We start from the raw sequence: 144,179 nt of genomic DNA on the forward strand, positions 1-144,179 counted from the left end.
TCTCTTGCTGTTTTTTGTGAACACTTGTAACTCTTTATTTGACCACGCAATGTGTTCTGAACAGCACGTCAGATTTTTCCGTGTTACCTTACATTAATACTGTGCTGGATATAAATGTTATAAGCTGTATTCTGCCAGCACACCTCAGCCAAACTTGCAGGTAGAATGGAGAGCAGCTGTAGTGTATGCTGTGGTTGAGTACAGTCACCATCTAAAATGTTCCTTTATTCCCGCATTAAAATTTGTACTCTGTAATTGTATTGCAGGGTTTAAATCTCTGTCTCGATTTCTGTAGTAGTTCAAAACTCACAATCAACTGGGAATGTAAGTCTGTTTCTGATGCAGAGGGTTACAGCTCCCTGCCTCAATATTTGAGACGAGTACCCTGGTCTGTGTTCTGGAGTGGCTGTGGGGGTGTGTTGCCTTCTGCTGACAACCAGGCTGTGTCTTCTGGTACAGGGGTGGTTATAACATGCTGAACTACACAGTCATTTTCCTGGTGAGTGTGGTGCAGAATCTGTGGGTTTAGGCTTTAACATGAATGAAATGTTGAGCAACATTTTGAGTCAATGTCGAGATTCTCGTAAAATGCTATGAAGGAAGAACTGGATCTTAAAATGGTACAAAGGACAGATTGACACAAAATGTCGTGAGCTGGATATTGTGGTGCTTCAGTCATCTGTAGCAGGCTTTGTACGTTCTTGTCTTTGTAATTATGGAATTTTTTCCTCACATATTTAATAACATCATTCATTCCAAACATTTAAAAATCACAATGAAAATACTTAATCTATTTAGACTCTTGAAATTTAAGAACCCACTGATTTTGTTTCAGTTAGGTTTCTTAGTTTTCATTCTTTTGTAAATGTCATTAGCTTTTCTTTGCCATAAAAGATGAAATTCAGGAGTGTGTTGAAAGCCACCAGCATGAGAGTTTCCTGATGATGGGACTTTAAAAGGAATAGCATTGTTGTGAGCCGTAGCACCACTGAGTGTCCACAGTTTTAATGTAGCTCCCTGAAGAAAGACTTTTGGAGAGGTGGAAAAACACCAAACGTGATGTGGAACAGCTTGAAGGCTGGAGTGCAAGCAGGTTAACTTAGAAAGCATCGCCTGCCACAGAGTTGTGTATGTAAAACAGCAGAAATACTGGTATGCAAATTCCAATAGATTTTGTTCTGAGATGCACAGCTTTGACATGATGCTTTTGTTTATAGCTGGTTTATGAATTATTTTAGCTGGTGGATTCTTGCTGGAAAAAATTATACGATGCACAGCATTTCTTTTAAAATGTTTCTGGTATCAACTAATTGGCAACAGTCAAGCTTAGTTTAGGTGCCAAGCAAATACAGATGGTACTTAAAATATTCTTGACAAAAGCTTTTTAGCCATCAGGTGTAAGCGTATTTTTAAGCTTTACAATGTAGACAGAATAGTGTATTTAATAAAAGCTTGTCAGGGAGGCTTTAGTGTTTTCAAGGCATTATCCATAGCTATTTACATTTAATTGACCCTTGTACCTTATAGTGGTCTAGGCAGAATTTGTGGAAATGAATTCATGTGATATAATGGCATTATATCCCTCTGTGGCTTCTTCCTACTAATTGTCATGTCATCATTTCATGGGTATTGTACCCCGAATTCCAGAGGCCTCCCTTGAAAACAGCATGTTCACTTGCCATTGGAGTCTGAGTCTGAGATGTAAAACTTTTGGATTGTGAATTGTGTAGCTATATTTAATGATGATTATTATTTTTAGTGAATAGTAAATGCCAGGCTTGAGTTCCCATTTGGTATGTGTGATAGCTGTATGACTCCAAGGAAAGTCAGACACCTGTGCTGAAATGTCTATTCTTATTATCAACTCAAAACTTACTCTTGTGAATTTCAATAAAATTTCAATTAAAACAAAAAATAATTTCAAAAAGTTGAATTTAGGATAAACCAGGAAAAAAAAAAGTACCACATGGGAATAACCATTGAAAAATTTACATTCAGGTGTTCGCTTTGAGAGTTCTTTGAAGTAAGAAGCTGGAAAAGGCTGGGTATGCACAGGCACATGGCATTCCTCATTCTTTTGAAAAGAGGAGGAGATGGCAAGAACAGACTCCTACTCCACTTTTGTCTTTGGTTTCATTTTATTCTTCTGAAAGTTAGTTATTTGAAAAAGAAATTTCTCCTGGGACTACAGCTGTTGGAAAAGTACTTTTTTTTTTTCCTAACACTTTCCAAAAGTGCATGGGTAGAAAAAAAAAAAGCTTTACCAAAGTGCATAGGTATAAATAGCCTGGTTACAGGACTGAATACTGTGTATTTTATCAGATCCCAAAGTCTTATGTTGTGACTGAGAAAGCATTCCTATGTTTTCCAGATTTTAACTTTTGCTTTGCTTTTGATATAAAATCATGGGAAAACATAAAAGAGAAAGCTTTTAAGCTTGTAAATATGATTTTTTTTTAAGCTAAATAGCTTTATAGACAGCTTGTGGTTTCTCTTCTCAGTATTACCTATTTTCCCATTTGTCAACTTATTTTCTTCAGATTCTGCTGGTGCCTCTTATGTAATTTCTCATCTGTTTGAGAACCATGTTCTTTTCATTTAGAGACTTTCCTGCTACTCTTTTCTTACGTTAGAAACTTCTAATTATTTGGTGCTAGTAACAGGAAAGTTTTTTTAATTAGGGCATCTAAGCTTGTAACTTTTTTTTTTTTTAATGGGGTACTAGAATTAAGTCTTCTCTATCTGTAGTCCGTTACTAGTGTGGAAATTAAAAAATAAGTAACTGCTTACTGACAACTTTTAAAAATTCCCTCTGGTCTTGCATGTGTGTTATGGGACTCGGTCCTGAAAGCCACAGAGCAGAGTGTCTCTTGTGACATCTCTGGCTGGACCACAATTATCTCCCTGCCTGAAGCTGACTGGGCTGCTTTTTTGGGTGCAGTCTGCTGGTCTACTCTGTAACCTCTGGATTTATTGATGGTAAAGACAGATTTCCCCATCATCACCAGTTCCAGCTCTTGCTAACTTGGTGTGTTGCCTTGAAGGTTTTTCTGGGACTGATTTAAGGCCGACTGGTAAATGTGCTACCTCCTGCTAGTGCTCTGTGTGTGGGGTGTGTGCGGTGCACAGACTGTGCTGTGTTGTCAGAGGCCCTGGAAGGTGCCAAGGGCTTTGTGACCTTACTGAGTAGGAAAGGGTTGAAGATTTTTCTATCAGAGCTTATTATCTCTGTTGTTTGATGTGGAATGTGTTGGCATAATGCTGCTGCTAGAAAGGCAGCGCAGAATTAATTTTTTTTTTTAGGAAGGAAGCACGGAATTTAGATTTTTTTTGTTTTGGATTGTTTTCCAAAAATGTGAACTGTTTAGAAGAGTACTTCATACCCCTTTTACTCAAGTCAGCCTGTGAAATTTCAGCTTGGCATGTGGTGATGGCAGAAAGTCACTCTTGGTGATACTGCTACGAGACCACCAAGACAGGGAAGACTGACAGGTCTAAATGATGGCAAATAGTGGTTAAAACCCAAAGTTGTCATAGTTTCTCAAAACCATGTCCGAATGTATTAGAATATAACACATTCAGCTTTCTGTGGGAGCCGAGGCAAATGTGTGTTTCAATATAAGGTAATTCAAAGTCCATTAAAAACCCCCAAAGATTCTAAACCTTGCGGTTTTTTTTTCTTTCTCCTTGAAAGAAACCAGCTTAGAAAATTTCATTTGCCCTCTGTGGAGTGCAGTGCTGAATTTACTATTTCCTTAATTGCGAGGTAGTAAAATTATATGCTGATCCCTGGTACATATCTCACCACATCTTTAAATACTCTAGTCTCTGTTGTGTTTGAGGTTCATTTCAATTCTAATGCCATCTGAGTCCGTGGAGGTTATTACCTGATGAAAGCGAGAGCTGCTCGCTGACCTTCACAGGCGGGCAGTCTGTGGTGTGGCAGTGGCCTTTCCGCAGGGACGCAGCACGTGCCAGCACCTTTCTGGTGCCTGACCCAGGAAAAGCTGTCTCGCCTGAGAAGCTGGAACTGCTGTTGGAAGCCTGACACCTTGCAGGCAACCTGTTAAACACTGCCCCGGATTTTATGTGACTTAGTGTTATCTGTAGTCTTATTCTTCCACGGAGTTGTGTACTGTGTCCCTTCCTGCCCACCTCCCTCCCTGCTCCCCAAGATAAATGCCTGTGTCTCTTCACATGATTTCTGTTTAAATGATTAGTGGGGGGCAGGATAAGCTATCAAATAATTTTACTGAATACTGCAAATAGCAGCACATGACTTTTCTGATGGAATTTCATCTTGTAATGCACGTTGGATTAACAGTTGGAGCGAGGTGATCAGTTGAGTCAATTCACCTCTGAAAGACCTCACTGCAGTGGAGTGGAGGTGCTCCTCCTCTGTTCTTCCCAAGCTCCCTGTGTTTTCTCATCTAACTTCTCTTGGCCCAAGGATTGGGCACCAGCAGGCTGGATGCCTGAGCTGCAGGAAGCCCAGGGTGCTGCTGAGGGTTTTGGGGATCCCTGTGGTCAGGCCAAGGTGCTTGAGGTGGCCTTGGGCTGTCAGGGTTGTTCCTTTGAGAGACAGGAGAGCAGACGTGCCTGGGTATGTGCACGCTCTGTGATCACAGGGTCTGTTTCTTTAGGAAATCATGTTACTAATTTTTTTTTAATTGGACTAAACGGAAAAGCCTTTATTGAAAGGCTTTCTATTAAGTTGGGGATTTTTTCCTTCCTATTCAAAACAGACAGCTGAGCTCTTTGCCCAAATGTTTCCCTTCTATTGAATACAGTGGACTTTTTGTAATACAGACCTGTCTATAAAAAGTGCAATTTAACTTTTATTTAAGATTTCCATGCTGTACTATTCTGAATTTTGTGTGGAAAAATTGATTGTGAAATCGTTCTGGTATCACTTACCTAGAGCACGTAGCGGAGTTGTTTGAGGTGAAGTGGGATCTTTGATCTCTGTGCCATTAACAGCTGCAGTAAATGAAATCCTTCTGGATGTGCACACTTAAACCAGGGAGTGGTCCATGCAGGAGCAGGCCTGAGTGTGCACATTGATTTGTGTGTAGTGTAACCATGAGGCACACCAGGAGCACCAGATTCCTCTCACTGTGGGAATTTTAAATTCATCTCCTATTGGAGTAAGTTTTCTGCAATAGTGCCTGAGTAGGAAGAGGACTGTGGGAGGATTTTCTCCTGCTTGGTTTCTCTCACTGGATAGAAGTAGGATTAAAATAATGGCAGAGAAACAACTCATTCTCGTAGGGCTGCTGCTCCACAGCAGTTTAATCCAGAGGAAATAGGTGCAGCCTTTGTCTTGTTCTCTCCCTTGTCCCACTCCTGGCTCTCCCTAAGGCAACAGGAAATTAATGAACGCAGAGAGTGACTCTCTGCTGGTTTATTTAGAGCCTGGGGTGGATTGCTGGAGGTTCAGGCTGTGGTGCTGGCTCCAGGGGAGGAGTGGCTTGTGGCCAGGGCGGGTGGCATCTGGCAACACCAGCCTGGGCTGGCCAGCATTGGCAGGAGCTACAGCCTGGGAAGAACAGCTGACTCATCAGAAGCAGCTTGTGGTCTTACAGCCCCTTTAAATGTTATTGTTTGTAAGTATTGCAGATACTTAGTTCCCACTGATCTGAGGACACTTGGAATTTCCAGAGTGGGTTTGTTTGCTCCTAGAGTTGTTGCCTTTGTTATAATGGCAGAGTGAGGATAAGGTTGGGGCTAGCTTGGTGTTGTTTCCTTGAGAGATCTTCTGTATTGTGCAGAGCAGGGCGAGGCTATTATGATGGCTTTTTGGAGAAAAACAACCTCATAAATATGCTAAATATTTGAATTGGCTAATGGGACTGTTCTCTTGAATTGAGAGATAGGCCTTAGCCTCACAGTGACATTATAAATGGGTGATGAAAGGACAGTGAAGAGCTTCAAAGTGAGCCAGAAGAGCTTGTGTTTGGCCTGATGGGTTAAACTGTGGTTGGGATGCAAAAGAAAACATCTCAAATCATGGAGTTAGTCTGACTCTTACAACAGCATTGTTTTAGACCTCAGAAAGACAAGACTGGACACTTTCAATAGTGGCTACAGTAAAATTGTACCCTGGTCAATAGCCTTTCCTGTGAGGAGAATGCTTGTGTCTTGGTGGTGCCACTGGACAGACACTGTAAAATGTAATTTTTAGGCGTGGTGGTAAATGTCTGTCAACAGAAGAAAAAAATTAAGAAGGGAACTTTTTCAGCAGAAAGTGGCCAGGAGTGATCAGAAAGATGTGTATGTATCCTCCTTTAACAGGGGGCTTGGATTAGATAATCTTCAGAGGTCCCTTTCAACCCCAACCATTCTGTAATTCTGTATGTATATATTTATAAACAAAATATGCATGTGAGCAGAGACTGGAGCACCACTGGTATCATGGTACTGCCCAGCTGTTTTCCATGGGAGGGCTTTTGGAGGAACCCTTCTGAATTTTAGATGTAGTTTTCAGATAACGTGCTGGTGCTTTGAAAGGCCCCTCCTTGCTGCCACCAGTAAATAATCCCCCAGCAGATTTGAGTCGGAGCTGAGATATTTTTGCTAATTGCTGTCACAGTTACCGAAATATGTAAGAATCAAAAGGAATTTTTGTGAAGCAAATTTTCCTATGGTGGCTCCAGTGAATACAACCCAAGTTTAACTTGCATCTAGTTAAGAGAAACTCAAGATCTCATCAGCTTTACCGTAGTTAATTAATTTTAGAGCTGCTGTCATTGCTATTGGGAAGCTCACTGTTGTGCTGAGTAGGGTGTGAGAAATGATGGTGGATTAAAACACACAAACCTTAAAATTCTCAGTAATTTTGTATTTCTGACACCTTTTATGTTTTCAGTAAGTACTAAGGCTACTATCCTTTCTTGATTATCATCCTGTCACTGTCTTTTTGGAGAAGCTATCAGTAAGAGCCAGAAATGTGGAACTAAGCAATTCTTCACTCAAGCAACACTGTTCATAAGTCAGTTCATAGACTAATTTTAATGTTTCCCTGTGAACTGACAGGTTTTCATGCTCATTACAAGAGTATTCCCCATGCAGGTGACGATTTGGCTCATGTTTAACTTCTGGGTGTTATTTTGTAAATGCGTATAACTGTCTGAGGTGGGTTTGCCTTATATTTAGTGTGAGAGAATACAAACCAAACTCCTCAAGCCTCTCTTTAAAATTTCATTTCAAAAAGTTTAAATATTAGCTTGAATAGAAATAAATTTAAGCATTGTATGTTGAGAGTAAATGAGAATTTTTTGGCTACATATGGGTCTCAGAATAGTGAGTGTTTTCATGAAAGCATGATCTTGTGTTGTGCAAAATCCTTAATATCAAATACTGCAATTAATTGAAAAATCACTCATTAAAGCATTTTCAGTTGAAGTTGTACAGCTTTGTTATTGCTCATGGTAAGCATAGAGATGTGGTGAGAGTATTCTGGGTGTTTTCTTAGGATGAATATAGGTTATGTAAAGCTATGATTAAGTAGAATCCTTCATTTAATTTTTGAGGGAGGGCTGTGTGCACCTAAGTAATGCATTCAAGCCTTTTCCCTGTTAAACTTTTATTTGGGTTAGGCTGTGGTTGGCTGAAAGTTCCTGCCATGCAGTGTGTCCTTTTGCCTCCTTGAAGTAAGTTTTTGCTCTCAGTCCAGTTGCACTTTGTACAAGCTGCTGCTGTAATTGGCAGGTTTTGGCAGCCTGTGCAGAGCAGTCCCAGACTGAAAATCTGCTGTCTCTGTGCATGTCCTTTGCTCTCCACAGGTGATTTTTGTCCGAGCCAAAGCTGAGGTGCATTTTGCATTTGTCTGTGTATAAAAATATACCTTCACCTACTTTCTTAGAGGATACAATGTCATGTAAGAGGTTTCTCTTTTCAGACCTTAATAAAAGGAAACCCAGTTAGCAGATGCTGGGCAAGGGAACCTAATTCCATTGTGCTTTAGGAGGTACTGGAAAAATGAACACCCTAAAACCACTGCAGAGATTTAACTTGGTCTTTGCACTTGCAAAACACTGCTTTAAAAAATATATATATACGTATACCTACTTTTTAATTTATATATTTTATATATGTTTATTCTGCACATACACAGAGAAAAATCTTGAGGACAGAGGTGGTAAGAGCAAGACATGCAACAAAGCCTTCTGGAGTTGACAGAGTGTTTTCCCTGTGTTTCAAGTTAATATCTTCATGGAAGGAGTTAGTTTTTATTTGCCTATTTGGAACTTGACCAACAGCTTATTTAGAAGCTGGTTAATGTATCTGTGTTGCTGGAAGCCATAATGCTCTGCAGTGTTTGTGGGCCTTTTAACTATTCCTGGGAGATATGATTAATGTGGCAGAAAATGACTTTCTCAGTGGTAATTGAGGGTCTTTAGTATGCTTGTCCTTTGTATGTTAAATATTTTTGTTTATTTGTTTGTAGCAGAAACTTAAAGCCTTTTTATAGAGGATTACATTCCTCTAAGCTCTGTGTTGTTCTCATTGCAGCAGCATCATACGAGGAGACCGGCTTATTAGCTACTTGTCTGTAAGTGGTACCATTAGCAGGTCCTTTGCAGCTCAGGATACATTAGAATTGTCTTCAATATGAAATATTTTGTGCAATGTCACTTGAGTTTTCTTCCAACAAATAACTTATCAATTGGAGTTGCACCAGAAAGTAAAGCGGGATTTGTGTGGAGAGACTGTGTAAAGATGCTGTTCACAGCACTTGCATTTTCTCAGTTCTCTCTTTTTGTCTCTAATACAAGTATTCATCCCTTGAGAATCATAGAATCATAGAATGTCCTGAGTTTGGAAGGGACCTTAAAGATCATCTCATTCCAACCCCCCTAGTAGATCAGGTTGCTCCAAGTCCCATCCAACGTGGCCTTAAGCACTTCCAGGGATGGGGCAGCCACAGCTTCTCTGGGCAACCTGTGCCAGGGACTCACCACCCTCATAGTGAAAATTTTTTTCATAATGTCTAATTTAAACCTGCCCTCGTTCAGTTTGGAGCCATTCCCCCTTGTCCTGTCACTCCAGGCCCTTGTAAATAGTCTCTTTCCTTCTTTCCTGTAGGCTCCCTTCAGGTACTGGAAGGCTGCAATTAGGTCACCCCAAAGCCTTCTCTTCTCCAGGCTGAACAGCCCCAGTTCTCTCAGTCTTTGCTCATAGGAGAGGAGCTCCATCCCTCTAATCAACTTGGTGGCCCTAGTACATTTTCATTATATTCTCTTGAAATGTGAACTGCATAGTGAGAACCTACGGCCCTTACTGGTAATGGTTTTCTCCTGGTAATGGTTGGACTGTCTCATTCATTATAAAACATACAACTTTTTCTGTGCTTGTAAACTGAAGAGGATTGTTTTATCTTCTAAGTTTATAAGTGCTTGTGTTGCAAATACAAGTACTTGGATGTTGACATAAATAAAGCCAAAGCTTACATGCTCTTCTTCAGGAGCTAGAGAGATGAGAAAATAAACAGATCAAAAGGTAGCTAATTTTTCCCCAAAATTTATCTGCAGTATAATTCAGAATTAGTCAATTTATGAGATTTGCCTTGTCCAAAAAAAGCATTTGTGTAATTTAGCTTTTTGCTCTGATTTTGGGAAGTTATCCGAGTTTACAGTACTGTCGTGGAACTAATTTGGGCACAGTATCTCCCTAAGCAGATAGTAGTGTAGATCCTTTTCTGCTTCACTAACACTGGCACAGCTACTGAATATGCTATTGTGTGAGGTTATAAACCAGATAATCTTAATTGGGCATTTCCTGAGAGCAAGGGAGGGATGGCTGAAAAAGGAGAGAATTGGAAATAAGGACATGCATTCCTAGTACACAAATCTGGCTTCCATCCAGGAAAATGGGAGAATTTCCTGTTAGTTAAAATCTTCCAAGAGCTGAAAGCCTGAAGATACATACTGCATACCTCGAGGAGCCAGAGGAAGGGGAAAGGCTGGGAATAGCTCGTGCATGAAGTCCCCAGGGAACTGACTGCTGCCGTGATGTGGTGGGACTGAGGGATGTGAGCAGCTGGATCTCAGGGCAGCCTTAGCATCAGTGAACCATCTCCTTTGTCTGGCCAAGGATTTGGGTTACCCTGTAGCAGCTGTACCAGCACAGTCTGGTGGTGTAGATCGAGTCCTGGAGGCTTTTTAGATTCGAGTCAAATGCTATTCAAGCTACATGCAGTACGTGTGTATGTGTGTGTTCATGTATATCATAGCACTGCAGATATACCTGGAGTCATGACTCACTAAACTGGAGGATCTCTGCTGTAGAAAAACTATGGGATCTGTCCATGTACATTTAAGGGAAAGATGGCAAACAAGTGGCTACAGGAAAATTTGAAAGAATTGATGTAGATTTCTTAGTACTAGTAGTTGTACCTGGTTCTGTTGGAATGAACTTTTTGGATCTGCATTTGAAGAGAAAAATTGCTTATTAAACTGAATTAAAGTACAGTGAGTTATAATTCATAATTTGAGCCTCTATTGATGCAAGGTCGAAAAAAATAGGGAATTGGGAAAGAGCTGTGTTAAAAAAATACAGCAGCTTATTTATGTTAGAACTGCTAGTTGTGGTCTGAATCTTCTCTCACTGGCCTGATTTAATTAGCATACATTAGTGTAGATACTTCAAACACTTGTAAATACTTGTCTGCTGCCTTCTTCATTTTTTATCTTTGTTTTAGTGTGGGGTGAGCTCTTTTGGGTATTTTTATAAGCTTTTGAGTGAATTAGGGTCGTAATTGTTTAGAGTATCTAAGTAAATGGTTTGGGACATTTGAGGGTCTATATGATTCAGTTGTGGGTAATAGTAAAATAAATTTCATATATACCACAATAACCTGTGTTAAAGGAATATTATTCAAAACAAATAAACTTTAACCATTTTGACTTTTGTGGAGTAGTCCAGATGCACTAAATTAAAGTCACATCAAGAATTAAGTAATATAAGCTCTCTGAATTTGGGTGCAGTTGTGTTTCATAAACTTCTTAAATGAAAAGAAAAGCAAAAAGTAAACTGAATCTCATCTCCTGGTAGTGACTGAGGAAAGGGTTTGATAGTTGCCTGTTCTGTCATTTGTAATGAAAAAAATAGAGCTTCATGTGTGACAACATATTGTCAATATAACAAGGAAGGAGAATAATGACAAGTTAAACATCCAGTTGCAAGAAAGGTCTGTACACAGTAAAGGTGATGCAGTGGAAGAGAAGGCCACCAGTTGGAAGGTGTGTGAAGGAAGTTTTAGCTGCCTTCTGCAGTTTCACAACTGTTTCTGAAGCCCTGTTAGTCTGTTAGCAGGTGTTAAGAGAACATGTTGGTCAGGTAGAAATAATTTAAATTATACTCCTTCTAGAAAGGGAAGTGCATCGTCATTCTTCAACTTCTGTGTCCTTTAAAATAAGTCAATTAGAGATTAATAGCAACTTGTCCACATTTACCTGAAAAAACAGTTATTTCTAAACCAGACAAATGCCTCAAAGCTGTTAATCTTCATTTGAGGTATTCAGGATAACTGTTAATTTTTCTCTTAATTTCTGTGACTTTTAACTAGGATTGTGGATTCTCCATGTTGATCACTTAGTTACCAGTTAGAAATTTTGGAGCTGATTGCCTTGAACTCTTGGCCTCTAAAGAAGTGTAATTGGGTGCTTAAATCATCTCTGGATGAGAAAGGAGCATCCCTGGGCCCGGTTCTGATCTGTTAAATGTGTATGTCCTTGGGAAGGGGGCCTTGAACCACAGCTTGACACGGGAATACTGAAATGTGGATATAAACTACAGATGTCTAGGTTTATAAGTCACAGCTGTGCTCATAAATTAACAGCCAATATTTTGAACTGCTAAGAGATTGTTTGCTGGTAAACTGTTTCTTCTGTCTTTTCCCAGTGTGTATGAACAATGAATATCCCCCAGTCAGCCTTTCCAAGTGTTGTATATACTGTGGAAGATACAGAAATCTGTTATAACTTGTTGTTATAATAATTTATAGTGAAACTATTTTCTGTTTTGTTAACCATCACATTGGTGGCAAATAAAAAAAGAAATCCACTTTACTGCCATGCCCTTGAATTGCTCCTGCCAATTTTAATGCTGTTGTAATTATTTTTCCCAAATACTCATTTTTTTTCTTTGCTTCTTGCCAAACCCAGGGGCAGGAAAGCAACTTCATAGGGGAAACAAGTCATGGCTTTGTACAGTGCAGTGAAATGCACAGAGTAAACAAACGAGGGGGTGAGGGTTGGGGATAGAGTGGGAGTTTGTTTTCCTGCATCACTTCACTTTTCTTGTGCCAACAGCAGGGGTTTTAAAAGGAAAAGAGAAAAAAAAAAAGGCAAATTGGACTGTTAGCAGTGTCCCTTAGGATCATAAATGAAGGGAAGATTGTGTATGTAATTCATAAACATCCTGAACTATACGCCTTCTATTTCAACTTATTAGGGCATGAAGTAGTGCCTGCCAGGTTCATTTCACACTGGGGAATTCAGCATTCAGGCAGCTCTTAATTTCCTTCTCTATACAGAGCTGTGATAAGGAGAGAATAAGGGTATTTGAATATTTGATTCCAGATAATTCGTTTTAAAGATAAGTATTTTAGAAGTAGCCTCAAGACAATTATAGTTGTTATTTTAAATTGAATTTGGAGAGTAGCAGGAGAATGTTTATTTGTCCCGATAGGAAATACGCTTTTTGTCTTACAAACAAAACCCTGTACTTTACAAAAACCTTCTCTTTAATAGTTGAAATTATTGTTTTGAGTTCAGGATGTGGTGGGCAAAGAACAAAAAAAGAAAAACCACTTGCAAATACCAACAAGCTTTTCTCCTTTTCCCATCTGCCAAAGGAACAATTGAATTTTTTTAGTATGGAACAATGGTCAGTCCTCTGTGTTTTCATGGTTTTAATGGTTAAGATGGTTATAATGTTTAACAGGAGTTCAAGGATTGTTCCAGCCTAGTCCTTGCTTTTTGCTTCTGTGATGTGATACCAGAGCATGAGCAGAGTGAATCATCTCTTGGCTCTAAACAGGGGTGGGACCAGATTTTTATTTAAATAAGCAAAACAAAACCAAGCCTCAAAATTCTTATGGAGTGAATATTTAAGAGAACCAGAACCTCTTATTCTTTTCCAATTCCGAATGTTACTTTGAACTCATTCATAGATGCTGACTGATGTTGTGATTTGGGAGAGCTGGATTCAACTGGCGCAGGAAGGCGGTTAAGATGGATTTGTAAAGTTCTGCTTCAGCCTTGAGAAACTCAGTATAGACATTTTTGTAGTATTCCTCTTAGAACACCTCAGTGATCAGTAAAGATTAATTTCTTGGCTCTGTGATTGGAATGGCTGAGAGTTCTATATGTTAAGGAAATAATGGGGTTGAGAGTAAATGGGAGTTGAAGAAATTGGTTTTGGTTGGAGTTCAGTTATCTACTCCCCCTATTGCCTCCAAAGACCAAGCTTTGGAGTTTTATTTGTTTTGGAGGGCCAACTGTGGCTTTATATGGGTTTATTAAACCTGAGCTGCATAAGCTCACCCATCATCCATTTTTCTGTTTAAAAAAAAACCCCACTGAATCTCAAAACCAACCAACCAAAACTCTTACATTTGGGAATCGAAAGTGCCCAAGTTGCAGAAACTAAGACAAACTTGTGTAACAAAGGTTCTACTCCTTTTTAGTGCATAAACCTCATATGGAGATACTTTTAATGTTATTTTTGCTGTTATTGGGCTCTTAACTTATTGTGATGATCTGTTTTTGTTTTAGCACCAGCAAACATTTTTAAATCAGCTGAGGGAGATCACCGGTATCAATGACATCCAGGTACTGCAGCAGGCACTGAAGGTAAGATGGCTGTGTCTGACTTGTAGCTGAATGTATCTTAATTCTGAACTGCTTATGAAAGCCATAAATTCCACCCTTTCTTACTCTTATCTCTTATTCCTTCATTTCCATTCCCAGCTTGAATTTATTCGGGGGGGGGGGGGGGGAAATAGCTAATAATGATGGCTTGTTCACTTTAGAAGGAACCTTGATCTCTTTTGGTACTGACATAATAATTAGTCAGGTGACCAAAGATGAAAAGATAGACATGTTATGACTTGCCTCTAACCTTTGTCTAAAGTGTTTTGAGATATATTGGTGCTACTACAACTGGTCACCTCCTGAAGAATTAAGTGTTGTTTTCTTGTCAAGGTGTAGTTATTTTCTGTCATTCACAGGCCCAGCTCAGTATGTAGAGTGAAGAACTCTGCTTGAAATTACCACCCTTTGCTAATTTGGTGTTGTCTCACTGTTTTTTCAACCATCACTATTTCTTTTACAGCACAGAAGAGTTCTTTTGATGCAAGTAAAGAATGGCAGGTCTCTCTGTTCTGTTTCCCACTATTTATATATCTATCTAAAATTTTAAAAATGCCCGATCTCCCTAAAGCAGAACTTTTTAGCCCTTTATACATGGTAAATGAGGATTTAGTAATTTAAATCACATACATATATACAGAGAGAGAGAGAGTTGTTGCTTCAGATTGAGTGTAAGTTGTGTGCACAACTGCTCTTCAAAAGCAGTTTAAAAAGGATATGGTAGATTTTCAGAACTCACCTGGTTCGTGTTGGTCTGTCATTGTGCTGGTTATGTTTGTTGAGAGGTTGACCTACCTTACAAGACCTTTAATTTTTGTTCTGAAATAAGTAGAACTCTAACAAAGTAAATTTTTATATGATGTTTTATCTTCATTTCGGTTAAAAACAGTGAAATATGCAGAACATGTCAAGTTTGGAAACTGTCTTTTCTAGTCAGTATTTTCCCTGCCAGTACAGCGTGTCATTGGTTTGAAGTTTCTTATGATGTCCTTTGTTTAAAGAAAAATTTAAAAAGGTTGAGGGGACTCTCACTTCTTCCTTTCTTGATGCTTAAAGGACAGCAATGGTAATCTGGAGTTGGCCGTGGCTTTCCTCACTGCGAAGAATGCCAAGGTTCCCCAGCTAGAGGAGGCAACTTACTACCAAACAGCCCTTCCTGGAAATGACAGATACATCAGTGTGGGCAGCCAGGCAGACACCAGTAGGTATTTTTTCTTTTCATAAATTTAGTTTAAATGCAAGGAAACTAAAACCTTGCCTCTGAAATGACTGTTAATCTGCTGATAATTCTTATTTATCAGTTTTTAGGTTATTATGTATTTCTTTCCTTATTTTAGTGGGGGGTTTTTTGGTGTTTTTTTTAATTTGAGCTGTCTTTAAGCATTACCTTTACCTATATGTATGGTACTGAATATTTGAGGGTGAATAACTGGGTTTTCCATATTTTTTCCCTTTTTTTTCCCCCCACATATAAGATTTATTTTGGGGTCATGCAGTAAATAATTTAGGGCAAAAGCTGGGTACTCTTCCGTTAAAATAAAATAGTAGAAGAGTCTGTCAATGTCTGTCTTAATATGCTAAAGCTTAATATGCTTAAGAGTAGCTTCTCCCTGATAGGGATGACTTTCCAAAAGGGAGAAGTGAGAGGTTAAGTGTGAATTTTGTAAATAAAAGAGTAGGTATTTTATATGTGAAATAAACATTAAATATACCTATTTTTAAACAGTTTTGTTTAGTTGATACAGGAGGTGCCACAACCTGCATTTTTCTGAGCCTGGCAGGTCCTATTTCTTTGCTTTAATGCACAGTTATTTTTATGGGGAGAAAAATTGTTAAATGTATTCTGCAAATTAATATGGTAAATAACATGAAAGAAAAAGGCAAAGAATGTTTTGTAGAGGGATTTATTTCTGTAAAATTTAAGTTTCCTAATACTGTAGTTACATTTCACAATTCTAAATGTGGATGTAGAATATTTTAATTCTGTATTGATACTTTGACCATGTATTTAGTACATCTATATAGATTTTATTAAATGAGTATAATTATTTAGAATGGTAGGATTTTTTTACATCTTTGTTTCCCTAATATTGGTCTGGCTATGGTGGCACCATCATAAAGTTTAGCGAGATCTCCTTATCAATTGTACAATTGTCTTTCTGTCTCTAGAACCTTGACATTAACAGTTTTTTAACTTTTTTTTTTTTAATTAGAGTTGAGTTTATTCTCAGCATCTCAGATCTGAAAACTGCTTTGTAATCCTTGGTATTACTAGCAACCCCGTATAAAATGCCCTGAGTACATTATAGGTAGTTGTATTATCCCTGTACTAAGTTGTGGGGGGCGGTTTGGGGTTTTTCATATGATTTTTCTTTTTCTTTTCATTTGCTTGGAAAGAAAACCCACACAAGCCCTGTGCCATATATTTAATTTTCAATAGCAGAAAATTGCCATTGAGGAAATGGAGACTATTTTCTACAAACTTACCACTGCTTCATAGTCTGTAGTACTCAAGAGCTACTGTGGCAGTGGGACAGTAAGCTGGATTCTCTTGGAATCTGTGTTTAATTAGATTTAATAGCAATCCCATTAATAGAATTGTTTAGTTTTGCTGTCACTTACTGTGCTGTGCAACCTTACTGAAGATATGAGGTGACAAGGGATATGAATCAAGCCTGCAGAGTCTACATTACCCATGACTGATAGTCAAACTGGGAAGAGTAGGTCTTGAGTTATATATTGCAAGATGCATTTCAGGATTCTCTCTTCTGGAGGGCTGAAGGCAGACCCAGATTCCTTACAGTTACACACCACTACAAGTCAGTAGCCAAGAAGCTGCAACTGTTGTAGGAAAGTAGATTTTTTTTATTTTTTTTTTTAACATCTTTAATGTCTGGTCAGGTCCTCACTGACAACAAAGATGAGAACCCTTTGCCAGCCTTTGCCATTTTAGAGTGAAAACATGTTATGAGATAAAGGCACCTTAGATGACTTTTCTTCATGTTGGAGAACTTACAGAGCAAGAATTGAACACTTACAGCAGAACAAAAGCCTAAACCAGTGTGAGCATAGAGCTCCCCCAAGGCCCCTGTAGAGATCTAATGAAAGCTTCTGGAGGAAACCTACAGTTCTTTTGTTGTAATCTCTTTGCCTGTAATTATTTGGATTATGGATTTAAAAAATGCAGTACACTTAAAATGAACCAGTTTCAGGGCCATGTTAGACAGTACTGTCATGTTGTCATGTAAGGGAGTATCTTGAAAGAGAGCAGATGACTTGTGAGAAGAGAATGGGAGGGTGGGCATAGATGGAAAACACATTCAGCAGCGATGGCTTCAACCATCAACACTCACTTCTGCAAAGAACACTTATTAGCAGTTCTCAGTGACTCTGCTGAGTTGCTGACAGTATCTTGTCTTTCAGTTTTGACTCCCTTTATTATCCCACATAGGTGTAATTACATGAATTAATTATAACTCAACCCTTACTGTTCCTTACTGCTTAAATACCTCTGTGCTTTTGGAACTTACGATGCCATGAGTCACTGAGCTTTGCTGTCCGGCCAAGGTAAAGCATCCAAACTGGGAATGAGTCACAGATAAATATCAGATCTGTCTTTTATGCCAATCACTTGCAAAGCCTGTTGAATGTATTCCTCACATAAAGGTATATCAGATGTGTTCTGCAAGCTTGACTGACTGCATTTCTTTGAAATGGTTTCTTAGTTAAGGGGTAAAATAAAAATGCTTCTGTATAGCTTAGCAGCCAGCAATTAGCCTGGATTGTGTACTGGCTCTTACAAAACTGACAGTGGTCATGAACTAATTGAGAATTCCATCCTGTATGGTAGGAAGTATAAGAAAATCTGATTTCTCTTGTTAGCAAATGCAACATTTCAGCAGCTGCAAAAATATTAACGAGTTTGAATAAAATCTACTCTGTCTTTAAAGCAAAGACTGACTTGCACAATCAGTGTTGCTCATGGTGCTTGCCTTTTTGCCTGTTCAAAATGGCATGTGCAAGCACCTGCAAGTGCCATTTTTTCACATCAAGAGTGATGCATACTTTATCTGATCCTTTGCAAAGGTGGTTTCAATATTTTGGATTTTTTTTCCCTTCCTGCAATCTGTTAGTGAGCAGAAGGTGCTTAAGCATTAGTCTCGCAATGGAGAGATGCATTCCTTTTAATCTAAGATCATTCGAAGGTTCCATTTAGTAGAGTAAATCCTAGACATTGCAGTTAAAGCAAATCAGTAGAAGTTTAGTAGTGCTTTCCAATATTTTTACTTTATTGATTTCTCTAGAAACTTTTTTTTTTTTGGTGTATTTCATCTATGGCTGCAGAACAGAACTGTTGCATTGCTAAGCATGTGTCAGTTTTCCTCCTGTTGGAGGAACTTACAGAACTCAGGGTTAAAGGAAGCAGCAGAATGAAGAGAAGACATGTATTTTAGAAGTTGTACTGTCTTCAAATGAAGCAGCTGTCAAGACACATTCTCTTCTTCTCTTGTTTTGAAAACTCCAAGTTATTTTTCACTAAAACGGAATTATTAGTCTTTGTAATTGCACATTCCATAGCCAAAACAAAAGATTTCAAGCCCTTTTATAAGGTCATAGTCCAATATAACTATTAAATGCCACACACAGCAATTTTGAGGATTGTAGACTTCATTGCCTCCGGCTTTTTGTATCTTCCTGTTCTTGGAGTTTAAGCCTTTGGATGGATTTCAAAAGTCGTTCTGTCAGCCCTTCACAATAAGGTAGACTTTAGACCTAACTGCACCTAAAATCTCCCAAAGTGATGTTTATATTATATTTCTTACAAACCATTCCATTCTAGAGACTCTGAAAAGTTTATGGGGTAGTTTGTTTTGGTGCTTACTTCCTTACTTTTAGACTCCTAATGTCTTGCCTAAATCCTTCTTGCTTCAGGTTAAGTCCTTTACTCCTTGTGCTGTCCCCGGTGGAAATTATAGTACACTTCATTCCTTTTATCTCAGATGAAGTGTTGCATGCTCGAAGATAGTGTTTTTTCTCAGACCTAATCTAAACAGCCCAAATTCTTTCTGAGTATTTGGATGCATTTCCTATCTCTATTGTCATTTTTTTCCTTCTCTTCTAGGCTCTCTTTGATAGTTCTGCCTTTTTTCTGAACTGTGGCTCTGAAAACACTCAGCTTGGTTTTTAAGAAAAATGGGTGAATCTATAAATATCCATATAGTACTCTGACAAAAGTGAAACACATCATATTTTCTTCTGTGCTGTGATGTGAATTGCAGATTGAACATGAATTGGCTGTAGGTCCTAGGTCCTTCTTGGCACAAGTCCCAGTCAGTCCTCATTCTACAGCTGTGCGTTCATTGTTTCTGTGAGTGGAATTTGACACTGCCTTCTTCTGTCACCTTACCTAACTCAGCCATTACTCTGTGTCTTCATGACATTTCCTTCTATTTTGGGGATTATTTGTGTCATCTCCATCCAGGTGCCTGGGAGTGTCTCTAGCTTGGTATGGCAGGGTCCCTGCTTCAAAATGTCAGGAGTCTTGTACCTTGAGGTCCTCCTTTAATCTTACAGATTCACTCGTTCCTTTGTGCAATGATTACTTGTCTCTTTTCCATCACTGTCCATGTGAGAGCCATCAGTTTAAGGTGTTATCGTTGTAGGACATTGTAAATGCAGCTGAGAAGAGGAAAGTGTAAGACAGTGGTGGCAAACATTACTGGCTCGTGCATTAGTAAAGCTGTTTGACTTGGCTGAGTAGATGCTGCAATGCTGTGTTTTCTCCCCTCATCCAGTTTTAACCAAAATGGGCATATACAGCCACCTAAATTCCTTTACATCTTCACGTAGAAGCCCAAGACCATCTTGAGTTTAACATCTCAGAATGGATAGTAGAACTTAACTCTGCTTAACTCTGCTCGTAATAAATAAAATGGGTGTAGTCTTAACTTCCTTTTTATTCTTTTTATATTGTTGATGTGTTGAAATTGGAATCTTGCTGGATTTTCATACTTGACACCTATCCATTGGGCTGCCCCTTTGTTTTTCTCTCCCTGTTCCAATTGTTGCATCACTGTGGATGTTTATTGACTGTCCCTGGGACCAGTTGCTACTTCAGATCTGTCCCTCATGCTGAGTTTCCCAGACTCCTTAAGTCTGAAGCTCCTACTCTCTGCTTCTTCCTCGTATAAATAACAAGTCAATAACACAGTAATTATTTTAATAACCTAGGCAATAACCAAATAAGAACCATTTATTTAAATGATGATAGAAACTTCCTAAGTAAACAGATTAATAAGAAGTTATTTTAGAGAAGGAAGAAATATGATATAGTGAGTGCATTTATTATATATACACTAGTATATTTGTCACAAATTTCAATATACAACTTAAATTGCTTTGTAGAATTACAAACAATGTCAAACTCTCTGAATCTTATGCACCAGAAGCACACATTGTTATATAATAATGCTGTAAACCAAGAATACATTTCCTAGTAAAACAAATGATTAATTATGCATGTTAATTGTAGCTGAATAAACATGAACAGACTGTTTTGATGAGCAGTTTCTTCATTCATAGAGAATTTCTTCATAAGCAAACTTTTTTGTTTATTTAATAGTCATGGCCTGGTTAAGAAGGTTTGCATTTTCTAAGGCTATGTGACATATGGTGAGAAGTACCTTTATGAGGATGAGCCAGTGAGAATTAAAATGTTCTGTGGCCTAAATGAGAGGAGTATTACAAAATCAGCATGTGTAAACTAAAGCCAGGTAACTATACATTTGGACAAGTGGCATTATTCTTACATCTTTATGAAATGCATCCTTCAGCCTATCACAGAAGGCTTGTGTGTCTGATAAATACTTTGGGTAAAAGTCATCTTTTTTTCTTCAAACTCATACGTGGAACACAGAAATCTGTTGGTCAGATAGGAAACTTAAGTAGCTCAGTTTCATGAATGATTTCTACTACTAATTGCTATAAAATAAACATTCCAGTGTAAGAATTTACAAAATATGAAGGTATTTTAAAACAAAAGCAAGAAAAAACCCACCTGCATTAATTTCATGCAGTATATGCACACTTGTATAATCTATAACCATCTGACAGGAATGGAAACTATTCAGACAAGGTAATATATATATATTTATTTTTAGTTTTTTAGAAAGAGGAGTTTAGTGTCAGACTGGTACCCTTCTGTGATGACTTCTATTGAGATCTCTTCTTTATAATCTATGATTTGGGATTCAAGTCATACATGAGCTGTTTCAGCTTAATGAGTTACTGTGTCAGCTGAGATGCTGAAAAAGACCTTGAACCTCCTCCAACTACAGCAAACACGAGCTAAAATACATTAGCTTAAATCTCCCAAACATTTTGATTTTACACGTGCTATGAACTAAAAGCTTGCATGGAGTAGGTTACCATGGATTAGCTGATATTTAGAAATATATTTTTTCAACATAAATTATGCTGGATAAACTTTCCGTGGCATAAATCCATTGCACCACTCACATGTGGTGGTAATATCTGGCAGCAGGTCTTCACTGTATTGTCTTTTTTTCATGCAAATCAGGGGCAATGTATATGTGAAAAGAACATTTTTAAGGAGAATCCTGTACTGCCTGCTCCAAAACCCTTGCATGCCAAAACAAACCATTGTGTTCATCTGCTTTCTGAAAGCAAGCAGAAGTCAAGAATTTGAGGTTTTAATATTAAAATGATATAATCACTGGTAATATGAATGACAATAAAATTCTGAACACATAGAGTGGTGGTATAGATTAATAAAGATTAGGAGCTAAGGAGGTGCAAAGAAGTTGAATATTTCAATGGAAGTCTGAGTTGGAGTTGATCTGGATAGATTTTTGTATAAAAGTGGGAGGTTTTGTTAAACACATAAGTTTCAGCTAAGTTATTAGTTCTTTTCTAGAAAATACTCCCCATATAAAAGATCTTACTTCTTAATCTAACTGTCTTTATTGTTGTATAAAAATTTCATCACTCTCACCTGAATAGAGACTAGCTAAAGGAATATTTCTCTGTAAGGAAGTGATGGGAGTAATCCATGCTTCTCCATCAGCACATGTGGCTGCTGGGTTGAGACTTTACTCCATCTTCAGTTGTGCCTACTATTACTACTTTCAGAAAAACAGATGTCTTCAAGGGAGATGAGGTTCTGTGTGTGACTCCTTGCAAATGTGTAGAAAATACAACGCAAACACTACATTTCAGACCATAATAGGTAGTGCATGTGGTGAGGGGATCCTCTCAATTGCTGTCAACCTTTCTAGCCTTTCTCCTGCTTTCAGGCTGTAGAACAGAGCCATGCTTATATGTGACCGAGGTTGAGGTGTTATTTTAGCCCAAATTACATTGTTCTCAACATGGCAGCTCATATATTAAAACCTCTCTGGGTGAGACTTCTGGTGGTGGTTCTAATTGCTTTAGTACTTCCGAAGGAGCATTTTGGGCATCTTGAGTTGAAATATCCTTTTTTTTTATGCTGGAACATCTGAGCTGATTGTAGAAGACATAAGAATAAAATTAGGATGTGCTGCTTTTATGGTCATAGTGTTTTTCCATACTAGGTTTTGAAGATGCTGGTGTTAACAGAGAAGCTTCTTTTACAACTTCTTTTTGGTTTCAGCTTCCTGCAAGGACAGGTCATCCCATTTTGAGTTCATACACAACTATGGCAGTGATTTTTGTATACGAAGTTCAGTGTTTTGTTTTGATCCAGTGAGAAACATCACAAAAAAAGGAACCCCAGGGAAACAAGGGAAGCTGCAGTCTCTACAGTAAGTCAGCCCATCCAGGAGGAAAGTCAGAAGCTAGACTGAGAAGCTCTTAGGGTACGATTGAGTTGGCCTGTGGAAAGAGAAATGCAGACCAGCCTCTCATCCCTCTTTGTGAACACCTGGTAGTTTTGAAGCTGTATCTCTTTCTCCCAGAGTCTTTCAGCTTCTAAAGGCCAAACCTCAAGCTGGAGGCAAGTCCCTTTCTTAACTCTTTGGGTAAACTTTGGCCTTGGAGGAGGGAGACTGAAATCAGCCAATGCTCTGTGTGTATGCCTGTCTAATATTGCACTTAAAACTCTCTTTTGCACTTCCCCTCTCTTTCTGTTTGGCTGACTTGCAAAATGAGACTTTTGCCCCTTGAAATCATGATAACCTTGGCTTTTCTGAAGATCTTGTGCAGTTGATGGACATCGCTGTTGGCTGTGCCTGATGGGGGGATGACTTATGCTGTTGTGTGTTGTGGAATCCCACCTTACTTGGGAGTGGGAGTGCTGTGGTTGCCCTCAGGAAACAAGGAGATTTATGCAGGACATTAGTATTTGATTCCTTAGATAATAGGAACTGGAGAAGAAGGCAGAAATAAGGTTGTTTTCATCTTCATTACCCAGCAGTAGCCCATCCAGCATTCTGCAGGTATCCAAGTTTGGATCCTCATTTTGTCTTCAGTATTTGTTTTCTTAGTTCTCGTGTTGAGATGGGAGAATTCCAGGAGACAGGAATTGGATTTAAATATGTTCAGAAAAGGAATGCACAGACAGGATAGAAAATAATTAGGTTGAGTAATGCACTCTCCCACATGTTATGAAACGATGTGAAAGTATTTGGCTCACCAGGGCACAGAAATACTTGTAGAATTTGGGGCTGTGTTGGGAAAACTCTATATGTGTTCCTTCATGAGGAGGGAAAAACATCTATGCCCAGTTACAGTATTCTCTTTAAGGAAGGTTCTCTTCTTCATGTGTTCCCTGAAACAACTGATTACAGTGGCTGAAGTAATGCATTTAAGTGTATTGCTGCAAGAGGTCTTTCACAAACCATGGATTCCTAAATTTGTCCCAGAGCTTTGTGAAACTTAAGAACATTAGGAGAAAGGGAGACTTCATATCTTAGCAAGAGCAGGCTGGTGAGGCTTTTATCTGGCTTGAAGGCAGAAGGGAGCTGTTAGCAGGGTTAGTGGTTGGAAGAGTGTAGGGCCAGGAGGGATGGACTGGAATGGTGCTCAGCAATCCACGTGGGCTCTCTCTCCTCTACAGTAAGACTTACCTTTCATTCTGTTTCACTTTTAATTTTGAGAAAGATAGTTTTGCTTTTCAGATGTGATTGATCTCACTGGAGATGATAAAGATGATCTTCAGAGGGCAATTGCCTTGAGTTTGGAGGAATCAAACAGGGCATTCAGGGAGACTGGAATAACAGATGAGGAACAAGCCATTAGCAGGTAAACAACCAACTTATATAAAGCAGAAATTAAATTAAAGAGTTGGAGATTGGCCTGTATTGCTTTTTTTTAACTTTTAATTTAACAAAGAATAACTTGTTTACTTTCACTTGTGCTACTGATATGCCTGGCTTCAGGATGTTGCTTTAATGTATTGTATGTTTTACACTTGAAAATAGTCTATTATGTGTGGACTAGGATTTAATAGTATGTTTCATATTAATGTATTTTTTTAAATATTGAGGAAGTGGATGGAGATAGAGAATATATGGTCATATTTAAATAGGACCTAAACCCAGAAGTTTCTCTTGTGTATCAGGTAAAAAGCAATGAACCCAAAATTTAATGAAGAAGCTAATAAATACTTTGTCCTGTTTTTTGCAGTGTTCCTTTTACAATAACATTTACTTACCTCTGTGCTAAGACTGAGGTTGAGGGAGGGGGTATTAATACTATGAGTTGAGTATACTAAGAGCAGCTGCTCTATTTTAGCTGATTAAGGATGTTATTAACCTATTTAACAAATAAGATTTATAAGCTTTGAGTGAAGTTAACTTCTCGATTTAAAGTTTTATAAACTTTCTCAACTTGGGTGTGATAAGTGAACTTTTGATCAGATTTTATGATAACTTTTTGTACAGTGTATATTTTTGGTAATTTTTGAATAATTATGAAATATTTGGGACTTGAACTAAGCTTGGGTGTAGGGTTGTGTGGGAGGGATGTTGTTTCTTTTTGTCTTTTTTTCCATCTGTTACTGGCTTTGGGAGAGATGTTGAGTTTTTCATTTGTGGCTAGCCTTGTTGTAGGGGAAGCAGGCAATGGTTTGACCCTTGTTAGGAGGTAAAGTACCACCTCCTCGTAAAAGGCCAGTTTTATAAAAAAATAATGTAGATGGGGCGATTAACCACAATAATTCTTTTTCTCAGTTCACTCTATCTGAAAATTCCAACTCTGAGAATATGGATATTTTATTACTTTATTTATATTACTTTATCCATAGTAATTTTCTTTTTCCATTTCAAAAATGAATATACTAATTCTGAGAGGAAACATATCTTTCCTTCCCCCATCTGTGATAAAAGCCATCTTGTTATGTAAATTTAAGATAATATATTTCAGCAGGGGAAGGTAGGGTGAGAGGAATTAATATTCTCATTAATAATTGGGAGAAGCTTTTAAGGGTGGGGGTTTTTTCTAAGACCTCAATATGTGCATGTATACGAGATTGCGGTGGAAGTTCTGTCCAGCTCTGTTTCAGAGTTCAGCTTGTGCCTGTTCCTTTTGAAGGACAGAATTGTCATAATTACAGAGTTATGATTTAGGCAGGCACTCAGAAAGATGGACCTATTTCTGTATATGGACAATTTTCTCCCTTTTTTCTTTCCCCAAGCTTTGACTGCTTCTGCTGTGCTCCCTTCTTGGGAGCCTTGAAGATTTAGGTTTTTTTCCCCTGAAGAATTTGTTTTTCACTTCTCAAACTAAAAGAGTCTTTTGTGGTTTTTGGTCCTATCTGCTTAGGCCATAACTTAGTATTATAAATACTTTCCACTTAAATTACAGTGTATATTTTTCTGGCTGCAGAAAATAACAAAGTATGCCATTTTTTTCTGTATGTACAAAGGCATATAGACAATCTGTTCAACTATATGCAGAGAAAATGTTGGTCTTTTGATGAAATAGCGTTGTGTATTTAAAGGCAAAATTGCACACCATAACATTTGCCAAATCAAGAGCTTGTTGCAGGCCATATCCCCCCCTTGGTGCACTGTACCACATTTTCTATGCTTGCTGTAGTATTCTTTGGACCTGTTGCACAAATTCATTTCCCAAAGCCCTACAAAAATAATCACTCAAAGACCCAGAGTATATCATGACATAAGAAAGGGGTTGGGACTTTTCTTGTGAATGGAGGCAGAGAAGAGCGAGAATCTTGGAGGTTTTGGCAGCCTTGAGATCAACTCAGTAACATGGCAAGAAGCACCTTGAGTTGACGGCAAATTATGTCAGAGTTGAACAAATACAGGAAGTTCAGAATTCTTGAATTCTTGATCTGAACTGTTCAATCAGTTTCCTTAAGGACAGAACTTCAGTCTGTTTTCATAAATAAAATTAAAAAAAATTACTTTGTAGTTAACACCCCACAGAAGAATGTTGGCATTCCAATAGAAAGCACAGTATCTTCGCAGGACTTCTCAAAACAAAAAGTAGAACACTGTGGTTGTAAACAAGTCAAGCTGCAGCCATTTACTTTTGATTTTCTAGAGTAAAAAAGAAGGAGAAATCAAATAGGAAGTCAATAATAAGCAAATTAAACTATGGAATTCTTTCATTTTTAAAAATGTAGGCCGTGTGCGTAATTAAATAGCCTTTGGTGTGGAGGATATTTTTTTTTCCAAAGGTATTCATAGTGGTTTGGAACCTAACTTGCACAGATTTTGTTAGGGTTTCCACGGGACAATTAATGGAATTTCTTGAGTTGTGTAATTAATGTTGTAATGCACATAGAATTTGTGTTCCTGAATGTAATTCCTTTGTGCGACTTAATGAGGACAGATTTGATTACTATGTAGGTAGGAGAGGAGTGCAGCTGAAATGTCCAAGTGTCCAAGCTGAACATCTTGTACATGGCATGTTTAAAGTCTTTTACTCTTCTCTCTAATCTCCCATGGAAATGAGCATGATCAGCCTGTTTCCTAATATGAAAAAGTTTCTCCTGTTTATATCACTTTTTGTGGCTTGAAGGAGTCTGAGGCCAGCCAGATAGGGCTTCACTGGGGAAGCCAGGGAGATAGGGCTGAAAGGAGGAATTAGCTGGCCTGTGTTGTGCCTGGGGTAGTATCCACATAAAAATGAGAGCCCATGCTGTCAGTGCACAAGGATGTGCACAGCCCGTAGGCTTTTTTTTTTTTTAATCACTGTCACTGAAACTGCTGAGGACTCTGCACTGTGGTTTCTGTGTGTAGATCCAAGGTGAGACTGAGGAGGGTTGTAGAGTCAGGGGTATTCCTGCATGTCCAGCTGTAGGACAGTCACAGTACAAAGACCTTTCCTTGTTCTTTTAGCTGAGTAGCCCAACAGAGTGGGGTTTCCTGCAGCATGTTGAGTGGGATTCCTCAGAGTGGTCTGACTGAACCTTTGTGCCATGGACTCGGTTTGCCCGAGGGTTGTTGCTTTGTCTGGTGAGCCCTGCAAAGCTGCTTGGCTATGCCCAGCTTGTTACAGAGAGAAATAAAACACTGCTTTCAAGTCGAATGCCAAGCCTGGCATTAACTGAGCCCTCGCTACAGCGTTTCCCTCCAAACAAGATTCCAGCGCTCGGAGGCTGGGGAGCCCTGGGTCCCGTGAGGCCGGAGAGATGCCAAACCCTGCACGTCGCTTATGGCTGTGGGCTGGCGGCTGCTGCTGTCCTCCCCAAGGGTCCCAAAGTGGGGGTTCAGCTCTGTCATCAGAATTGCTAAATCCTTGTGCTAACTCTCTGGAAGGATGGTCATTTTTGTTCAGAGCTATGTGTGAGTAAGATTGCTTATCCAGGTAGTCTCCCTGTTTGAATGTAATACAGTGAACATTATAGTATAAGAGATACTCACTATGGTAAATACATTCATTTATGTAGCTTCCGAGCTGATCATTAGGTTCCTATTTACTGTGCTCGCTACACTTTATTTCACTTTTTACTTTTTATTTCATTGCATCACAGCTTTAATGAAAATGAATGTGCAGCTATTCCATGTGCTCTCTGAGGATAGATAATCTTAAAAGTAAAATTAAGGAAAAAATATCATGAAGCTTTGAGAATCAAATGCTTTTTTTGATAAATGGAAACAGATTTGAGGTGGAGCTAGAGAGAGGAAATCCTTTACCTGCTAAAGAAACACAAAATCAAGGAAGAAATTTTAGTAGGTAATTAAGCTGATGAATGGTAATACCCTTGGGGTGAGCAAACTGTTTCAGTTTTAGAATACTTATTTTTCTGACAATCTTGAAATATCTTGAAATACTCTTGAGGTTGGGGATGGGGAAGGAAGTTTGACTGTTTCCCTGAAACACAAGTGGTGTGGAATAGGTATTGTAGTCCTGTTACAACATCATTCTAAATTTATTCCAGTCTGTCAATCTTCCTGTCAGTTTTAAAGGTTCCTTCAATTTATTTTAAACAAGATTTTTAGTAGTTCTACCTGCATGGGAAATTATTTGAACTATGTATGACTTTTTTTTTTGATTGATTGTTAATGTCCTCATTGAATAACTTTTGCTCTCAAAGCAGAAATACACTGGTCATCTAAAACTTTTAGAGAATTGTATTGGTGAGAAAAGAAATAAATTTGACCGGTTTTTTACATTTTGGGGTTTGCTTATGAGATAACATTATTGTAAACGACTTTGAGAATCATCAACTGTTGAAGAGTTCCATCCCTGTGCATTGTTTGAAGAGGTGTCAGAGCAGAAGGTCTTGGAGGATTATAAGCCTGTCCTTTCAGTGCTGTTAACAAAGTTATGTGTCAAAAACTAAATGTTAGAAATTGATTAATCCTTAGGAAATTACCAGTTTTAGGTTTTTCCTGAGATACATTGGTACAAAAGTGATATTTGCACTAAACAGTCTCTCAAATTCAGAATGCTTCTTTTATTCTATTTTATGTCAAAATAAGTAGCAATAAGAATTAGTACGTCCCCCAGAGCAGTTACCTGCAGTAAATTCTTATGATGCTTTGTAGTTCTTGCTAACGTACCTTTTCTTTCTTTGACAGGAACATAGCTTGAAAGAGAAATGTAGATAGGAAACTGAGGGATTACATTGTGTGTGTCCCTGTTTCTTTTTTTTTTCCCCTGCACTGTTCAAACGTTGTCCTTTAGGAGCTCCATTTACAAAGCAGATTAAACCTGCCTTTCTTTGGTGTTTACTGGGTCTAGAACTGAAGGGGTGCAATGCTTCACACTGCTCAGACTGCTTAGATGCTTGTCATGCAGCTCCTGGAATTCTGTGCCTGGCAAATGCAGCAGCTGGAGAGCAGCTCAGCCTTTTTTATGACAGTTGGACTGGATGGTTGGGGACAGTGACCACTGTGTCAGTAGTGCACATGCCAGCCAGCTCTGCTTGAGAGTTAGAGCCACTGTTACATGACCTGAATATATCCATGTCCATCTTTCTATTTAGAATATGCCTACCACAAATTACTCTTAAGGTGTTCTTTGTCACCACACTAAGGATATGTGCTGATATAGAAATACTGTGTTGAGTGAAGCTTAAGAGCTTCACGCCCATCAGATCTTACTGCCATGTGAAATATGGATATTCCCCATAAATCACTTAGGAACAGTTTCCTGCAAAGAGTGTGGTCATTGAAGCATGCAGTTAACTTGTTGGGTGGCATTTTGAAAAATGGGGGGGGAGATGTCTTTCCATGGCTCATAAAGTAATTGCTTGCTATGTAAAGTGATTAACACAGTTGCATAAGTTGCAAAAATGGAAACTAAGAAAACTGCTTTCATTTTTGAAAGTTGCCTAGCCAGCTTTGGCTTCCTGTCAGTAAAAGAAAGATTGGTGACTTTGTGCTTTGCATAGCGATAAAAGCATTTGTAGATGAAAGCACTACACTATTAGTGCTGCCTAAAATTTGTCCATCCTGTTGGAATCTGGTTCTTAAATAATTGATGACTTGCAGACATGGCACTTGTATCTTGAGCTCTCACAGGAGATTCATGCACTCACTGATATCATTTTGCAAAAGGTAATGGAATTACTGTAACATAGATAAAAGTAAAATAGCATCTTACATTTAAAGACATATTATTGTATATAAGTTTAAAACCAGGCTCAGCAACAATAAGTGAATGATGTTATTAACATGTCTGTATTAGTAATTGAAGGTATTTTAGTACATGGTAGGTTTTTTGGGGTTTGTGCTGGTTTTTGCTTTTTTCTCACATTTTTCCCTCCCTTCTGTTCCCAAAGAGTTCTAGAAGCCAGTATTGCAGAAAATAAAGCAAGTTTAAAGAGGACTCATCCAGAGGTATGGAGTGACTCTCCAAACCCTTATGATCGGAAGCGGCAAGACAACTGTCCAGTAGGATTAAAGAATGTTGGCAACACGTGCTGGTTTAGTGCTGTCATTCAGGTAAGCACCCCCTTCAATTAGCTGTGTGTACCCTTCATTGTATCTGTTGTGAGGTGAGTTAGCTTGTTTTATGTGAATAACTTAAAATATCTGTTTTCCTGGGAAGTTTAGGCCACTGCATGAGATGTTTTTGAGCATTACTTATTTATTGCATCTCTTAACGTGTTCATCCATAAGTCTGATTGAAGTGTAGAAAGTACTGGTAGCATAACTAAGTGAAGCTTCAAAATGTTTCTCATTAAGAAGTTGTGGAAGACAAGGAGTTGAGTCTCTGAAGATCCTGGGCGTCTGCAGCTCATGCTGACATCAGTGACAATTGTGGATGCCTAAAAACATGTGAAAATTGGATTACAGATGAGGATCCGACTTTTTATATTAAAAGGAGCGCATGCAAATGTCTGAAAGGGGGTGGCTGACAATGGAGGTAGGTGGAGGAAATGAGACACCCTCAATCATGGAGTGCTTACTAGAATAGCTGCAAGGGGATGGATAGCTGGGTAGGGTAAAAGAAGGAACAACTGATAAAGAAGGAAACCTGAAAAAGAGGAAAGGGAAGGTCTGATAGAGCTGCAGTTGTCTGGTTTGGGTTGTTTTACCTAGTACAGCCAATGTGTGCGTCTGTTTTTGTGTATATGTAGCTTAATTAAAAGCTAGCTTTTTTGTTTTTTAAGATAGGGTAAATGGGGAAATAAGTACAGATACTGCAACTTGTCTAGTGAAAGCTAATGTTCTTATATCAATAGTTCATGTACGTAAACTTTATGAATCCGTCTTTTAGGAGATTTTTTTTAGAAGTGATTGCTAAATCTATATATGTTTTTGTAAATAATCTGTAGTTCTACTGAAAAGTATTCCAATGCACAGAAAACTGTATGTGAAACTGTAGTACAGTAAGGGGAAATTTATTTTTAGTGTACAAGAAGTGAGTTTGGCATATTGTAACTTTTCGTAGTCTGACATTTTGAGAGGAAGCAAATAAAATATTTAATACTCATTTTTAACAAATTACTGTCAGGCTGATGCACTTTTAGATAAACTAATACTGTTGCTTTCATACTGATGGCTGTTGTACTTCAGGCTGAGTCCATTTAGATCAGTGTTCTGCTTAGCAATTTCCACAAATGGATATGTACAGAGGAGCACAGTTTGCATGATACTGCTCTGGTAAAACACTCCTGAACCTCCAACTAATTTCACCTTGGAGGAGTTTCTTTGCAATTTGTTTAGTAAAATCCCAGTGGGCCTCTCTTGTATGTACTCGTCTTCCTTGAACCTTGCCAACTTCTTGCACCCACAGGGTCCTTTGAGTAGGATTTCCATAGTTGTGCTCCATGTTGCATGAAGAACTGCCATGGTTTTGTTTGTTTTTTGAACCTGGTTCCCACTAACTTTGTCTGGTGGCCTCCATGTCTCCTAGTGGAGAGGTTAGAAGTTGATTGCTGTTACAGTTCTGTGGGCTGCTGTCCTGCTCTCTTTTAACACCTTGGTGGTCACTTTATTTCCAGGCTGGCTGCTGAATTGCAGCCTGTACAGAATCTGTTCTAACCTCTCATCCAGTTTGTTGCTGTTCTCTGGATCTTTACTGCTCTAGTAGCGTTTCGGTTGGGGAACCAGGAAAATTCTTAAGGTGTGAGTGGACTATGAATTTGAGGTGGTATGATGGACAGATAAAGGCTCTTCAGGAAAGACAAGTAAGGACAACAAGGGAAAGTGTTTCTTTCCTCATGAAGGAGTAGCTCAAATGTATATGATACTTGTGTGGGACAAAGATGACAGTTTAAGATAAGAGTTTGTGGATCAGGTTCAGAGGAGAGGCTGGTAAAGGGGCCACTTTGATTAGTCTGTTACAGACTCCCCTCCTCAGGATGAGGATGTGGACAAAGCCTTCTTTAGAGGCAAAGAAGTCTATGGATTATTGTAGTTCCCCTGGGGAGCTTTAATAAGCATACTTGAGCCTTCCTGGGTCCACCATAACAGGACACAAGCAAACCAGATTTCTGGAGAGTGTCAGGGACAACTTCTTGGCATGAGCACCGGTGGGCCAACTAGGGGTGATGCACAGCTGAATCTGCTGTGGGAAAACTGGAGATGTAGTAATGTGGGTATTCTTGATTGCAATGATCAATTAGTAGAGTTCAAGATCCTGATGGGAGCAAGGAAGGAGTAGGAGACCCTGGAGTTGAGGAGAGCAGACTTTGTCTTCTTCAGTAAGTTGGTATCTGGGATTCCATAGCAGGCACCTCGGAAGGGCAGATTTGCTCAGGAAGGCTGAAAGCATCCTCTGATTGCCAGAATGGTCTATTCTGCTCTCAGGGAGCTCATGGCCAAGCCCCAGTGCAAGCAGGCAGTGTGCTGGATCTGGAAGCAGAAATGGGCTACTGAGGAGGAGATTGGAAATGCTGTCCAGGCATGCAGGGATTGGTGTTAGGAAAGTGGAAGTTATCTTAGAGTTGATGCCTCAAAGGACGTCTAGGGTAACAAGAAAAGGTTCTTGATGGTACACTGGTCATAGAAAGCCAAACAAGGAGAACGTGGTTCTGCTGCTGAATACAGCAGGTGAGGTACTCAATGCCTTGCTTGGCCTTAGTCTTCACCAATGAAGTCTCCAAGACCACTGTGCATAGTTGGGAGAACTCTGATCAAGGGTTAAGGATTTGAGTCAGAGATTACTCGAGGAAACTTCACCCGTAATAAGTCCAGGACCCACTGAGCTGCATCCAGTGGTGCTGAGAGAAAGTGGGGAAAAGTCCTAGGAGAGCAGCTCTCTCTCTCTCATGTTTGAGAGGTCATGGAGAATCAAAGAGGTTTCCGATTAACTGGAGCCAGGCGTTTTAGAGCAGTGCATATTGTGTGGATGAGAGGCAACGTGAGTAACTGAGATAAGAAAGATTCAGCCTGGATATAAGGCATGTTTTTCCATGAGGACTGGCAGGCAGTGGAGGTTGCCCAGAGAGGCTGTTGCAGGGTCTGTCAAACCTTGAAGGCTTTTAAGATGCCTGAAAAAAAGCCCTGAGTAGCGTGGTCTGATCTCCCAGGTGACGTCCTGTGAGGTCAGGCAGGAGGCTTGACAAGAGACTTCCATCGGTCTCTTTTGGCCTGAATTACCCTATGATTATATAGTAATGTTTTATGTTTCTTTCTATCTTTCTTAATTATTCTGCTTTTAACTGTTATTCTACTTCATGTGTGGAACTGATACTTTCATGGAATGATCTGCCATAAATTACAAGTTTTGAATAATGCTAGTTAGCACATCGTTTTCTGTAAATTTTAGGCTTACTTTGCGCTGCCTACCTCGCTGTACTCTTATCAGTGTTGAATTTGGCTTTCTTGTTATGTAGATACTCGGTTTTATACGACCTGTCTGTCAGTTCATCTTTGCCAGCTCTTGTTTTTACAACATTGTATATTTCTGTACTGAGCAAACATGGTCAAAACTTGCTCTCCTTTCTAGATCACTTCTGAATTTTGCTTACCAGTGCAGTCTTGGTGAATGTGCACTAACCTCCCCTCAGGCTGGAACAGATGCCCTCTCTTTCTTTTGGAAAGCACATAAGTTGGATTAGTATTATCTGTGTACTGTTTGACTTCTTTGAGGTTTTTGGTTTTGTTTGTGGTGGCTCTTTTTGTTTGGTTTGTTTGTTTTGGTTTCTTAATGGGAAGGATTTACTTACTTGCAGGTTACCTGTATTTAATGCTGTAGATAATGAAATGGAAAGACTTCTTTATTTGTTCTACGACTTCCCTTCCCACTGAGGTTTTTCTGTTCTTAGGCCTCTTTCCTTTCAGCATCCAGTAATCTAACTGGTGTTTGAATTTTCTGTTTTCCTAGAGGTCTTTTTGTGTTTCCCTTGATCATCTCTCCTTCTTTCTTTATTCTGTCACATGCATAGCTCTTCTTGCAATAGCAGAAACATTGTCTTAGTGTTAATATTATTTCCAGAAAGATCTTCATGGACCTAATATGACTTGGTGTTTTACCTTCTCTGTTGTGCAGTCAAATTTTACATTCCATAGTAGTCCCAAATCTCAAGATTACTGATTTTATGTGTATGTGAGTTTCTGTAAAAGATATTTATACACAGGAAACTGCAAATGTTTAAATAAATGTTTTCATGGAAACTTGAATTTTTAATTCATGAACCACAGAGATAAGAACAGAGGCCAGAGAATGTAAAAACCTATGCTAGACCTATGATCTCATGTTATTTATACCCAGCCTGCAACTTTATACCTTGAAAACAGATTATAAAGAGACCTAGCTAGTGCTTATGGTCACGAGCCATACTATGTGAAAGTATGTGGTGTCTGGAATTATGATGGTTTGATCCTAAAAGATAGTGAAATGTCTGGATTTACATCTATGGGATATAATTGAAGTAAACCATTGAAAGATTTATAACTTCAGTTGGTTGAAAAATTAGGTTATTAATATTGTCTATCAACCAGGAAGATTTATGTTTCAGACAACCATCTCAGGAAATTTAATGCATGTTAATTTAGAACATTAGCTAATACTATATTTATTTATCCACAGGGCAGATTGATTACTTGGGTTTCATTGACTATGTAGGAGTATTTTCTTTCTTTCTTTGGGAGTCTTTTGAAACCTGACACATCACATAGGTCAACAATATCTAAATGTTAACTACTGTCAGTCACAATGATATATTGTGTAATATAACCTAAAACTAAATTGCAAAGAAATAAAAATCTTCCTTCTATTTAAGGGGTGCTTGTTAAGGGAAAAAAAAGATTTTGACATTTTGACAGTTTCCTTATACAGTAAAGGTTGTTTTTTATAGGCACCAATTAACTGACTTAGTCAAATTCAGTCATAAATGGTTTGTTGCATTTGCTTTACAAGCATGAAATTCCTTAATAGACATTTGCAGTGACAGCAAACCCTAACAAGATTCAAACATTGCTGGAAATACTGCTTTTTAACCTGTATTTATTTGTGCCATAGAATAATTTACATATGTGGAAGTCATCCTTTTCCGCAGAGGAACTGGGGAGTCTCTCTTCAGAGAGCTCCAAAACAAAGTTTTACTTTCAACAGTTATATTCAGTGTTACTAGAATGAACAGGAATATTTTTTCCACAGTGTAACTTCTAAAAATCTGCCTTGCTGTTGAAGACTATTGACTTGATAATAACTTGTATTTAAAATCGAGTCCCCAAGACAATATGTCTAAACAAAACTGTATTAAAGGGTGCTTGTTTCTTCCTTACCTACCAAGAAATGAATCAAGTTCCTCAATGAGTTTTCTTCCTCCTCTTGAACTTGTAATAAACCTATGTTTTTGACAGGAGTTCACCCATGCATGCTTTTGCTACTGTTTAGTTAGATTAACTTTTATAGAAGGGTCCTAAGGACCCCTAAATCTTAAGGCTTTAGAATATTTCTAGAAGGTTGTTTGTGTGTTGTTTGTTGTTTTTTTTAATTTTAATTCTGATTATTGTAACTGCATATGTCTGCTCTTGAAATACAACTTCAGATACCAAGTTCTTTAAAGAAACAAAACACAAATGTAGCTCTGTTTTTACTTTTTTTGCAGTAGATTTTAGTGGCTCCCCTGTGAAAAGGTAACTTCACGGTTTTTCTTGGCTATAAGAGTTTATAGTCTGAAAATGGCTTATAAATAATACATGTATGGAGCCTGTGAAGCAGCTCCTTTGTGTCATGCTGAGCACGAGTTAAGTGTTTGCAGGACACGGGATGTAGAAGGTGGGTAAGTCACAGGACACGGATGTGCTGTTGGAATCATGTCTTAGGCTTGCTGCCTGTACAAGTCGTCTCCCAGATGTTTTGCTTTAAGACATTGCGCAATACTAACTTTCTCTTTTGGAGTCCCAAAACAGGGTTTTGGTTGTGTGTGAGAAATAATGCAGGGCTTGCTCCTTGAAAAAGGTGTCACGGGGAATGCCAGGTAGTTGGTTGTTTAGTGAATGTTATCCACTCAGTGTGCCAAGACAGATTTTTGATGGAAGGAAGAAAGTGTGTGGGGAATCAATGAAAATTGTACTGTTAATGTTGCTCTGTTTCCCTTTCCCCCAGTCCCATGCCTAAAGTACTAAGTGCAGTGTTTTCCTGGGTCTCATGACTTCCAGAGGGCCTATCTGGATTGTAGCCATTCCCTTTACCAAATGAGGTATCCCAACAGGACAGCTGGGGTTTGGCATCTCCACACTCTTTTCTCTGTCAGGGCCTGGTTAGTCATCCAAAAATGAGACTTTTTTTTCTTCCACAAAAGTACATAGCTTGCAGAACAAAGAATTAACAAACTAGTGTCTTAACAACCATCTCCATGGTTGCTCTTTGACTTTCATTTTCAGGGTCCCTACCACTGCTTCCAGCATTTTAGTCTGCTGCATTGTGTTTGGGAGCAGCCTTCTTGCTTTCCTGATGTCAATATATGTGGGGTTAGGATCTCCTTCAAGCCTAAGTTTCTAGTTCTGGGAAGAAGTAAGGCAGCTTGATGGGTGAGAATGAAGCAAGTATTTTCTTCCCAGCTGGTGGCTCAGCTATTGTTCTTACCATCTTTGAAGCAGCCTCCCACTAGTATCTAACATTTACATTAGTTTATGTTTCTTATTTGTCATGATGAATGGAAAGGATTGTGATGGATGATGTGGGAATGCATTAATACCAAAAATCCTAGTATTATATAATAGAATTTGCATATATACATATATATATACACACACATACACACTGTACATGACTCCCTTGCTTCCCTGGGCATAAACTGGAAGGTTACATATTGAAAACATCCAGTGCTCCATCTCTGTTTAGGTTTACATGGTCAATCATGGAATATTTTCTTTCCACTGTTTTCACTGTGGAATAGCCTGGGGCAGGTGTTGGTGGGGGATACATGATATAAACTGTTCTGTAGAGTTTCATGGGCAGAGGAATAATAATGTTGGAAATCTAGTTTTTTGCTTCCTATCCCTCTGTCACTCCCTCTGTTTCCCTGTAAAGATTGACTTGTCACTTCCAAGTTCGGTCATCCTATAATATTTACCTACAGGATATTCCTTTTACTGCTTTTCCTTCTTCTGTGGTCTCCAGTTCCCTCAGGTTGCTTGTGTGATTTTCAAACTCTTACCTTATATTTAGTGATACCTAATATTGCAGAAGTTTCTGTTGTGAGGGTTTGGAAAGCTTTAGTGGATGATGGCTTTAGCTTTGGCTCATAAATAGCTGCTCATTTAAGTAAAATAAAGGATACAGGATAAGTATTGGGTTGCAGTCCTATGTGCAGTTCCTAGACGTAGAGGGGCATTGCATTGTTTAGGTGTGTTGTTGAAGTTTATATCACGTGTTTCATCTATGCAAGAAGTTGAAAATTGTAACCATGTAGGGAAATGTTGGCTGTTATTTTATGTCCTAACAGATTTGGTTTCTTTTGCTTTGACCCATGTAATAGAGGACTGGTTGAATGGCATTTTTTAGTATGTGCCAAGACACAAGCATAAAGTGAATTCTTCTGGACACATATCATACTTAGCTGTCTTCTGAATTGCAGTAATGTTCTGAGTTAGTTGCTATAAACAAGTAAATGTTCTCTAAATGCAGAGTGGTAATACCATGGTGAGCTGTTTGTTTAAAGTGTTGACTTAACCCAAGTCTGCTAGCAGTCTTAAGTTAGTTTGACTTTCTAGATCAAACAGTATGCAAGCTGTTTTCCATCTTCTTCCATGTTGCACCTCAGCCTTTTGGAAATGCAAAACATGACGGCTTAAAACTGCTTTTTATACCTTGGTTATCAGCAGTTTGGAATGCTGATTGGTTGTCTGTTTATAAATAAAACTGTCCTTTTAGAGGTACTTTCCAAAGCTTTTCAGATATGGATGGAATCCCTCTGACTCTGAAATTGCTGAATGTTTCACTGATTGCTACCACTGTCCATGTGGGGTTGTTCTGCTGAAGTTCAGCCGTGAGACACTGTCATATCTGTCTGTAGGAGTTTTTGTTTCAGAGAGGCAGAGAGAAAAAACCCCTCTTCCTATGCTTTTGCAGTGAAGTTTGAACAGGAACCTGCTCAAATCCCACCTTCAAAGCTGCTTCCCTTCTGTCTTCCTTATATGCAGTTTTCTAAAGAATGCCAGAAAGGCTTTGGACTGTGCCAAAACCTCTGTATATGTAAAGAAGCACTATCATGAGTATGTTTTGGGTTACTTCCTAATTTTCTTAATGCCTGTCATTAGTCTCTATTCTGGAAACAGGATTTACCACTTAACAGGAATAAGACACACACAAGTGGAGTAGAAAGCAGCCCTGGTGTGAGTTGTAAGGAGGAGCAGGGCAGACAGCATTGGCAATAAACAGCCACTTCATGGACTTTGTTGTGAGAAAAGTAAGTTCAAGAATATAAACCAAAAGGGAAAAAATAGATTAATAAATAGAAAAAGTGGGGAAGGCCTTAAGGGGAGAGAGAAGTGATTCTCCCAAATTTGAATCATAAAATGGCCTGGGTTGGAAGGGACCTTAGAGATCATCTAAGTTGCTCCAACCAACCTGACCTTAAACACTTCCAGGAATGGGGCAGCCACAGCTTCTCTGGGCAACCTGTACCAGTGCCTCACAGTAAAGAACTTTTTCCTAACTTCTAATCTAAACCCACCCTCTTTCAGCTTGAAGCCATTTCCCCTTGTCCTGTCACTCCAGGCCCTTGTAAACAGTCTCTTTCCATCTTTCCTGTAGGCTCCCTTCAGGTACTGGAAGGCCACAATTAGGTCACCCTGAAGACATCTTTTTTCTCGGCTGAACAATTCCAATTCTCTCGGGATATAGGGATATAGAGTCCAGATGACTTGAAGGTTGGAGAGAATGGGACTTAGTTGGCCACTTTTTTTCAATATGGAGCTTTGGACACTAACATTCAATTTGAGGCATTTCTTTGATATAAAAAGTTAACTCCAATAATGCCCAATCTACCTCACTAAAACTAGCTCTACATACCATATACAACCAAAATTGTTTATAAAGTGAGGTGAGAACATAAATCTCATTTGTCATGTTGGCAGAGGCAAACTATTCCAAATAATATATTTTGACATAGAGCTCTATTTTTGCTTTTTATTTTTAGGACTTAATTAAGGTTGCTCTCTGCTTGCTATACAGAATGAAGGTACTAGAATATGGTCTAGAATAAATGTCAAATTGGAAATGCCTAAAATATCCCAGATGACTAAACAAGGCAAATGGGTGTTGTGATGTGTTAATGCATATGTAAGCTTTCAAATTAAACAAGATCATGTTTTAGCTAAATGCCAGTACCTGAAGGAATTCGTATAGGAGCTCTGTAGGAATGCATACTTCTCTTTTTCCCTGCCAAAGAGTTGCTTTTCAAGTGCTTCTAGTAATATATATTTAGTTTTTGGTTTTCTTCCTTCTGTCCTTCCAAGCTTAACCTTGAATGGGAAGCTGTCTGTGTTCATGGTATTATGAACTTAAGGTTTTCATGTAAACTTGTATAAAGGTGATCCCCATTAAAAATTCTCTAGTTCTTGTGCAAAATTTTTTGCCTTTTTTTTTTTCGTTCCCAATGCTGGGAAAAAAACCCAAAATATTTTCATCAGTTTGTTAGTGAAACAGCTGTTTTTAGTGCCCTGTGCCTACAGGATGTGCAAGAATCCATCACAGAGCCTGTGTGAAGCTTTCTGCAGCAGCTTGGTAGGTCATCTTTTATCTAGATTCAGAAGTACTGTTCTCCTACTCTCTAAGTATTGTTAGTGTCAGTAAATTTACTAATTTAGGACTCTGCCAGTGGCTTTTAATGACCTGTGCTGCATGCTAAGCTTTTATGGATTTAATATGCTGACTAATTTATATCCTTACACCGTTAATGCAGCATCACAGTTCTTGAATTAATCCTTCACTCAGGCAATCGAAATTCTGCCAAGGTCCTTATGTTTCATAATCCTAGACTTGAAGGGGGGAAAAGGGATAACCAGGGTGTTTTAGGTGGGACCAAGACAACTTTTATTCAGAAATTGCATCTGGGCTCTATGTAGGTTAACACTACTCAGAAAAGTGAAGAGTTTAGTATCTTACAGTCTTGAAGCTACAACTCTGCCTGGTTTTCTCTGGCATGATGGAAAATACATCTACATCATCACCACCTATAGCAGGGGACAGCCACAGTATATCTGTTGTCATTTAGCATTGTTAATGTGAATGACCTAAACTGACATTGGATTTCTGTTGTTGTTTATTCTCATTTTTCTTTTACTATCTTGTTCCCCTCCCCTAAACTGACATAATAGGAGGCAGGTATTCTGTTGAAAATCTCTTGATTTTCATGGTAATTTGAATTGATTTAACTTACCTCAGCCTTAGCTTGGTGAAGTTTCCAGATGACAGCTTTTAAATGGGTGTAAATACACTTTAGGGGTGGGTGGGGGAACAAATGCACAAACCCACCTTTTATAGAGTTCTCCTTGCATGCATAAATTCTGCATGGTTTGGTAAATTGTAAACAGATCAAGGCCAGTAGATCTGAAGTATCCACCTTTTAGATCCAGCCTGTTTTCTCACGCTGGGACTCCTGACAGTTTCTGTAGCTGAAGCCAAGCGGGTGAGAGGTGAAGTGCTGCTCCATGTAAAGTGTTTGGAAGGACAAAAGATGGCTCAGCAAACTGGAAATTCTTTTGCCTTGGCTGTTTCTGAAGCACTGGGGTGGTTGGCCATGGGAGGTCTCCTTTATAGCTCTTTATCGCAGGAAGAACTGTAGGTTCCTCACTGAGGTACTTTGGGCACAGAAATTGGTTGGTCGTAGGCACTTGTTTACACTTACACTGGGGAATTATCTTTTTCTTAATGGAAGTGTCCCAAAGTTGATTTAGCTCAGTATAGAAGAGCTATGGCACTGCCCTTAGCATTAGTGCTGTCGGTACTAGATTAACTGGGATGGTTCTGCTGCATCTCCACACAACCATGCAGAGTGAGCTGTTCTGGAGAGAAGTTTAATAACTAAATATCTTGCATAAGAAGTAGGACAAAGCTGAAGAAGAAAAGAACGTATTGGACAATCCTCTTAATTACTCTCAGCAGATTGCACAAATGGGTTTGTTCAGGTTAGTAAAAAAGCAGAGTTATGTGTTCAGTTTAGAGTTCTGGATTAAAGAAATAGAGTTTTATGGAAAAATCTACAGATTGAATGCTGGGCAAAAATGCTAAGCTCAAGTACAGTTTTCTGTACATAATTTGTGTATTTGTGTTATGAAATTGACCTGCTCAACTGCTTGGCATTTTGATGGCACTTGGATTAGTCATGGAGAAAATTCAGCCTTTGGACATTGTATTTCAGCAGCTGGTTTATTTTGTATGTAAGACATTGCTATGTTTTGCTTGATGAAGAGCCCACCAGTGGAATGCTGTTACATCATGAGATATAACTTCAATTAGTATCAACTTCTAGAATGACACTTCAATTAAATATTAACATTTTCTCTGCTTTGAGTAAGTAAACAAAGGACTCTGTTTTAATCTCCCTTCTCTGCAATGATGGATAAAAGGAGAACGTGTATTTGGAACGGCAAAACAAAAAAAAAAGTTTTACTACTCAATTATCTGCTTTGTTTTAGCAAGTTCAGAAACTATTTTTGGTTGATGTTTTTAATTTTCTTTTTTAAAAATTATTTTATTTTTAAATCTAAAAAAGTTAGGAAAGATATCTCTAGGCTTTCCATTTTGCTGGGGATGCTGTGTACTGTGGGGTGTGGAAAAAGGTTAAACTCTGTACAAGCTCTTTACAAGGAAAGTCAGGAACATGGGAACTTTTCAAGAACTTATTTGTTTTCCTTCCACCATGCTCTAAAGTATTAGGATAAATGCAGAGCCTCTTCACAGTTTGAGTTTCACTTTCTTGGCACTGAGGGATTGAAATCCCATTAAACCTGTTGTGTTTAAGTGACTTAAGTCTTTACTTGTGTAGGACAAGTTGCAGGATCAAAATCTATTGCTGGAGTAGGCAAGCTCTGCTTTTTCAAAATAAATAGCTAATAAGTGATGGGGTGGGGAAAGAGTTATAGATAGTAAAACCAACACGTATGAATAGGAGGGGAAATCCTTCCCATGCTGTTCTGATGAGCATGTTTAAAATACTTCAGACCTTTTCTGCTACCCTGTCTTCATCAAAATGCTGTTCTGTCGTAATGAAGTGAATTTTAATTAAGATGCTTTCTGTCTGTACAGAAAAGCAGTGATGCAGCTACAAAAGTGCTCAGGACTCTGGTTCTCAGCCACTGCTTTGGGCTTTTATTATTTTGCAACCCAGAGTTGTCTTGTTCTTGTACTCTCTTGGCTCCAGGCTTTGTGTTACACTTTGGAGTTCTTTGTGGGTGTGCCTGTAGACACCTGTTTTCATGTCCTAGTGTCTGTAAAATGGGAATATTATCAGTTCTTTACTGCAGAGGTGTACAACCCAATTTCCTTATTCAAATGTACGTTCCTCAGGTCCTGTAATAATGGGAGGAGTGGACAGAATGCAAAAAGTACAGCTAACTGCAAGTGGAATTAAGTTGCATATACAGAGGTGTATTCTCTCTGCAGTGAGGAGGTAGATGATAGAGGGCCTACAAGATCAATTTTAAATGGCTAAACAAGCTTTCATTTCCATTTTAAAGCTGATAGTTATACAATTAAATTCTTGTTGTAAAAAGTAACTTGCCTACCATTTAAAACTACTGTACCATTTATGTGATTAAGTGCAAAGAATTTTTTTTATTATGCTATTTTCTTGGCAAAAATAATTGTCTTCTGATGAAAATAAGTCTAGCAAAGTTAAGTGAAATAATTTACTTTCTGAAATGAAACTTCAGCATTGCATAAGTTTAACGCTTCATTTCTTTTGCTTATTTGGAAGAACTTTGTATTGTTTGTAGAAGTGCTTAAAGGTTTTCTTAATTTTTTCTTTTCAGTCATTATTTAACCTACTGGAGTTTCGAAGACTAGTTTTGAATTTCAATCCTCCCGCAAATGCTCAAGACTTGCCCCGAAACCAAAAGGTAAAATGAGAAGCTGACTTCCCCTCGTGGCTAAGGGCATTTCTCTCTCGTGCCTGAATTTTGCACTGTTCTCTAGCTCAAATTAACATGGATTTTAGAGGTGCCAGTTAGCAGTCCTCTGAGCTTCCTGTGGTGGATCTTACATAAATGATGTCAGCCTCGTGGTAGAGTGCGGGGCAGGGTGTTGGGACAGGCAGAGCATTTCTCCTGTGAATGTAGCTTGTCTTAGCAAACACTTGATTCCAGTTCCCTCACCCTCATGATGTGAGATTAAGCTTTCTGTTATTAGCTTGTCTCTTCTGGCCTCTTCATGAGGTAATTGTAAGCATAAATTTTCTCACGTGTATTCTGGTACTCTTGTAGGATTGAGGAGGGGAGGGCCTTGGCTTGGGTTTCTTCTGACTTCAGACTAGCAAGGGGGAATGGTCATGGACTGATCACTGATCAGTTTTTCCTCCTTCATGGACACCCTCTGAGGAGAGATACATGGGAGCCCCTTGGTTTCCATGCTACAAATTGGAAAGGTAGAGATGGGAAAAGGAAGTGGCTGTAGAAAGTGTGAAGACACGTGGTACCATTATTTTTAACAGTGGCTTATAAGGCAGTGAATTTTTGCATATCCAGAAATTAGAATCATAGAATGGTTTAGGTTGAAAGGAACCTTAAAGATGATCCAGCTACAACCCCTGTGCCATGGGCAGGAACACCATCCACTAGACCAGATGGCTCAGAGCTGCATCCAGCCTGGGCCTGGCCTTGAACACTTCCAGGGATGGGGCATCCACAAGTTCTCTGGGCAATCTGTTCCAGCACCTCACCACCCTTGCCATAAATTAGACTATTGCCTGTTGCCTCTTTTTTTCAGATTTAAGAAAGGGACTGTGTTGTCTGCCTGTTCTTAGTTGTCTGTCACTTCAGGCTTGACTGGAATGTTCAGTAGCAAAACTAAGAACTGTAATTAGAGAAGCAAAGGAAAAGAGACAGTGTCCATTTTCTAAACTTCTGAGTGTGTACCCTGAAAGGGAAGTTGAATGTTCAGACAGAACTGTGCAATTTTTCCCCTGTCCGGCTCCCTTCCTCCTCCCCCCGCATTCAAATAGGAAGGAGTCACTTTTTTTTGGGTAGGAAAGCATGTTTGCATTATGTCATGAGATGATGTGAAAATACAACATGGGTAGTGCTGGGAACATGGCACAAGGTGCGGATGGGGCAGTTTATTCTAGTAAGAAAGATAAGTCATGCTTTACCGAAGAGTTGTACTGGGTATTTTTATTTATTTATTTTTAGATTGACCTTCTGCATAGTATTTAATTATTCATCCTATAATTTGTTTTAGTAATGTCTTCCAGTACTCAGAGTTCTTTACCTTCAGTTTTCAGTGTGTAAAAAGCAGTTGGCATCTAAGAGGTGGTATGAAATAGCTAGTAACAAGCTGTTGTCTTGAAAAACATCTTGCCCAAGCATTGACACTTGCAGGTGAATGCCTTTAGCAATTCCAAAGTGGTATTTTTTAAAAATTCTGACCTTGACAGACAGTATTAAGGCTGTGTGAAATGGTGTGACACCAGGAGAGTATATGGATTTGTGCAGAAACCTTGCTTTCTGCAGGCCTGTTAGTAGGAATCTCTGGCAGTAGTTTGTGTCCTCTCCTTTGTTAACTTAAATTCCAGGATGAAATATGGTATTAATTGGTGTACTCATTTGTCTTATTTACAGCTGAAAAAGCACTGGGACAATTTAGGAAAAGAGATCACTTCACTAGTTGGAACTTTGACAAATAGAGGAAATAAGCATGCATGCCCCCAAATATGGTGCTCTTATTTCTTTATAAGTGAAGGCAAGTAGAGGCAAATTGATTTAAAGTTGTAATATCAGTTACCAGTTGACAAAAGGAAAAAATAAGGAGGTTCTGGAATTTATTTCCATCTGCTTTCTTGTTTTAAAATTGTTTCAACTTTATTTTGTTTTAATTTGTATTCTAGTATTAATAACTATACATGACTGACACTCTTTAGGATCAAATTCCTGTCCTAATAAAGACCAAGTTTTAATAATACCAGATTTTTAATACTTTGGTTTACATCCGGTTGTTCTTCCAGTTGGTGGGACTTATTTAACTCCAGGGTCATGACAACCTCTTGATTTAGAATTAAAGCATGTGGTTGTACTTGAGGGAATATTGCATAGAAGGGCTGTTTGTTCTTTCCCATCAATATATTGAATCCAAATGCTATGAATGATTTGGCATGTAAAGTTGTTAATCCAGAGGTCATTGGTGTAAATTTTAACTTGGAAAAAAAAAATCCCAAACAAACAACAGCCTCACCCTGTTTACCTCAGCTAATTGGGTATTGTTTTTCTGGTTTTGGGCATGCACTTAACATTTCCAATCTGGTTTTGTTCTTTTCATTTTGAAATTAATTTTCTTCCTTGATATCCCTCTGTAGCACAGACATAGTTCTCTGTAGTTACTGCAGCTTCTTTGCTCTCCCAGTTCTCTTACCTCTTGCTGTCACATGAACAGACCTTTTTGCTGCACACAGTGAGACCAGGGAAATATTTGGCCTCAGTGATATCTTCAGGAAACATTTTATTATTGGAGGAAGCAGGTTATTGTGCTACAGGTTAGCACATCCTTCCGCCTGTTTTGATATTATTTTCAGTATTATCACTATGTCACTGTCCTGGCAAACTGATTGACAATAATGAATGTTTGCTATGTATTAAATATGCAAACTGCTTTAGCAGCATTTATAATCATATGTTATTCCAACATGTATTAAGAAATTACTTGTGCAGGCAGGATAGGTGATAAAATAGAGAATGTTTTAGATTATTAACTTCCTGTACAGTTTTAAGTTTGAAACTCATTTTAATCTTTTTTCTTGGTGTTGATGTAGATGCTGTACTGTGATCACTTTATTAGTTCTTTTGTTTTACTGTACAAGTCCTCTGTGGAACTGTATACCTTGTCTTGGGGACTGGCCCATGTTCTTTTGAAGATTTTGGGCTTTGTTCAGTCAGAGTCTGTTTGTTGTGGTAATGCCCACATAATCTGGTCAAGGATCACGCCTAATGCATTAAATCAAGCTTTTTCAAAAAACAGCAAGGATTTTTCTAGTCTTGGAGAACTTTGATAGCCTTTATAAAGATATTTGTTCTGAGTAATTCTACTGACATTGGTAACCAGTTGTTCAGCCTAAAACTACAAATATGCTTAAAACTCAACCAAATTAATAGTGTAAGTTTGGCTAATGCAACAATACTGCCTATATACTTCAGATTTAAAAAAAAAAGGTAAGATTTAGAATATTCTGTGGTTAATAATTTATATCATGCATATGAATTATCACTGGTATTTAAGCATTTGGATAAAATATATCTGTATCTAAAATTTAAAATTCTGTTTAACAGATCATTTTATAAAACAGTAAGAAAAATACCACTTTTGTAATTTGTTTCCCTATTTTGTTGTTATATAGTTCTTTATATATCTAAATGGGAGACTGATTTTGTTCTTAAATTAGGATAATTTAATGCTGAATTACTAGGGTGGCACTTGAAGTCTTCAACCTTTTCTGTGAGGAGTGTTTATAATTGGCAGGTGTTTTGCAAGGTGGACTAGAAGAGCAAGGTAAACTCAGAGATTTATGTGACTAGAGGTATTTTTTAGGTATTACGCAGAACATATGTTCCAATTCACTGCACAGTTTTTAAAGCTGAAGTAAAACATACTTAATGTACAAAAAACTTTGTCCATACTGGATTGACATAGGAGTGACTAAACAAGTCTGCTGTTTGAGCGTGTGAAATAGTTTGTCATCAAGTAATTCTAGTTTGACCAGCATCTGACATCTGTGCTGCCTTTGAATGATACTTTGTTCTAAATACAAGTGGGTATTACATGGAATTTAATTTCATAAGTATTTGTCAGCCATCTACTCAGGAGTATGAGTGATATCCAGTCTCCACTTGTAGTTTAATCTGTGGTATGAAGGACTTGTGTTTTTCTTTGCTTTTCATTATACAGGCAGAAGGCATTTCTTCTCTTCTGGAAACCAGAAAAAGAATGCCATAGTCCCATGAACTGTATCTTAAATAATAGGTACAAAGGAGAGCAGGCTATTTCTCTTACTTCTTCAAGAGAAATAATATTTATGTACACTTTATAAATTTAGTTTTCAGTAAAAAATAAGCTTAAGAAGGTACTGAATAGTGTGTAGGCTCACAAGAAATTCTGCTAGAGGTATAGAGGAATACTAATTTCAATAAAACCAAGGTATATTGTTGCAGTGTATTACTTAAGGCTTTGTAAGTCTTAAGAGGAACGTTTCTGTCTTAAATGCAACGTGGCTTGTCCAGTTGTCAATGTAGCCCCACTTCAAGACAAACAGCATCATCTAGATATAATTCCAGGGAGCTTTTAGTTTCTGAAATGTAATTTTCTTCCCAGAGAACTACATTATTTTGTAAAACTGACAAGTAAAAGGCATGCAACACTACCTTGTAGTACTATAAGTAAGCTTATGTATTATTATGATGATTGGCAAGTTATACACTTAGTTTATTGGGTAGCACTTCTGTAAAGTAGATTTTTGTTATCACTTTGTTAATATTTTTAATTCTTCCAATACAGGAACATAGGAATCTGCCTTTCATGCGTGAATTGAGGTACCTATTTGCACTTCTAGTTGGTTCGAAGAGAAAATATGTTGACCCATCAAGAGCAGTTGAAATCCTTAAGGATGCTTTTAAATCAAATGATTCCCAACAGGTAATTTTCGATCAAGCTTATGCATGTTTTCATATGGTCATCTGGCAATAGGAAGTACTTAGAGTGGACAACAAAAATTCAAAATGTCCACAGAAAAGCTAATAGCTATTAGAGTCTTTGAGCTTTTCCTCTGATATTATGTGATTTCTAGTCAACTTTATTAGGAAAATTTAAAAAAATATTTCAGACAGCATTCCTTTTATTCAGTGCACTTTCTTCCTGTTATTTCAGAAATTAACTAATAGATCCACATTCTTGCTTTTAGGGTTTAGTTCTAAGTCTGAGGCTTTTGAAAGAGCGTTATCTGATCTAACAGTACATCCAGGGCTGGTACAGTCCTATTATCCTGTTTGTGTAGATATTGGTTTGGAGGATCCAGAGGTTCATATGCAGGATTCTTACCTAAATCATAGTATATTCTGCTTTTTTGAGAAACACTTTGTTTCTTCAGATGCTTTGTTTTCCCACATGAGGTTATGTGGCTGAAGTATTTAATTACAACAGCATGCTGAATTTAGTGCTCGATGAAAGTAATATTAGTCACCACTTGTTAGATACCAAAAGGTTTGAACAATGGGATTCATGAGATGCCTTTGGACTAGCATGGTATGAAAGCTGAGCCCAAGTAATAAAGATCACAGGACAGTGTCACAGCTGAGGAACACCAGAGCCACTCATAAAACAAAAACCAATCATGGAATAGTCTTAGACACAATGTGATTTTGGAACACTTGTGGAGGGGAATACTGTTATACTGATCCTGTAAGGTGACCTTTCATTGTGTTCTGTTACATATAGTCTATGATTCTATGATATGTGAACATACACTGATCATTTTGTATGTTTTAACAGCAAGACGTCAGTGAATTCACACACAAATTATTAGATTGGCTAGAAGATGCCTTCCAAATTAAAGCTGAAGAAGAGAGGTAAGTTTTTTTTTTTCTAGCTCTGCATGTTGAACATTTGGATGAGAGAAAAGCAAACCAAACAACCAAAAATCCACTTCTCTGTATGGCTGAAAAAGACCCAACTCTGTAGCTCATTTTGGTTCAAGTGTGTTTTTTTCCATACATGGCAATACCTTGGATTTTTTCCATCAATTGTCTTTTTCACCCCCTTATTTTGTGTTAGAAATCTAGCTCAACGAAGTCCGAAGTGTATAAAGAATAGAGATGTGGTATTTGTACTTAATCAGTTTGGCTCTTTTCATTTGAATGAAGTTTTGCTTTTCGATCCTGCAGTTTGAAATACTTCAAAACCTTGCTCCTTTTTCTCATATCAGAAGTAAATACTCATTGTTTGTATAAGTAAACATCTGTAAACCGTCTTTTGAATATGTAATTTTTTCTAGAGTGTTGCAGGAAATAGTTTTTACAAGGGTTTTGTACAATTAACCACTCATTAATTGAATCTGGTTTACATAGGCACTTCTGAAACTTAATTTTCACTGTAAATATCCGAATCATTGTTACTGTCAATAGATAAAAGTACAAATATAAATTAACAGTAACTGAGTAAAATAGGCAGCATAATTTCCATAATGAATTCAGAATAATCCGTTCATAATTTTATAAAAGTTTGTAGCTTTGTGTTTGAATTTTATTTTTTTTCACTAACACACTTCCTGTTTTTTAGGGATGGAGAGAAACCAAAGAACCCGATGGTGGAATTGTTTTATGGACGATTTCTAGCAGTAGGTGTACTTGAAGGTATGCATCTGGATTTGCTTGGACATCTGTGGTTGTGTCTGTCAAGTGCCTGTCCACATACATGGGTGAACGATGCAGTTGTAGGACTTAGGTACTTCTGCAGAAGCACACTTGGAGAATACAAACTCAGTCTGTGACAAATGGTTTGTCCTGGAAATATGAGACTGAAGGTAAATGCAGTGAGCTGCAGGGATCCAGAAAGACTGTTTTGATAACCTTAAGGAGCTGATTGTATGTTCTCAGTGCAGCAGAAGTTCAGGTGAGATGCTGAGGGAAAATCCTTGGAAGAAATTATTGGGGTACTTTTACCACTTACTAATTGTATATGGAAGGCAAGTTACTGTATTTCATTGAGCTAGTCTCTCATTCTCTCTCTTATTCATTTAGTGCCATTAAAAATTTCATTTTCTTGCATTTTCTTCTGCATGTATGAAAAACTCACCCTCCTAAAAGTTACAGTTTGCTGGAAACAAGTCAGTGGAAACCTTCTCAAAGGCAGTGTTGGGGGGAGTGCTAAGGAGGAAGAAACTGTACAACAAGCTTCCCTTTATCTTATCTGTATGTAATTAGTAGAACTGTGGAATTGCAGTGTTCTCTATTTCCAGGAGGCTATGAAAGCATTTTTGAGTAACTTTAATATTGGTGAATCTGCCCCCCATCCTAAATTAATGACTTGCATTTGAAAGGAGCTATAGTCTTTTAAGTGGCTTCCAGGTTGTTCCTGGAACAAGCTGTTGACAGATTTCAAAACCATTCTGCAGATTTCTTGCTGCTAGCTACCATTCTTGCTCCTTTACATTTAACTACTTTCCTCCTTTACATTCTCATCTGAACTGAGGAGATATGTAAAAATCAAACCAATGGAAAGAAACTAGCAGGCCTAAGAAGACTTGTTACTGACTTTAGCATGAAATAAATTGAAATTCTAGTTTGAAATCACTTGTCCCCTATATTTCTCCTCATGTTTGAGCTTACATCTTTATACACTGTTACCAAATTATAATCTTGTTTTCAGGACAGAAATCATGAGTGTTCTCTTTTGTGGTTTATTTTTGCAAAATGTGCTTATACAAAGGGCTCTTTGATATCAACAATTCCGCTGACTTTGCTGATACAATGTACAGTTGTATTATTAAACTGCTATTTGCAAGAGGAGGATTTTGATTTATATGTGTAAAGTTCTCATACATCTGTAGAGCCAAGGCATTTTGAGTTTTGCCAGTAGATGCCAAAACAATATTAAAAAGTGGGCTGGAGAAGAAAATACATAGATTTTCAGTATTATATTTGAGCCCCTTGTAACTTTGTACATATAATAGGAAAATGTATTTTTCAGTAGACTAGATCAGCTGACCTAGGATTGTTAGTTTTTTAAAAACGTAAATGTTTGTTTCTAAAACATTAACTGTTTCATTTTTCATGTGAAGGTAAAAAATTTGAAAACACAGAAATGTTTGGCCAGTATCCGCTACAGGTTAATGGCTTTAAAGATCTGCATGAGTGCCTCGAAGCTGCAATGATTGAAGGGGAAATTGAATCCCTTCATTCAGAAAACTCTGCCAAGTCTGGTCAGGAGGTGAGTTAAGTGCTCCTGTGGGCTTCTCTAGGGATTTGTTGTAGTGCTTTTTATTTTTCATTTGGGTTCATGGTTGGTTTTTATCTGACCTGCTGCTGTGCAGGTCCTGATGTCTGGCATAATGTTAATTTGAGGGGGTTGTATCTCTTTGGAGTATTCAGAATATAATGTTTTTGCATGTTTCTTAAGATAGGAAGTTCATGCTTATTAAAAGCTGGCACAATTAAGTGCTTACAGTGGTGATTTGACACAAGCTGGTTCCCGCCTGTTGCTGATATTTGATCTCCGTGAGAGGTTGTGGCTTAGGTGTCCTGTGGTACCTGAGCACTGCTCTGACTGACTTGCTGCTCTGGGCCATGTTGTGAGCAGCAGCTGTGAGCTGTGCCCTTGCCGTTGCTGCACAGCATTGCTGTTGTTCCTCTGTGCCTCTGTCATGTAATTGCTCAACCCCTTAGCCTTCTTCCCCTCTCCTCTTTCTACTGGCATGGCCATGCATCCTCTTCTTTGATACCTACAGTGGGCAATTCTCCACTGTGCTTGCAGTGTTGGGCAGACAATACTTGCTCTGTGGGCTGCTGTTCCTCCTGTTCCAGAAGAGCTCATTAGAGCAGGAGGCTGCCAAATGCCAGAACGTGCTGGAAGCGTGGGTGAAGGGATTCAGATGGAGCCCCACTAAGCAGTGGGGTATGCAGTGTATGATATTGAGATGAGTTGATAAATGAGATTTCTTGTGCAGAAATCACAGGTTAGGAAAAGAGGTAGTTTGTGGTTGTAGAACCAGGAGGGTGTGCTCTGAAACATCCCCTCTTACTGGCATTCATATGTGTGCCTGGCACTTTTCTCTGGCAGAGCTCTCCCTAATAACCTGTGGGTTACTGATATGGAGAAATGGGAATCCCTGTTGCCTTTGAGGGCTGAACTTCCTCTTCACACATCTGTTCATGTTTTACCACAGTTATTTTAAAGATGTGAAGTCTTAGGAGGTTTCTTCTACTTAAGTAAAAAGGTGTAATTTCTTCCTTGATGTCAGTCTTTGGAAGTAACGTAACTTTGCTTCATTTAATCATATCAACATACACTCAGGGTTTAATTATGAAGCCTAGTGACACACACTGAAATCATCCTCCAGTCTGAAGTTCTAGTTCCAACTTTGTTTTGCAACAAATGTTTTAGAGCATCCCTTTTACAATGATCATAATTCCTGCAACATAACTGGAAGAAAACAAAATCTCATAAATTCCTTGGTACAATCCAAAGTTTGGTTTCTTCATTCTAGGTGAAATTTTGTATGTATCTACTACAAGAACAGGATTGGTTGTCTTCTGTACTGAAACTGTCTTGCAGTTAAAACCTGTGTATATTCATGCATAAAAAATGTTAGTTCTGTTATAAATGCTTGGCTAGAAATGTCAGATTTGGGTTGTGTGGTTTGTGGGGGTTCTTTTGTTTGTTTTGTTTCTGAGGGATTTTTAACCTGTAATGTTGGGAAATTGTAGGGAACAGAAGGATAGTTATGTACAGGTCTAGGCTGTTAAGCTTTGAGTTCTATGGAATTGTCAAGGTTTTAATCAGCTTGGCTTCTTAGCATGTGGAAATTGAACTGAAAATCATATGACTATGGTGAAAAACCAAGAAACATTACTGCATTATTAGGAGGGCTAAGTAAATTGATTAAGTTTCCCTGAAGTAATTTTTAGTGGTGTTGCTGCTTTTAGTAGTTATGTTTAAATATGACGCCTCAAAGATCACAGAACCAACTAGGTTGGAAAGACCTCTGAGATCGAGTCCAAACTATGACTGGACACCACCCTGTCAACTAAACCATGGCACTAAGAGCCACATCCAGTCTTTCCTTAGACACCTCCAGGGATGGTGACTCTACCACTTCCCTAGGCAGTCCTTTCATTGGAATCACTCTTTCTGTGAAGAACTTCTTCCTAATGTCCAACCTAAACCTTCCCTGGTGCAGCTTAAATCTGTGTCCTCTTGTCCTGTTCCTGGTTGCCTGGGAGAAGAGACCAACCCCCACCTGGCTATAATCTCCTTTCAGGGAGTTGTAGAGAGTGATGAGGTCTCCTCTGAGCCTCCTCTTCTCCAGGCTGAACAACCCCAGCTCCCTCAGCCTCTCCTCATAGGACTGGTGCTCCAGTCCCTTCACCAGCCTTGTTGCTCTTCTCTGGATCTGCTCCAGCACCTCAATATCTTTCCTAAACTGAGGGGCCCAGAGCTGGACACACTACTCAAGGTGCAGCCTAACCAGTGCTGAGTATAGGGGAAGAATCACTTCCCTAGTCCTGCATTGTTACAGTGCACTGGAAGGTTTGGAAGTACTAAACCAAGCTCACTTTTTTTGTAGTTTTAACAGAGTCTGTCTCAGCTGAACAAAGACTTAAAGTGCCATTCCTCTGAGCTGGTATCAAAGTCTAAAAAGAATAATATTGTGATAGTCACATTTTAAAAGATCGTTCTGTTTTTTTTCCTTATTCCCACCGTTGCCTCTAGTGGGATATTTAGCTGCTCATTCACTATTATTAGCATTATTATTTTTACTCTTATGATCACAATGCCTAAAAGCCTCAGCTATGGAGTGGGGTTGTCAGCAGGCAAGCTAATGTATGAACAACAACAAAAAAATCTCTGTCCTGAGGAACTTAAATCCTCTTTCAAGAGAAGATGGAGGTCAATGCACATACTTGGGAATTAGAAGTGTGAGGAAAATGAGAGAATGTTTGTCAGCATCATTGTTGATGAAATTAAGCACATCAGCAACTTAGTCATCATTAAGTGGTTTGGGGGCCTTGCAATGAAAGGGTTTTAAGGGGAAGGGTTGTGCTATGTCTTTGCTAACTTAAGCATTGAAATTTACTGCTGTGTGAAGTTGTTGCAAGAGAGAAGTCATGATTGTCTCTGTTAAAACTGAGAAGGTGGTTTTTGGAGCTGATATAGGCAAGAAAATGGAAGGCAGCTCATTTTGTGTGTAAACAGGCAATGAACTAGGAAAATTCAGCAACATCCTGGGAATCTGTTAGTGTGACAAGGTTACCTGCACTAAGGCCAGACAAGGGGAGAAGAGAAGAAACCTTGCACTCAGATGTGGAGTGATGAGAACCTAGACGCAAATTTTATCCATGAGCGCAGGAGGAAAAGGCTGCGAGGTATTGTGTGAAAAGGCTATTCAAGACATTTGGCTGGATAGGAGAACTTGAAGTGAGCCCTGAGTCAAATGCCACATCTGGGCTATGGCTTTGATGTCAGAAATATGTGGCAATAGCGTCTGCAGCTGTCAGGGAAGCTTGAGTTGATGGTTAGATATCCAAAACTTATTAAATGGATAGACCATAGTTATGTTTTATAATGGAGAGGAAAAAAATGCTGGAACTGGAGCTGGATTTGTGTTGTAGTTGAGAAATAATGTATGTAAAGAAAGAAATGGGGACTAGGGATAGACCTCTACTGAGTACTGAAAGAAAACTGGGATAAGGTGATGATAACAGTGATTAGCAGTGAATAGAGACATGAGCAGAAGTTTTAGACTGTTAGTGTAGAGGAAATTTCAAGAAAAAATATCAGTTTTATGCTGCTGAGAGCTCTTGTCTGGCACAGCCCAGAGCACTTGATGATCCTGCTTCAGAGGAGAAACTTTGAGTGATATCAGGTGAATGAAAGGGTCAGGAACATGAACCTGAGGGGACTAGCAGGAAGAGCACTTGATACAGTGTAAACAACCCTTTCAATGTTATGGGAGAGTTAAAAGAGAACAGGGCAGTTGGCAAGGCAGGTAGGTTCCAGCGTGGGCTGATTTTGGTACAAGCGAGGAAAATGTGACATAAAGAATCCTTCCTGCCTCCTCTGCAGGAGGAAAAGTTGATTTGAAAAGCTGTGATGCAGCATGGGCAACAAATGGTCTGTGTTTACAGTAAAGGGGAAGGACGGGAGCTTTGCAAAGCTTATGCTGACCCACCTTCCAAAACCAATTTCTCCCACAGCTGTTGGTCTGCAGGTATTGTACAATTATTACTAAATTAAATGACTGCTATTAGAAGGCATTCATTGTGGGGTTTTCTGTTTTTCTTTTGTCCAGCACTGGTTCACGGAGCTTCCTCCTGTCTTAACTTTTGAGCTGTCAAGATTTGAGTTTAATCAGGCTTTGGGGAGACCAGAGAAGATACACAACAAATTAGAATTTCCTCCAATTTTGTATCTAGACAGGTACAGTATAATATTATCAACAAAATTCCAGTATGAATATAAATTAAATCTCATGAGTTTGTTAAAGTTGATGATGTATCTTATGCTCACTTAAATCACAGTAAATTTCTGTTCTCGCTGTACAAGTTAGAGTTTTCATGGGTTTCATCTGTTTCAGAAAGTACACATAGATAAGAATTTAAGATATACTGCTGTTTTCTGTGAAAAACCTTCTTCCACTTCCATTTATTGCTAGATAGCTGTGTACACAGGCAAAATACTCTGAAAAATCACACTATTTATGGGTCCCTTTGGTAAAGAGGATGACAAGTCAGCTATTTCATGGTGTTCCAGATAGTCTGCATGGTTTGAAGAGTATCCTGGGCATCAGTGCAATGCTGTTGATGTGTAGAGGTGAAATACCAGGATGGATTTCAGTTAGCTGCTGAATGCTATTTAGGAACCTAAATAATGAAACAGGAGTATTGGTATGTGGTTGCTACGTAAACCACTTCAGAATCTAATAGCAGCTTTCTAATACATGTTTGTCCTTCATACATGTTTGTCCTGCATGGTATGAACAGAGCTTTCGACACCGGGGAGAAAGCACCTTCTGAAAGTTGTGGAAGGGAAGGTTTAATGGTTTATTTTTGTCTCAGTTCTGTTATAGTGCTGAATATATTGTAGGTTCTAGAGCATGTGAGGTTTTATTAGCACTAAGCATTAGTGATTATGGCTGGTGGGTACAGACCTCAGTTCCAGTGTTGGGATACTACGGGCTGACACTTCTTTCTAAATTTCATGTTTTACAGGTATATGCACAAAAACAGAGAAATAACAAGAATTAAACGAGATGAAATCAAGAGACTGAAAGAGTACCTCACAGTTTTACAACAGAGATTAGAACGGTACTATAGATAACTGTGTAAATAGTATTATAGGCTACATAGAATAACTCTTCTTAACTACAGACTTTGTGTAGTTATTTACTCTAGATTTCCCTTCTGTATCTCTTTTCTTTTAATCTTTTCCTTGTAAATTGTGTATAACCATTGTAATTCTGATGCATGAAACATGCTAGGAAAGGCTTGCTTTATTTAATTGCAGTCAACCAGAAAAAAAATAAATCTTTTTTTTTTCTTCTTTCTTTTTTTTTCTTTTTTTTTTTTTTTTTGGTGTATATGTGAGTCATGGCATTAATACGTTTTATGGTTAACAGATATTTAAGCTATGGTTCTGGTCCTAAACGATTCCCCTTGGTAGATGTCCTGCAGTACGCCTTGGAGTTCGCCTCCAGCAAGCCGGTGTGCACATCTCCCGTCGATGACCTGGGTGCAAGTGCCCCTGCGAGCGGCACGGTGCCAGCCCAGACCTCACCCAGGTAAGGGTTTGCTCTGCCACTGCAAACCAGCCTCAGAGAGGGAGGCAGGAAGTTTAGCTGCCTTGTTCACCAGGTGAATAAAACTAGGCAAACTCCTAAGGGGGTATAGCGTAAAATCTCTGCTCTTTTCCCAGAAGTGCTTTTCAGCACAGCAGACTTAAATAGATAAACCTAAATGTTAATAATGTGAGTGGTTGTCTCATGCGCTTATAAAAATGTCTCTGGGTGGAGAATTTCCATTTTCAAACAAAGCCCAATTCCACCTACAATTCCGAATAGACACAGTATCTGGGGAGGTCACTGCTTCCTAAGAGTATTGTTTAAGAATTGGGCAGTGTGTATGTGCTGCTGGTGTACAATTTATCTGTTAATTTCTGCCTGGGAGTTAAGCTCCTTTTCTGCTTTGCAATTTACACTTTTCATCAAGTTTGTCAGGAACTTAACAGTCTGACTTTTTTTAATGCAGAGTAGCTAAAGTATCAGGCAGAGAAAGATTCAATAATGTTGGTTTTCTCATTATTTAAGCTAGGAACTCAGTATTGGGGATCGGGTGCACCCTCAGTTTGCAGATGACACCAGTTTGGGTGGGAGCATTGAATCTGCTGGAGCGTAGGAAGGTTCTGCAGAGGGATCAGGCTGGATCCATGGGCTGAGGACAATTATATGAGGTTCAGCAAGGCCAAGTGCTGGGTTCTGCACTTGAGTCACAGCAACCCCCTGCACTGCTACAGGCTGGGGGAAGTGTGGCTGGAAAGCTGCTGGGCAGAAAAGGCCGTGCTGATCAGTAGCAGCTGAACATGATCCAGCGTGTGCCCAGGTGGGCAAGAAGGCCAAAGGCATCCTGGCCTGTATAGAAATAGTGTGGCCAGCAGGACCATCCCCCTGTACTGGGCACTGGTGAGGCTGTACCTCAAATCCTGTGTTCAGTTTTGGGCCCCTCGCTGCAAGTAAGACATTGAGGTGCTGGAGCGAGTCCAGAGAAGGGCAGCAGAGCTGGGCAAGAGTCTGGAGCACAAGTCTGATGAGCTGCTGAGGGAGCTGGGGGTGTTTAGCCTGGAAAAAAAGGAGGCTCGGGGGGACCTGATTGCTCTCTACAACCACCTGAAAGGAGGTTTCACCTCCTGAAGCTCCTTTCAGGTGGTTGTAGCCAGATGGGGGTCAGGCTCTTCTCCCATGTGACAAGTGATAGGACAGAAGGAAATGACCTCAAGTTGTACCAAGGGAGGTTTAGGTTGGATATTAGGAAAAAATTTCTTCATGGAAAGGGTTGTCAAGCACTGAAACAGGTTGCCCAGGGAAGTGGTGGAATCACCATCCCTGGAGGTATTTAAAAGGCATGTTTATGTGGCACTCAGCGATATGGTTTAGTGGTGGAGGTGGCAGGTGCTGGGTTAATGGTTGGATTTGATGGTCTTAGGGGTCGTTTCCAAACTAGATGATTCTATGATAGAGTATAACTTTGGTTAGGTGGACACTAACGGTTTATAACATAGCTTTTTATATTACATTTGGAAAATAGGGGTTTGGGTTCTGGTTAACTTTGTAGTACAAGGAAATAAAGTACATGTATCTAAAAAGACTTCAAAAAGATTTCAAATGTCCTATTGTAGAAATGACGATGACTGATAAGAGAAGACAAACTTCTAAAAGTTACCATTGCTTGCATGAAATACAATATCGAAAGTAATATACTTTGTTCAAACTCCTATGTAGGAATTTTGTTCTGTAAAAATGTAAGCCTTGTGACTTTTTTTTGTCAATCTGTAGAAACACCACAACATGTTATATAGAGTGACATTTTCAGCTCTTAATATTCTCAGAACTTTGTAAACTACTGAAGAATCCAGGTTCCTCAGGCTATATCATGATGCTGTACCCAAAGTAAAAATTCAGTGGCTTGCAAGAAACATCTTCAGATTCCTGTTATGCAGTGTAATTATATATAGGTGGTCTTGTTGATGAGAAGAGAAAAATCTGTAACAGGTTTTAATTTTTATTATTCTGCTGCTCTTGTAGAGTTCTCCTAAGATGGCTGCTCCTCAGTTTGAGTTGTTTGGAACAAATTTAGATGGGTTGGTACTCAATTCCCAATGTACTGTAAATATCAGAGGTCCCTTCATTGTTGTTGTTCAGTTAACATGAGTTGTAGGTAGGTGATCAGAAAAAGAATGTCTGCTAGGCATAGGACACACAAAGTTATTCAATGGAGAATTTGTGTTTATTGGATTTTATGGTCAGTGGGCCATAAGACAAGCTGCTGTGATTTTTCTCTGTGCCATTTGGCAGTAAATGTTTCAAACCACAGTGATTACGTGTATATTGTGATTTGAAAGTGTTTTAGTAGCATTTCAAGTGAAGCAAACTATGGCTTGACCGATCCAAATCTCATTCCTTTATGTTTGGTAATGGCAGTTGTTGTTTTGCTAACATGTAGTGCACCACAGAGTTTTCAGAATTTACACACTAATTCCATAGTGATATTGTAGGTACCTTTCCTGAATTGCACTGTAGGAAAATATTACCTTTACAATTTCTGTTTTCAGAGGAAAAGCTTATTTTTGTGCTGTAGCTTTCAGTTTGTGCACATGATGATTCAGTTTTTGTATTTCATGTTTTGAATGAATGCAGCACAATAGAGCAGCAGGGGCCTTCCTCTTCAGATGTTCCAAGCACATCTCCTGTACAAAGATCAGTAATACATAAACCATTCACGCAATCACGAATTCCTCCTGATCTCCCGATGCATCCGGCACCAAGGCACATCACTGAGGAGGAGCTGTCTGTCCTGGAAGGCTGTTTGCATCGCTGGAGGACCGAAGTAGAGAATGACACTAGAGGTAATGCCACGAGCTGGGGAATGCACTTGCCGTTGGAAAACATTTGGGCAAGGAGGGGGAAATTTTTCATCCAAGAACGTTTATTGTTTGGCACGTGGGTAGATCAGTGTGCACCACATTGAAACATATCTGTGTTTGGCTTTTAGTGACATAAAATAAAGATGTAGCCACGTGCAATTATGCAGCCTTATGGAAGAGAGGTTCTTTTTCTCTTTCAGATTTACAAGAAAGTATATCTAGAATACACCGGACAATTGAATTGATGTACTCTGACAAAACAATGGTCCAAGTAAGTACAGTTTCAGCATGAGATAACTGAAAATAGATCCTTTTTGTCAATTTTTGAAAGTTCTTAGATGCTTGAAAATGGAGCAAGTATACCATGATTACATAGAGCTTTGAGATTTGCAAACACTTTAGTTGTGCACAGTCAGATGGAAGACAGCATTGCAATATTTTACAGGTGACATGCTTAAGTTTAAGCACCTTTATGATGAAAAACCAAAATATGTTCCATCTCTGATCCATTTTTTACTTGAATGCAGATTCATGCAATAAGGTTCTTTTTGTCCTGATTTGACCATATTGCTAGGTAATCTTGTGGCATTAAGGTGGCAAAGCATTAGATACAAGAAACTATTATTTTTGTACTTTGCTGCTTAGTGAGTGTCTTTATTATTGCAACTTCCATGCTAATACTTGGGAATTCAGGCTCCTGATTGTGATTTGTAGTTATTAATGCACGTCAGTGGTTTTGTTGTTGTTTTGCTATTGTTAGATTTTTAAAACACTGGTTAGATTTAGTATCAGTCACAACCTTGATTATTAGTCTAAGCTGCCCTTCAGGAAATTCTCATGTTGTGTAATCTGAACAGCGTTTTTAGAATGCTTTACTATGGAGTTATGGCTCCTCTGCCATTTCTTATGTTCACATACTCATGTTCTCTCACTCTGACAGGTTTTAAGGTTAAGGATTACTTCCTCTGTTACTTTCTGTTAGTAAAAAGAACTATTTTCGTTCCAAGTAAGATCTGTTCAGCTTACAGTTTTCCTTGAGGTATGTTTTCATTTTGTACATGGCTTGTAATATTTCCTGGCAGCTGAGCTCTGATGTTAAGGATTTCAGGCAGACTTGCCCAGATGACTTTCTTTAAGCTTGCTACTTGCAGGCACTTTTTTTTTTCCTTAATACTTGTGTTATAACAAGAAGGTTACGTGTCATCCAACAGTAAAATTAAGTAATTTGGTAACACTGTATGCAAGTAGTCTACCTGTGTTGGCTTAGGTGTTATAGGAGGAAATACCTCTGGATGGCAAAGGTAGTAGTCAGCTGTCATTACAGAAGAAAAAGGAGATTACTTAGTAAAACATGAAGTAGGTGCTGGACCCATCTGAAATCACAGGCTGGAAGCAAAGTTTTTGTCCCATGGGTGTTTTGGCACAATAGGAAGGAGGCAGGTGCACACAATCCACTTTTCCTTGCCCATCTACATCTGGGTGATTTGATAGCTGGGTATTGCTCTATTCTCTGGGATAAGTTTCACAGTATCGATGTTTTCCCCTGCACAATACAGTTGCTGAACTGAAAGCTTTTCACTTGTAAGTCATGTTCTAGGCACATAAAACTGGACAATTTTTAAGACAAACGTATTATATTTGCAGGATACTTCCTAGTGCTTGTATGAACTATTTGAGAAGCTCTTCATCTTCTCCTTGTGACCTCTTTTGAGTCTAAGGAAAACTACAGTCGTCCTAAAACCTTTGTCAAGTTTTCATATGAAATACGTTCCTGAAATTTTTATTTTATCTTGGTCTCCTGAATCAATGGCTCATCAGCTGCTTATTTAATTATTTCTCCCCTTCCATGAATTTGCTGTGGGGAAATGACACAACAGTTTTTCCTGTGGGAGTTTATCTTGGATACAGCAGCTTTGACATATCTATTCTGTAGTGAGAGGTGGGTTGGTGAAGCTCCATTCCTGTTTCATGAGTACTCAGTGTAAGCTAAGAAGCTTAATGCTCTGTACTATTAATTACTGTTGATACAATGGCTTATCACAAGAGACCTCTGTCAGCACTGATCTCACCTGTACACTGGTCACAGACCTTTGTGGGGAACCTTCCTGGAAGCTCAGTGTGGGCAGCTGGTTCTCCAGAGCTGGAGGAAATGTTAGGGGCCCTCAAGCTGACCCAGTTAGCGTGGTTTTAAGTAAAATGTTTTAAATTCACCTGGGATTTTTAGTGCCTGATTTCAGGGTGAGGAATTTTATTTTGTTAAAGTCTATAGAGAACTTAATTTTTTTAAAAATCAGGATATGCATATATTTTTGTGAATATACATGGACTTGCAATCATTTTAAGAAGGCTTTCACACTGGTTTAATAACAGATGTTAAAACCCCCAGAGCATTTAGATTTAAGGACTTGCCAGGATTTCTTCTGTGTATACTTCTTGTGTTTGGGAGATTTAGAGTGCAGTTTGGTCTCTGGAATGACAGGCTGTTTGATTCCAGCTGCTGTGCAGTCAGTCAGCTTTACAGTTCAAGGGGGTTTGCAAAATCTCCAGCCCTTGCATATAGCATGGAACAGAATGATCAGGTTAAAAGTGACTTCAAGGAGTTTCTCAAGGCAGAGTTATGTGTGTATTTATGGTTATTGATTGTTGAGGTACTCAAATGATATTTGCAACAAATACGTAGTACAGACGTAACCTGGAATACTTTTTACATCGTTCCTAGAAACTGGTATCTTCCTTCTTTGCTGCAGGAGGAGGAGAGGACATCTTCGGGTGATCCATGCTTTTACGTGGCAGTGCCTTTACTGATACATTTACAATACCAGAAAACAGTTGTATTCCTATTTTACTGTAGTAATTTTACCTTTAGGTAACAGAAGTATTCAACTCTCAGATATTCCTTTAATAAACTCTCTTAATGGCACATAGAAAGAACAAGAGTTTATTACCTTGAATTTGCATGTGCCTTTCCAGACTTTTTGACGGGTTTACTAGGTCAGAGCTGGAGCAAATCACAGACAGTCAAGGCTGACATATTTGAGAGGTTTTTGTACAAGGAAGGTAGGAATATTATGGAATTAAGAAAAAAGGGAGTCAGCAGTAAAGACAGCCGAGTAGACATTTATGCTACTCACTAATGTTTTTAAGATCTCCTGTAACTAGTAGTGGTAAGTAACATAATTCAAAGTCCTTATGCTTAGTGGTTTGCTAGTTTTACTTGTTTGTGTTTCCTCTGTGTTGTTTTGATTCTGTTTAACTTTATTTTTGTTATTTTTATTTAATGTAGCTATTATTGCTGGCATACATTAGGAACCAACTGCTGGCAAACAGAGTTTGACATTTGGGTTTTTTTCTGTTTTCTTTTTTTAAGGTTCCTTATAGGTTACATGCTGTGCTAGTTCATGAGGGTCAAGCAAATGCAGGACACTACTGGGCGTATATTTATGACCACCACCAGAACAGATGGATGAAATACAATGACATTTCTGTGACAAAGTCAACGTGGGAAGAGTTGGAACGGGACTCCTTTGGTGGTTACAGGAATGCCAGTGCATATTGTTTAATGTATATCAATGATAAGGAACAATACTTGATACAAGGTAATGTTATCAATATGGGTTCTGCATGGTATAGAATAGCTAAATACATCGATAAAGTGAGCTTCTCTCACATGGATTTCCAGATTTTTTCAATGTTTTTAATAATTATTGAAAGTTTTATTTCTGCTCATAACTGTTAGATTATTTTTGTAGGTAGAACAATTGCTTTTCAACTTCTAGATTAATAAAGATAATGCCAGTGTTTCAACATTATTAAGAGATTAAAATAAACTATACGTTTGCTAATTTGCAAACATTTTAGCCAAGTCATTGCATGCCCAGAATTCATTAGAACAGAAACATGGAAATAGATAAATGAACATTTTACATTAAAATCCTCATGTAGCTGCCTTTTTTTTTTTGCCTTTTTTTTCCTTAAGCTTCAGAGCTCTGATGCACTCTGTTGGAGCATGGAAACTTGAAAGCTTATGCAGTAAATTGAAATGTAAATAACTTAGCCCCTAACAACCACACATTAAACCTGAGCAATACATGGATTGGGAAATTTTTTTTCAGGACATGTAGTAAAATGCAACTATAAGGCCTCGTATGGAAGTGTTTGAAGAGGGGACAAAGATCCCTTTAGCATGAATTTTATAATAATGGTAGCCAGGGAGCTGACTGTGAAAATGTCCACAGATGCAATAATAGGTTGGGGAAAATTTTCATGCTCCTGTCTTTTCTTAGGGCAGGAGGCTTGAGTGCTCATTTGTTCAGTTTTTAAAGGAGAACTGATATTAAGCATGACATTCCTAGATTGCCAGATTGGTAGTGGACTTGCAGCCATGGGGTCTGTGGGCCCTGTAGCTGCTCTGCCACTCCAGTTAAGTCTGAGGGCTGCTCACTGTGGGACAGTTACAGCTGATTGATCTCCTGGGGTCTGGGATACCCCTGCAGACACCATTCTCCAAACAAAAGGGAAGGTTGCTCAGTGTAGCTAGTGTTCCTATCAGTTGACTTTCCAAATCCCTGTAGGCCCACTCTCCTTCCCCTTTTTCCTTGGGAAGTTCAGTTGTGTCCATCTCTGTGTGGCTGCAATGCAATCGAGTGATGGTGGGGGTTTCGTGACTTTTTTTTATGAATGTTCACAGTCACAGGTGCTCGTGGCCCAAAAGGCTTATTTTTCAAGGTGTCAGTGGTCTGATAGTGCCCAAGAATGTAAAATCCAAAGATCACAGGAGCAGTAGCCGTATGTTTCAGTAGCAGAGGAGTGCCCAACAGATAGTAAAACCAGTTAGAAGTAATATAGTTTGGGGGTTTTGGTGTTACACTGTACATTTTCAGTAATTCACTTGAGGAAATCTGTTGAACATACTTTGTTTTCCCTGTTCTTTCTTTTTCTGAAACTTATATTTCATGTTACTGCAGAGGAGTTTAACAAAGAAACGGGGCAAATGCTTGTTGGAATGGACACGCTACCTTCTGATCTAAGGGATTATGTCAAGGAAGACAATAAACGTTTTGAAAAAGAACTTGAAGAGTGGGATGCAGAACTTGCTCAGAAAGCACAGCAGGAGAAGTTGTTATCTCAGATACCCAGGGCACCAGCACCCTCACCTGCTCCAGGTTAGCTGCTTCTACCTGTTTGTAAAAGGACGAGGACCAAAAGTCACTGGGTTTTGTATATATTGTTTTACAGCTTAACAACAAAAAAGAAGTTAATTTTGTAATCATGAATTACAACTGTTCACTTGGCCAGAGTAACTGTACTTGAGGCTCAGTCTGGGGGTTTTTTGCATTTCATTTTTTATTTAAAGAAAAAAAAAGCTGTTGGTTCATCTGCCTTTTCCCTCCCAGTTATCTTTAGCTTTATTTTTTTTTCATATAAACTCTGACCTTTTAAGACAAGTAATTATTAATTATTAACAGGTCTCACCAGTCTGTTTTGAGAATTTGTTAGTCTGTAAGTGATGTATATTCTTCTATTCAGCATGATTGGGTACCAGACTTATGTTCTCATTTTAAATTAAGACAGAATTTAGATACAAAGAGAAGAATAATTTATTTGGTGTGGTGCATTGAGTAGATTTAGCAATAGCAGGGCCCACTTAAGATTTTACTATGTAAAAACAAGGGTGTTACAATTATGGAAAAGACTCTGACCAGCAACAGTGAGGCCAATGATTTGTAGTGAGGCTGCTGTCCAGATGTTTTCATTGCTTCATTGGAGTTGTTAAGACTGAGCATATATTTCTCATAACTATCTGTGACTGCAAACTGAATTTACAAAGTGCAGTGATTTAATGACATTGCTTGTTTTGTGAACTCTGCGGAGAGTTACTTTATCTTCTGTATGTTTTGAGTTCGCAAACACTTTGAGACTGGTTTTTGTTCTTTTGTTAATTAATGGAAAGTACAAAATGAATGTTTTATTTGCCTGCCAAAATTTGGTTTCGTCATGTAAGGAATATAAGACAATATTTATGCTAATCAATTTATTGCCCCCAAGTGGAAGAGATTTTGAGATATCCCTTAAGGCAGATGAACACATTGTGTTTATTATTTTACAAAGTCAAAATACATCTGGCATTCAAGTGTCTGTAGGTCATTCCATATATTGAGTCTGTATCCCACAGAAAGTTCAAGTAGAATCTCCTCTTTGTTCTTGGTCACCCCTGATGATCGATTGATGAACACCCCTCACTCAAGAGCCTTAATGGGTTTATAGACAGGATGGGTCTGTTGTTACTAATATAAAATCAGGGATCCATTTATAGGGAAGTGTTCAAAATGACACGAGACACAGACTGCTGTAAAATTGAATTTGTGAATTGTGTGACCTACCCTGCATTTTCTGTGTGCTTACCTTATCTGTGAGACAGTGATCCAAACAAAAACTAATCAATTCAAAATTCATGCTGATGTTAACACACAAAATTATCTTATTTCTCTCACTAAGTTCAAGCAGGAGAACCAGAATATTTAGAGCAGCCATCAAGAACTGATATTTCAAAGCACTTAAAAGAAGATTCTGTACAAGCAATCAATAAAGCTTTAGCTGAACAAGAAGATAGAGGTCCAGAAGCTATAATGGATACGGTGAGGATATTTTGAAGCTTGAAATACTTCTTTTGCTTTTATTTTGCAAATGGAAATGATAAAAGCTGACTAAAGGGTGTGTGTCTGGAAACTTTGAACTGAAATTGGTCTTTCTTCAGGGATTGTCCAAACTGAAGTCCATTCAGAAAGTGTGTACAACAGTAATGAATGTGGGGCAAAAAAGAAATACTAAATACAAGTTCTCTATGGGATTAAAGTGCTTGTCAAGAGTACAGCCTATTGTTCAAATTAAAATCAGATGTTTGTGCTCACAGTCTTCTAAAAATATTAGATGGTTCCATGTATTTTTGAGGAGAAAATATTGACAGTCCGTGTAAAAGACTTGAAAAATACTGCTTTAGACATTGAGGTTTTTGTCTGTGAAATATAAGATTATAATTTAGTTCCCTTGAAATACCTGTGGCAGTTAATGCAGCTTTCAAAAATAAGGGTTTTTTCAACAATATACTGTAGCTTTATGCAGATTCACAACTTCATGAAAATTACTTTTTGTGATTCATAGGATGCATATATTAACTTTAAATGGTGATAAGAATTAGTGTTGGGTGATTCTGTTTTCACTTCATACAAAAAATACTAAGAGGAATGGGACATTATTTTATGGGTTCTTAATGAAACTAGTATTTAACAGTTTTTTCTTCCAGCAATTATTTTTTTTGCTTCTCTATAAGTAGATGACCACAAAACCAAGGGTCATTAAAACAATACATGCATCCGTCTTGAAACTGTATCCATAAGGATAAGACATAAGAAGTATACTTTCCTTAGGCACCCCTAGTGACCACTAGAGATATGAACAGTTTAGATCTCTGCAGAATTTGAAGCAGATGGTTCAGGTACGAACCCTCATTAAACAGCAGCAGATCTAGCCATAGATATCTTTGGGGCCAGCAGGAAGTCCTCTTAAAGCCTTTGAAAATTGTTGACAACTTGTTGACCTGCTGTGTTTTCCACTCCTCTCTCCTGTGGTGTCAGGAAAGCAGGGAAACACACTTTCTCTGCTAAACTGAAATCAGAGTTAACAGGGAGACTGATCTAACCCTTGATGAAAAGATGCTCTGCCACTAATCCTTTAGGCTACTGTATCTCTGATTTTTTTTTTTTTGAGTTCTCAGAACCCAGAACAGTTTAGGGGGAGCCTGTTTAATATGATTTACCTCCAGCTGAAGGGGTAGCTGTGCAGTTACCAAGCCCATGATAAAATGTCTTTCATAATGCTGTCCTTTTTCTAGGGTTTGTGGGCATCCATCCCAGTGGGATGTGAAAGAATCTTACAGACTTATGCCATGGATCAAGTGTTTTAGTTCAGGATAATGACACCTTGCACAGTGGTCAGCCTTAGGGCTTCACAAAGCTGTGGTTGAGGAACCACATGGGAACACCATGATAGTCTTGATGAGGCAGATGCAGGTTGTATTACTGCAGTATTTTCCCTGCAGCAAGATGGATGGCTCTTGAAAAATATAAATGAAAAAAAACAAACCATGCAAACTCTTTTATTTAAAAACTACTGTACTTCAACTGTTATAATCTAAAGCAAATTTCTAGCTAATCTGAAGGTGCTATGTTAATGTTTTAAAGCTGCTCTCTGTATACCCAAATTTCACTTAGTGGAATTGTGCTTCCTTCTCAGTGTATCAGCATGCTTTCTAATTATTCTACTTCCACGCAACCATATATTCCATTCTTCCTCTTTTTGTTTCTCCATTTTTAAAAGAAGGAAAGCCAACATCAGAATATGTAACCTACAAGATTGTAGGTTAGTCATCACATGTTCATTTTGTCCATTTTCTGCCCTTCTGCCCTTTTTTTCCTGCCCTCTGATTGCACAGTTTTCCTTTGTATTTATACAGTGTTGGGTGTGAATAGATAACTGTATATTTCTGGAATCTTTGTTTAAAAAATGAGACTATTGTTATAGTTGGAGAAGTAGCATGGCACTCTGTGATTGCTTAGATGAGAGTCAAGGTTTAAGTTCTGCAAATGTTGTAAGCTGCCTATTATTCAGTGATAGACCATAGAAGCTGAGATTGTGTCCATTATTGTTTAAAACTCATTTTAACATAGCAAGAATTTCAGTGACTAGCAAAATCTTCCTCTGATTTAGTTTTTGATTACTCTTCTAAAAAAAATAAACCTGTTAATTGTAATGTACCTTTAAATATTTTTAAAATATCTTGATTGTTAGAGGTTGGTTGGTTGGTTGGTTGGTCTTTTCCCAGAGCATCAGGAAATGTTAGGCTTTGGCTTGTTTCCATCCTTTAGTATGAATTCAAGAGGTATTTCAGATATGAAATATCTGGCCTGGCCCTGTTCAAGACCAGGTTGGATGGGGCTGTGAGCAACCTGATTTAGTGGGTGACATCCTTGGAATTAGATGATCTTTAAGGTCCCTCCCAGCCCAAACCATTCTGTGATTCTGTGATACATTCAGTAATTTTGGCGTGAAATGTATAAGAAGTGGTGGTTCATAGACTCATCCTTTGTCAACTGCCTTAGATCTGTAACAGATGTTAGAGTTGCAATACTGGTATCCTAACCTGTAAAGGTATAATTAGTGATTAAAGAATGAATGAAATATTTTTAATAATTATGGCTTAACTTTAAAATGTACTGCTTAAAAATATCACTTATGTTCTCAGTTTCTTAATTTTTTCAGAATTTCAGCAGTGCACACCACTGTAGTAGATCAGCCTGTCAGTTTGCATCTTTCCGTAATTTTCCGTATTTTCTGATTATTACTTTTATTTTTTTTTCCCCCAAACACATACTGATAATGGTTTTCTTCTGCAGAGCTCTGATAATGCCCCAGCTCCACCAGCTCCTAACCAGCGAGTTGTAGAGGTGGCGATTCCCGATGTAGGGACTTTTGTGATTGAGTCAGAGGAGGGGGGTTATGACGATGAGGTACATTTGATTGCGGTTGTGTGCACCGCTCCTCCTTGGTGCTTTCTTGTGCTGCCTGATGAGAAGTTCTGGCATGTTTGCACACAGTGACACTTAACAGATTTCTGCAAAACTAAATGCTTAACGATTTGTAATCTTAACAATATATTAATTCGTAATGAAATATGAAAGGAAAGCACTACCTACTCTAATTGGGCACGCTTTGCATGGTACCGTTTACACTGGAGGTGTATTTGTCTTTTCAGCTGTGAAAGTTGAATGTTTGTGTTAGGCCAAGTAGCCTTCAAAATGCTGGTGATAGACTGCACACCGCTCCATTATTTAAAAAGTGACAGGACAGTGAGTGATGTTCTTAATGTTTGTGCTTCTGTGTCAGTCCAGTAAAGCCAATGTTCAAGTCTGATCTCTTATTTGCCAAGGTTAAGCTTTTCAGGCTTTGGGGATTAAATTATCCGTGGAAATAACCTGAAACTGATGTGGCTGGTGGAGCTGACTCTTGCAAAGCTTAAAAAAAAAAAAAAAAAAATTCTTTTTTTACAGGTCAGGCCCAGGGTGGTGCAGGTACCTGGTACTACTTGAGGAATAAACGAGAAGCCAGTTGTTATCCTGAGAGACATTATTTTTTGCTGCCCTATTTTAGCAGTAAAAAGGAACATTAAACTGCCCTGCCTTGACACTGCCTACTCTGTGAATATTTTGGTTGGGGTTAGTGTTGGGGCAGCCCATATTCTCAGGTGTCTGAGCATGTGTTCTTGGGGGGCTCTGGGGAGCTTTAGCTTCCCTAGGCAAATGGATATTTCAGGTCATTCTGCCCTGGAATTGTGATCAATTGTAACTGGGATTATGGGGTAGGGAGTAAAATTATTTAATTGACATCATCACCCTGAGTTTGGCTTCTCACAGATGTGTAGTCTCCACCTTTAAAGACATGAGGATTTAACCTCATATAGTGACCTGCTTTTTTGTTGGTTTTCTCTCCTTTTTTTTTTCCACTGTTGTCCCCATGCCATTGTCTTTTTAGAGGAAAACTTTCTTGCTTATTTCCCTGTTCATTTTGTAAGTGTGTTCACTTTTTTTTTTTTTAAATGTTTTTATGTGTGGGGAAACTCTTGCAGGGAGTTTCAGGTTCTTCATCTTTTCTTGCTATGCCAGTTGCTGTACCAGCTATACCAAGGAGAGAGGGAGAGTTTTTCTTTGCTCACAGTTAACAAAGGAGAAAGGCTTTTCAGAGTAACCTAAATGTCTCAAATTGTATGTAACTGATGTGAATAGCTGTGAGATATGTGTCTTATGTTTGGCTTTGTGTTCGTTAATTGTTTTGGGTTTGATGTTTAAGAATTTGTCTGCAAATGCTTCAGGAAGCAATTGCACTTGTAGCAATGAATGAGTCTCTGATTTTGATGTTGAAATATGCATAAAATACAGGAAGTGTGGTTTACTGTGGTTTTAGTGTAGTGTGATTGGATGATTTTTCTACTTGAAACTTTTTTTTTTTATAAATCCTTTGGCCATGGGTAGCACTCATTCAGTGTGCAGTTTCTGCTGGATACTAATGCTGAACGATGCATGTTCCTTTCCTGGGAAGTTTGGACCATGTAACTTTTTTGACACAGTTTTCTTCAATTTTTTTTAATAAGATTCCTTTGATATTGTTACAGTAAAACTATATACACATGCCGTGATTTGATTTGCAGAATATGCACACCTGATCTGTATTGAATTGTGGCATTTCAGTGTATGCATGCATTAAGTTGCTTTTTTTCTTGCATGAGACTAAAAGCAAATTGAATTTGGTCATTGAAATAATAATCATTCAAAACTTTTACCTTAAATCCCTTGTGGCAGGTCATGCTGACCCCGAACATGCAAGGTATTATCATGGCTATAGGTAAAGCCAGGAATGTTTATGACAGGTGTGGGCCAGAAGCAGGGTTCTTTAAGGTACAACTAACATTTTCAACTTTTTCTCCTCTGACTTTTCTTGTTAGATATGCTACTCCCTCTACCCTTTGATGTATATTAAGTCTTTTCTAGCATCTATACATATTTGTCTATATCAGTCATCCATTTAGATATTTCTCCCTTGAAAAATAGACAAATATTTGCCCTGTTCATTTCAGTAGCTTATATACCTTTCTGCATTTTAGCTTTCTAGTAATAGTAGTGAGGAAAATAATAGTAACGTGAAACCTAGATATGTAATCAATAGGAATATATTCCCCTCCCCTCCTTTTAGTAACTTGACTTTTGGGACATCAGTTTTTTCACCCAGGGAAATTAGTGTTTAATCATTTGTTGTTTATTTTTAAAAGATGTTCTTGTTTAATACTCCTTAAAAGATTTTTAAAAAATCTAAATTACTTTCTTTTGTATAACTGCATGGATGTCAGTACTATTTATTATAACATTTTTTATTACTGGGAATTAGACATTAGGCTTCTTGTGGTTATTGCTCTTCACAATGATGCCAGATTTAAAAATGTGTTCGTTTTCTTAAATACACAAACTTCTGAGCACTTTTAGCTCGTAGTCTTTTCAGGGTATTAGAAATGGAATTACTTTGACATGATGTAAAATCCTCTCAAATGTGATCTGGAGAGGAGGAAGAAGTTTCTTGCCTGTTATTGAGTAGCAGCCTGTTTTCTTCTTAATTGTTATGATGTAGCTCCACTAGAAGAAACTGTCAAACCCCAAACCCCCCAACAAACAACAGCCAAACAAACAAAAAAACCCCTACCACCGCCACCAAAAGGTTCTCCAACCCCTTGGTAAGGAAATTTGAAATCTTGTGGGTTGGTTTGTTTGTCTGTTTGTGTGGGGGTTTGTAATGGATACTTAAAGAGGGGTTATGACCATAACATATGTTTGCAGGGTTGTCTCTGTTAACTGTGCCTGCCCTCAGGGAATGGAGAGACACCTGCTATAGCCTCTGTTCAGTGAAATGGAGTTAGTATGGGATTCAGTGCTGGTTGTTTTTTGGTTTATTTTTCAAACTTACTACTTAATGAAAATATGTCAGTATTTTTTTATTTTTTTTAAGCTCAAAAAACCACCCTCATTTGATCAAATCGCTCCTTACCAGAAAGTTTTTGATTATACCTAGTTATTTTTTTTAATATGGAGGGTGTTTTGATAGTTTTAAAACAGAAATGTTGTTCAAAATAAAATTATATTTAGTGCTTCAGAGTTATCAAGGCAATACTCAGTTGCAATGTTTTTCAGTCTTTATCTTTGAATGCTTAAAAACTTCTGCTTCATGGGGACAGAATTTGTCTTTGAGGTAAAAAATGTTTTGACACTAAATTGTTGGAAAGTAGACAACTTTCCTTACTCATTTTCTATGGAATCATGTTTGCAATGGCTTAGAAGAGGTGGAACGTGATTAATTTTCAAAAAATGAATTAGCATGAACATAGGTTGATGAACTGATCCTACTTAGTAACAGAATTCAGGTTTTGAGATTTATCAGATGAAATCTCACATTTCTCCATAAGCTTATTGTAAAAGCTTCTGTATCTTTTAATTCTGTTATACTCTGTGTTTCTTTGTGATCGTTTTTTATGAAATCAGTGTTTTCAGAAAATTTTGGGGGTTTTCCATATCTTTGTTTTAGTGTAACTCGGGTGAAACCCCTTTGATGTGGGTTAACTGCCAAGGTAGATCTCAGGCTTAAGACATGACTAAGATTCAGATATTTCTTGGTCAATGACCTCTTCCAGTCATCCTCCTTTAAAGTTTATTGACAGCCCTTGCAGAATGTTTGCCGTGATACTTTTTTCTACCGTCCCTTTTTCCTGTATTTTGTGTAAAGAAAGTGTTACTTTTTCATTGTACATAGGGTTTCTGAACCTGTATTATACTATATTGTTTAAAATATGAATATAAAAATAGAGGCTTTGCATTGCATTTTTTCCTACGTCTCAGTAATTATATGAACAATTAAAATGTCTTAATAGCAATTTCTGTTTGCTTCTGGCCTACCTCAATAAACAGGGTTTAACTGTTATCCTTGCTGGCTTTCCAATAGTAGAACTTCTGTTGTAAGATAATAGAAGCTCTGTCTGTGGCTTTTGGCATTTATAATGTTCTCCCAAACTTCCTTTTTAATGGGAATGCATATGAGTATTTAAAGATATTGATGCTGAACAATCTCTTAAGTTTTAAAGTTCTCCACACGCTCTGTGTTTAAGCCTGTATGATTATTATCCTACCCACTCGTTTAGTCCTGAAATAAGATATGTACTAGTAGAGGATGGGAGCCCAAATTTTTGACAGTTACCTGCTGCTGCCAGGTATTACAACATAAAGGAGTTTGAAATATTGAACAGGGTTGGTTTTTTTTCTGACTGCTTTGGAGCTTTATTTTGTGCAAATGTTGTATTGAAACTTTGCTGATGTGTTAGCAAACAATCTCATCACCTCCCTGTTTTGAGAGATAAATTATGGAATGTGTTAACATTTGTCACCATTTTTCTAATTATTTATCTTGCTGTTTTTGTTCCTGCTGTATAGTTTCAGTGAATGAGATCTAATGAACAGAACAAATTATATTCATTAAAATCTAATGTGAGGGCACATCTGGAAATGTAAACACTTCTGATGACCTCTAAAGTTGACCAAAAGTATTCAATGAGGTCTCCATCCTGCCCTATAGGAGGCTAATACTGTTCATATTGATTTATTTTTTTCTTTATAAATCCTATAATTTCATCTTTGTTGAGAGACATTCTCATTCTCACTTAGTGTTTCCAAAATCATACATGTTCATTTAACTTCCCATAGAATTTATTTTATTCATGCATTTGCATTTTAACCATATATTAGAGGTACTTTTTTTACATTATGAATCTTCAGGAAATTTCTTTAAGTGTTGGAAATCTCATATGAGCTTTGGATTGTAAATACTTAAATCTCTAAGCATTGGATAAATCATCTCTCAGGGAAACATAGCACAGGATTGGAACTGCTTTTGCAGTAAAGGTTTACCTGGGATTTTGACAGGCATAATTTGGAAGAAAAAGAACAACTTGACAATTTGTCTGGGGTTTTTTTGTTTCTTTGTTTGTTTGCTTTTTTAAAAACATAGTTTGGACTTCTTAGAAGGGTGAACTATTGAACTGTTAAAAAAATATTTTATAGGCAAAATGCCATGGGATGTGAATTGTCTTGTTAGCGTTTGTGACGCTGGAGTTAAAAGCCAGAAGGAATAATTTTTTTTTTTTAATTATGTAGGCAATTAAATTGGAATACACGCGTTTGCTAAAATTAGCCCAGGAAGATCCACCACCTGAATGTGATTATCGTCTGCGTCATGCAATTGTTTACTTCATCCAAAACCAGGCACCAAAGAAGATAATTGAGAGAACATTACTGGAACAGTTTGGAGATCACAATCTGAGCTTTGATGAAAGGTAATAAGATCTGCGCGTCTCATTTCCTGTGCTCACAAATGTGCTCTGGCGTGTGGAGACACCTCTTCATGTTCAGCTCGTGCCTGTAATAGAGGGAAGGCTGGTGGCTTTAGTTGGCTCTATCTCCTAGTTAATAGCTTGCAAGTTTACTTGGTAAAACATATCATCTTTTATAAAAATCTCTATAAAAAGAGTAAGCAAGAAGTTGGGTTTCTATTCATATAAAATAAGGAGAAATACTGAGTGTTGTTCATAACTTTGCACATAGATCTCTGTACTTTCTTTCATTGTGCATTTCCTCACTGCCCTGAAAGCCAGCAGTAGACAGCAAAGCCTTACAAGCTAAGTGAGCAACTGAATTGAAAGCAAGACAGTGTCTCTGTTTCATTCAAAATTCTGTCTACTTAATTTTAGAAATAGACAAATTACAAGTTAGAAAACATTAGTCTGATTTCTGTGTAGTGAATAATCTAAACTTCTGCAAAGTAAATGTTGGGGTGTTTCAAGCCGTCTGAACTTTTAAAAGAAAGACTGAGCAATGTGGCAATTTAGCAAAATAAAACAAGAAGTAATTCTTTAAATAGCACAGGCCTCCATCACACCTACTTCAAAAGTGTGCTCTCTCCTGCTGATTATACCATGCATAATAAAAATGAGTAGCATTTTCATACTGGTTTGCATAAGGCTGTAGCTCATACTGTTTGAAGCTGCTGTGTTGTGTGGATAATACCCTCTGTGAATTTCCAGTAATATTTCATGATTTCTTGTTGCTTTTTGTAAGGTGCCGTAACATAATGAAGGTTGCTCAAGCCAAACTTGAAATGATAAAGCCAGATGAAGTAAACATGGAGGAATACGAGGTCAGTATTTCTTATGCTTTAAATTAAGTTTTAAGGTGAAATAGTTACCAGTGAGCTGAATTTTGTCTTCGCAAATTTCCGCTTATCTTGCACTGAGAAGTTAAAACTGATTATTGAAAGATCATTTGTTTCTCTAGAGGCTGTTGTTGGTCTAAAGCTGTTATTTCCACATCTGTAATTCCAACGTTTGAGCCATAAATAAATGTCAGGTTGGAGTCTGTCCGTAGTTCATTAACGTGTCTTGACGTCAGCAACAATATTTTGTAGCTTATCACTATATGAGCCAACTGGCTTCTCTAGGCAGACAGAGCTGGCAGTGAAGGAGTGAGAGTGGTCTAAGCCCAGCCTTACTCATCCTGAGAACTGGGTAGCAGGCACAGCCACATTTGTGCTTTTCCTCCAGGTGTCTCTGTGGCCATTCTCATTTTCTTATGAGCAGCACATTCTTCTTTTTGCTGAGGCCATACATAACCAGCTTATGCACTTAATATTTCCTCCTGTGTAAAAACTTGGAGAGAAAGTAAGAGCGAATCTGGGACATTAAATAATCGTGATTATATTTGCAAAAATAATTCATCTCACAATTAAAGCTAAGCCTGTAGCTGGTTTTACAGCAACAGCTTCAACTCTATGTAATAATATTCATTAAGACCTCTTAACAGCGCACCACTTACACCTCATTGTTGTGCTGTTAGGTCCAAAGAACTTGTTTAGGAGGATTATGAGAGTAATTATTCCCTCACAAACCAAATGAAAAACATTTGTCATTTCTCATTAACGTGTCCAGGACCTACAATAGATACTCCCATATTACAGTGTGCCCTCTGTAGCCTGTGATGGGAAAGGGCCCTTAGAGTTGCATTTCTGGTTCATATTCTTGGCTGTTCAGGGATCAACATTTTACCATTTTCAGAATGACACTGCACAGAGAGAATAAACAATTCTAGACTTAGCTTTAAGAGTGGGGAGTTAGGGGTGTCTTCTGTTCCCCTGCAGATGTGCCCCTTTTCTAGCTGCTGAGGCAGATGGTGGTTTCTCCATAGATTGTGTCAGTATTAGTCCTGTATATTGAGTTGGCATTTTATAGACCCTTTCTCAAGCTCTTTTTGTTGAATCTGTAAGAAAGTGTGTCCTCTGGTGTGCTATCCCCTGTTTTATCTTTAATGCACAATTGAAAGTTGGCATCTAACGTACTGTAGTAAAAGTGCCTTTCTCACTTAGAGCATTTACCTGTAAAGTAGACCAGGAGTCACTTTGTATAAATGGTGAGGCAGTAAGATAAATGTTCTACTCCAGTACCAACATCTCCACAGTCGGAGTTGGATTTGGTTTTTTTGGCACTTCCCATGTAAAGTGTTCAGGCCTTTTCTATGTCATTCTTTTATTGAAATTTAAGCTTAATATTTAGCGTATGAAAAAGCTTTCTAACACTTCCTGAGTAAATAACTAAATGTAGTGTAGGAAAGAAAAAAACGGGATCTTATAAAATTCTTAACTGTGGTTCTCCAAAGATGCTTTGTGTTCCTTTCAGATAGTAATGCATTCTGTAAGAATAATCTCATCTAGAAAGGTTTCAGATATTTAAGAATTTTCTTTTTATTGAGGGAGGGTGGATTCAGGTGGACTTTTCACATATGCAAGCCTACTAAGAGTCCTTAGCACTTACTGTGAGTATTCAACACTAAAAGTGGAAAGAGGGGTGTGTGTAAAAAAAAAAAAAAAAAGAAAAAAAGAAAAAATATATTTCATATGTATGGATGAAATTCTATTTACCCTTTCTTATATGCAGAGATGGCATCAAGACTACAGACATTTCAGGGAAACAACCATGTTTCTCATGGTGGGATTGGAGTTTTTCCAAAAAAAGAGGTAAGTGTTAATATAGAACTCAAATGTAGTAGAGTGATATAAAGACAAAATGTAACATTGATAAGTAAAGCTATTTTTTAAATTAAGAAATGTTTAATGTATTATTAATTTCAGTTAAGCATTTATTCAGTCTATTAATGTCTTCAGTCTTGCATCTGCCTCAGAGCTTCCCACATCTTCTTATCCTTAATCTCCATTTCCAATCTCTTACCAAGCCATGGGTACTTTTCAGAGCACCCTTCATGTGCTCCCTTATTGTTCCTTCTCTCCTAATCTTAAGTGCTCTGGGTATCCCTCAGCCATAAAAATCTTTCTCTGGCACCACACATGCACGTACATTTATCTGCTTTCATCAGCAATCACATTTAGTCAAGTCCTGTCTTACCTGCCATTTTACTGGGTCTTCCCACTAAAACAAAGTTTTGCCTTCTGAGCCAAAACTCCACCAGTGATGGGTTCTAAAGGTCTTGAAAGCAGAACATATTTGAGAAAAACTATCATGCATAGCTGTCATAGTTGTAGCTGATTGTCCTTAGCTCCATGGTGATTCATTCTCTTCTCTTTTCGAATCAAGTCAGGAATTGTGACTGTATAAAATTGGTGACATTTATGTACTTAATGCACTACAGCTAAAATTTATTCTGATCATGCAACAAGGATGGTGATTACAGTATAAATACCTCAAAATGAGAATTAATCAATTCTCATGAGAGAATCCCTCAGTGAGAATGGAGAATAAATGTCTCAAACCAGAATTGTTCAGAAGTACCTCATCCTCCCATGCCCAGCCAAGGGAATGAAGTAGTTAGTTGCAGAATATCCAGTGGTTGACATCTGTGGCGTGAAAATTGAGCATTCACATGAGATAGGAATTTTTGATTTTGGAAACAATTCTGTAGTCAATCACTGATTTTTCATGCATAAAACAGTAGGTAAGGTAATTTATAGTGGGAATCAAATTTAATTCATTGTCTCTATGCTTCATATTTCTCTTTCTTGTCTTGTATCTTCCCAAAAAAGAAAGGCCTCTAACAAACCAGAAAAATTGATTGGAAAAGACACCGCCTTGCCTTTGTGACAAGATATGTGTTTGTATAGTGGCAAACACAATGACCCCATAGTCTTGATTTGTCTTCTGCTTGCTAGCATATAATAAATGGTACATTAATTAACAATCCAAATTGCAATATGCTACCTTGACAGTCTTAAACAGTTTTTGTGCAAAGATTAGTCAGAAGATTGCCTGGCTTACTTGAAAAATAAACACTCTGGGGATGTTGCAAAAAAGTCACAGGCATTGGTGTGGATTACAGGAACCCTCCTTGTTACCCCTGTACTTCATGCATGCTCTGAGCTTGTAATCAGGAATGGAAGATCTTCAAGTTCTTTGGCATTGGGACTCCAACTGTAAAATACCAGTGTTTTCACTTATTTTCCTCTTGCCATAATATATTGTGATCATGCTGTAGGGGAGGGAGCAAAGCACAGGTTTCTGCTCTGTGCTGAACAGCAGTTTTCAGGAGTTTGCAGTTTCAGTACTTTCAGCCTTTTTTAGTAGTTTGGTGGTTTGGTTTTGGTAATTTCAACTTTAACCATAACCTCGTGTTCTCACTAGGAGTTGAGTAAGTGCACAATGTACCTTTTCTTACTTGCCTTAGGAAATTTCTCTTCCTAGTTTTTTTAAAAATTTGAATAAAAATGAGATATCAAAGTGCTTGTTTTTAGGGTAACTGCCTGGGCTGCTTTCAATGCCTGTCATAAGTGGGTTTTTGTAAGTCAGAGAATTAACCATTTCAGGTTTCTGCTGGAAATGGTGTGCAGCAGCGTGAAGGGAGATTGTTAATCTGTACATGAAGGGATCTCTGTCAATTATTAACTGTTAGGTTTCTGAGTCCTCTCTTACTCCTGGTCTGCCAATCAGGCTTGCATTTATCTTCTGCATTTAGATTAAAGACAGAACTACCAACAGTCTAACAGCACTTCTGCTTTTGAAGTGCCGTTGTGGCTTCTTCCATCACATTAGATTTCAGTAATTTGGAAAAGCTTAAAGTTAGTCAATATTAAAAATTCACAGTTTACGTTTTGGAAGTAAGGTGACAGCTTTGATTCTTATTTGCTGAGGTGCAGAATGCTATTAAGAGATTTATGGCAACAGAACCTCAAACCTAATGTGACATAAATGCACAGTAAAGTTTTCAGGTCTACTCAAGGCCCATCCAAAGGCAGTTTTAAAGTGAGTGAAATGATACCTGCTGGTTTCAGTGAGCTCTGGATTACATTTCATGTGCAATGATCTAACCTGATAATAAAATAATTTGGGTTTATGTGTCTAAACAACAAAACTGTGTGGTAGAAAAAAACATTGTGAAGAGATTGGTGGGTAGGGGTGGACTAGACATAAAGCAAGTGGAGTTACCTATCCTTCACGTTACCTTGGAGCAGGTGGTACCTGGATGTTGCATCTAATGCTTTTGTTTCTTCACTTCAGCTATATGGAAGCCTTGCTCTACCTTATCTATGCTTACCAGAATAACAAAGAACTCCTGTCCAAAGGCCCGTACAGAGGGCATGATGAAGAGCTGATATCTCACTACAGACGAGAATGTTTGCTAGTAAGTGAAGGGTCAAGTATATGTTTCAAAAAGTTGAGTTTGCTGCATAGCTTGAATAAAATTAATTAGTAGAAAAGTGTTGCTATTATGTACAACAAAAGCAAAACCTCCCTCTGTTAACAATTTAATACTTAGACTCCCGTATGGGGAAAAAAAAGCAAAAGTAAAAAGGAAAACATTATTTCCCTTTTTTTTTTTTTTTGAATAATCAGTCATTTTTGATCGATTTGATTGGTTACATTTATGATTGTAAATAGTGTGCTCACTGCCACCATGTCTGGGCTAGGTAGGAGCAATGGTTGACAGCACTGGGGAGCAGACTCACCCTGTTGCCATAGTTTTATGAGGAGCCAAATATTGGAAAAGGCGTCAGTGGTGATGCCTTGTCTGAAGCAAGGGGTTTTTTCCTTGTTATGTCACCTTTAACAACAGTGAGAAAATAAAAGCAGGTGACAGAACCTCAGTCTTAAAAAGAATAGTTGCAAAGTTGAAGTTGGCAGGTATGAAATGAAGTGGCTTCAGGAACTGCACAAGATCGAGTGGATTATTAGAGTTTATATATCATTGCTGTAAATGTTAAAATACAGCTGTGGTTAATACGAATTACTAGGTAATTTTGTGGGAACAAAACAAACTGATAAAACTGATGCATGGCAGAATGTGAAATGCTGTATACTTAAAGGCTTTCCTTTTCTGTGGTGGTTTATGAAGAAACTAAACGAACATGCTGCAGCACTGTTTGAATCGGGAGATGATCAGGAAGTGAATAATGGCCTGATCATCATGAATGAGCTTATTGTCCCCTGTTTGCCATTACTACTGGTGGATGAAATGGAAGAGAAAGATATTGTTGCTGTGGAAGATATGAGAAACCGTTGGTGTTCCTATCTCGGACAAGAAATGGAACGTAAGTCATTTATTCATTAAGGTTAAAGGCCCTCATGCACCTTTTTTATAAATATGATGTTTCTCATGACTGGAATTGAACCTATATCATTTGTGCCTTCATGACGTTTTTTGAGCTACCCTGACTTTTGAATAATCCTGTACACATTTAAATAAGAAGTTTTTCCGTGTGTTGCACTGGGGTATCAGGCCTTAAGGGAAACGTGCTTTTCAAATGGAAAAACATTTGTGGTGTTAGACCATCTGAACGGGCATTTATATCAACATCTTTACTATACTAGGAATTGGTATGTCCTAGTTATCGCTGGTAGATCTGTAGAAAGTGGATTATTCCAAGTGAAACTCCTCTTCTTCCCACCCACCATTAAAAAAAAGTCAACATTGGGCAGAAAAGGGAGAATTCCACATGCAGGCGTAAGTGCTTACATTTGTTTTTCTCGCTTGATTTGCAGCCAACTTGCAAGAAAAGCTGACAGATTTCCTGCCAAAACTGCTAGATTGTTCTACAGAGATTAAAGGTTTCAATGACCCGCCAAAGTTACCCTCCTACTCCACACATGAACTGTGTGAAAGATACGCCCGAATCATGTTGTCACTCAGTCGAACTCCAGCCGATGGGAGATAAATTCTGCGACCTTCCTAAGCACATTGTATAAACTTTTTTAGTTCTTAAACCTTGCCTTCCTGTCACAGGGTTTGCTTGTTGCTGCTATAGTTTTTAACTTTTTTATTTTAATAACTGCAAAAGAGAAATGACTGTCCAAACTTTAGCCAGACTGCAAACGATTAAAGCTGAGAATCGCATGGCACTCAGTCGTTTCAACCAGAATTGATGCAACATGCAAGTCTGATCATTATGGCAAAACTGCTTTTTTGCCATTTATCTGTTACAGTATTACTTTGCTTTTATCTTAAGATCCTTTACTTTATCAACAGCTGTCTGGATCATTTTGTGACTGCAACTACTTTAAGTGTCCAGTGCTGTGTAAATACATGGTACTTGGTAGCTTGTAAATGAAATGAAAGAATAAAGTTTTATTTATGGCTACTTCTGTGTTTGCAAGCAGATACCTTGTATATTATTGTAAAATACGGATATTTTTAGAAGAAATATGGTATATTGATGGGTTACTCAATTTTATAGACAAGGTTCTTCAGGATTTATGGCCAGTTTAGATACAGGTAGTCGGAGATTACTGTATGTGAATATATTGAAAAACTGTCACAGTATTATACACTATGGTTTTTTGTATATTCTTCACTGATCTGTATGATACTGCACCTGAACACTTTTCTCTGTGTGAATGGCCATGCCGAGTCTTTTCTAACAGTAAGGACTGGCTTCTGAAGCAAAACAATAATGGCACCTTCCTTCTATTCTCAAAAAAAAAATTAGAGTAAAAAAATTAAAAGTATTTTCAGTAGATATATATTACACCCTCTGAGCAAAATTTCTAGAAATTGATTAAAGTAGAGAATATAAAGGTTTTAAAAAATGGAATTTATTAAGCTTAAGGATTAATCAATTTTTAATTGGTATTTTAGTCATGTAAATGACCAAAAATAAAACCTTAACGTTAATTCCTTACTTGAAATGGGTTGCTATTGTTGCAACAAAATATCTCAGAAATCTTTTATCTGTCCTAACTGAATTTCTATTGGAAGTGAAAAAAAAAAATCTATTGGGCTTCTTTTGTAGAAATTAAATACTGTCTGGTTTTAATGAAGAAACTTAATTATTTTGTGGAAAAAGAGATTTAATGCGTCTGAGGTAATCCTGTTACCTGACACTATTTTGATTCCTACTCTTTATAGAGAACGTTTTGTGTTAGATCAGTAAAATATGTGAATATTTATTTGTATGTTTTTATTGGAGCGACACATCTTTTCCTTACAGGCTTTCAAGAATGGTGTTTATTTGAATATCTACTAATAAAAGGCCACAGAGGAAGGGAAGGACCACCTAGAAATGCAGTGGGCATAAATGTAGGCACCTCATGTGCAAGAAATGGCAGAGTTCACCCTTAGCGCATATCAGTCTTAGAAGCAGTTCACTCTTGAGAGACAGTGGATCACAATATATAGTGACTGGAGTGTGGCCTTCAATTCAAATTATGTTTAGGGATGTTCTCTTCTGTTTTCAGTACGGCAGTGCTTCAAGCTTTTTCAGACTGTCCATTTACTTCATCAAATTCTTTTTTTCGAAAAGAATATTGAACTTTTAAAAGTGAAATACTGCTCAGGAGCCTTTTTTTCAGGTCTGAAACTATTGATGTGCAAAATATCACTCGTCAAGGAAAAGGTATGCTTATTATGAAATGGTAGAGAGGATAAATTTTAAAAGGTTTTACATTTTGCACCTGTTCCACTTTGATCTGAAACTCAAGAATATTCCTCCTTAGCACTGTGTACTCTTAAACAACCTCTTGAACAGATCAGACTTCTCACTTGCCTTTTTCAATAATAGTAAAAAGAATTAAATGTAAAAGAGCAACTCTTATTTTGTTATTGCTAGAAGGTTCTGAGTTTGGGTGTTTGTAGAAGCTTTTAAGGAAAGCTCCCCTCTAACCCTGCAGGAGCCAGTTACCCTTATCTGTGTAATCCTTTGTGACAAACACAGGGGGAAAGCCACTCTTTCTAAGATAGGGAGAGTAATAAATTATTTCATTTGGGAAGAATATCTAAGCGATTTTAAATTAAGGAAGCAAGGAAGGATGAGATTGTTCTTTTTCTTTGTTTTTTTTTGTTTTCAGTTTCTTCAAGTATGAAAATAATCCATTGTAGAACATAGTACTGAAGATAAATATGTGTTCCTTTGCAAAGACTTGAGTTTCTGGGTTGAATTGAGGTCTAGTCAAGCAGAAATAAATATATATGCATTTTACTATTTTACTATATTTTAAATATCTGATTTTTCAGCTAAATCATTTTAGTTTATTATTTTGTCTTAAAATCTTTGCTTTTTCACTGCAATAAGATAGTTGACAGCTTGGATTCACATTGCCTAACACAAAACCTATAGAAGTAACTGTGAGGTAGTAAAGCATAAAGTTCATTTGCTACCTAATAATCTGACTGGGTTGTGTAAGTAGATATGTCTCTTCAGTATGGAGATTGAGATTTTTATATTTTTTTTCACTTTACAGAACACAAAAAGATTAAGGGAGTTTAACCAAAACTCATTAATAAATCACCTGCACCATCAAGTAAAGGGTGGATTTTTTTCTTTTTTCCAAATGTTGCTTCATACTGTGGAGGACCCTTAAAGCACTGCCCTTTTTCAGTTAATTGCCTTTTCCCCAAACACACAGGTCTTCTTTTTAGCCAGACTATCCTATAGCTGCACTTTATCTGATGTTTTGGTAGTATCAAGAATCCTGTTGACTCCAGCTCAAGCTGCCATGGCAGATCTGTTACTATCAGCCTAGCAGAAGACCATGAGCAGCAGCAGAACTAACCTGAACAAATGAAGAGGATCGATGGAGTCAATTTGTACTTCTTAGATGTGGTGGTATTTGAGGTCACACCAGACACAAAGACTTGACCTTTGTTATCAAGTTGCTTTGTGGACAATCTGTGTTTTAGCTGCAGGGAACAGGTTTGCTCCAGAAAACCTGAAGTATGAGCAGAGTCAAAAGCATGTGCTTCGTGTTCCAGCATTAAAATACCAAAATTTGATAATGTCTGCATTAAATATCTTCCAGATTATTTTTAGGCTGCTCCAGCGTGCCTGTGAAGATTGCAGCTCCAGAAAGGAACTCAATGTCAACAGTAGCACACAGGAAACAGTCCGATACTGTCCAACAAACATAAAGGTCCCTAAAGGGAGAGACAATGGTGGTTGTTTATATTCTTCATTTTGTGTTGTTTCCTTTTCTCAAACTCCAGTGCATCCAAATGTCTGTGGGAGGCCTTATATAAGCACAAGGTAAAGAATGTTGATGAGAAAATGCACCACTCTAAGTATATAATAAGTCACCTCATCTATGCAGTATTTTTCAACGTAAATGTGTATTTTTTTAAAAAATTATATTCTGGGTTTATGCCTAGAAGGATGCAAGTAAAATGAATATCAGTCATGACAGTGAGAGGAAAGTGTTTGCATCTTTCCATTACTTGCTTCTCTAGTGGATATTAATATAGATATGAAAAAGCTCTGACACAAAGAGGTCTTTTAGCAAAATACAGTAGGTAGAATTCAAAAGGACAGTAATTCTTTTAAGTGAAACAGAATTATTATTCATGTGATTGATATCCAGTTTATATATTGTGTTGTCCTGGTTTTTGAAGATCTTTTGAAATCCTGGGCTTAATGGATAAGTGTTAACTGGAAACACTCTTAACTCCTAAGGAATATCTTTCTTTATAGAAAAACTAACAGTATCTGTATTCCCCTAATTGAGTTCCCATCAGCAGAGCATTCCTGCTTGGTTCAGCGTTTGTTTCCACTCTGATCCATATGGGAGCAATTCCCCCAAAACTTCAGTGGACATGTCTGTTGCTGCCGTACACACTTGTGCTCCAGCTTTGTTGTCATGCCCTTAAAATCTTGGACTTGGCTATGGAATTTTCTTCATCATGAGTTTCAGATCTTCACTGTATGTAGTGGCTCACACTTCTCGGAAACAACTTCTTGAGGCAGCACTTTGAAAGAACAGCTTGACTTGCTTTCTGGTGGTTGGGATTAACCCAAATCCCCTTCTCACAGGCTGGGAAATGTATAGTGGGAAATGTATTGTTTTCAGGATGGTCATCACTGGATGGATTCATCGTGAATGCTAGGATATGGTCATCCTTCATCGCTCCATATCTTAGATGAAGTACCTCTCAAAGTTTGGGCTCCATGGTTCTGTTCACTCCCATTTTTTATTTCCCCCTACTCTGTTGTTCCCGTTGAAGTCACTTGAAGATCCCCTTTCCAGGTTTTCTAGTTGTTTAGTTTTTGATTCACCATGAGCTGGTCTAACCACTGTGCCTTCACTACTAGGCAGAGCTAGTGATACAGAACCAGGATTGCACTGCTTCCATCTGATTATCGTGGGCTTGGAGCTGCCTGTGCAGGATCTGTGGGTCAAGTAACACCATCCACACTCATGCTGTCTGAGCTCAGCATTTGAGAGCCTGAAATAGAAAAGTTATGGATAGTTAACTATAGTTAACTAAACTGTAGGCTTTTTCTGTACCATGTCTTGGCACATTTAAAAAAAGAAAATATTTTGTTGGGGACTGACTTAACAGAGCACTCACTGAACTGAGCACTTCAGAAGTGTGAGGGGCATCTCATGCACTGTCTCAGCACTATCTATCCAGGTTTATGAAAGCTGTAGAGGCTGTTCCTTATGTTCAATAATGTTTTCTTTGGTTTGCCCTGATCCTTATGCTCTGTCTTGAATTACTAAAACTGCAGTCAAACATAAATTTGGGCAAAAAATCAGCTATGTGGTGCTGTGTTGGTTTCAGTTGGTGTCTGTGCAATCCCTACCCATGTCTGTGTTCTGTATCTGAGTGTTTCCTATCACTGTATGGGACCATATCTACTTCATTATCTATGTGAAAGTTCCCTGAACCCATCTGTATTTTGTGGACATGCAGGCAGTCAGGGAAGAGCAGTAATTCCTGTAGATTTTCTTCAAGAAGCAAAACCTGCATTTTGTCTGACCTGAATCTGTAACTGAAACTTTAAGTTGAACTGTGGACTGAGGGCTTGGAAAACCTGTGGGAGTTTGGGGAGGGGTTATTTTTTTTTAAATTATAGATAATACGGGATCATAGGGTGGAGGGAATCACTGCATAAATATAGTAAACTTCCATATGGATTAGAAAAAGACACTTGTTGAAGTAAGAAGTTTAAAGCAAAAAAAGTCGGTGTCACATATTGCAATTTGAAGACAACCTCCTGTGTTCTTAGAGGTTGGAGTCGTTGGCTTTTGAAAGAAACCTTGATCTCTGAAACTGAGAAATTTGTAACTTTATTAATTCACGGTAATACATTCATTTAATCTGCTTATGAAGCTTTTTTATTTGGAAAGTTTCTTTAAGTTTTGCATCTCATGAAGCACATTTAAAAAAAAAAACAACCAAACCAACCAACCAACCAAAAACAAACCTTCCTCACAAAATCAAATAACAAAATCCCCATTCCTCCGGGGAGATATTGTTCTGAGAAGTCCAAGTTGAGTTTGAATGCACAAAAAAACTTCTTATCTCCTCCCTCCCGTGATCACAGTCTGTTTTGAACAAGTACATTCTGTTTTGGAATATGTACAATTTCTGTTTGCATTTCTGAAGGAAAGCTTGTCATCTCCATTGCCTTTGAATGTGAGATTAAGACCTGTAATTGTATTTGGCACAGCACTTGTTCCACTCTCAGCTCATGGTGACTGTAGTTATGTGGTTGTTGCAAGGTGCTTGCACAAATGAGCATCCATCTGAAGTATGCAGACCTCAACATGCTTTGAGTAAAAAGATTTACACTGCTGTGTTTTAGGAATTTACTCCCCTTCCCCCTTGGTCCAGTTTAAGGCTTTTATTCAAATGCCTTGCAGTGGGCAAGTAAAACAGTACTGGTTTTGTTTGCCATTGTTCTACTCCAGTGAAGACAGTGACATCTCTGTGTTACCTGGACTTCCTAAGAGATTTTATGGTGCTTTGTGCTCTGTGAATTTATCTGAAATGGGAGGTGATGGAGTTAATTACCTGTTGGTTGCAGTTGACAGAGAAGAGCCATAATGTTGTTTTCTCATTAGTAACAAATTAAAATTAAATAATTTCTCCCTTGACACTATTCCCCACAAGATTAGGAAAGCTGGGCATCTTTTCTAAGAAAGTAGAAGTCCACAGGTAAAAACTGGTAATAATTGTTCATAAACCCTTTGGGATCGCACTTGCATGGATAGCATGTTTGTTCTCCCGTCTTTGTTCCTGGAGTAGACACACACCTAAAAATACTGACTCAAAAGTATTTATGGTGGTTTTTTTATTTGCTCTATAGTAATTTTAAGGGGATTTTGGTTTATATATGTTTGCTTTAAAGAGGCTTATTTTGTAAATGCATAATGTCAATTTTTGATGTTAAGCAAGAAATTTCGATGAGTTCCAGTGGCCATTTTCTATCAGAAGTTAAGTTTTGAAACTTTGCAGTTGTTATCCGCAGTTCTCGATCCTGTTACCTGGCTAATTCCCTACTGTCCCCAACCAAAACACTTTTGAAACTAATTAGTGGGCTCAGGGCCCACTACTATAATTTTGTTGTTTGCTTGTGGGTTTTTTTGTTTGTTTGTTTTCTAAGGAAAAGATCATGTGTTTGGCAAAGACAGTTACAAGAGGTCTAAGGTAGCTACCAAATACAGCTAAGCTCTGGCTAAGAAAAGAAGAGAGACTATTAGTACAGCCCGTTTTAAACTAATCTGTCTTGTGTTATTTCTGCTATTAAGACAACAATTTTGTTGGAAGTGGTGTGCAAGTGGTTACAAATGCTGGTTACAAGCAACCTGTGAAAGGGTGCTGTGCAAAGAATATTTACAGGGAAGTGCTGGACAAAAGTAAATGCTGAGGACTCCTATGTATGTAGTCTAACACCTCTTTCCAGAAGGATAGTGGAGTTGGATCCTAGTAGAGTTCAGAAAAGATATGAGAGGTGTTATCTGCTCCAGAAATGCTCAGAGGTGTGAGCAGACAGAGATATTCCGTCCGGATTTGTGAAGAGTGGGGGAGTGAAGGCTGCTGTGTTCCCTCATCTTGTGTTTGATCAACTGCAGAGGAGACTCAATGCTTCTCAACAGTGTAGGCAAAACTGGATTTGGCAATGAGAGATGATGGAGAGGGGCTCCCTACAGTAGAAGAAGGAGGGGAAATGGGTGCATTCTGGACAGACACTGTAGGGAGACAGGCATGCCATTTTCTGGAAGTGGGACTGATGACAACAGTTGGGAGAAACCCCTTATTTTCCATAGAGTCACTGTCTGCATGCTGGTTGTTCCCCTCCTTTCCCTTGTCATCGGCAGAACTGCAGCTCCAGGCTTGTGCATGGGCTGAGTCTGTCAGCCGTCTGCTTCCTCGGATGAGTTCCTGCTTTGCCACTCCCTGTTCAGTGTCACACCTGCAAGCTCATTTTTACTTCTTTTAAAAGTCCCTTCTGAGTCTCTCCTTCCTAGGGTACAAGCCCTGTTGGATAAGGGAAGTGATGGCCTTACTTTCTAAATAGTGAAGGGGAGTATCTTGTATTAAACATGCACACAATTGAATCCAGCTCACTGAGTAGTCTCAGCTATGCTGGAAGTGACTGACTGACTCATGGCAATGTGTGTCCTTCCTTCAGATTTTAAATAATTTTCAGATTTCCACAGTCGTTGCTTCTCTTTCAGCTCACTGATGAAGAGCTCTGTGCAGGACGTTACTCCTTCCCCTGCTTTCACTAGTAATGCTTCCCCTGAAAAGAAGATCCCAGTAACAAGAAACCTCTGTAATGATGTCACAAAAATGTCTTGGGAATAAAAAAAGCAGTGTGCCCTTGTGGGCAAGAAGGCCAGTGGTATCCTGGGGTGCATTAGGAAGAGCATTGCCAGCAGGTTGAGAGAAGTGATCCTGCCCCTCTTCTCAGCCCTGGTGAGGACCATCTGAAGTTCCATGTCTAATTCTGAGCTCCTCAGGACAAGAGAGACATGGAGCTCCCAGATTGGATCCAGTGGAGGGCTATGATTAAGGGACTGGAGCATCTCTTATGAGGAAAGGCTGAGGAAGCTCGGCCTGTTCAACCTCAAGAAGAGACGACTGAGAGGGGACCCCATCAATGTCTGTCAGTGTCTGCAGGGAGGTGTCAGGATGGATCCAGACTCTGCTCGGTGGTGCCGAGCAACAGGACAAGAGGTAACAGGAAGTTCCACCTGAACATGAGGAAGAACTTCTTTACTGTGCAGGTGTGTGCACACTGGAACAGGCTGCCCAGAGAGGGCTTGGAGTCTCCCTCAGTGGAGATACTCCAGAACTGTCAGGATTCAATCCTGTGCCACGTGCTCTAGGATGACCCTGCTTGAGCAGCGAGGTTGGACCAGATGACCCACTGTGGTACCATCCAACCTTACCTAGTCTGTGATTCTGTGGTAAGCCAGAAATTTTGGTCTTGCATCTTGGGCAGCGTTTAAAAGCCATGAGATTGGAATGGGAAAGCTCCTCTGGTGATCACTGGTCTCCCTGTGAAGGTAATGATGGAGCTCCACGTACCACCCGGTACAGTTAGATTCGGCCTAGGCTTTCTTTAATGCCAGCACACTTTCTTTAATGCCAGTGTGTTGTCATGAAATAGTTTTCATGGTTCTCCAGAGAGTAAAATTTCCCCACAGCGTGTGCAGCAGGGCTGTGCAGGAGATGATTGGGTTGCGTGTCGGAAGCTAATTCTACATGTTAAATCTCTGAGTTACAAATTTTAGATTAGTAGCGGGCCTCCTACACTGGAGAAACATAGAGTTTAAAAAGCATCAGACAGGCTGCAAATGAACATGGATGTGCTGAAAATGAAAGCTTTGCTGTCTGAAAAATCTTACATGGTGACAGCTGAACAATGAGGAGTGCAGTTAACACAATTGAAGTTTCCTATTTGTTCAGTTTTGACCAGGCTCTTACCTACTGTGTTACAATATTTTCAAAGTTTATGTTTCTTAAGTGACCCGTCTCCCTAAACTAAGAATCTGGAGGTTTTCTTTGGAGTGGCAGCCTATACATCATATTAATTTTTTTTTAAACTTTTCTGTTGTGTTTTTCAGCTGGCTTGCACAGGAAATAATTTAAAATGAATGCATTAATTTGGACAGCTTTTCTTTAAGTGCATAGAGCATATGTACTATTGACAATGCTTTTATATTGCAAATTTTACAGAGCCTGTGGATTTGTCTGGACTGGGGTTAGTTTGCTTTTATGCCTGTCATATTTTTTATGTTTTCTGGAGAGCCTGATGCTAGAAGTGATCCCTTCAGAGTCTCTGGGAAGGGGGATAGGGGCTGCTAAGGGCTGAAGCGCTGCTGGGCTCCACGGAAAAGAAACATAAACGCTTCCCTCAGCAGCGGAGACAGCTGTATATCTGGGAAGGCTGTGGGGATCTCCAGGAGTAAAAAGATTCCTAAATATTTTAAATTTCTTCAGCCTATACAGATTTACTGAAAGCACTGAAGTCTGGCTTCGGGTGATGAGAGCCGCGGGCTGCCCAGGGGGCTCGGGGGCTCCCCATCCCTGGCGGTGTTCGGGGCCGCGCTGGACGGGGCTCTGAGCAACCCGGTCTGGTGGGAGGTGTCCCTGCGCACGGCAGGGGGTTGGAACTGGGTGGTGTTTAAGGTCCCTTCCAGCCCCGACCATTCCGGGATGCCGGGACAACACCTCCTGCGGGGCCGCAGCGGCACCTGCCGGGCGAGGGATGCTCCCGCCGCTCCCGGCTCCCGGAGCTTCGTTCCAGCTTCGCTCCTGAATGACCACCAGAGCTGTTCCAGTCGTTGAAGACCTAGGGTGCGTGTCAATAAAACGTGATTATTTTATTTTTGTTTTCCCGTGGGCGGGAAGGCTCAGGAGCGGTCCCAGGGATGCTGTTTCTTCTCTCACGACACTTCATAGCTGCCTCTGGCTGCAGCAAGGGAGAGTAATTTTACACTTCTAGCCACGTCCACACGTGGATCGAAACAACTCCTTTCTTCCCTCGGGGCTGGAAATGAGGTGTAGATTTTGCCAGGGAAAGCCTGAAGTGATTTGGGACTATTTTAGGGTAGGCAACTTCTTCCGGTAGTTTACTCTAATGGCTGCAGTTAGTGTGGCCGTTCTACTAAACTGCTTTCTGAGTTTAAAACAGCCAGTGATGGGTAGTGGGGTGTTCTAAGCAACTGGTTCTTTTCCTCTGGAGTTCGCTTTGTGATTGGTACCAGTGCCATGGCTTTGGCAGGATGCGCCAACTCCCAGGAAGTTTTCCTAGGAAACTAGTGAGGCTTTCTGAGACCCTGGGGTGCCTGTGAACAAGACAATTGAGGATAGTTTATCAGACAATGTTTAAAAATAATCTGGCATATTGTGAATTTAGTCTTTCTACCTTAAGGTTGTGTATAAATAGCAGATTCAGGATAGCCATGCACTGGAAATTTTTAGGAGCTTTAGTTGTAGGTTATTTTATTTTGGTTCGGTTTAAGTTTCTATGGAAATAGTGATTTTACTTATCTATATATTTATTTTATATGTCTGCTAGTGATGTCTAGTGGGAAAGAGAATAGTTTATGAAATGATGAAATGAGTTTTCAGTTGGATGCCTAGAGCAGGTTAACTACTAATTAGTTACTGGGTTAGTAACTAACTGACTAGGGTTTTTTGCCTGTTTGGAAGCATGTACATGTGAAGAAGCAACAGTGGGTATAAGATGATGTGATTTGGTTGAGGTCACAAAGGAAAAATTCCACAGAGATACTTCAATGAAGAAATAAAATTACTGTCTATAATATTGGGCACCATATTTTTTACTACTACTGTTCCTAGCAAATCAGATCCTTTTGACCCCCTGTGCCGTGCTAACTGCTCCAAAAATAACAAAAATACCATGTTTGGCAGTGCTTGTCAGGATCAAAGTGTCAGCATCATGGTATTTGAATCATGACAGTGGAACACAATGTTTGTGGGTTGAGCTTTTCTGCTGGATTTGAACTTGCTCTGAAGTTCAAACCTGAACTTGCTCAGGTCATTGTGGTGCCTACTTGAAAGCAGAGGTGCTTGAGGGCTCCAGCATCCCATTTGCTGCCTACAAAAGAACAAGGAAGAGATTAATCTTTATTGCACTCACCTAGTTTGAGATTTAGTAGGCAGACCAAAGATTGCTTTAGCTAATTAGGCTCTCTAATTGGATTTAAAAAGTTATTAACCTTTTAAATTGGCTCTCCAGAGTGGTATGTCAGCATGTTCTGAGCTAATGTGCAGCCAGCTATTGGTTCCACTTGCAGGGCTGACAAGCAGAGGGCAGGCAGGGTCGGGTCGGCCCTTGGGGAGGGGAGGGCAGGGAAAAGCTCTGTGGCCCTGCTCTGCCATGACAGGGATGCAGGAGAGGAAGGTGGTGCAGGTTCTCAGCATGTAACACAATCTAGGGGTGTGCCCAAGTAGCTGCTGCCGTACCTTCTGCATCACTTCCCACTCATGGAGCCAGCTGGGATTTTACCAGGAGGCTGAATGAAGAAAGAAAACTCTTTTCTAAAGAGAGTTTTTCTCATTTGACTCTGTCTTGCCTTTTTTTTTTTTGCCTCTCCTGTGGCATATATTACATTTCTTCATCCAGCAGACAGTAAGGAGTTCCTCCTACACACCCTTCTGAGATGCCCATAACAGAGTACTGAGAATGACTGACTGGCCAAATTTGAGGGGAGGGTGTGTGTGTCAAAAGCTACAAAGGAGCATAATATTATTTGCTGGACATATTGTAAGATTTGATTAGCATTTTACAAGTTTTGGGCTACGTCTGTTGGTGACTTTTTAATTCTTGATGAATTTGTGTTCAGTGTTTGCTCCTCTGCACCACTCAGTCCCAAAATAGCACTATATTAACATGTCAGAGATAACCTGAGACATTCAGATGTGCCTGTGATCAAAGTCATAAAGATGGATTGAATTTGGGTCTGCTGTAACATGTCTGCAAGAGCTTTCCTGCAAGCATTTCTCCTTGTGCTTTATGACTTCTGAAATTTTCTTTTTCTCCTGTAACATTGTACCATATATGAAGTCACATGGCAGGAAAGAAGATACATATTTATTCAAAGTTGCCCTATCAAGCAGAAGCCAACGTACAGCACAAAATCTCTCTGATATTCAGTTTTCATATAACAAGAAGTTTAAAACCCCCAGCTCTCAAGACCTGTTGCATTTTTCTTTCTTGCCATAATAATTACTTTTCCATGGCTTGTAACTTACAGCACTCTGCGAGAGCTGAAGAACTGAGGGCAGCACTGAGCCATTTGTGGTGTCAAATGTGCCATTTGATGGATTTAATTAACGCAGCAGCTGCTCTGTGCTTGCTGCTCTCCTTCCTTCTCATTCCTTGGCCAAAGATGATGCTCTACCTGCTCCACTGAGCTCAGCCTGACTGTCCCAGCCGTGTCTCACTGCGTGTTGCTGGCAGCACGTCACAGGGCTGTCAGCCTGGTGACGATGGACTTCTGTCACTTCCCAAAGCTCCAGGGCTGACAGCAGTCCCCAGCTGTCAGCCTGCTCCCTCAAATTCCTGGCACAGAATATAAGGAAATATGCCATGCTTCTTGTGCTGAGCTTTTCCTCTAGTTCCCCTTCCAAACGCTTTGCTGAGAAGCATCAGTAACTTTTTCGGCTGTACATTGTACTCAGTGAAAAATGTTCAGAGACAGGATTTGCCAAAAGTCAAGGATGGAGTTAATTCATGCAGTAATAGACTCAGTAATATCACTTGGTTCTTTTATCAGATGTATCTTTATTCTTTTTATGCAAATTTGCTGAGTTCAGCCTGGAGTGAGAAACCTGTAGCTATGGAATGCCAGACTGAGGTATGGAATTTTTCTTAATGGAGTATCTACAGTGGTGGAAGAATTAAATAGAAAGAGCAATTTTTTTTTGTATCAACTCCAAGAAAACAGTACTTTGCCTGCTCTTATATTATTACCAGCTATATATGTGTGCCTTGTTGCAGAACCAAAGTGCGCAGTAAATTGTTTTCTCTCATTATAGTCCTTGTTTTTGCAGTTGTTAAGCTCTTTCTAGAATATACTGGGAGACTTCTGAACTAATTCGTTGTCCTGTGTGTTAAAACTAAAATAGTGCAGCACTATCCCCTCTTCATGTGTCAAGGCTTGTAAGTCTTCTGTACAGTTCATTCAGCCAAGTTTATGCTGTAATGGAAACGTTCAGTGGGAATATGTGGTTGTAACCTGTACAGTCTGAAATGACACACATTTGGAAAAAATCTTAATGTGATATGTTGCAGTGGAGGGTTATAAAAATATGAAAAATAGATTCCTGCCCTACCCGTCCTCTGAAAGATTGATTATGCACTTCTTGGAAATGTGCTTTCAGTTCTGGAGAGCCAAATTCTGTCTGTTGTGGTTTATGAGCAGATATTCCTGAGAAAACACAGCCCTGCAACAATTGGACCTGACACTCACTTGGGACAGGGAGCAACACGAAACTTGGGGATGTGTAGTCTCATCCTCACCTCCTGGTTTGTGTTAGAGTATATTCTTGAAACCCCAGTTGAGAGAAGTTCTGCTGTTAATGTACTAAAATCATTGATAGTAAGAGTGAGTAATGATCTTGAACATCTTTTAATTTTCAAAGACAGAGTGGAGAAAGATGTGTCCTCCCCAGTGTATGGAAAGGAAGCTGAGCAGAAATGGAAGAAAAGTAAGGTTGGACCATGTGTTTGAGGACTGTATTTCTGATTGAAACTTACTTCTAGAACCATAAGCTTCTAGAGAAACTGGTTGAATGCGCTTTCTTTCCCACTCAGGAGAACCCAAACTGTGTTAAAAAAATAAAAAAAATAAAATATTGATTATGTGCTGTCAAGTCAGTCTTTGTCTGTTCTTCCTATAGATCAGAGAGAACCTTGCTGTCTGTAATTTGGGATTGGCATAAACGTGTCTGTTTATATATATATATACACATGCATGCATGCATGTGTTTGTGTGTGTATTCTGTCTTCCTCAAGAAAGGAGAAAATGGAATATACTGTATGTTCAGAAAAAGGCAAACTACAGACTTGCATTTTAACAAGTTCTGGATGGCTGTAGGCTGCCACACGAGCAGATTTGTTTTCAAGGGCTCAGTGGTTCAATCTTGAAAGCTGATAATCAATGTTTTAATTCAAAGCTACTAAGACCTCTGCAAACATGCAACTTTAAAAATGATTTAAAGATTCTTTTTTTGTTTTGATTTCTGAAAAATTAATACTTCTAAAAATCACTTTCAAAAGTCATGAACCATAACGAAAGTATAAAAGAAACGGAAATAATCTTTAGATATCATAGGTCAAATACAAGTTTACAGGTTTTAGTGCTGTGTGGAACCAACACTTTTCAGAATGTTAGTTAGCCCTGTGTATCTGATGTATTCACACTGCAAGTCTTGAATAGTGTTGTCACTGCATAGGTAGTATGAAAGAAAATGTTATTTACAATATGGTTAAAAGCAGAATAAGATTCATTTTAGAAGAACTGTAACATCAAAGTCAATTAAAATTCAGTGTTATGCCAGTAATAAAACTATTGGAGTGAGTGCACCATAGGGAATTATTCAGCTATTAGCTATTTCTGTGCTAAATGGAACTTCAACAAAGCTATTTTGAGGGGAGTAAATGCCAGAGGTAAAAGTGGACTTACTGTCATATTTGGCTTCTGATATGTATCTTTTTCCCCCTCTCTGTTAAAGCCTTTGTGTCCCGAACAAATGGTAAGATTCCAGAGGTTAGAAGTGTTTCGTGTGTGGCTTTTTGCATGGCTGCCATGGATCAGTGTTTGCACAAACAGCAGCAGCAGCTTGGATACCAATGCAAAACAGCCTTGTTTAATGACCATTTAGTGGCAACTGGTACTAGGGTCCAGCTTTTAGTCCTTATTTAGTTGTACTTCTTTCCTCCTGAAGGAAGAGGAGGGGAAGAGGTTTTCTGTCATCACTTGTGTCAGAATTAGCTGCTTTCCAGTCCTCTCAGTCATAATAGATCAAACCACTGTGCGAACTTATCTTGGGAGCAGGTGGAATAAATAAATGCACAAGGGACAACTCCTCTCCCGTGATCCCTGAGAAGTTTGGAAGAAGGAGAACTAAACTGAGAGTTGCTGCCTCAGAACTGATGGTGCTGCAGAAAACAGGCTCACAGGAGCTGTTTTCACACAGTGGTTTCTTCCTCACAAACATCTCCAGTGCTGGGCTGTGATTGCCAGGGAGCTCCCTGAGCCCATTGCCTTACCAGGACTCCTGTGGGACTTGCAAATAAGGGCTTAGCTGTCTTTTTCCCTGTTAATGTCTGCTGCTAAGTGCCCCAGTGCTCTTTGTAAGCTCATAGTAATAATATTGACAAAGGTTGTTGTTTCTATTTTGCTTTACAAACCAGTGCTGAATGTACCCCTGTGATTCCCTCCTCCAGTTCTCAGAAGTAAATGCCCTGCTTGTTTCTGAAGTGGAGGAAATGTGCAGTTTCTAATCCCATCTTTGGAAATCCTGTTACCTCTATAATCATGGAAGGCAGAGAGCAACATTAGACACATATGTAAAACATAATTTTATTTTCCTTTCTCTGGTGTAGCCCCAACTGCTTTTTCTAAAATCCTATTCAGCACTTTTTCTCAGTTTTAAATGCCAGTACAATTCAAGCACAAGCTAAAAAGCCTACATAAAAGGAGTGCCAAAACTAGGAAAACATGTAACAGAAGAAATATAAAGCTATGAATATATTGCTGCTGTGTTTTCTGTAACTGGCATTCTGCTTACTATTATTTATTACTTATATATAAGATTATATTTCTTATAGTAGGAAAAGATAATTAGAATAGAAATGCAATGGCTTTGCTATCAGAAGTGAATGAAAACTAAGGATTTTAAATCTCATTGCTGCAAAAGAATCTTGGGTTTAATTTCTACATGATCAGGATGCTGTTTTTTGGCCTGGGTATTTAAGTTCTGTGAAAAAGGTGAGGATGGATGGTGCAAGGTTCAATACTAATGATTAATACATCTATATCTGTGCCTTTTGCATTTCCTTTTAAATTTAGAGTGAGCTTTCAAAAGAGACACTACTTTAGCAAACGCCTTGGAGTCATTGGCATTGGGGGACAACACTAAACTTCCTTCAACCTGTGAAAATCCAAATACTTTCTATGAGATGAAGAAGTGTTTTAGCAATAGAATATATGTAAACTGTCTGATCTTCCTTCAAAAACAGGAATGTGAGCTATAAAGGCTTTCACAAGTGTGCTCCTTCCTATGTAGCACTATAAGTTTTAATAATACTGAAGGAATGTGGATGTGCTGTGTTGTGGTGGTCTGTGAATGTACCTGTTTTCTACCAACAGTGAACTGCAGAGGAGCTGTAGCTCTACTGTTTTAGATATTGATTTTTTTTTTTTAAATTTTGTTTGTTTGTTTTGTTTAGAACTGTTCACTTGGACATCTAAAAGTCAGACTTGAAAAGTACTATTAAATATTGACTTTTCAGAGCCTCAGTCAATCGTTTAAAGACACTGACAATTTTTACCACATAGACTTGGGAAACACTGTACTCTTAATATGTCTACAATATTGTGTTTTGCTATTAGTTCGAAAATCTGATAATCCTATTCCTCTGAGAGGGAGTTACTTTTATTTTTTTTTTCTATAGCATTGAGGAGACACTAGGAAATATTGAGCAGTTCTAATAGAGAAAAACTTGCTCTTCTGATGAATATATTTTCTTGCTAATCTAATATGAAGTGTGTTCATTAGCAGCGTAAACAGCTAATTTTTATTCTCATATGCTTCAGGTAAAGTATCTTATGAGGTGTTTTTGCTAGTAAGAGGTGGAACTGGGATTACTTTTCTTACTTCTAACTAACAAAACATTTGCCTGTTCAGGAAACTGAGACCACAGAATTTATTTACACATCTTCTCTTAGGTTAAACTATTTTGTAGCACTTTCAGTGAATTGGTGAACCTGTTCATGGTATCAAAATAGCACAAATTGGTTACGTTTCTACAATAAGCAATCATTAAATAATGTTTTTATCACATTATCCTAAGGCTTAAGATTATATATCATGTAGTCACATAATGTTGTCCCCCCACCAACTGTTCCATAAGGTGTCAGTGCTTTGGGACAGTTTCCAGAGAGAGACTCTTCTTCCTTAAATGTGTTACGTGATGATGAGGTTATCTGATCTAATTTCTTCAGTGTTCCCCACCAGTTGAAGTTTTTGCTGTAGCAGGGACTTTTCTCTTGTTGAGGTAGAGATAAATGAGTCCTAGAAATGCAGGAGGGCTTTAGCATGGGTGAGCAGTGAGCCTTGATGTTGCTGGTAGCCTTGGAAGGAAATGCCTGCTGGCTCTGTAAGCCCCAAGGCTGCAGGGGGTTAGAAGCTGGGAGCACAGAGTAGAGGAAAAATTGTGATGTGCTTGCCTCAATGTTTACCTCAGGATAGCATCTGGGACAGGATATGGGGCTGGTGGAGCTTTTGGCCATGGCCCTTTTAATGTTTTTGTTTCCTGAGGGGTCTGAGCTTTCCTGGCTGCCTCATCCTTCAATGTGGACTTTGGTGATGGGTCCTCCAAAGCACCTCGGGATCCACCCAAAAGGTTTGGGATGGGGATCCCCCCCTGCACCTTCTGTGGTTGTTTTCTGCCGGTTTCTGCAATAACAGGTGCAGCTGTGTCCATCCTTCCTTGGATTTGCTGACCCTCCACTGGCAAGTGAAAAGCATTCCCTGCAAGGTGCTTGGGTAGGGAAAGAATAGAAAGTAATTTCAACTGAGAAACTTCTTTGGCCAGCTGTGCTTTGCAGTGCCTCTCAGTAGAAGGCATTTGTTGTCTTTCTCCTGTCTAAACCAAGGCTGAAATTTAATTTGAATGTTTTCTAGTCATGCAATACCCCTGGGAATGAATCCTGTAAAACAGCCTGGATCAGACCCGTACCAATTGTAGACCTGCTTAGTCTGAATGAGCTTTAACTTTGTTATATTAGTACAGAATAATTAGTAGAAAACCAAAATGCAATTTTGTCTAAAAGAATGGCAGTTCTGGGGCTTTACCTCACCTATAGCCTTGCAAGGCTTTTAGTGTCCTGACAAGCAATCTGTCAGAGCAGGAATGTTGAGTGCCTTCATTTTTTACTTCAGCTCTTTTCTTACAGGAGCTCAAGTGACTCCACTGAAACTCTGGCATTCATCACAGACAAAATTAGGTCAGAAGAAAGCACAGAGGTACTGAACTGAAAAGCGATAAATTCATCCTTAGCAGAAAAAAAAAAAGTCTCAAACTGCAAACTTGGGTTTAATTTGTCTTCTCCACATAAGGTAAGACTTTTCCTAAGGGATTTTACAGGCAAGCTAATGGTGTCTTTGATAGAAATGTACTATCAGGTTTTGTAGGAAGAATATTAAATACTTTTTTGTTGAGCTATGTAACTTCAAGTAACTAAAGAAGAGCATTTTTCCTGAAATTGAGCAAAAGCAGCCTAGGGAAGACTCTGTCTCAGGTTGATCTTATGGTTAGTGTCCAGTCGTGGAAGCTGCTGAGCATGTTTATGTAGCAGCAAGAGTGGTGGGATTTATTTGTAGTCCTTATTTGCAGAACCCCAGTACTTGTATTCTGGTTACAACCAACCTGATGATAAAGCTGATATATAAAATCTGATTGTATGTATTGTATCTGACTGCTGGTATGACATTTTCTGGTGAGAAAAATTACAACTTTCCAGTTGGCACTTAAGGAAGCAAATATTAGCATATTTGCTGTAGAACATATTCCTTGATTGCATATAATGTTATAGTTTAGAAAAGGTTGGAATTTTTTGCTGGTCCTGATGGAACATGTACATACAGAAACAGCACACTCTTAGTAAATAGCCTCTTGAAGAAGATGCCTCTGGTTTTACCTAAATATCTTTTGGAACACATTGGTGCATTTGCCTATTGACCTTCATCTCATGTAAATCTGATGTTACTCACAAATTTTCTACAGGGATTCTTCTCATCTAAAAGCTTTTGTAAGCAATTATTTTTCCTATGAATTCATTACCTAAAGCTGTAGCACTATTGCCTCTAATAATAAACTGGGTGAGAACGGGTAACAACTCCAGATTTATCAGTTGTTTTTGATACAACTCCCCCCCCCCCCCCAGTAATTATTGAAAACTTTTTTTACAACCGACCTACAAACTTCTGCAAGAGGGGAATCATGTGGTTCACACCATCCAGCACTACATCTGACATTTAATAGTCCCGGTGAATCAAAGTTTTTTTTCAGTAGAGAGGATGTGGGGAAGAAGACTGGAAAGGGCAGTCAGGATACAGGGGATGGTTTCTGACAATTTTTATAGTGGTAATAGGGTGTTATATCAATGTACTGTGTGCTGGTCCTGTTATTTACCTTTATGATGTGACTGAATTCCTTGAGGCCGCTCATGTGTGCAAACCTTAAGCACAGGTGGGTTTGCAGCCTCAGTCCACAGGCTGTGTGATCTACACTCAGTCTTCTGAGTGAGAACAAATTGTGCCTGGGTGCAAGGTTCTGCAAACAGAAAGAACTTGGCCAGGAGAAAGAATGTGGCAGAGCTTTGGCCACCAAGCTGCAGCTCTGACAGTGAACAGCCGAGGTGACCAACGACCCCTAAAATATTTAAACCCAGCATGAAGCAAGTCAGCAAAGCACGTGTGGTTCTGGATGTTCTGTGGTTTGTGTCAAATCAAGGTTATGAATAGAGCCCACCTAGTCCAAGTGAAAAACACCCGAAGAGCAGAAAATTTGACTTTTGGACCCAAACACTGAATTGTCATAGTTGGGGTTAAGTTTAGTGGTGTTTAGAAAAACACCTAGTCCTACTTTGAATGCAAAATGCATACTAGTTAAAAAAAATAGAAATCCATCTGAATGAAGATGTTGTTTTCCCTCATCTCTTAGCAAAACTGCGTGGGAGTGTAGTGCTGTTATGCATATTGTATTTGACAAAAGTAGTAGGTGTCTGTTTAAGAGCCTCTCTTATCACCAAGTCATTTCTAATAATAGCTTAACTTTTGATACTTCTTATATTGCAAATACTTTCTGTAAATATTTTATAACAAATTGTCAAATACTTATGTAAAAGCATTTACTGTATTTGCAACCATATCTTGGGGTGGCAGACTTTTTATTTAATTTATTGTCAGAATTACTATTCTTATTTAGCACATCCCATATTAAAGTCAGATTCTGAAAGGTAAGGACAGACTTTTTATAAGGTTGGTAAATCAAAGTTATTCTGTCAAGATCCTACTGTTATTACTAGAACATTTAATTAACCAGCTTCTAAAGAATTACCACATCTGCATATGGGAAGAATAAATCACTGAGGTAGAAAGCACAAGACCTTCTTAATGTCCTTGTAAATAACATGGAAAATCTGAAGATTTGCCTGGAAGCTGTTGTAAAAGAAAAATCTAGTTTAATGTGCTGACCTGATTCTGTTCCTCTTGGTAACCTTGCTATAAGGTTTTAAATCAGATGGATGGAGCATATCTGAGAACCTGATAGAAAGCAGCATGGATAATGAAGTGTTTTAAATGAAATGCAGAAAAATATTAGTAATTCTCAGTTTGGGGTTGGGATTTTTTGGCTTCCAAACATGGCAAATGATTTTAGAGCATAAGTATGTGTAAACCAAAGCAAGTTTGTTTTCACATGTTGTGACTTAAAAAAAAAAGGAAAACCTGTGTCTGTGTGCATTAACATACATATGTATGAGTGTACACACCCATATTTAATTGAAATGGAAGATAATGGTTGCTTTCCTAAGAAGGGCAGGTTACATTTTAACACAAGCTTTAATAAGTTAATGATGTTTTTACCTATTACTACCCCAAATGGATGCAGCTGTTATTTTCTTCAGATTTAAAGAAAAGAAATATTTAAATCACCTTTTCTTCATCTGAAGTATCAGCCTTGTTAGGTGTCACAGCTTAATAATAGGACTGAGAAAATTAAGCTGTGTGTCTCACTATGCAATAGTACATTTGCCAAGAAGATGATAATGGGAATTACAGTAGCTCAAACTACTTTCTCTGATACCAAATGCTAAATCATTTCTCTTTGAAATGCTCCCAAAGCTGCAGTTGCTCATGGGCTATAAGGGGCAATCATTTGAGACAAGGACAAGTCAAATGTCTCTTTTGAAATGCCAAATTATATTTTTTCGAGCAGTATTCTCAAAATGGAAGATAAAGTTCAGAGTCTTTTGCAAGGGAGCTTCAGTGCAATGTGCACTTTGGAGGAAAGTCACTGAGGTTTAAGTGTGAGTGATAAGGACTTTTGCTGTACTAAATGAAAGTGCAGGACTTCAAAGTTCAGTGTCTGCCTTGCAACAATTGCCAGTTTCTGATGTCCAGACTCTGAAGTGAGGTTGATCTTTGCTCTCAAAATTGCTAATTTTGCCTCAGAGGTTGAAATTGTCAGGGAGAAATCAGACCTCCCTAAAGCTGAATTCTGGCTTTCATTTCAGCAGACTGCTTTTAGGTGGGAATTGTCAGGATGCCTGCACAGCTCTCCATTTCCCCCCTATCTGCCTTGTATGGGTGCAGCTGACGGTGAATTTTTCTTGTTAAAGAAACCTGATCTGATTTATAAGAAATCTTCCTGGCCACCCTTTGAGTGAGTGGAAGAGAAGAAGAGAGAAATGTTCAGCTGTCATGTAGCAGGTAACACCTTTATAAAAGCTTCTACCAGGAAGCTGAGGTTTAGGCTGAGGTTTCTGTATTACCTGCGTGAGTGGAGAGGCTACTCCAGTCACCAGCTGTCCAGGCAGAGTCTCCTTGCACTATTTGTACAAAATGGAATAGCTCCAGCAGAGCCAGAGGTACTCTCTGCAAAATAACTGGTGATCCAAATTGCTGCTTTGGGATCTTGGAGATCAGAGTTAAATTCTTCTTCTGAATTGCTGAGAAGAATTCACTTTTGGAACAGCTTGAACACAGAGGTTTCTCTGCCATGTGAAATCCCACTTTGAGCAAATCAGATGTGTTAGTCTGTACCTCAGAAGGCTAGATGAGCCCTGAAAGCTTTCCTGTTCTGAAATCCATCTGGGTCCATGATTGTGAATGAGTGGCAAAATTTGAGAGCCTTCGGATTCTGTCCTCATGTGACTTCTGTTGTTTAAGTGTTGCCCTTCCTACAGCATTTCTCTGTTAGTTTGTAGGGCAGTCTGTAACAACACCATGTGGGTATTACTGACAGGGTGGAATAGGCATATGACGTGTGCCTCTCTCTTAGCTTCCACCCCTTGCAGAAGGCTTGTTAAATGCCATGCATTGCTCCCATCACCCACAACGAGTGAATCAGGGTTGTGTAGCAAGTTAGGCTGCCTGTGAGATCCCAGCTTTGCCCTGAAAACCATGTAGATAATGAGGGAACTGGAAAAGGAGGGAAGTGCAAAAGAGGGCAATGAATTACAGGTATGTCAAATGTTACCCCATGTACAGTGTATTTAAAATATACTCCCCTGCAAAATGAGTGTAGTTCTCACTAAATGAGCTACAAAATGGTTAGGTGAAGATAGAATGACTGCACAATAGTGGACTTCTCTGAACTGATTCTTATTTCAGTGAATGGGAACTGCTGTCCTATTAGAGATCAATCTGTTGGGAGACATCCCTGTGACTTCAGCCTCATTCTCTCATCTTTTTTCATTGCCTCCTCCTTGCTTTATTCCCTCGCTGCCCACCCCAGGCCTCTCATCAAACTTCTGCCACCTGATCCTTGCCTCCTTTTCTGTCCTGCCTGTGCTGCTGCTGTGAAAGGCCACCAAGTTGATTTGAGGGATGGAGCACCTTTCCTGTGAGGAAAGGCTGAGAGAATTGGGGTTGTTCTGTCTGGGAAGGCTCTGGGGTGACCTAGTTGTGGCCTTCTGGTACTTGAAGGGAGCCTAAAAAAGGGTGGAGAAAGACTTTACAAGGACATGTAGTGACAGGACAAGGGGGAATGGCTTTAAAGGGGAAGAGAGTAGGTTTAGATTAGATATTAGGAAAACAATTCTTTACTGTGAGGGTGGTGAGGCACTGGAACAGGTTGCCCAGGGAACCTGTGGATGCTCCATCCCTGGAGGTGTTCAAGGCCAGGTTGGATGGGCCTTTGAGCAACCCGGTCTAGTGGAAGGTGTCCCTGCCCATGGCAGGGGGGTTAGAATTAGATAATCTTTAAGGTCTGTTCCAACCCAAAGCATTCAATGATTCAGTGAAATCAGACTAAACAAGATTTGACCGTGCTGTGCCCAGGTGAGTGTTCAGGCATGCTTCAGAAGCAGAGCCAGTGACTGAAACAAAATTAAATGAAATCATTGCATTTTAAGTTTCAGAGAATTTATAGATCAGTCAGGCTTGTTGTCTTGCTGAGACAGGCCTATTTGGAAAAATTACCTCTGAATATTTTTAGATGTCAAAATATGCACCTCGACGAAAACATACTCCTTGCTCTCAGGTGAGGCCCGTATTCCAAAGCATACTGAAAAAAAACACCCTGGTATAGTAAATACAATTCTCTGACATGTGAGAATAAAGGCAGCAGTGTTAACTGCATGTGTAGTGTGTGTGATACCAGGACTGTAACCAGTGCCAAGATTATTGGGGCCACATAGCCCAGTGTTACGTCTCTGACCATACACTACAATCTGAACCACTCAGGAAGAGGTGCCAGCAGTGGATGCTTAAGGAAGAATGTATCAGCATACAGTGAAACTTCCCAAAAATATTTTCCTAACCTACAACAATTTGTGGTTCAGGAACTTTATGAACCAAGGGTAGTGACTTTGCAGTGAAAAACCGAATAGGTACCCGTTTAGTATTTGTAATGAGGGAGTGAACACTCATTTAGCCAATGTTATATGAGCACATAAAGACACTCTGTTCAGTCTGTATATATGAATGAGATGGGGAATTAATTTCCCCATTTCCTGACTTATGAATGTTTTACTTAAGAATGTTTATACTATTTTTAGTCAAGCTCTGAAAACAAGGGGAGAGTCCCATGGTAAGGAGGCATTTGATAGGGGAAATCAAAGAGCGGTATTTAATTTAATGTTAAGCAACGTTCTGGATGTTGTGAATAGTGTTTCTTTTTCCCATTGGAACTCTATAGTCTTTAAAGGTAAGCAAGGTCTTTTAAATCTTGTGGCCTGGTCATTCTTTTTATAGGTGAATTGGTTTAGCATTACTATATGCAAGACTATAATATGGAATATGGATGACCAGTTACATCTTTTATGTAATTTCATTGTAGGCACTGATATACATCTCTGGAGAATATTTTCAGGTAGTGTGAATAGCTGTTCCATGCAAAACTTCCTTATGTTCTGTCTCTAAGAATCTTCTGGCAAATAGATATTAATTTTTAGTTACTTTTAGTTATTCTTTGAACTATTTCTTTGTTGTTGTTGTTATTGCAGAGATGCAATAAAAAGTAATAAGCAAATATTAAGTTTGTTTATTTTGGAGAGCAGGATGTAGAAAATACATGTAATTTAATTCCTAACACAAATATTTCTGTGTATTACACTGCATGATCAGTGAGAGATCCAGTTTTAGACCCGGGTCCTGCAAATTCAACCATATAAGATTATGACATAAGATTCTGGGAATCTGGTGCATCCAAATCTGAGCAAAAACTTGGAAAAGTCTGCTCAGGAAATCTTTTCTAGAGATGCCTGGAGATCTCTGCAATGTAGCTTATCTAGAATCTGGATCTTATCTAGCAAGAAGGAGGTTTGTTCCAGGCCTCACCGTGGTGACTATTTATCCATTAGTTCATTGTCTACAAAGCAGAAGTAATGTTGGAGTTGAACTGAGGAACCCTCTTATTTTCCCTTCCTGACCAAGAAAGGTGAAAGGCCATGTCCTTCTGCTGGCAATCCTTCCAGATCCATCAGGATTCATCTCCTGATTGTACAGTAATGTAGGATGGAAAATGCTCCTCATGTGAAGGGCATTCACTTGGATTGTAAGAGTGGCAGGGGGTGTGTGTCTGGAATCCAGTTGTTTCAGTGCCTAAGAAAATGGTTCAAACATAAACATAAACCCCTTCCAACAAAAGAAATATGCTGTCGTCTTCCACTTCTCTGAGTTGGACAGGTAGAGATTCAGGTGTCTGTTTATATTTGTTCCTGGATCAGCCTCTTGAACTTGTGTGCCTAAATTCTAGTTTCTGAATTTTTCTCACTTTAGGTGCTTAAATTGTCATCAGATTTGGCCTTCAGTCTGCTGTGATTAATCTTGTTCATAGACACAAGGACAAAGTCCCTCTCTACTCAGACTCTGTAAACTAGCGTAGATGTGACCGCTTTATTTTTAATTGATATTGATTAATTTCCCTATTACCAGAAACTCTTGTGGCTATTTTTATTTGTGACTTTATTTTTTATCAATGAAAAATTTTAGACTGTTAGGGGAAAACCATAACACTTAGAGACTAGTGAGGTGATTTGGATTGTCTGAGGCTGTAGCACTCACAGTGCCACGGTTGTTTGCCAGTCTCCTATCTTCTCTAATTGGAGTATAACAACCCTGGCCATTTATCATTAAGCATTGCAACATCAGTCTCTGGCCTCTTCCTGAACTCTGAAGAATTGTGACTTTTCTTTGAACTCTCAGCTTTTAGTTCCACTGACCCTATTGCCCATTTGTAACTGCTGCACCATTTATCACTCTTGGGCTTAGAAATATGGTCGGGGGGAAAGACTCAAGTGCAATCATTCACACCTATGGTCTCTCTGTATTTGGACTTCACAGTTTCTGTGTAGCGTAACTGATAGGGAGAGATTAGTTACAAAACTGTAATTCCATTGAAGGATTGTGATAATACCCTACCATAAACTGTATATGATGCTCAAGAGGTTTGACATCATCGGGGTTCTGAGATTAAGTTACAGCATTTACTATTAGTCTCTGTCACTACCTGTTTTAGAAGAGGGTTTTTGTGTAACCCCCGTGTAAAATATAGGATATTTTCAAAGTTAGGAAACTTACTGTTGCATTAATCGTCTCAGAAGGCATGTTAATAGTTAAACTATTGTGTAACGTAAACCAGATTTGGTTCAATAAGACATAAGTATTTATTTTTACATACTACAGAGAAATTCTGTGTATTGACTACTAACAAGGTCTTGGAATATTAGACCTAACTGGGACTAGTTTGGCATTTAAACAGTTTTGTATTCTAGGGGAAAAAAAAAAAGACAACATGTAAACCTATCAGAAAGAGTTGCTGGTGAGCCTAGAGTATCATTCCTGGAAAAAAAAAACCAGTGCATATTTTAAAAGCGAAACAAACGTCCTTCTTTTTTTTCCTCTTACGTTCTGTTTTCCCCATATACCTTATGTGATTTACACACACACATACACAGTTACTTTTCGTGTGCCCCTAGGAAACCATACATTTCCTTCTTTAAACTGTTTCTCACACCTTTCTTTTATCTGATTTTTCTTCATTTCTCTTTCCTTCTCCTTTTCTTGTAAATTTTCCTATTGCTTACATGAGAAACAGTTGAGTATGTTGTGCTTTAATGTGATTTTGGCCAAAGAACGCTTGTTTTTAGACTCCATCCAAGTATGAAGTGTTACATATGGACGAGAGATCTTTTCCCAATTCATATGAGGGAGACTAGGTAAGGGAATAGTTCACAAAACTGAGCAACTATATCTAAGACTTTGGGAAGAACTTTCTTCTGCTGAGAATAACTCTCCTGTTATGAGAAAAAGATCAAGGTCTTATATCAAAGCTTGGAATTTCATGCCATGGAAATAAAAAATGTTTTCTTTGAAATAAGAAAAAATTATTATTTTTTTTTCTTCACTACAATGTGAACCCCTCAGGAAGAGAATGATTAGAATAACTATTTCACTTGGAATTCTCTAATCAAATACTCCAGTTTTTATGCAAGACTTAACAAGTTTATTTACTGTTCTTCCTTATGCTTCCTTTTTGCCTCCTTTGTCCAGGCTTCCTGGTTGGACAGTGTCTCCTCCCATTCCATCCATCCATGAACGGAGCATTCCTGCACTGTGTTATGATGTAGGAAGGAAGGCTGAACATGTGCCTGAGCCCTTCTCCTAATGTCTGCCTTCAGTGGGCATTTTTAGGATAGAGAAATATTAAGTTCTTATGAGGATTTCTATTTATGCCTGAAAAGTAATAAAACAAAATATTTTGAGATAAATATGAGATAAAAGATGGGATAATAAAATTAGATAAAAGATTTTGAGATATTTAGTGTCAGCTTTCACAGTAAAACTGTACCAAAGCATCTAACAACTTCCCTGCATTTTCAAATCCACTTTCTCTTTACTGTGAAACACAGACCCCTCTTTAGTGCAACCTTTTCTTTGTGAGAATTTTATGAAAATTTCCAAACTCACTAGAAGGAAAAAAAGCACATAAGAGACTAGCTATCAAAAGGAACAATTAACCAGAAAGTCTCAAGCCCAAATAAAAGACTCAGACAGGAAAAACTGTGGATGTAATTTATTTTTTTTTTCCAACTTTGAATCCCCAGTGCACATAGGTACTTTCTTGAAATTCTGATGAAAATGTCTAATGTCCAGGTGAGACACCGGACTAGAGAGATGTGGGTGTTTTTCTCCATTCTCAGCATTTCCTGCTACTTAGCTGTAAGCACTTACATGCCAATATTCAAACTTTGCCTCCTCAGTGAGGTGGTTGTTTTGAGTCGTGTACTGAAGTGCCTGACTCTGGTGAGAAAGCCTTGTCCCCTCACGACCATTTGAACTCCATGTATTGTTTGCAGGTCTAATCTTACCTTATGCTTTGCAGTAATTACCATTTAGAAAAAAGAAATGTTGTGGTATCTCAGTACAGTTGTTGGTTAGGGTGTAATGCCACTTATGTTTAATTAGTAGATAATTAGTCATTAGTAATTATAAATGTTGTATATGCTGAAAGTCTTTGCAACCAGCATTGATGTGTTGAAAGAGGTTCAATTTTCATTCATTCAGGATAAGGTACTTAAGCCACTTTGTGTCTGTATTCAAAGTTAGTACTCAAATGAAGCCCTGTAAATCTTTGTTCCCCTCAGAGTGGAAAATGTAAATGACATGAACTAGTCACCATTAGATGTTTTAATGCTGGCCTGTTCAAGATGATGTAGTTAAAACAGTGTTTCATAAATCAGGTGGGTTTTAGTGTCATTTAAAATACTCTATTTAGTTTTAAAACTACTGTAACTGAAACAGAGACATAAAGGGAAGGTTATTCTGGTTTAAATGTAGGCAAAGTGGTCAAGCATTTGATTCTTACATCATTTACTTGAAGCTTCTCTGGTACTTCCTTGCTCCCTAAACTGTTGCTCAGCAATTTTTAGCTATTTTAAATTGCTCTTTCACCAAGATAGAGGCAAACATTTCAGTGGAAGCTTCAATAGATTTGTTTTGGAGCCTTTGCATTACGAGTAAAACAGGGTTTGTATTACTCCTCTTTTCCACATAAAAAGGCACCGTATCCTCTCGTAAAAACAAAAAAGAAGAAAATGAATATTCTGCTTCCAGAAGTTGGAAAAGGGATCTTAGTTTCTTTATGTGGGCGATGAACTGAGGATTTGATTTAGTTACATAAAAGGTGGCTCTCCACAAGAGAGCTGATTTTATAGCTATGCCTCTGTAACAAAAAATTATGTTTTAGAGCTTCCTGTGTGAAGTCAGTTTTATTATTTCATAACAGTTCAGAGAGCACTGAGTAGCAGTCTGTGTATTGTGGTGATATAGCATCATACTCCACACGTGCTCTTCTGTTTGGGGGTAGCATTGACTTTTTATTCCTGAGATGGTAAACCCCAGGGAATTTCCCTCCTGCGTGTGCAGAACTAAAAATTGGGACAATGAAGTTGCTTGTCTTTTTAGTTAATTTTTTTCTCAGTGGGTTATGAAAATTAAATAATTAAAATTGGACTATAAATAATGTACTGAACTTGCTCTGCTGAGAGGTGCAATGTTGTCCTTCTCAGTAGGAGGACAATTTATACTGTAAATAAAATGAGTTCATTCAGTTGTCCAGGGACTGAAGGGGCAAGTGGGAAAGGAGGGACTAACGCAAGCTGCACAGCGGTAAGATCCAACTTTAATTTATCAAACCTTGCCTAGCTTCTGCAGCTCCACACAATTTAAATAAGACTTATTTTAGCATGTACATGTGAATTTTAATGAGTAAATTCCCTATCTGGTGGTATGGTTTTGTTTGTTTGTTCATTTGTTTGTTTTTTTCATATGGTTTATGTGACCTGTAATAGATACTCTTACCCCTTTCACTCAGATTTGAAAAAAAGTTGTAGTGGCTGCTTATGCTGCTTTTTAAATGTGCTTTTTTAACATTCTGTTCTTCGAATTTGAAGTTCAGGGAAAAATCTTTTATTTTAGTGACAGCAAAATGCCCACAGCTTAGATTCCTTGAAAAAGTGAAAATGCTTTGTGACATGAATGCAATTTAGCCTTAACATTCTCTGCACAGTGTTCTCTGCTTCCTGTGTACTTTCAACCCCAGTGAAAATGCCTTAAGGTCCCACTTGATAACACTTGTGAGCCAAAGTGCACTTTGGAAAGTGAACCTCTGGAAGATGATCAGAATGGTCTGAAAATTGATGCACCTGAGTGTTCAAAAAGACTTGGGAGAGATTGCTTTCTCGATGATAGTTTTGCTGCTTGGATTTATGTGTACATATCAAGGATTCATTTTTGACAGGTCTCTACTTCTGAATATTACAGAACATGCAAATTCAGACATCAAAATATATTTTGAAAGGTGGTACCTTGATTGAGATTTCCTTGAGTAAAGCTAGTGCAGGAGAGCAAAAAGAAGAAGAATAATGATGAAGAAAAAAAATCTACAGCTTTTTTACAGAAAGTTGTGAGAAGGAGATACAGCTTTAAGAGGTAAAAAAAAAGGGAAAAAAACCCCAACAACCTAGTAATGGTGCACCTGATGTTGGGGCTTTTTGTTGATTTTTTTTGTTTGGTTGGTTTGTTTTTCCATACTTGCATAACTATGGAAATTTATATAACTACGCATAGTTGCTATGATTTTGCATAAGATTTTCTTTTTTTTATTATTATTATTTTTATGGAAAGCTTGGAAAGATTGGATAATTTTCCTTTAGTCAATTTCTTTAAAAGCACCCTGGCCTAATTCCTCCTGAGGAGCAAACAGATGCTCTAAATATAGTAGCATGTGTGTAAATATAACACATCAGGAAAGGGTGGCTACTATGTGTGTAATGGCATTATGTAGAAATAATAGGCAAGGCTGTCCACCTGAAACTGTAATCATTGTCAGTGGTGTGTTACCGACAGATTTGCTCTTAGGACCATTTCATGCTTACCTTGGATGCTCTTACAGCTAATTACAGGCTCTGTCCTGTGATCTATACCCAAGTTCACGCTGATTTCGTGACTGAACCTATTGACCTTGAGTGTTTAAATTAGAGCTACAAAAGTAGTGTAAAACCAGCTTGCAATGTCAAGGATTTTGAAAGCCTCACAGCATTTCAGGCTAACCCAAAATGTCTTACAGGGCTGGAGGTCTGTGTTTGCCCGTGTATATCCTTTGGCCAAGTAACACAGTGCAAGCTCAGAGTCTGTGTTTTTAGTAGCTTTTGGTCACCAAGTCACAATTATCAAATAGTAAAACATTTCTCATTAATGCCTGTTTCTTCTGAAAGAACTTACAGCTGTATTTACACAGCCTTTGGTTCCCATGTAGTTAAATGTATAGAGAATATGTTGACTATAGCATATATTCTGTAACTGGTTAGGAATTACTCATCTTTTGTGCTGAGACTGAAACAATTTATCAATTACCACTGTCAAAACATTCTGGTTTATTACATGCCTGACATGATTTCCTTCATATCTAGTAGCTGTTAAGAAAGACTAACAAATAGAAAGGACTAGAGTGCTATTTTTACTGTAGTTGTGCTTGAAAACTCCACCCAGAATTATGTCTCTGCTGTCTTACATTCTATATGTAGAAAGAGAGAAAACTTGAGCTTCTTATAGTCTAATTATAGAAGACTTTCTTTGAGGGAAAAAAAAGTAGTATTGCTTGTTTTGCAGAGAGAGTAAAAGGAAGCTCAAGAAAAAGAATCAGGGGTCAAATTTTCTTTACCTCGACACAAGGTATTTAGATGTTTAAAATTTTACAATTTCAGGTGCCCAACAGTCAAACCTTAGGTTTCCCCACAGCAGTAGGCTCCCTATGCATGTTTCCTCTGTATATCACTCACCAAATTATTACTGAACAATTTTGAAGATGCAGACTGAGGAGCTTGAGTATTGGGAAACCTGCTCATTGTTGATTCCACAAAGATAAGAAATCTTTGGCAGAGGTGGGAAAAATCTCGCTGACTTCCAGTGCATATTTTCAAGGTATCACTTCTCTGTTTTCCCTAGGTTTTACATGTAGTTTAAGTACATGGCATGATCAGTGAAATGTTGGAAAATATTTGTTCATCTTGGGAGTCTTGCTGGTGAAGGACCACTCTAGGACATCTCTCATCTTATTTTAGCAGCTAGTACATAAGGAAGGCTTGGCTTCCAGCTTTAAATCTTACTGTTTTAACTTGAAAGAAACTTCATATTGAAATAAGATATGCTATTCTTTTTCTCTTTCAAATTTGTTTGTCACTTGTATTTAAACTATAAGTAGTACTCTTTCATTAAGCTGTTCTGGCCTAGAACCTTGATTTGTACTTTGCCCAAAGCTTACTATTACAATGACAATTAAAACCAAACCAAACCAACCAACCAACCAAAAAAAAAACAAAAACAAAACACCCACCCCCCCCCAAAAAAAAACCAACCCCAAGCCCAAAAAACAAAACCAACAACCTATAAAACACCAGCCTTGGAAAAAAAAGGCCATGACATTGAATGAAATGTTTTTAGGCCTGAAAAATCTTTGCATTAAACTGATTACCATGAAAAATGCATTTTTGGCACTATAGGGGGAACAATTTTCATGCCAAAGTCATAATTAGTAGCAGGAATTTTCCTGTGTTCTGTATAGACACAGAAACGCATTACCTCCTAATAATCTTGTCTTTCCTTGTATGTTCATTCTTATGTCCTTTGCTTCTGTAGAATTTGTATCTTGCAGATTGTGAGAATGTTTTCTTCACAATACCCTTGTGCAGGCAAGGTGGCTGCATCATATTTATTAATAGAGGCTCTCAAGCACAGTCTGTGAGTCTCCTGAGCTTCTGTCTACTAATGTGACCTTTGGCCGTCACTGTTTCTCTTCCTTCTTATCACTTACTACTTATAAAACACTTCCGCTGGATTTATGAGTTTTCGGCAGTGGAATTAAGATAAAGTTGAAAATAGTTTTGAGGGTAAGCAATTTTGAACATTAGATTAGTTCTAAACCCAGTCATTTTCTAACTATAATTAATTTTTGTCATCATTGCATGTTTTTCTCTCATCTTAAATATTAATAGTCCGAAGTAAGTACAGATGAAATGCACTGTAGGTCAAGCATCTTTCAAACTGAGTTAATTGTAGCTTCTTGTTGACAGACAACACAAATATCCATATTTTGAAACTTTTTGCCTCGAAGCAACTGCGACTTGCAAGAGAACTCATTATTCACATTATCTTTAGAGAAACCCTGTTGTTGTTCTACAGTGGAAAAGCTGTTTCAGCTCCAGAAATGGTGCAAAATTGGTCTGAGACTTGAAAGGTATTCTTCTTCCTCTTCTTCTTCTCTTTGCTCCATGCAGTAAAATTTTGCTGTGTGTATATTCTTGAGATTCTTCAACTTGCAAAGCCTGAAAAGGCACATGAACACTTTGCTGTGAGAGGTGGTCCCTCTCTTTATGATGATACTGGAATGTCAGTCATGGGGGTGCTCTGATAGAATTCAAGTAATAAAGTGTGAAAAGCACCACCACAAACATGCTTCTTATTAAAAACACATGGATTTAGCACCTGCTTATACTCCATTAGAAATCTTGTGCCTGAGCATAACTTGTGTGGTTGGCTCACAGATCTCCCAGCTCCCAGGTCTGTCCTTAGTGCATCACCACGCAACTCCTTTGGGAAAGTTATACTTTGCTCCGAATCACCTTGTGTTTAGGATAGGGTGAAAAGCCTCTCTTCTTTTAGGACAAGAGGGGATGGTCTTAAGCTGTGCCAGGGGAGGTTTAGGTTGGAAATTAGGAAGAAATTTTTTACAGAGAGGGTAATCAGACGTTGGAATGGGCTGCCCAGGGAAGTGGTGGATTCTCCGTCCCTGGAGGTTTTTAAGGTGAGACTGGTTGTGGCATCAGTGCCATGGTCTGGGAACCACGGTGGTGTTGGATCAAGGGTTGGACTTGATGATCTTGGATGTCTTTTCCAACCTGGTTGATTCTATGATTCTTGCCTGGATCAGCAGTGGGTTGAGAGAGAGTGAGACTGAGCTTGTGTTTTTGCACTGGGGCTTTATAACTGTTGGGGTCAGAGGCAGTGTGTGCACATGTGCTGCACAGGGATGCTGACTGTGGGCCCCTGGATGCTTCTCAGGTGCCTGCCCTTGAGCCTGCAGTGCAGCACACAGAGCTGCTTCCAGGTGCATTCCCCTCCTCTCGGCAGTAATACCTGTTTGTTGTGCCCTTTGGAGTGACCTGTGGCTCCACAGAGAACCGCAGCCAGGGAGTGCCTGCTGCTTCCCCCACAGGCAAATATTTGGCTTTGCTGTTGCTTCCCAGTGGGTTCCCACAGGAATTGCTCCCTCTGGAGCATGAGGTGGAGAGGCATGCACACCAAGCCATATCCTCAGCAGCATGGGGATCTATGTGGGTTGTTGAAGGGATAATTTTCTTTAAGAAGCAGCTGTTGTGAATGAAACTAACAGATATAGAAAGAATTGTGTCACTAACTTTTTTGGTTGTCTGTCATTTGTGGGATTGTTTGGTTTGCTCCTACTGCTAAGCAATGTGCCAATTAGAGAAACAAGGCATCTCTGACTCTCCCTTATGGATGTTTTTATAATAACCCATTGGAACTGAAATTGTATTATTTTAATGTAGTAATCACTTTATTTTTCTATTTCATATATTTTCCCTTTTTTTTTTTCCAATGAGATCTGAAAACTTTCAAATTTAGATGACAGAACCTGTAGAGTAGGAGTTTATTAAATACAACACACAAGGACTATATATATTATCCTAAGGCCATTATGAAGTAACAAAATACTATAATCCCTAGTTATGTGATGGAGAAATGGAATCACAGACTAGTCCAAAACTTTAAAGTATTTGGCATGCTGAAGATTTGGAACACAGAAGCTTTCTTGGCCCTATGCCCCAACCACCAATAAATAAGGCTGCTTCTCATTAGAACTTATATTTATAACTTGAGCTTTTGATCTAGTACTGAGGGAAAATCCTGCCCTTGATTTGAAGATGCACTTAGTAAGCTTGTGTTCTTCTATAACTGATTTGTGTCAAGCAGATTTATCACCTTATGTTATGTAAGAAGAAAGTTGGCGTGTGAGATGCTCCATAAGCTGTAATGGCAGGAAGGATATTCCCTCACTCCCAGTTCAGCCCTCAAAGTGATAGATTTGTTTGGGGGAGAATATACAGCATTTGAGTATGCACCAATATGAACTCTTTCAAGCATATGCCGTTTAAATATTAGGTTACATCCATTCATTCCATTCTGTTACAATAATGCTGTTTTGAATGCTATTCTTGTCAAATGCCCCTATCAGAAAGGTGCTTGCTCTCAGCCAAAGCTTTGGTTTCTGCAGCAAGCCAATCCCTAGTTTTTCTGACAACCCTGCGTGCTTTGCTACATTAAGACTTTGTGTTGGTGCATAGTCCAGATGGCTTCAGGTGGCTTTGACTGCGAACATGCAGAATACACGCTTCCCTATGTAACTGGGACTGGTTCCAACTGCTCAGGGTGTGCATTACTACAGAATCTTCCCTTTGCTGCTCCTCACCTTCACAGAATCACAGAATCGTTTAGGCTGGAAAAGACCTCTAAGATCATCGAGTTTGACCTTTGAACGATGACCACTCTCACTAGACCACAGCACTCAGTGCCACATGCAGTCATTTCTCGAACACCTCCAGGGGTGGTGACTCCACCAGCTCCCTGGGCAGCCCATTCCAATGTTAGCAATCCTTTCGTTGAAGAAATTCCTCCTAATGTCCAACGTGAACTTCCCCTGGTGCAGCTTGATGCTATGTCATCTTGTCCCGTTGCTGGTTGTCTGGTAGAAGTTGACCCCCACCAGGCTACAAACCTCCCTTAAGGAGGTTGTAGAGAGTGACAGGTTCCCCCTGATCCTCTTTTTCTCCAGGCTGAACTGTCCCAACTCTCTCAGCTGTTCCTTGTAGGACTTACATCTACCTTGAGTACCTCGTGTGTTGCTGGAGCCACAGTGGTTTATCTCACCTAACTTATTTTGATTTTGCAAGAGAAGTCATAGCTGGGATGGTGAGCTCTGGCTTTCTACATGACTGATAAAACCAGAGTAGAATAATTCTAAATTTGACTCATTTATAGCAATTGCTTTAGCAAACATCAAAATACCTCAAAATATTAGAACAGTTTATGAGCCTCTCACAGGCCTATACAGCTTTTATGTAGGGAGAAAAGTAGTAAGCCTAAATACAACCATTCCAGGAGCTTTGATGTCACTTTTCATGTTTTAGTAAGTGATATGGTTGCATTGAAATGCAGAACTACAAATTTCAATTGCAGTTTCCGGGCTCTAAGTTTTCTAACCTCTTCCAGGATTTTTCATAACTGAATTGTATAGCTTTTGTGTTTCCTAGTACAAACCTGGAAGGATTAATCATTGTTTTGTAAGTACACGAGATTTTAGCAGAAGATAATTTTCTTGCTTTTTTCTGAATGCCACTGAATTTCAGTTTAATCTTCTACATACTAAGGGTTTTAGGAGCTCATGATATGATGGAAATGTTTGTACCTATGGCTCGAACTCCTAGTCCCTTATATTTTCATTACCTTGATGAATATTCAAAAATCAATATGGATAAATGATCAGATTAAAAGTGAGTGCAGCTGCTAAGCCCTATATATAATTGTGGAAGTGGGCAAAGTATTGCAAAGAATTTTTTTTCCATCCTCTTTAGTTGCTGGTAGTACTGCAGATCTCTGCTACTCTTACCTGTAGTGTCTTGTAATTAATGCAGAAAAGACGCTGGGAAATACTTGTGACATCTCTAAATTACAAATTGTTCTGGGTTTACTGATGTTCCACGATTTCATCCTGCAGATGCTGAGGGTTTCCAGTAGAGGTCAGGATGACATTGTCAGATATTTTGTAAACGCGTTGGCCTGAACAGGCGCCTTACAACAACTTATTCTCACAGGCAAAACGTTCGGGTGGGGTTTGTTTGTTTTAGTTTTTTAACATGCAGATAAAGCGGTGTATAATTATTTTGGTTTCCTCCGGACTTCATCGGCAACTTTGTAAAGTTTGATGGCAAATGTATTGAGTTTATTGAGAAACTGTGACAGTTGGGAATAGAGGGAAAACAGTGAGAAGGGGATGAAGAATTAATGCTGCTATTGAGGTAAAGGTCTTTTACTGTACAAATATTAGGACTAGAGGGCATGTGAAATCGGTTTAAGATTGGTTTAATTTTTTAGGCTGAGTGTGTGTATGTAATTATATACATACATACTTGTATATACACATATATATGTATGCATATCACACATACCTACACAGACATACTCATATATAGGAGCATACATATATATTTTGTCTAAGACTGTGCTACACGCACAGCAGCAACACTTAGGCAGCCTGGGCTTTGGCCACTCATCTCTGCTTTTTCATTGCAGCTACTGTGTCTTGGGTCTTGGCTTAACTAAAAGAACAGATCTGGCTGAAAAAGTAACCCTATGAAGCAGAGGAAAAAAAAAAAAAAGAGGGTTTTTTTTCAGCCACACTAATTACTTGGTTGTGTTTGCATTATAACTATACAAATAAACATATCTCCCGATGCACTGAGCTACTTGGGGAATAATGAGTGCCTAAGCTGTCTTGGTGACTGGAAAGAGCTAGGGAATTGTATTTTAAGAAATTAAAATTAAAATTTTAAGTAATTAAATCTTTTTCTAGAATCTGGAACATAGTTTTTCTGACTATGGTAGATTTTGTGGTGGGTTCTATAATGCAGAACCGCAGAGTACGTGTAGCCTTGTGTGCTGGTGCTCTCTCCTAACGCTGTGGATGTGACTGTGCGCAGACAGATCACAGAACAGCTCACTTCATTTATTTTGCACAGTTCAGTGCTGGCTGACATAGCAATATACGTTTCTATTTTCAGGTTTGCTTTTCATTAAGATGTCAGATATACCTACACGTGCTCATGCACACACAGTATGCATAAGAAGTTATCTGTGGTGTATTTCATACCTTTGTGTGATTACAGAATTGTGGTGTTCAGGCTCCACATAGTTACTGGCAACTGATAAGGGGCACATCAGCAATTTCCAGGTATTCAGACACACAAAGCTCTCTTGTACTGTGTGTTGTTCTTCTCTGAGTGTGTGTAGGACTCAGCTCTTGCAACCATGCTTTCAGTGGGCATCAACTGCTGGTGCACTCATGTCATCACCCTGTTCAGAGACACTTCAGCATCTGTGTTCCAAAAGAGCTGGAGCAGCCTGTTGTTTACTCCCTCTCAGGCAAAATTACTTTCTCCACTTGGGGTAGGAACCAATTACAAAATGCACAAAAAACTAAGGCCCCAAAATGGAACTTGTTTAGCTAAACATGAGGAGATGATGTTCACCATCTCTGAGTATATAAAGCTTTGTGGAGGAAGAGAAATAGCTGAGGGTGAGGTGCAATAAGATGACATATGAAATAAAATCATCTTTTCCTGATGTCTGTTCTAAATTATCTTGACATTGAAAGTTTTATCAGACCACGGTGTACTTTCCAAGGGGAAGTGGTGAAAGTTCATATTGCTGGTGACACTAATAGCTAGACTGGAAAAAAACACTTTGAATGCTTATAGGGAATGAATCAGAAAGTTCAGTGAGACATACAGGGTCACTCAGTTGGTCTTTTTTGATCAAATATCATACTTTATCACTCATGGTTTAGGAATTATTTTATATCCATATAGATGTTTCATCCTTGTATTTGAAACAAAGGTATTATGAAATCAAGCAGTTCTGGACCAAGATGGCTACAAATGAAATAAAGTAATACTGTCTCAAATTATATGCTCCACAATTTATCATAGTAGGCAAGCACAGTTTACAAATGACAAGGTCACCCTGCTTTTTAGGGAGTTAGGTTTTCTTACCAAAAAAAGAGATCTCTTTCCTCATAGTGATTCTTACAGTTTAAGAAGTCTACCTAATTAGGTGATGAACACATAACTTATTTTCACAGAAATCCTGAGGGAAGTCCTTTGATACACTTGGCATAAGATACAGCTATTGGGTGAAGAAGAGCAGTATTTCTCTCAAATTCAGGGACTTTCAACCCATAAAGATCAAGCTACTTCTTCTGGGATGAGAACTGTTTGGGTGCTTCAAATTCAGGTTCATCTTCACTAATAAACTGTTAAAAAAGTAGTTCTGTAGCAGAAGTGCATGTCAAGCTTCATTTATTTTATTTCAGTGCATTTTTAAGAGAAGAGGTATTATTGGTAGACACTGAAGTGGCCCTTGGGTTACTTGGGCTTTATAAAGAGTTCTACCTGAGACATCTTTGGAGTTTTTAGCCCAGGCCATTTTTTAGTTCTTGTCTGTCTCTGCCTGGCATTTACTCCCAGTGTAGGAATACAAAGCGCTCTTGGGTTCTGCCAGCTTTTATTCTGTTGGGCTTAAGCAAGCTGTGTTCCTGCAGAGGCCTCCCAGAAGACAGTCCCACAACTTCCCTGCTTCCCCTGGTGGCTGTTTTCTGTCACCAGCCCAACTTTAACTCATCTTTTCCATAAATGGCAGACTTGCAGATGGTCTTGCACAGTGGCACTTGTCCTGTCTTACACAGGCACAGCTGGCTCTGAGCAAGGCAGCACTGATGGTTATCAGTACTGCATCAAATTGGGTACCAATGCTTGAGTCCTCCTTGCATTTGTTTTCCTTACTAACTGCCTTCTGCTATGCTGCCTTTTGTCCAACTATAAACCTGTCATCTGAACTGCACCAGTGGAAGGTCTTGATCTCTTGTAATACTCCAGCTAAATCATTTTCCATTGTAAGAGGTATCACATACATCTCTGCAGCACCTAGCAGACCAGTGTGGAGGAAGGATCTGTTTTACCTTGCCAACTTCTAATTTTGCTGGCCAAGTTCTCCTCTGCTCTTGACCCTTGGGTAGGTGTTTTTTTATTTTTTTTTTAGGTTGTTTGTGTGATTTGTTTGCTACTTTTATGCCAATAGGTAGAAAACAACGCAGTCTACCCTGTTGTTTGGAGCGTGTAAAAAGGGTAAAAGTCAGAGCATGTATCTTCCTTTCCGGTTAAAGCACAAAGTCAATACTGTTAACACAGAAGATATTAAAGAAAAAAAGCAGAAAAATATTTGTGAAATAGTGCTGCTTCATTCTGGAAAAAAATACCCACTTATTTCTGCAATACACAAAGTACCTGTTTTCCAGGGTAGTGTTTTAGGAATGTGCTGTCCTGAGGAAAAGGCCTACCATAACTACAGTTATTGTATTTATTGCCAAGCAGTAACTCAGCATTGTTTGTCTTACAATTCAAGTGCAAAGATCTGATTTATACTCTATTTTTGTTGCATACACATTGCAGTCTTACTTCACTTTTCCCAATTCCTTTGCAGAGACGAAACAAACTTTGCATTCCTATTATTAGTAGTTTAGTTTTGACATTTAAATTGAAAATGACACAGACCATCAAGGGAACAGACTCAAGCTGCTATTCTGTTCTTTTTTGCCCAGATCCCTGTAGTTTGGAACATGACCTCTTATATTTCAGATCCACAAAGTACTCACCTTTTTTGCCTCCATCATCCAAAGAGCATCCACTGAAGTATTTCTAAAGACACTTTTTTCTCTGTTTCTTAAATAATGTAGTATTTCATACATAAAACAGTAGCCTCTTCTTATGTGAAGCCTTTAGTTTGTTAATACATCAGATATTCAGTAAACAAAAAGTTTTATATAAGGGCCACCATTTTACTGACAAGGATGTAGTCTTGATTACTTCTTGATCATGGTTTGAACAACCAATATAAGTTGCATCCTAAATTTTGAATATTTATTTGGAGATATTTTTGTGGGAAATCTTATGAGTATAAAAAAGATTAAATTCTGTTGTGTTTAGATCTGTGTTGAGCTCTATCTTATTGTGTTTCCTGTTGCCCCATTCCATATGCTTCTTATCTACGTGCACCTGCCTCCCAATTAAACCTTCATTAACATGTGCATCTGCAGAAGCTCTGCTTGCTTTCATCCCACGTGAAGCATTAGATGTTTTACATCATATACATTTCTTACTTTTCTTCAGAACTTCCAAAAGAAGCACAGAATTAATGAAAAACCCAGAAGTAAAAAAAGACCCCAGTATTATCAAAACTTTGGAAATCGGAAGTTCTTTCAAATTTTCCCTGTTTTCTGTTTTATTTGTATTTGTTTTTCATTTCTTTGTATTCACTGCAAATGTAAATTTGTATAATGAGTTTTTCATACAGTATGGGATTGACTGAAAGTTGTCTGGATTAGTTGATGTTCTTCCCAGAAAGCTCTTATTTAGTAAGCCTCCAAAAGTCTCCCAACTGTGGGACTGATTACAATGGGAAGCAAGAGATCCACTTGGTTGCTGCACTCAAGGGAAATAAATTTACCCCTGCTGCCATTAACACCTTAAGTAAATCATGTGCTGTACATATGTTGTGTATGGGTTCAAATGAACTTGCATTGAAAATTTGACTTTGTAAGAAGAGGTAACAAATGCTCACTGGTATAATGATTGGTTTCTGTTCAGTACTAGAAGCACAGAACTAATGCCTGGAATACAGAGACTGAATTGTTACTCCTAAGGAAAAAAAAAAGAAATATAACCATTACTTCAGGTCACCACTGAGGTCACTGACAGCACAGCATGGGGGATTCAAGTAGAGCAGCATGACTGCAGCTAGCTTGTGGCTGTGAAAAAGAGATCTTTAGTCCCCATTGCTGTTATATGATTAAATTGGAAGAAGCAAGGATACATTATTTTGTATTTATTTACTTTTTTAAAAAAAGAAAGGAAAAAGAAAACTTGAAAAATGAAATTTGAAAAGAGTCCGTTATAAATAAGCATTACTGTTGGTCTTGCTGCATGGTGCTCCATGAAGATGCTGGCTGTTAAATTAGTAAAATCAAGGGCTAGTGGGTTGGTGGGGAGACCCCTCTGCAATCCATGCACTGCTTGCTTTAATAATTAGATATAGTCCTGCTGTCAAACTGTAGTCCAGCTTTTATCATTCTTGGCAGACAGAGCAGAGCAACACTCTGGCACTTGACCTGCCCATAAAAACTTGAACAGGAAACAGCAATAAATAATCCACTCAAAAGGCCCTTGAGAAAAGCATTACACTTGATTCCTTATAGGAATTGCATGTTACTCCAGGGGGAAAGTGGGCTCTTTCAAAACACGAGCTTTGTATTGTTAGCATTTTTTTAAATTTATTTTTTACAATTAAATGCCTTTATGGTAGCTTGACAGATACAGTTTTTTTATATAGCAGAGCTGAGAAAAGCTTCAAAATTGTTTCCAGTTTTATTTGGTTTAATCAACATAGAAATAAACTTACAGTATGTACACACACAACCAGTGTTTCAGACAAAACAACCAGCCAACATCTTCCTCCAGAGCTGGTCCTGGCTTCTTTCACATGGGGAACCTGATTCTTCTTGTTCTGCTTTCCAAGGAAACCTTCATCCTTCTGAAGCGACCTAAGAGTTTGACCCCAAATCCCTCACCTCAGTCAGAACGCCCCTGCTAACTTGGTGCCTGGTCTTTGAAATGGGCATGAAGTGAAAAAACTGTTCCATTTTCTCTGAAGATTTCTTTCCTCTGTTTTTGAGGGAAGTGGAAGGGTATTTCATTTCCTTCTCTGGCCTGAAACTGATTCTGTTTTTATTTATTGCAACCTATTTATAGTCTCTGATGCGATCAGTTCCACAGACATTTGCTTTAATCTCTGGCTTTTCTCATGAAGTGAATTAGAGAATTAAGGGCATAATATATAGTGGGTTTAGTCACAGAGTAGAGTAATTTTTTTTCATGTGTGTACAATAATTTAATTTTTCATGTTTATTTCAGTACCCTGAATGAATGTATACTAGTTGCTAAGAGAGAGGAAAATATTTAATATTTACCAAGAAGAATTTGAGAGAAAAAGGCTTATGCAGGCTACTGTTACACTTCTTACGTTTAGCAAATTGAAATGGTTATTATTTAAATGCATAGTTGTTTTGCTGGGTCTTTTTAATTATTATTTTGCCTCATACAGTCTTTGTTTTCAACTCTGCCAGCTTCTAACTAGACTTGGAAATTTTGGAAAAAACCCAACCCAAACCTTTTTTTTTAAGGTTTATTTTCAATGAGATTAAACTATAGTCATTTTTTGCACTCTTTAGAAACCAAACTCCTAGATTTTTGACTGGTTAGACAAATCAATTTTACTGACATTATTTTCTTGGCTTGCTGAAGATACATGTATTTAAGTATCAGGACAGTGATTGCTCGAAGCCAGAAATTCTATGAAATATTTTTTCAATTTAGCAGGAATGTTGTTTTTCAGAAAGAACCAGTGTGCTAGATGAAGAGTAGATTGATTGATAAAGTTCTAGATCTTCCAGTCTCACATCTGGTCTGGGTTCAAAAGTTGCAAACTCAAATGATCATGAATCTTGTCTTGGGGAGAAATAGAAACTAGTATCTCTATTTGGTTGCACTTTTCCCCTATTTTTTCTGCAGTTTAACCTCCCAAAAAGCACTTTGAATAATTAATGAAGAAAGGTACTTAGGACCAGGTTAGCAGGGTAGCAGTTTGAAATAGTTGGACAAGTTGATTCATTTCTGCAATGTTATGATTTCTTATATGGCACGTGTTAAAGGTATGTTGGTGAGAGGCCCATACCCGAATAGGCTTTGAGCCATCTGAGGTATTTAGCTGGCACCGTGGTCCATCTTCTGGCTGTCCTTGCAGACCAGGTGGAAACAAATACTCAGGACCACAACAGTGCCCTGGCAGCCAGGAGGGCCAACCATGTCCTGGGGGGCATCAGGCAAAGCATCGCCAGCCAGTTGAGAAGGGGATTGTCCTCTTTTTTTTTTTTTTTTTTTTTAATTAATTAAGGTCTTAGAGAGGGTCCAAAGGAGGCCAATGAAGTTGGTGAAGGGCCTTGAGGGGAAGCTGTATGAGGAGGGACTGAGGTCACTTGTCTGTTCAGCCTGAAGAAGAGGAGACTGAAGGGAGACCTCACTGCAGTTACAACTTCCTCGTGAGGGGAAGAGGAGGGGCAGGCACTGATCTCTGCTCTGTGGGGACCAGGGCCCGAGGGAATGGCAGGAAGCAGTGTCAGGTGTGGTTTAGGTCAGCTATTAGGAAAAGATTTTTCACCCAGGGGCTGGTTGGGCACTGGAACAGGCTCCCCTGGGAATGGTGACAGCACCAAACCTGACAGAGTTCAAGAAGTGTTTGGACAGTGCTCTCAAGCACATGGGGTGACTCTTGGGTCTGTGCTGTGCAGGGACAGGAGCTGGACTTTGATGATCCTTGTGGGTCCCTTCCAATTCTGAATATTCTATGATTCTTGCAGAACTTGCAGGAATTTACCTATTTTGCATAGGGACGAGGAAGTGGTGCTGACCAAATATAAGATGTTCTATGGTCACCACTTGCCCCCCTTAGTGAGTAATCTCATTCCAACCACCTGCCTGCTGAGATTGGCTGGTAGGACTGTCTTAGTACACCAAAATATTGCATTTGTGTGCTTTACTGCTTGTTCTTTCCTCTTTTTCATAAGCAGAATATTATGAGCAGCTTGAACGTCTTGAAATTTGTTAATCTGTATGGTTTTTATCCAGACTTAAATGCGTGAGTGATTTGGTAGCTAGGACTGGTAAAACCATTGTATTCTGCCTAGTATATAACCATTTATGGGTCATGTGCCTATTTGATTTTTCAAATTTTCCATTAAATGTTTGAAGAGCTTATTCTTGTGTGGCTTTTGCAAACATGCACCCTTGATGTGTATCTAATTTATTTTTTGAGAGGTTTACCCTTCTACCAAATATTTATTTGCCTACATGGAATTCATAGGTTAGTGGAGAACTCATTTATTTATTTACTAATTTTCTTGGTTATTGACTATGCAAAAGTTTCCACTAATGAGAATTCTTCCCTGTTGTGAATCATTAATACATTAAGTACACTTCAGATTCCTCCAGTAATGATACAATGAGAATTGCTTAGCTGATTTAAATGACACAGATGTAGTACTAATTATACATTTTAAATTGGCAACAAACACAATTAATTTACTGATTATCTAAAACAAAAGTAAACTTTTTTTATTATAGTAATTTGCTATAATTTATCACACAGCCATTTTCTTTGCGTAATATTTATGCATTTGACAAACCTACAAAGAGATATGTAATTAGACCTGTTTCATCCATCACTGGCTGCCTTTTAACCAGAGGTCTTACGTGAACAGCTTACAGAGACACTGTCAGATTAACCAAATCATAATGGTGGCATCTTTTAAATCAACAAATGGAATTCTTTTTTGCTAGTAATTTATGTGGATTATTAAAATTGAATTGCTTTATCTCTAACTTAGCTTACTTGAAGGTATTTTACAGAGCTGTTGTTTGGATAGTGGTTTGTTTGGCTGTAGTTTACCAGAGCTGTCTGTGTTTAGATTGCAAATTTTTTTTGTAAAATGTTGAAACAAAATTCGTTTTCGGGCATTTTTGAGGAGAACCCCCTCCAAAAACCCACAAAATAAAAATCTCTCTCCACCCTCCACTCCCCCAATAGCAGCAACTCCCTCTAAATGCTTTGTGCTTAGGAAAGTTTAGAATCATTTGTCTGTGGATTTGGAAAATCAGGGTGAGGCTTTTTTTTTATTTATTGTCATTTAAATCTAGATTTTGGGCAAAAGTGTTCATATCGAGCTCTGTTATCAGGACATTTATTTGCCTATTAAATACTGTTTTTAGTGAGCTTTATCCTGGTGCCCATAGCGTAATTGAAATGTGCCAGATTTATGGCATCATCAAAGTAGTCTTCAAAGTCTATTTTAACATTGAATAAACAGGAATATCTTGTAGGAGGTTGTAATTGTTGGCTCTGGTATAATTCTTTAAAATGACTGTAGGACCAAGAATTAAAAATAACAAACCACAAACCAAGCTCCCCACCTCCCAGCCTCCCCACCCCAATACAAGCAAAACCCCCTCTGTTAGGTGCTTTTTCTGTGTTTTCAATGTCACTGATCCTTCTAGGGGAAATGTCTGAGTCATGTTTTTGTGGATGGAAAGGTTTAATTATTTTAGAAATTATGTATATTTTCAAGTAGTGACACTGTGTGGCCACCATAGACTAGAGAGGCAAATTTTGTCAGAACATGTAACATCCTTTGATCTGTGCTTTCCTTATGCTTTAGATCCTCATTTTAATTGAAAATTAGTTTAGTTGAAAATTTAGTTTTGTTTTCCATTGAGTTCTTCCAAGTAAAAAATTTTGGCACTTGCTTTTTCTAGATTTATGCATGATGGGTGCAATAGGGGGTATGAAATCCCCTATTTGAAATCGAATTTCAGCATAAAAAATCCTACTCATCATGATTTTTTTCCACACTGGATATTATTATTAATTCCCAGGAAATGATAATATATCTAAGTGGAGGATGTGATCTCCTAAAGAGAATACAGAATTTGGTTTCCTTGGACTCCATCAATGGCGGTGCCAGTGATGACAAGTGCCAGCAGCAGAGTATTTGTCCTAGGTGAGCACAGGTGCATTTGAAGGAGATGCACGTCCATTCCCTCTTCTAGCATGTTCATTTGCCCCCTATCATCTATCTACAGGTAGAATCCCAGTCACAAGCCAAGAACCACTTTACCATCTGTTTTCTCAACCCCCTAAAATACTCCTTTAAAAAACCCACAAAAAAGCCCCTAACTTGTATTATATTTTCAACAATTAATCATCTGATCATGGAGGAAAATCATCTATTTCTGCTTTATAGAGCATTTATTTCTGTATTTATTTATTTATTTCTCTTTTATTAAACATAGGTCTGGTAATGACCACTTCCACACTGCTTCCTAATTTTGATTTAGTTTTCCTTCCTTTTTTTTTTTCCAGGAGGGAAGATGGGTAGTGGCAAATGTACAGGTAGGGACACGCAGTTATTCAGGAACAATTAAGATTTTCCCTTTTACAAGTAGAAAATCGCTATTTCATTATGTAATATAATTTCACTGTGCTGTACCTTTAAAAAGAGATATGCAGTTGTTCTTGAACTATTAAACTATATGTGTCACCGATTTATCCTGTTACCAAAAGGATCTCATGTGTCACTTGGCACAGTGACAGCTTTTTTTCCAAGTCTATTGTATAATTGTGTTTTGTTAGCTGTTTTTGTTTTATAAATACTCTGCCGAAGGGATCTCTGAAGATCAAGATTTTTGATGCAGTATTTTTCTTTGCTGTTCTTTGATGTTGACCTTTCCCTCTCCCATCACAGCAACAAGCACAGTATTTTGTTCTTAAAAAGTTGCCAATTCTATGTCAGGAAAAAAAACATTTATTTTTCATGTCAGAGTTTTTGCAAGCAGGCCGACTCCATTCCAGCAGATTCCTTATTGAAACTCTTCTGAAACTCCCCAGAAAAACTAGCTTTGTGAAAATTTTCTGTATGTGAAAATCTGCAAAGAGACTCCAGTGCTGTCGTTCTTCCTGTGTTTGACTACATGAGCTTGGAACACTGGGCACTGGCACATGTTATTTTTCCTTCTGACAATTTCCCCTTCTAGCAAAAGCAGTGGCACAGACTCTCTCTTTGCCTGTACAGTTAGAGTGAAAAACTTCTCCTGTATTATTTAATTGAAATCCTTCTTATTGAAAAATAACTGAATAAGTTCTTATCCTGTCTCTTCGTAGTTATGGAGAGACTTTATTTATTGCCTGCTTTATAACAAATTTTAAGTATTGTGACTTTTTTAAGCCCTTCCTCCTCCTAATCTTCTTGTAATACTGAACATATCCATTTCCCTTAGCCCTTCTTCCCAGATCGTGCTTGTGAAACATCTTGTCAGTCTTAAGGTTTCCCCTGGGGTTCTCTGCAGTCTCTCTGCCTTTCTCAAGGAGAAATGGCCCAACCCAACAGCATTTCAGCTGAGCCTCCTCATTGCCAGGAGAGCAGAAAATCTGCTTCCCATGGCTTTTCCATGACACTTCAAAAATTATTTTTCAGATTGACATTTACTAGCATTAAGTTTTTGGCTTCTGCTCAGTTTGAGCTGTTATAATATCAACTCTGTTTCAACTGCTGCTGCTTAGCCAGGTAGCTACCCTTTTGTATTATGTTTTCATTTTTTCGAAGAGAAATATTTAAATTTTGCCTTCATTTAATTGAATCCTGTTGGTATTATAACTCTGATCCAATTTCTGAAATTAGTATGAAATCTAATCCTGCTCTTGAGGGTGCCTGCAACCCCTCCCAGCTCGGTGATAGCCATAAATATTCTAACTTCTTTTCTATCCAAGTTGTTAATGAAAACATTTAAAGCTTCCCAGATTATTGCCAAGAGGCCTTGCATGATACAACCCTCTGGTCTGACAGTGAACCTTTTCTTTGGGAACTGTTCTTCAAATTGCGATGAACGGTATAACTGTTCTAATTGCTCAAAATTAGACGTGTGTACACTCTACTTTGTATTTATTAGAAGAGGACCACTTGAGCGAGTGAGGTGCAAGCCTCAAAAGTGGGAAGTGACTGCTGTGCTGGCAGTGCCTGAGCCTGCTCAGCTGGAGGAAACTCGTGCAGTGCAGGGTGGAGCCGGCAGGCAGCCTGCAGCTCAAATGGGAGAGAGATCTCTGAGGAGCTCAGGGAGCAAGCACAAAACTGCTCATAAGAGGTGCCATAGCAAGCCATGGCAGGAGAGACCTTTTCTCCGGTCTTGCTTCCCAGTGTCACAACTTTCCATGGCTTCATGGGCTGCAAAAAGTTTCTACCTAGTCTCTCCTGGGTCCCTGGGAAAGTGGCATCTGGTGGGCCAGAGTTTCAGTCCTGTCTGTTGTTGTATTTATATATTAAGAGGAGCAGTAGTGAGTTTTAGAAATAAGTTATTTAGTAGATGTAGATGATATTTTTGAGGTTTTTCTGACTATGAAAACTACATATGTAGTCTTCTGTAGAGAGATTCTCCAAAACTCAGATCAGAGCCAGAGCCTGGTGTGTGATATAAAGCATTGAGGAGTTCGGGTGAAACCCTTCTACAAAATGAGTGTGTCCTGAAAGCATTCTCTGCATTCTATCATTGTATCATCCTGATAGGACAGAGGGGCAGAGAGGGAACTGGGGAAGCAGTCAGCATTCTACAGCCTTCTTGCTTAGTGGACACCAGTGGATGACTGAGAATGACTTTTCTGTTACAGAGTTAACGTTTAAACTATCTTTTTAACACATTTATGGTAAATCAGAATGTGAAATTATGTTCTAATTATGTTCTGCGAACGCTTGCAGCTGTCCTGTGGTCTTCAAGTTTATAATATTGGTCTCAAACCACTCACTCAAAAATGCTTGACCTAATGACAGTTTATGTGTTCTCGTAAATAAACTATGATTTATACAGGAATATATTCTCAATTCAGTTGAAAAATTAATAATCAAAATTATCTAAGCGTAGGAAATTTACTGTCTGGCTCAGCTGTCTTCTTCTGGAATCTGGGTTTGCAACCTGTTAGATTTTATAGCTCGGCCCACTAACTGATATAATGACATGGCCTTTTAGAACTGCCAGCTGTAAAACTAATTTTGGCTGGAGGAGTGGCCAGATGTATTCCATGTATTCCTCACTGTCCTCAGTCTGAACTGGGTTAGTAGGGGCTATAAATAGCTTCATAAGTATTTTACTATGTCTATATTTTTCTACTTGTGTGAAAGATAGGGGAATGCATTGTTCAGGTTCCTCATGAGTAATACCAATAAGAGTGAATTAAAAAAATTACCCTTACTTTAAATAAGTCATTTTTTTCATGTTTCTGTCATATCTTCCTTTTTGGCTGACCAGTGCTTGGTAGCAGCACCATCCTTCTCTCCTTCAATTGATGCTGGTGCTGAAACAATGGCCACAACAAAATGGTGGTTGCTGTTGACTTCAGCCAAGAAAAGACTTTTGTCATGGACGGTCTTCTTGTCCATGTGGCTTGAACTTGAGAAGGAGATGAACTACAGAACTAGTGTTGTTCAATCAAAAGGAGAGTATTTTTTGTTTCTTGCTTTTTTATCATCTGTTCTGAGCACGAACCTCTGTCCCAAATTTAAATGCTGGCTTTCAGATGAAGATAGGTGTGTCCATGTTCTCAATCCAACTGTCTCCACCTGCCTTTACTCAAGCTTATTTGGAGTGTGTCATTTAACTTCAAAGGTTTTCCATTGGCAATTTATGGAACAGAGTCCAGTACAGAAATCAAAAGATAGTCTACGTTCATTTGTGTCCCATGGCCAAAAGAGAGAAGAATCTCGGTTTGGCTTTTGTATTTGTGTTATTTTGAGCCAGGATGTCTTTTTCCCACAGTATTAAAAAGAAGAAAGAAAAAAACCCCAAACAAACCAAAAAAAAAAAAACAAGCAAAAAAAACCCCAAACAAACAACACCCTCCCCCAACAAAACAAACAAAAAAAAAGGGAAAAAGAAAAAGAACTACCCACAAAAAAGTCTCCCTGCTATTCTTGGTGTTGAACTGGGAAATTGAAGTGGTAATCTATTTACTTTTAATTTTTTAATTCTTTCAAATAAAGCTAGATGCTCTGCTCATTTGTATTTGTTTTAGGGAAATATAAGAGGTACTTTAAGGCTTTGTAACTAGAAAAGTCTACAGCAATGTGTGGCATAGATCTCCTCATCTGTTTTGACTATAGCAAACCTCAGCACTGTTCACTCCTTTCACAAACCAGGCAGCCTTTGTGCTGGTTTTGAAGTTCTGTTTTAGTAAAGAGAGTTTAAGTGTGTTCCTAATGTCTGGTGTATGGAAAATGCTTTGCACGTTTTTTAATCCAGCCCTTAATTTCCAATGTGCAGCTGCCTGTCTTAGTTATTATTCGGAGCAAAGATGGGATCTGTGGCAGGTACAGGCCACAACAAATCTGATTTTGTTTTATTCAAGTGACCATTGGGCTGTGTGATATTTATAATCAGATGGATTAGTGTCCCTTGGCTTTGCTCTTCAGATTGAATAGAAAGCCAAGTTGTCTTGCTAAATAGATTCCTTGCCTGCTCCATAATTCTTAGAGAAGGCCCAAAACCCCACATACAATTCTCTTTGCTTTCCCTCCCCACAGCCTGCACTGGCACATATCACGGGTGTGACACCGGGACAAAAGTTATCCCACTTTTCTAACATATTTTAATCTCTTTCTTATGTATTAAAAGCACCACGTCCTAGTCCAGTAAAAATATTGAGGAGGAAAAGGAGAGAAAGCTTTTTGGGTCATTTTCTGTGAAGCACCTTTCATACCATCTATATAGTGGCACTCTCCCCAGTGTTTTATTTGAGTTTTTGAAAAGTTTCACTTGCTACAGATAATTTAGTTCGAACTAGGAACACCCAATATCCAGGGGCCTCTGATGGATGGCTTAAACAACTGAGTAGTGAACTTGTTTAATTTGTAACTGTGTATGTTTTGCTTTAGAGCACTGTGATTGGGATTTCAAATGAAGGAAAATACAACTTCTAAAATTTTTTATGTAAAAAAGGTATGTAGTTTTCTATTTTAAAGACAACCTTTTGTCACTCGGACCTGATTTTCTTTATGCTAACTATTTTTCTCAATTTTATGCCACTGAGAGAGGCTGATGTCTTTGAACATGGCTGGATTAGTCCTATAAAATAAAACAGATTAATTGCAAAAGTTTCACATCATTGAAAAGGAATATTATCCTCTTTGGGATAATCGTTCAACTAAAATAAATTGGTTAAAGCTGTTTAAAGCTTAGTTTTTCAGATTTGACTATACCTTAAAACAAAAAAACAGAGAAAAGAAAGAAGACAGACACGGGTGTGGTTCTTGTTGCCTCATGTTTTGGTACAGGGGACCAAGACCATCAGGAGGTATTGGACTGGAATTCATATGGATATTTCTTCCATCAGTTTGCACTGGGAACAGGAATGAAGAAGATGCTGTGATAATCTGGGAGGTTTGTATCTGAATGTTTAGGTAATAAAAATGTCTTAAAATTGTTTGAATCAGCCATACACACATAGGACAGACAGAACTCCTGAAAATACATCTGAATGTTGCTTTGTTGATTGGAAGCAGTGCCTTTTCAACTGTTTATTCTACTTATCCTTGAGATGTTCATGCAGCTGGAGGCAGAGAAGGAGGTTAAAGGATTTTTGCAGATGCCTTGTCTCAAACCTACATTCTGTCAAACAATAGCTGAAACTTCTTTGCTGTTCCCTGTGGTTAAAAAGAGGCAAAGGACTCTAACAGAGCAAGCTAAACTTCATCTTCACCAGTATCAGAGCTCAGACCGTACTAACCCTTGTAGTTGTCTCCAAATATGTGCCAAGTGTCTTGGGTGATAGAACTACAGCAACAGATCTAGGCCAGCAATTTTTTCCCCTAATAACAGGAGTAGAACACAGCATGTATTTTGCAAACAATGGATGAATGTATTTTATATATGTTGACCTGTGTGCTATTGTCTTGAAGACAAACTCATCAGCTCTCAAGAAACAGACCAATGTTTGTCTTACAACTGTAATAAGAAAACTGTGATAAGGAAATGTTTTTCATGGATCAGGCAGACAATCAGTAGAGTTTTGTTACAAATACAAATTTAATTAGTGTATGAAGTGTTTCATAGGAACACCAAGAGAAAAGTTTCTCATCGAGTACAACTAAATACTACAAGCATAGTAAAAATGTTAAGAACAAGTAATTCATAGCTCTTATGAAGTCCAGATTCTCAAGGGTTGTACAGAAATGTCGCTTATCTTTTGTTACTACTGATCAGAGTTGTACCACAACAGGATCAGAAGAAAAGGAAGTTGGGAAGGAACCTACTCTATTTTCTGTGATATAATAATTTTAAATATATACAAGTGTGGTCAGCATTTGAAAATTAGAAATAGAGAGGTTGTCCTTGTTCTTTCTGAAGAAGTTTTCAGTCTCTGGTATTGGACTGGCATGTGTTAATGAAGCATGAACCAGTGTCAGATAGACTTTTAGTTAATTGATACTAATATATATATTTCGTGTCTCCTGCATGAAGCAGTCAGTTTAATTTTGTAGAATAAGTTACTACCATTTCAGGACTGAGGAGAGAAAAATCCCAATACTTAGATACCCACCAAGCATTACTCAGTTACCCGAAGCCAAAGCCTAATATTTCAGATGGTTGCACAACTTTAGAAGTATTTGCTGGAGAGCACTTTTGACCTCAGAGCAGCTTTTAACACACTCAGTTGCTGCATTGCCTGCCCACTGTGATGTGTAAGACTAAGTGGATAACATAGGTATGTCCTTACTGGAAGAGGGAAAAAATTGTCGTCAGCAGGGAGGATGCTCTTTTAGGAATCCACTGTTGGACAGCAGCCTTGTGAAGGGGAAGTTACCGTGTAGTTCTTAAAATATTCTACCATGAACGGTTGCTCGTTCCAGAAATAAAATAAGTAACTAATCTGAAATGTATTCAGTAGCCATACATTGGAACCTATGGCTTGAAGGTAAATAATAATGAGAAATAGGATGGAGAAACTCTTCATAGAAGGACGTCAGCATTTGAGGGCTGGAATAGACTATTTTTATGGTTCTTATTCAGAAAGCGTACAGAGAAAGAAAGAAAAAGTGATGCATAAAAAGTAAGCAAGAGCAATATATGAAGAGAAGACAGCAATGTAAATATCAGCTAGGGTCAGGTTGTCTATGTCAGGATTATGTGTGCTTGGTTTTTTGGTTGTTTTTTCCTTGGTTGTTTGGTTTGATTTTTGTTTTTGTGTTGATGCTGTTCACATTTTTGTGTTTCTTGTTTGTTTGTTTGTTTTCAAAAAAATATATAGGATTTGCTGAATTTAACTATTCCATTTGACATCTACTTTGGATATAAACTGGAACATTTTTGGAACATGGATTTGATTCATTGTGTAATGAAAAAAACATCACTAATAAGCCTTTTCCAACACAGAATGAGTGATGGAGATAAAATGGAGGGGGAACTGTGCAAAGAAATGAGAGCTCATGGATCCAAGTTTTGTGTTCAGTCCTAATAAATACAAGTGTGAAGCCCAAAGAGTAGTTTTTTAGCATTCCAGGTATTCAGAGCCTTCTAGGCCTCTTAAACAGACAAACCAACTGGAAAATGGTGATGCCACAGTGACATATTATTTGGAGATGAGCTTAGGATATTTTTTGATTTACTTTTTCAATTTATCTTTATTGCTTTAAAACAATAACAAACTCACAAAAAGCAATTTTCTGAGGCATATGTAACTCTCCACCTGGAGAAAAACATAATTTATCCTTTAATTCTTTCTGCGATATTACTCATAGATTGATTCTCTCTCTTTGTATAAACCTTTGCTGATGGTGTTGGTTTCTTTATAATACACTTTGCAGCAGTATTTGATATTACTTCTGTCAGGTAAATTTGGCCTGAATTCGGAATTGTGCTGCAGTCTTCAAACTGATCTAGCTGCAGTGGTATAAACAACAGTTATGATGCAATTCACTGAAAGTAAGTCCAGCTTCTGTTGGTAGTTTAACCTTCTCCATTTCTTTCAATTTTCAGGGATTTGATTCCACCTCCTATTACTGTTTTTAAAATTTATTTAATTAATTTTTTATATTTCTGCAATATCCAGAGGCCAAGGTCCTGTACAAACATATAGTTGATTGCTGAACTTCTGGAGCAGGAGTCATCTCTGAAGAGCGTGTTATCAATACATGAGGAGAATGGGGCCCACAAGTTTAAAACAAGCTGTGCTTTTCCTTTTATTTCAGTCTTTTCCCCCTGTTCTCTGGAAGACTAAATTCCATTCATCTTTCCATTGTACCTGCACCCTCCTCTCCCTTTTTCTTGTACATCCTCTCTCTGGACCCCACTGAACCTCACGCCTGTGAGCTCCATGGGCACAGTCAGTGAGCTATATTGCCTCCCCTTCCTTGCTGAGACTTGCTCTCCTGGCTGGATGCCTCTCTTCCTGTCTAGAAACATTTTTCTCATTTTCAGCTCTGTCCAGAGGATTTGATTACCAGATGTGTGCACCTATTTTCACTCATCTAGCTGCATTTATGGATGTGTGGCAGTAATCTCAGCATGTTTGTAAGGAAAATGTTCTTCTTGGGTAGTGGCAGGGGACAGGGGAGGGGAAGGAAGAGTTTTTCATTTGCTTAGTCTTAAGAGTGCGCAGAGTTACTTGGGATGAAACAATCCCTCTCTTTGTGGTAATCTTACTAAATGGTTGGATATACATTTTTATTAACCTTCTAATACCATGACTGCTATTAGACAGCCATTACCAGGCAATATGGTTCATTCAGTACTTTACTGGAACATTTATGGTACACTGGGATATGAGTAGCATGGTGGATAAAGGCAATTATTATTGCAGCACAAGATAAATGTAGGTTAGGGTTCTTTTCCTTTCATTTCCATTTTAAGTGGAAGCAAGTCTGGCTCCCTATTAGACCAGTCATGTCAGGAAAAGTCGAGTGTTACACCTTCTCATCATGTTTCCTGGTTTGCTAGAGTGTTATAATGAAATATCTCAGAAGTTAATGTGGCACTTGGAACTGTGACGCTATTCAGAGCAAAAAATAATAAAGGATCATGTTCCAGTGGGTGTCATCAGTTATCAACAGCACAATAAAAATGTAGCAACAAGAATAGCGACACTATCCATGTACCTTGCACTTGGCTTCAGCTGGTTTGAGTTACTTTCAACTCATGTTAAGGATTTAATAGCTGAGAGCATTTTGCTGCTTGTGGTATTTGCTAGAAACGTGATCTGAACTGCTGCAATGGAGGAACACCTGCTCAAATTTTCAGTGACAAGAGAACGACTGTTTCAGTTTTGAAGTCAGCCTTGACTTTTCAGCATGGGAAAACAAAGATGAAGTAATCCCTTGTTGGGTGTTCACAAACAGCAGGGTGTAGCTTTCTAAACAGCATCTGGGGCAATGGGTTGTGACACTTGAGAGGACGTGGTTTGTGGCCACGTGAGACACACAGTGTTTTGAAGCTGGACCATGTACACGTCCACACCAAAAAGGCTGCACAGCATTCCATTGGAGAGATGTACATATATGCCATACGTGTCATCTGACAATAATAAAGGGAAAATGTTCCCTTTTTTCTGTTAAGGTTTTGCGAGATTTGGCCACTGTTCATTGCTTTATTTGCATTTGTCCTGTGCAGTTGCTCTGTTTTCCTGCACATAACAAAAATGTATCATGTCAGGGAGCTTTCTGGACTGGCTTTAGCCAGCCACACCTGTATTTGAAGTATGACTTGGTGTCTGGCACTAAGTATTGAAAGGTGTATGTAACATTGTGTTCTCCTCCACGCACCTTCCACAGCACTTTTGTGAAATGTGAAGAATTTCTGGTACATTGAGTGCAAGTGTGTAGGAGGAAAGGAGAAAACAAAACAGCTGGAGTGCGTTCTGAAAAAAAAAAGTTATTACATCAAGTTTCAGAATTTGAGGGGAGAAAAAAAAACTTCCTTGCATTTGGAATAGCACATATGGGAACAATCATGTCTAAACATTATTTTTTATGCATGGGCTTCTGAAGCAAATCTTATCATTTGCTGTCTCAGTGTCCATGCATAACACGCACATGGGAAAACATGTACCTTTTCCCAACAGCAATACCCACTGGAGGTTTTTCAGTCCAACTCTAATCTTTTCCTTGCACATAAACGAGTGTGTTTCTTGTTGCTGTGTATAAATATTATCATTCTTGATATTTTTATTTGCAAATACATGGAAGTTTAGTCCATTTTGCATCATGGAAATGACTGGCAAGATGAGGTATGTTCATGGAATTGATTAGTTTTGGTTTACTGCCATAAAAAAAAATTTAAAAAAAAAATCATGATGCATAAATCCTGTACTCCTCAGTGGGTTTAGCATTTGTTGTTAGTTGGAAAGTATCTCTATATAAATGCTCACAACACCTGTAGAAAACAAGACCCCTGAAAGCAGCAGCAGCAGCATCAGTGTTACTTATCTAACAGTACTGTGAGGCAGCTTGTCAAAGGCCATGGGGATGTGTTTGAATTAATGCAGGTTGGCATATGGAGCAGTTGTATCAAGCAGGGTGAAATCTCCTCATTACTGGTTAGGGAAAATTGAGTTTTGTCATCAAAGATTTTAGGGGTCAGAATCAGACCTCTGCAGCCTCTGAAAAGCAGAGTGAAATTAGGAATCAGAGGGCCATGTAGATCAGAACCACAGAGAATTTTGTTTATTTCCCTCCACTGGATAAAGAAAAGCACATTCAAATCTGTGTGTTACTTTTACGGAAAGGAAGTATATGCTGTGCTTCTCATCACTGCATTTTAACAGAAAATGCATGGAAAACCTTTGTGGGTTTGGGCAATAAGCTAAATTCTCTTTGACCATGGGATGATTCTCATCATTTTTCTGCCAAACAGAGCAGTATCTTGGCATAACTAATGATCTTTCTCAGGTGATTATGCTGAAGAATAGGTAGATATTCAATATCTGCCTCCTGTAAGGGGTTTAAAAAAGGGGGAAAGTGCTGCAGTGTCAACATATGGCAACATATGGGACAGAGAACATGCAGCAAAATCAATGTCTATGTCTATTCCTTGAAGTACTGAAATTCACTTCCTGCAGCAAGGCATAGGCTCACTCAGACATTGCATAGCAACGCAGCAAGCATTAATTTAATACTCTCACTTTAGCTTGGAATGACGTGCTTCATTACCATAGTCCTTTTGTACATTTTATGTGCATCTTATTCATTTGGTCTTTACTCAAGAGTTCTTTGCGTGGTCATATTGTCTCCATGGATTTCACATCTGAAGGCCCATTTTGTAACAGAGGGAGTATTTGCATGTCATGTATGTATTGAATATTACTAACTTTCGATTTTTATAATACTAAATTGTTTTAGATAGTGGTAGAAGTAGAATTCTTAACACAAAACTCCCTGTTAGTTAAGGCTTTTATCGAAGTCCTAATGAAAAGCTAAATCGTGAGGTGTTGAAAACAGTACAAGTAAAATGAGGGGGTTTTTCTTGAATTTTCTGAATTTTTATGAGATGCTTCATAATTTTTTCCTCAATTAAAAAAATATCAATGTTTTAATTGGTGGAAAATGAAACTAAAGCCAACCATGTTAAGTTCTCTGGCGTTTTTGCTCACTTTAGTGTTCTAGGCAGGCTGACACTTGAAGTGCACAATGCACTTATTTCTATGCCTGCATTTTGCCCAACTGTACAGTGATGGCATGAAGTGACATGTGAAATAGGCTGAGAGCCCAGCAGGACAGGCAGCATTGCCAACATATCAGAACCTGTATCCTGCCACTGCTTCTCTTTAAACCTTTTATTAACCTCCTTAGCTGGAGATATAGGGGTAAAGACAAATTCAGAGCAGTTATATCTTCCGAACAACACCGAGATACATGTTTTCAAAGCATTGTATAGCCAAATCCCTAAACAACCCCCACTGATACTAATGGGAATCCCACAGCGAAATCCTTGAATGTTTTCTTGAGCATGTATTCATTAGGACTTCCTCTCCTGCCCTCTGTCTCCCACTGCTGTTTTCAAGTAGAGGGCCAAGAGGTCTTTTTTGAAGCAAAGCAAATGAACAAGGAAACAGTTAATACAGACATTGCCTTCTGAGTGACATATCTATGCAATTATGAAAGTCCTTGTGGTATGTAACATCTTTGGTTTGATGTGGGAGCAAATAACTCGAAGAGCTGTGGCAAAAGAAAGCTAATTTCTTATGTGCCTTGTGTGTTAGATCCGACAATCATCGTGTACTAATTTTGTCAAGGATAGACTTGTCAAGGATTTCAGCATCCCCAAAGTGTGTTAAATCAAGAAGAGGGCAGGGATGCAGACTGGGACAATGAACATTGCGGGGAAGGTTGCTGTTGTGCAGAGAGCACAGTTAGACTTGGGAACAATCCAAATCCACAATTATCAATATGTTTCAAACAGTAGCTTGTGTTGAATACACGCTTCTTTATAGTGGGAAACCTATAATTTATTAATCCTAGCTATTAAAGTAATACATAGGGTTCTTTGATTGATGTCTGGCTCTGATTCCTAAGAATTATGCGAAGGGAGGAGTCCTAATGTAATAGATATACCAGTTTTCTGATTGGTAAAAAGGAAGTGTTTAGGTGTTCTCACCTGAATATTCCCATGGCTATGTGTGTGGGTTTTACTTGGTCAAAACTTTTTGTCCTTAGCCAGTTAAACTAGGCGTTATTTTACCTATTGTTCCTTTCCTCAGCAGCACACTTGTTTGGAGGAGTCAGAAGCCTGTGGAGCCTGTCCGTGCTCATACCTTTGGGCCCTGGGAGAGCAGGTGCTGACAGTGAAAGCTGGTTCTGCTGTTTCTGCTTTCAAGTGTCGCAGATTCATGATTGGGGATAGCAACCTCTTAGATCACATCAGCTATTAATTGCCAGAGAGGTCAGAGACAATGAGGTTTTGAGCAATTCTTGTCAAGAGTTTTTCTTTTGATGTCTCCAGCTTTGTGGAGCTGAGACAGCAGCAGGAGTTTTTTGTATCTGTGTGTGCAGAAGAAATGTAACTACTGGACAGAAAATGGTCTTTATGCATGTTTTGTCCTGAAGGCTGCCTGGGAATACCTGTCTATGGAAAACTAAATCACTCTGAGGAGAAACCTGTGCTTGGGGTGAAAAGCCATATGGACTGTAGCTACTTCACAGCAGCCCTTCACATGGACAGACTGTGAACACTCTGTGTGTGCTCATTTAAACACAGTGTCAGTTGAGGAAAAATGCGTGTGAACTGCTGACATTTTTCAGTCAAGAAAGCAACAACAGTGTACATTGGGCAGAGGTGCCCAGGGGCCGGCAGGAGCTGCTGGGCAGCAGTTCCAGTCAGCTCCAATCAACCCACCACAGGGCAAGGCTGAGCCCTGCAGCCACAGTGGTGGTGCCTTGGGGACAGCCGGGATAAAGGAGGGCAGAACCTGCCTGGTGGTGTGGGGAAAAGTGCGAGGAACAGCTCTAAGAGGCTCGAGGGGAGAGCAGGAGGAGGGGGAGAGGTGCTCCAGGTCTCCCAGCAGGTATCCTCTGCAGCCCCTGGAGAGACTGTTGTGGATCTGGTATCCACACTGCAGCCTGTGAAGGACCCCATGCTGGAGCAAGTGGATATTCCCTGAAAAAACTTCAACCTGTGGATTGCTGACACAGGAGCAGGTTTATCCCAAAAGACTGCAACCTGTGCAGAAGACCCTCACTGGAGCAGGGAAGTGTGTGAGGAGGAAGGAACAGCAGAGAGGAGCTGTTACTGACTGACCACAACCCCTATCCTTCATCCTCTCTGTGTTATGGAGGGTGGATGCAATGAGTTAAATTTTCCCTAAGTTGAGTCTGTTTTGTCCGTGATGGAAAATGGTGAGTGATCTCACTGTCTTTATCTTGATCCGTAAACTTTTGCATCTTATTTTCTCCACCTTGACTTCTTCAAGACTAGTTTTGTTTGAAAGGTTAAGGTAAACTCTGAGGATGAGATTTGGTATCTTAAAACTAGGCACTGAGTGCCTTTTAAAGCATGGGTTGCTATCCATGCCTTTTCCATACGTTGGGCAGCAGCCATTCAGGACTCATGGTCTCCCATCCTGGGAAGCCAGGTAGCATTAAGCTATTTAACACTAAATACAAACCACCAAATCCTGCCCTATTTGCTGGTTTATAAGGTGCAATGTATGTATTATCACTAATGGATGGAGGTTTTCTGTGCTGTAGGGGAAGTGGTGGAAATTCCTTGTGTAACATGTCAGAGGTACCTGTCAGTAGCCATCCTTCACTGCCTTGCTGCTTTCACCCGGTAGCCCAGACTGACATTGTCTCCCTCAGAGATTTCACTTGCGGACTGAGGGGACTGTCATCTTGCTCTTGACATCTTGTACTTAGTGTTTAGACATCTTGTGCTTAGAGGACTTCCTATCTTTGCATTGTCTTTCAAATACAGTGTTTGTTTTCTGTATTTGAGGAGAGTTAACCTGAGGTTACAAAACAGTTGGTGGATAAGTGGAGTTACAGCTCGGTAGTTCAGGCTTTCTGCTTGGCTGCTGGCTGCATGATTTGCTGAAATATTACCCTAAACAGGTAATTAAAAGTAGACTGTCACGTTCAACATAGATTAAGAAATTCCATAAGTGTCCTTGATGTAAATTTTTAATACAACAAAAAATCTTCAGTGATGTAAGTGGGTGGGTTCCCTCCTCTGCATAGCAATGCTACTTCATCATGAATAAGGGAATAATACAATTGAATGAATTATTATCTTTTTCTCTGGGTCCTGGTAATTCAAACATTCAACAGTATCATAGCATTTACTGGCCTTCAGATAGACCCTCATACTCTATCTTGAGATGAAACAACATGTGAAAGTAGATCCATGATATAGCATGGGATTGTTTTGGTCCTTATATCAATTAATAAACCCCAGAGTGTTTGCTCTTGGAAGTGAACATTTATTGAGGTTTACTTAATGCACATGCAAGAAAGAGAAATAAAACTCTGTTAAATGAGCAATTTAGTTCTGTTAACTCAGTTACAGCCACAGCTTATGGCAGGCTGTGAACGTACAAGTTCAGATACTCACGTGGTAACAGCACATGTAACTTCACGCAGAGAATCCTGTTCCCAAATAAACGAGATATGGGTGAGGGCAATTAGGTTTATGGTGGGTGGAGTACTGCAAGGTAAAAGTGCTTACAGCACCATAACTACTGTGGAGAAATAGACACTTAATCGTATGTTTACATGCCTCTACAATCAGTTTAATTAAATTACTGTCAAAAGCGTATCATTCAATTTTTCCTCTTTAGGAGGACTAAGTACAGCCTGAGGAAAGGATGAATTCTGAATAATAAGAAGAGGCAACTGAGTTGGAAATTAGGGTTAACATAACCCTAAGGTAAGTTTCTTCAAGGGGTAAATGAAGATGAGTTTTTCACTAGGATGGCACATGCTTTTAAGTGGCAAAGACTTTAGGCAAACATTTTTTATGTATTCTTAAAACAAATTCGTTAAAAAATTTCCTAAATGATACTTCTCAGGGACATTTAAAAAGGGCAGTCAATTTTGCATCAGGTAGTTTAAATAATAAATGAATAAAAATATAAAAAATTGGGAAAAGTCCCCAAATAGTGTACAAAACACTGCATGTACCCAGGTTATGAATCTACCAAAAAATAATGCACCTTTATCTGCTTTTATTAATCAAGGTTTTAAAAGTGAATGCTCTGTATTTATTGTGCATGTAGTCCAGCAAAAATTCTTGGAAAATATGAATTAAAAAACTGGATAAAAAATACTGTAACTGTTCCCACGTAGGGTTGTTTGGCCGACTGTTGTCTTGAAAGATATAACAGTGGAAATCCTTCATTGAATTGTAGCCTGTGTGTCTCTGTCAGTACCATCATGCCAGAGTAGTTTACAACTAAACTGGTTCGGCCCTGGACAATGAATTTCCAAATTTTTAACACTTCTCCTGATACAGATATTAAATGATAACTAAACGTTTCTTACTGAAACGTTTTTACAGACCTTATATCAGCCCACTACTAGTCTGGTGTTGCCCCAAATTTAAGTAGTGATCTTGAATGCTACATTTTTCACCTCTGAAGACGTCGTTGCTTTTCCACAGAAGGTTACAAGCCCAAGCCTGGAAGGCTCTATTCCATCATCAGAGCATTTGGGATTGTTAGAGTTACTAAAACAAAAGAGATCAGGTCAATATTTGCATCATGTCCTTTGCAAAATCAAAGTGTTTGACATCTGCATCGTATTAAGGCAGTGCAGTTAATGGGAGCTCCTGTAGTGTATGATTGAGCTGCCAGTTCTTGGTAGTGCTGAAAGTCAGACTACCTGCTTATTTAGGATCTAAAATTTCAGGTGTGTGGCACTTTTCTGGAGTGAAGCTCATAACAGGGCCAGAGTTTAAACATGGGTGACAGAGCCTGAGTGTTCTTAGAAAATTTGAACCATAATTCAGAAGCTGAAGATGTAGCAGGTAAATACACCAAATACCATCATAATTAACAC

General features: G+C 38.6%; 1 protein-coding gene across 4 annotated transcripts; it reads left to right on the forward strand.

Annotated features, from left to right (window-relative positions):
- Nucleotides 1–13,781: 13,781 nt before the first annotated feature.
- USP25 (ubiquitin specific peptidase 25) lies at nucleotides 13,782–83,453 on the forward strand. Of its 4 annotated transcripts, XM_027680876.1 has the most exons (25): nucleotides 13,782–13,859; nucleotides 14,934–15,078; nucleotides 23,996–24,119; nucleotides 30,076–30,238; nucleotides 43,172–43,258; nucleotides 47,895–48,032; nucleotides 48,885–48,961; nucleotides 49,671–49,744; nucleotides 51,172–51,320; nucleotides 55,402–55,529; nucleotides 56,321–56,416; nucleotides 56,728–56,889; nucleotides 59,518–59,726; nucleotides 59,945–60,015; nucleotides 63,112–63,340; nucleotides 64,709–64,906; nucleotides 66,240–66,379; nucleotides 69,194–69,307; nucleotides 71,153–71,248; nucleotides 74,540–74,718; nucleotides 75,500–75,578; nucleotides 77,368–77,447; nucleotides 79,936–80,059; nucleotides 80,771–80,966; nucleotides 81,418–83,453. In XM_027680876.1, the coding sequence occupies exons 6-25, from the start codon at nucleotides 47,916–47,918 to the stop codon at nucleotides 81,588–81,590; spliced, it is 2,691 nt and encodes an 896-aa protein (XP_027536677.1). In that variant the 5' UTR covers nucleotides 13,782–13,859; nucleotides 14,934–15,078; nucleotides 23,996–24,119; nucleotides 30,076–30,238; nucleotides 43,172–43,258; nucleotides 47,895–47,915; the 3' UTR covers nucleotides 81,591–83,453. The 4 variants fall into 4 exon arrangements, with proteins under 4 accessions (XP_027536677.1, XP_027536678.1, XP_027536679.1 ...); XM_027680877.1 differs by lacking the exons at nucleotides 69,194–69,307; nucleotides 71,153–71,248; XM_027680878.1 differs by lacking the exons at nucleotides 13,782–13,859; nucleotides 14,934–15,078; nucleotides 23,996–24,119; nucleotides 30,076–30,238 and adding an exon at nucleotides 30,573–30,662.
- The last annotated feature ends 60,726 nt before the right edge of the window (nucleotides 83,454–144,179 follow it).

Source organism: Neopelma chrysocephalum, unplaced genomic scaffold, assembly GCF_003984885.1.
Source record: "Neopelma chrysocephalum unplaced genomic scaffold, ASM398488v2 Primary Assembly neopelma1_60, whole genome shotgun sequence".
In the NCBI taxonomy this organism is placed as follows: Eukaryota; Metazoa; Chordata; class Aves; order Passeriformes; family Pipridae; genus Neopelma; species Neopelma chrysocephalum.

Coding starts and splice junctions, on each gene's coding strand:
- USP25 (XM_027680878.1), top strand. CDS start 30,627: ATGCAAATGTCTGAAAGGGGGTGGCTGACAATGGAG. Junction 63,341..64,708: donor GGAACAATACTTGATACAAG/GTAATGTTATCA, acceptor ATGTTACTGCAG/AGGAGTTTAACAAAGAAACG. Junction 80,967..81,417: donor TCTCGGACAAGAAATGGAAC/GTAAGTCATTTA, acceptor CTTGATTTGCAG/CCAACTTGCAAGAAAAGCTG.